The 144,179-nt window shown below is 42.7% G+C and overlaps 3 protein-coding genes and 2 long non-coding RNA genes across 6 annotated transcripts; 3 read left to right on the top strand and 2 right to left on the bottom strand.

The window, feature by feature from the left end:
• Positions 1–47,628: 47,628 nt before the first annotated feature.
• On the top strand, positions 47,629–48,465 carry LOC311233716. Its single transcript, XR_014620033.1, has 2 exons — positions 47,629–47,769; positions 47,995–48,465. It is a non-coding gene; the product is annotated as an uncharacterized lncRNA (long non-coding RNA).
• LOC311233715 lies at positions 48,178–48,859 on the bottom strand. The gene is made up of 3 exons (XR_014620032.1): positions 48,740–48,859; positions 48,462–48,610; positions 48,178–48,316 (listed from the first exon to the last, which is right to left on the bottom strand). It is a non-coding gene; the product is annotated as an uncharacterized lncRNA (long non-coding RNA).
• Positions 48,860–52,667: 3,808 nt separating this feature from the next.
• LOC311232848 (microfibrillar-associated protein 3-like) lies at positions 52,668–58,161 on the bottom strand. Of its 2 annotated transcripts, none has more exons than XM_084319674.1 (3): positions 58,090–58,161; positions 57,424–57,722; positions 52,668–54,710 (listed from the first exon to the last, which is right to left on the bottom strand). In XM_084319674.1, the coding sequence occupies exons 2-3, from the start codon at positions 57,686–57,688 to the stop codon at positions 53,929–53,931; spliced, it is 1,047 nt and encodes a 348-aa protein (XP_084175800.1). In that variant the 5' UTR covers positions 57,689–57,722; positions 58,090–58,161; the 3' UTR covers positions 52,668–53,928. The 2 variants fall into 2 exon arrangements, with proteins under 2 accessions (XP_084175800.1, XP_084175799.1); XM_084319673.1 differs by having other exon boundaries at positions 57,963–58,152.
• A 386-nt stretch (positions 58,162–58,547) lies between these two features.
• On the top strand, positions 58,548–87,970 carry fam114a2 (family with sequence similarity 114 member A2). The gene is made up of 14 exons (XM_084319662.1): positions 58,548–58,665; positions 60,374–60,610; positions 62,665–62,764; positions 62,970–63,071; positions 64,242–64,351; positions 67,013–67,156; positions 69,352–69,513; positions 74,251–74,374; positions 75,549–75,634; positions 75,816–75,914; positions 81,688–81,830; positions 82,093–82,165; positions 84,948–85,001; positions 85,489–87,970. Exons 2-14 carry the CDS (start codon positions 60,386–60,388, stop codon positions 85,582–85,584), a joined length of 1,518 nt encoding a protein of 505 aa, XP_084175788.1. The 5' UTR covers positions 58,548–58,665; positions 60,374–60,385; the 3' UTR covers positions 85,585–87,970.
• A 9,903-nt stretch (positions 87,971–97,873) lies between these two features.
• Positions 97,874–139,106, top strand: cnot8 (CCR4-NOT transcription complex, subunit 8). Its single transcript, XM_084320950.1, has 7 exons — positions 97,874–97,975; positions 99,165–99,288; positions 104,478–104,671; positions 122,664–122,825; positions 123,210–123,354; positions 125,663–125,773; positions 138,220–139,106. Exons 2-7 carry the CDS (start codon positions 99,172–99,174, stop codon positions 138,346–138,348), a joined length of 858 nt encoding a protein of 285 aa, XP_084177076.1. The 5' UTR covers positions 97,874–97,975; positions 99,165–99,171; the 3' UTR covers positions 138,349–139,106.
• The last annotated feature ends 5,073 nt before the right edge of the window (positions 139,107–144,179 follow it).

Below are 144,179 nucleotides of genomic sequence, written 5' to 3'. Positions count from 1 at the left end.
TGCGGGTGTACATATCCTCCTTCTCAAATACACCTGGAGGCATAACAGGTTGTCCCTTCAAGAGGAGTAGGTGGTTTGGTGTAAGGGGTTCTAAATCTTTGGGGTCGTTGGACACCGTGGTAAGTGGGCGATCGTTCATAATGGCTTCCACCTCACACAGTGCTGTGAGGAGAGTCTCATCATCCACCTTTTGTTCCTTCAGGACCGACTGGAGGATCCTTTTTGTCGACTTGATCAACCTCTCCCATACCCCACCGAAGTGGGCCGCAGAGGGGGGATTGAAAATCCACTTTACTCCAGAGTCCGCCATTATGGTGCTAATTTTAGTTTGGTCCAGCTGCTTGAGGGCCTGGTTTAGCTCTCTCTGGGCACCAACGAAATTGGTCCCTTGATCCGTCCTTATGGAGCGTACTGGACCCCGTCTGCAAATGAATCTTCTGATGGCGTTTATACAGGATGCAGTGTCGAGGAAGTGTGCTACGTCAAGATGAACGGCCCGTGTCACTAGGCAAGTAAAAATGACACCCCATCTCTTGACGGTACTCTGTGCTCTCTTTACCTCTATGGGGCCGAAATAATCAATACCCACATGAGTAAAAGGTGGGAGGTCCGGCGTTATCCGATCCACGGGTAGGTCTGACATTTTCTGTACACCAGGCTTGGCTAGTACACGTCTACAGACTACACACTCCCTAATGACCTTCCTGGTCATGGAATTAGCGCAGGGTAGCCAGTATCGCTCCCTTAGCCTGGAAAGGGTGTGTCCTCTCCCAGAGTGTTGCAGTTGTTCATGGATCTGCCTCACAATCAAGCCTGATATGCGAGTGTGTTTGGGCAGGATCAGTGGGTGTTTCTCTTCCACTGGCATGGCCATTTTGTTCAGCCTACCTCCCACTCTCAGCAATCCATCATCCAGGAGAGGATCCAGTCTTAAAATGGAGCTGGATAGCTTCACAGATTTTCCCTTCCTGAGGGATGTTATCTCGTCCTTGAAGTGCTGCTCTTGAGAGTAGCGTATGAGCGCATGCCTGGCCTTAGTCAGTTCCTCTACTGACAGGCTAGTTTGCACTATGGAGTCGGTGGAGGCTTGATCCATGCTAGGGCCTGGCTCCTTCTTTTGGAGCCTGGCTCGAAGTAGTCGTTTTAGTCTTAGGAACCACGCAGCTGCTCTTGTCAACCTATTCCAGGTTGAGTAGTGCCCAATCAGCTGACTTGTCGGGTTTGCCTCTTCTACCGTAACACTACTTACAAAGACCTCTTTCTTGACTTCTGGGTCATCTTGGTGCACCGAACCATATAATTCCTCTGGTCTATTCGGCCAGTGCTCCTCTCCCTTCTGTAGGAATTCTGGGCCACTGAACCATTGCTTTGACCTGAGCATCCTGTCAGCATCCAAACCTCTTGATGCCTCATCTGCAGGGTTCTCCTTCGAGCTCACGTACCTCCATTGAGATGCCGTGGTGAGGTCCTGAATAATGGCGAGGCGATTGGCCACAAATGTCCGAAATCGTCTTTTCTCATTGTAGACATATTTTAGGACTGTCTGGCTGTCTGTCCATAGTACCGACTCTTTCAGTGTCAGGTGTAGCTCTTTTCTGAGCATTCTGTCCATACGGGAAGCCAGAGTAGCTGCGGCAAGTTCCATCCGAGGGATTGTTACTTGTTTCAGAGGGGCTACCCTTGCTTTTCCCATCACAAATGCCGTGTGTATCTTGCCCTGGTCATTTGTGTACCTTGCGTAACTCACTGTGCCGTATCCTGATTCGCTTGCATCACAGAAGTGGTGGAGTTGAACAGCTTCCAGTTTCCCAAAACCGGCGGGTTTCATGCACCTGTTTATCCTGAGCTCTGACAGCTTGTCCAGGTCTGAAAACCACTCTTTCCACCGTTTTGCCAGTGGCTCCGGGATATCTGTATCCCATCCGCACTTGTTCCTGCAGAGCTCTTGAAGAATCATTTTTGCCGTGAGCACATAAGGAGCTAGGAAACCAAGTGGGTCATACATGGAACATACAATGGAAAGAATGCCTCTCCTGGTTAGGGGTCGATTCCTGATAGTAACTCGGAAATTGAATGTGTCACTTTCAAGGTTCCATTGGATGCCTAGAGCCCGTTCAGTGAGTGGTTTCTCCCAATCAAGATCCAACTCAACGTTCTGCTTGGCCTTGTCCTCTTCAGGGAGGCTAGCCAGCACCTCTTTACTGTTGCTCACCCATTTGGTGAGTCTGAATCCACCTCTTGCACATGCTTCTCTGAGTCCTTCTGTCAACTTGACGGCTTGGCTCACTGTCTCCACCGACTTCAGGCAGTCATCAACGTAAAAGTTAGACCTGATGGTATCGGTGACTTCTTGGCCGTAATGATCACTGTTATCCTCCGCTGTCTGTCTCAGAGCAAAGTTGGAACAACTAGGTGAAGATACGGCACCGAACAGGTGTACCTTCATCCTGTACTCTTCCAGCGGCCGGGTGATATCGCCATCTGGCCACCATAAGAATCGGAGAAAGTCAATGTGATCTGGATGGACTCTGACCTGATGGAACATTCCTTGTATGTCTGCCATGAAGGCTACTTGGTCTTGACGGAATCTTAACAACACTCCTATTAGTGTGTTTGTCAGGTCTGGACCCTGAAGCAGTTCATCATTGAGTGATGTGCCTTGGAATGATGATGTGCAATCAAACACCACTCGTAATTTCTTCTTTCTTTTGTGATACACCCCGTGATGGGGTATGTACCAGACATGGCCATCTTTTTTGCTTAGCTCTTGAAGAGGTACCTTCTCTGCGTAGTCCTGGCTGATTACCTCTTCCATGAAGCTTTTGTACTCTGCATGGTACTCCTCATTCTTCCTGAGCTTCTTTTGCAGGCCTATGGCTCGTTGTGTCGCCACCTGTCTGTTGTTGGGCATCATCACATCTCCCTTTCGAAAGGGGAGTGGCAAGTGATAATGACCATCTTTTAAGGTTATTGAACTGGTGGCGATTTTTATGAACTTTTTGTCCTCTACCGATGGCTCATTCTGCTCATCATGGTGCTTTTCAGAAAAGTCCTGATTGTATTGTTCCACAAGCAGGTCCTCCAGTTTCGCGATTGATATTCTATTTGCTGTGGCTTTGGGTCTTCCCATCTCATCCACCGCGTTGATGTTAAGTGGACCACAAACCGCCCATCCCAAGAGTGTCCTCACCGCATATGGCCCGTCGTCCTGACTGTTTATGACCTGCCAAGGTTCCATGGCTCTTGGGGTATTGACTCCAATCAGAAGTTCCACCTCTGCATCAATCTGAGTGGTGTGAACATCTTTCAGGTAGGGCCATCTTTTCAATTCCTCTTGAGTAAGGATGTTTTCCTTTGACACAGGGATGGCTGGTTGCGTGTAAATTGTAGGCAGTGCAAGAAATGTGTCGTCATCGATGTTGCCTACCTCCAGGCCTGATATCTCATATGCCGGGACTGGTTTCTCTTGTGCCATGGTTGTAAGGAGAATTGAGGTTTTCCGGCCCTTAGCATTCAGCTTCCTCATGAGGCTCTCTGTGCAAAAGGATGCCGAGCTGCCATGGTCCAGGAAGGCATATGTAGTTATATACCTACTTCCGTCAGCTTGTTTCACCTTAACTGGCACGATGGCTAAGGCACAGTCCTTACCGGCCCCATTATCTTCACCCAGCCTCACCAGAGCACTACCCACAGTTTTCTTGGTCACGGTTGGTGTCCTCACCTGTTGAGGTGTTTTCACCTTCCATGTCGTAGACCTGACTGTTCCCTTTTGATGGCCTGGTCCTTCTTGGTCATTTGTCTCTATGTGTAGCAGAGTCAGGTGTTCTTTCTGGCAATGCTGACACCTCATCCGCTGGCTACAGTGCCTACTGAGATGTCCCTTGGTGAGACAACCAAAACAAAGTCCTTTCACCTTTAAGAACTCTATTTTGTCTAGATGTTTCTGAGCTCTTATCCTCCTGCAGGCTTCAAGTGAGTGATCGCCTGCACAGTACAAGCAAGGAGTTCTAAAAGCCACAGAGCCATCTGCCTTGCATCCTACATTACCGACGGTTGACGGTATGTTTGTGGCCGGTGTCACTGTCGTGGCAAAGCTGCTTCTCTCCTTTCTCTCTTTAACCGGTGCGGCTGATGCTCCTGCTCGTGCTTGCCATCCAGAGGCTGCCGTCTTGAGGTACCTTGGGGCAGCTCTGTCAGTACCATAGTCTTGAATATCACCGAACAATGGGTCGGAGGCCATTTTGGCTTGTTTTTCCAGGTAAGCCACAAGGTCCTTGAATTTGGCTCTTTGCCCAGTGCGCTCCTGGATGTCGTAGGCTGTTGACCTCCACCTTTCTCTGATCCTAAAGGGTATCTTGGATAAGATCAGTCGTAGGTTAGATGGATTGTCCAGCTCATCCATATAGTGGAGCTCCTGCATTGCATTACTGCATCCTCTCAGGTAGAGGGCGTAGGCGCGCAAAGCCTGACTATCCTCCGGTTTGATGCTGGACCAGTCCAAGGCCTTCTTTATATAAGCATTAGTTTTATTATTATTTTATTATTTCATCACCGAAATTCTCTTTAAGTAGTCTTTTGGCTTCCACATATCCATCCTGTGGATGCATGTGTAGGCAGCTCCTCACAAGATCTTTAGGTTGCCCTGTGGTGTATTGTTCTAAAAAGTAGAGTCTATCTTGCTCGCTGGTGGTTCTATTTTCTATGCCATACTCGAAGGCTCGCATGAATGACCTAAAGTTCATAGGATCTCCGTTAAACATGGGAATCTCCCTGGTTGGGAGTAGCGCCAGATTCTGCTGTGAGACAAGTATATCTGCAATGTCGTTCTGCCTTGCCATGACATTTGATAGAACCTGGTCTGTCTGGGTTTGACCCTGTTGTCCTGCAGTAGCTCCAGATGGTTGTAGCTGAAGCTGCACAGGGTTCTGATGCTGATATGGAGCATGTGGTTGTTGCCAAGGTTGTGGCTGAGGTAGCACATATGGTGGTGGTCGATACTGTACAGGTGGTAGTGGCTGTATATATGGCTGTTTGGGTCTCACTACTTGTGGAGGCCTCTGTTGTTGTTGTTGTTGTTGTTGTTGCTGTTGTTGTTGCTGTTGATGCTGTTGTGGTTGTTGCTGTTGTTGATGCTGTTGTGGTTGTTGCTGTTGTTGTTGTTGCTGTTGTTGTTGTTGTTGTTGCTGTTGTTGTGGTTGCTGCTGTTGTTGTTGCTGTTGTTGTTGCTGATGTTGTTGTTGTTGTGGTTGCTGCTGTTGTTGCTGTTGTTGCTGCTGTTGTTGTTGCTGATGTTGTTGTTGTTGTGGTTGCTGTTGTTGCTGCTGCTGTTGTTGATGCTGTTGTTGTTGCTGATGTTGTTGTTGTTGTTGTTGTGGTTGCTGTTGTTGCTGCTGCTGTTGTTGATGCTGTTGTTGTTGCTGATGTTGTTGTTGTTGTTGTTGTGGTTGCTGTTGTTGCTGTCGTTGTTGTTGCTGATGTTGTTGCTGATGTTGTTGTTGTTGTTGTTGTGGTGTGTGCGCCCATGCATACTGGTCCAAGAGCTGTCTTTGCACAGGGATTTTTGGAACAGCATTTATGGATGCATATTCTACCGTGGATTGCAATATCGGTAGTCCTTCTGAGGTGTCTAGAGCATGTGCTTGGTCAACATAATCATTCATACCATCTCTAGGTTGCATCTTGTACACATATCCGTCCTCTTGAGAGGGTGGCTGGTTAATTTGTGATGGATACCTCGTGGTTCTAGATGAGTTGGTTTGTGATAATGTCTCATACTCATCCAGTATCTTGAGTTTGGCCGCTGATACAGCCATGTCTGTGTCAAAGTCGAGTTTATCCTTCTCAGCCTTTAATTTAGCCTTGGCTTTAGCCTCCTGCAGACTTAATTCAGCTATGGCTTTAGCTTTATTTAGATTTGTTTCAACCTCTAATTCAGCCTCCTTTAGGCTAGCCTGCAGACTTAATTCAGCTATGGCTTTAGCTTTATTTAGATTTGTTTCAACCTCTAATTCAGCCTCCTTTAGGCTTATGGCTTGTCTGGCTGAAAGTGCAGCGGCCTTTGCCAGAATGGTGGCCCTCTCGTTTTCAGCCCTTCGACGGGCGGCAGATAACCTGGATGATTGGCTTTTACTTGATGATTTTGATGATTTGGATGATCTTGATGGGGCCCTGGAAACGCTATCCTCTGGGCCTATTGTAGCCTGAAGGTCCCTTTCCAGCTCATCTTGAGTCTCTACTGGAGACTCTTGGATCCCAGACCCAGTTGGACTTTGGGCTGGAGTTTGCCTTTCCTTATTCCCTTCCATCAACCATTTTTCCATCACATTAATAAATGCATTGAATTCATCTATTCTTGGTTTATACCGTTGTGTTTCATCCTCATCGCTTTCCTGTAAATACGGCTGTACAGACTCAATTGCTGACTTAAAAGCACTGAGTGTCTTATTGAACAGTGCCATGTCCGTTCTTACTCCTTGTTCATCATTTGATTTCATCATCAGAATAATCTCATTTTTCTTGCGGGTGCATGCTGCAAGCCTGGCTTTACGTGATGCCATTAGTTGTTTCAGCTCAATATCCGCTTGTGTCAAATCCATATTCTCTGTTTCAATATCCGACATCTTGTCTATATTTATGCACCAGTTCTTAAGACAGTTTTATAATTTGGCTTATATTCCACAGCGCCGTTTGCGCGCGCCACGTACGTGGTAGTGTCTATTCCATTCATACATTCTACTCACGCACGTTCCCTTTGATGTCCTCGAGCCGGGAGGGAAGATCCTCCCCTCTTGGTGGTGATGCCTTCGTTGATCGATCCTGTAACTGATCACAGGCAGCGATGTCCTCGGGCTGTGATCATTCACTGTGCTGATGTGGATCGATTCCTTCCTGCTGATCGCTGATCTTTGATTGTCTCTCACAACAATGCTGGCCCCTTGTTGTCAGTCCTCTTGCGAGTCCTCCTCTGGTGTTGTGCTTATTGACGCGCGCCTCTGCCTTGGGTCGCGTCAATATCTGCGCGAGTCCTCTTTCACTTTATTGAAGCTGGTTGGGGTTCAATAAACGCGATTTTCTTACTTAATATAGCGGCAACATGCCAGAATGCCGCTTCTTGGTGTAGACGGGGAGTGAATCCATACGCGCTCAACGTCCAAAGAAATAGTTTTCCACACATTAAGCTCCGTTATCAGACACCGATGTGGTGACCCGATTTAATTAGAATAAGTAGGTTACATGGGAGGGTTGATCACAGTGATCCTAAAACGTCATATAACCTGGTCTAATTGCTTAAAGTGTAATCTAAACAGTTTCCGAAAGCGTCCTGAAGCGGTAAGAAAATCATATGGTTTCCCCATCGGCTACCGCCCAACAGCTGATTCCTATCACCTATCTAATGATCTCCGCTGCGCTGTGCCCGATCACCCGACAGGTGCAGGTGATCCACTCACAGCGCCACAGAGTCCACCCAACAGGCTACACAGAATCATAACCTTCCCCTCAATCATAACATTCCCCTCAATCATTACATTCCCATAAATTGTAACCTTCTATTGATAAAAATAATGATAATGATAATAATAATACTAATAATAATAATAATAATAATAATAATAAATAACAAAAAACACTCATTCGGCCTTTACAGAATGTTTGATTGTTTTGTTGATAGTTTGATTCATAGATTGATTTGTTTGATTGATTGATTACTTTGTTGGTCATTTGATTGATATGCCTGGCGCTAATGAACAAGTAAGTTTTATAACTACTGGTGTAGGTCCAGACAACATTATTATAAAATACAGAATACTTTACAATGCAAAAAACTTGAAACTTTGATGCCATGAACATTTTTATTGTAAAATATGTTCAATAAACTGGGTGACAAGTCATCAGTACCAACCATTGTTGCTGTGCATTATATGCTGGTAACATTCACAGTATAGGATTATGGTAATTTACCAAGACAATACCTTATAAAAAGTGAACACTGGAGGATAATCAACCATTGTTTCAGTGCATTTAGGAGTTTGTTGGTAACATTCACAGTATAGGATTATGGTAATTTACCAATACAATACCTTATAAAAAGTGAACACTGGAGGATAATCAACCATTGTTTCAGTGCATTTAGGAGTTTGTTGGTAACATTCACAGTATAGGATTATGGTAATTTACCAAGACAATACCTTATAAAAAGTGAACACTGTGATGATAACCAACCATTGTTTCAGTGCATTTAGGAGTTTGTTGGTAACATTCACAGTATAGGATTATGGTAATTTACCAAGACAATACCTTATAAAAAGTGAACACTGGAGGATAATCAACCATTGTTTCAGTGCATTTAGGAGTTTGTTGGTAACATTCACAGTATAGGATTATGGTAATTTACCAAGACAATACCTTATAAAAAGTGAACACTGGAGGATAATCAACCATTGTTTCAGTGCATTTAGGAGTTTGTTGGTAACATTCACAGTATAGGATTATGGTAATTTACCAATACAATACCTTATAAAAAGTGAACACTGGAGGATAATCAACCATTGTTTCAGTGCATTTAGGAGTTTGTTGGTAACATTCACAGTATAGGATTATGGTAATTTACCAAGACAATACCTTATAAAAAGTGAACACTGGCTGATGATAACCAACCATTGTGTCAGTGCATTTAGGAGTTTGTTGGTAACATTCACAGTATAGGATTATGGTAATTTACCAAGACAATACCTTATAAAAAGTGAACACTGGAGGATAATCAACCATTGTTTCAGTGCATTTAGGAGTTTGTTGGTAACATTCACAGTATAGGATTATGGTAATTTACCAAGACAATACCTTATAAAAAGTGAACACTGGAGGATAATCAACCATTGTTTCAGTGCATTTAGGAGTTTGTTGGTAACATTCACAGTATAGGATTATGGTAATTTACCAAGACAATACCTTATAAAAAGTGAACACTGTGATGATAACCAACCATTGTTTCAGTGCATTTAGGAGTTTGTTGGTAACATTCACAGTATAGGATTATGGTAATTTACCAAGACAATACCTTATAAAAAGTGAACACTGGAGGATAATCAACCATTGTTTCAGTGCATTTAGGAGTTTGTTGGTAACATTCACAGTATAGGATTATGGTAATTTACCAAGACAATACCTTATAAAAAGTGAACACTGGAGGATAATCAACCATTGTTTCAGTGCATTTAGGAGTTTGTTGGTAACATTCACAGTATAGGATTATGGTAATTTACCAATACAATACTTTATAAAAAGTGAACACTGGAGGATAATCAACCATTGTTTCAGTGCATTTAGGAGTTTGTTGGTAACATTCACAGTATAGGATTATGGTAATTTACCAAGACAATACCTTATAAAAAGTGAACACTGGCTGATGATAACCAACCATTGTGTCAGTGCATTTAGGAGTTTGTTGGTAACATTCACAGTATAGGATTATGGTAATTTACAAAGACCATACCTTATAAAAAGTGAACACTGGAGGATAACCAACCATTGTTTCAGTGCATTTAGAAGTTTGCTGGTAACATTCACGTCACATGAACTACAGGGCATATCTTACTTGGTCTCTCGCATCGATGACTGCATTGTCCATTGATAAATGGATGAAGCGCCAGATGATCTGTGGACCAAAAAATATCCAATACATGCTTCCAAAGTATATAAATAATAGGCCAATGGACTGCATTAGAAAAGTGTGGTATGTTACCTACAGTATATACTTTTTTAAACTGGGTGACTGTCAGCAACCATTGGTTCTGTGCAAACGGTAAAAATGAGGGGGGAAAAAGATAAATAAAAAAAAACTATATACACACACAATGCAAATTATGAATGGAGTCGATACAGCTAGATCGCTAACATAACGTCTCATCTGCAAGTGGTCCAAACATGCCTATGCAATATCGACAACCGTGGCCCAAATACAAGTGTTCAACGCATTTGTCTTGTACAGAAAACAGTGCAACTACCCATACACTATACTATACTATACTACAATATACTATACTATACTATACTACACTATACTATACTACACTCAGCTAGCTATACTATGTACCGGTACACATGGTTCTGTCTGTATCACACAATGATGGATTATTTAGAAGTAATCTGTACTTCTGTGTGCCGGATTATTTAGAAGTAGTCTGTACTTCTGTATGACAACTAATAAAGAAACTATTTAGAGAAATCCCTCTTTGTGTGGTACAGAGCGAAGCATTTGTCACGATGCAGGGGGACTTTGCACGATGTGCAAAAATATCTGGTCTCACTCCTGATGCCACGCCTACTGCAGACACGACATTTCCTACACGGTAGCTTTTTCTTCGGGGTGGCTTTGTATGCAACCATTACATGCTTCACAAAGCCACCCACTAATCTGCTCTGCGGGTCCCCCAGTGGGGCCCTAGGGTCGACACGCCCCACCTGCTCAGCCCCTGCCTCCTCCTCATCCCCACCCCCTGCCTCCTCCCCTGCCTCCTCCCCTGCCTCCTCCCCTGCCTCCGCCTCCGCCTCCATCTCCGCTGTCACCCCAGGAATCTTCTTCTCCTTACCGTCTGTGTAGGTCCGCGCCACAGCCCTGGTGAACCGGAAGAGGTTGGAGTAATGCCCTTGTGGGTGCTTTTTTTTGTACAAGACAAAAGCGTTGAAGATACATATTTGGATCAGATACATCACAAACTTTTTGGTCCACTTTCCAGTCTTACGTGTAACCGGATAGTACGATATATTCTGATCCAGCTGATCGACGCCGTTCATGAATTTATTGTACTCCAGGATTGATGATGGCTTGAGCATCTCCACCCTCAGCGCTTTGCCCTTCTTCTGCTTCTTCCACACCATCGCCTTTTCCATGGTGTCCTCGTGGAAGCTGCTGATGGTCTTCACGATTCTCTTATCGCGCCATGCCACGATCAGGACCTCCTTGTTGTTGACCGCAATGCGCTCCCCCACACCGATGTCACGTTTGGTAATGTTCTTGATGATGGCTGGCTCGCCCCGGTGCTTCCTGAGGGTACCACAGACGTCGGTCCTCAACTGTCGGAGCCTGGCGGACATACGTACCGAGTTGTAGAAGTTGTCCATGAAGAGCGTATAGCCGGCCCCAGACAGACGTCCAAGCAGACCGACGACCGTGTCCCCCAGGAGCGAGCCTTCCCGACAATATGGCTTAAATGAAAAGCAATATCCTGTGCGTGATTCGCACAGGAAGTAGGACTTGATGCCATAGCGGGTGGGCTTGTTGGGGTTGTAGACCCGGAAGGTCAGGCGGCCTCGCCATGCCATCACCCCCTCGTCAATGGCGAGCTCGCGTTCAGGCTGGTACAGCTCCTTGCACCTCGCGTTTACATGGTCGACTACAGGGCGTACTTTGCACAATTTGTCTCTAACCTCCAGGGAAGTATTGTCCGCAAAGTGGAGGAATCGCCAGATCAATTGGAACCTGTTGCGTGGCATGGTATCAGAGTAGTACGGTGTGTACATCATGTCGTCAGTGGTCCACATCTGGTCCACGCGAGGCTTCCGCAGGACACTGCTAAGGAAATGGAGTCCGAGGAACTTCTTCAGCTCCTTCAATGTGAGGGGCTTCCAAAGCAGTGCCCTGCTACTGGTTAGCGTGGGGTCCAGCCGGGCAATGGACTGCTCAGCGTAGAGGTTGGACTGGGCAACAATAGAGTTCAGAAAAGCATCTGTCAGGAACAGATCCATCCATTTCGCAGGCCGGTAAGATCTGAGTGCCTTGGCGTCCTGGAGCAACCCCGGTTGGGCTGTGAAGGGGATCCTTTGAGGCACCCAGCCCTCATGAGACCAGGCATTCTCCTCTTCCTGGCGGATCGCAGCCCTGCTCTTCGCTCCTCCACGACCTGTCAATTATACAAATATACTATAACACCCCTACTGTAGACATTCATATGCCACGTAGTTACAAACTGTGTGAGTGAATGAGTGAGTGTGTGTGGGGTTCAGATGTCAGAGCTGGACGTGGTGTGGGGGTCAGAGGTCAGAGCTGGAAGTGGTGTGCAGAGTGAGGCCAACTTACCGCTCTTAGATGTGCGTTTCCGCCCTGCAACGGGTTCCGGCATGTCCAGACTAGCATCCAGTTCTAGAATCACATGATGTAATACATTACACTAGGGCAACGCATTGTCATTGTATTTACCACCATCACCACCAGACCAGGCCCTGCAGCAGCCAGTCACCACCAGGCCCAGGCCCTGCAGCAGCCAGTCACCACCAGGCCCAGGCCCTGCAGCAGCCAGTCACCACCAGGCCCAGGCTCTAGCAGCAGCCAGTCACCACCAGGCCCAGGCTCTAGCAGCAGCCAGCTACCACCAGGCCCAGGCTCTAGCAGCAGCCAGTCACCACCATGTACAATTACCTGCAGGAGTAGAATGTGATCCTATGTCGTTGCCAGTCTCAGCATCACTATCTGCAGGGTCTGCGCCAGAATCTGAATTGGATTAAATTCATTCAGTAAGTAAGTCTCACAAAACACAATAGTAATACATTTACACATACATAAATGTAGTTAGTACATACCCAAGCATGTTGGTGTATTGGCCCCGGATTCGGTTTCGGAGTGTTCTGCTGTGTGAACACAAAATAAATCAGCGGCCATCAAAGCATGTACATGTGTGTGTGTTGTAATCAATGGAATTTTACATATGCTACACAACCATGCATTTAAATATAGGCCTCGCCATGTGCCCATGCCATTGTGTATGTGTGTGCTGTAATCAATGGAATTTGCATATAGAGGCCTCACCATGTACTGCGAAGTTCAAAGGTGTTGGAGAGGATGCATGTCTTTTGATCTTGTGTGTGTGTGTGTGTACACACACTGCACACACACACACACACATACACACACACATCAAATGGCATGGGGTGAGGCATCTACACACACACACACACACACATCCATGTAACTAAATGTAGTGGCCTGTACATGCCTACTATATCCTATATCATTCAACTATCGATTTGAACATGCACAAAACAATATTCACATTGCAACATACCAATTACCACGTCGACCACCACCACCACGTCGTATCATGCCCAGCATGCAACTATTATCACTTACATGATAGCTACACACTTCAAAGAGCCACTTCAAAGGGCGTGCACATGCACACACACACACACGCACACAAGACAACCTAACTGTAGCACATGGTAGCGTGGCCTGTACTACATGCCTACTATATCCTATATCATTCAACTATCGATTTGAACATGCACAAAACAATATTCACATTGCAACATACCAATTACCACGTCGACCACCACCACCACGTCGTATCATGCCCAGCATGCAACTATTATCACTTACATGATAGCTACACACTTCAAAGAGCCACTTCAAAGGGCGTGCACATGCACACACACACACACGCACACAAGACAACCTAACTGTAGCACATGGTAGCGTGGCCTGTACTACATGCCTACTATATCCTATATCATTCAACTATCGATTTGAACATGCACAAAACAATATTCACATTGCATTAGTAAACATGACGTACCGTTGCCCCGTCGACCACCACCGTGTCCGACTCCCACGTCTGAATCGTGCGATGAATCAGACTCATACCTCCGACCCAAGCCGAGATCATCGTCAGATGATTCCGGAGCTAGAATATAATAAATGCATATCAGCGTTAGGTTTGGCAAACTAACGTTACATAGTCACAGAATAAGCGGTAGGTAAATCATCAAATACACGTTTCACACACACACAATCACATGCATATCGCCGGCGTTGGTTTGTCGAACTAACGTTACATAGTCACAGTATGTAAATCATCAAATACACGTTTCACACACACACACAATCACATGCATATCGCCGTTGGTTTGTCGAACTAACGTTACATAGTCACAGTATGTAAATCATCAAATACACGTTTCACACACACACATATATATATATATATATATATATATAAGACCGTGTAATTACCTGGTGGTTCCCAATCGGCGCTCCCATCAGATTCGTGGGCGGTCGAATCGCTGTCCCCTGACTCGCATGAAGAAGCTATGACCACAGCGGCAGCCTTCCTCTTCCTCGAACTGCGTCGGGTAGAGCCGCTCCCGGTCCCGGGGCGAGACGCGTTACTGGGCCCAGCAACGGTCTCACGGCTCTCTCCGATCGGAGCTACCAAAGACGTTGGTGCTGTTGGTGCTGCTGCTGCTTGAACAACCGCGGGTCCAAACGCCAGCTTCGTCTGAACAAAGCGACCCGCCGCCGGATTGTCCCCTCGCTTTCCTACACTACGTCTCTTCATACTGATCTAATAATCTAAATGAAACTACTAACTGATCAAACTACTATTACTACTACTGAAATATACTACCTAGACTACACACTAATCCCTCGAATAGTACTACTACTTAGCACGACTAAGTACTTTTTAAAGCACAGCTGAAACCTTACAATTAGTCTGATACTACCACTATACTGTATAACACTATAAATATAGACTATAGGCTGATCTCAATTCAAATCTCTCTCTCAATCTCTCTCTCTCTCTCTATCGCTCTATCTATCTCTCTCTCTCTCTCTCCTCCAAAACCTCGTAGATTCTGGGATCGCGCTAACGTTTTATACCTGTGGTTACATTGGCCAGGTATGCTGGCCAATCAAATGCCAGATTCATTGTGGGGTACAATATTCCCCCTATTGTGATAGTGTTAGAAAATAGGGGGACACTGCCACCTAGTGAAATTTGAGAGGAAATGCAGTTTCCGGTTAAAATTTTCTTCCAAAAGCTCGGCGGTGAAGTTCAGACGGGGAAAATCGAAAAAAGATGTAAACAGATCAAAGACGCTGTACAGCGTCCTCGGCACCTTGAGCATGGCCGGGAAAGACGTTGTAAATCGTTTCTAGGCACCCAAAGTGTTAAGATAGAGAGAAATTAGATTTTTCAATGGCCTCTCTGCTGTTTAGTTCAGCACCGTGGGCAGCGCCAAGCAAGCCACAGCGCCGCTGTCCCAGCTGAAATGTATAAAAGGGAACCTGTTGAGACACCATTGTGCCCCCCCGAGAACATTTTATGCCCCCCCACTAATTTGTTTCTGCAGCCTGGTCTGTCGTCACCCCATTGAAAAGTCTGTTTACTGCAAAATCCGGGTCACGGCACCAAGTTGTTAGATTCTTCTGTCATCAACCAATCTCATCTCATCATCTCCTTCGTGACTCTCTCTGTTCTGCATTGTGTTTGTATCAACCCCTGTTAGTACATCCGTTAGTCATAAGAAACGACACTGCAACGTGATCTCTTTCCTCAGATCCTCATGTTTATTTTCATAAACATAGCCTTGTACCCGATGTAACCCATTCTGTATTGTCATTGTTCAGTCTTATTTATCTTCAATCCAATGGCTCTCTCTCTCCCATCGTAGCCAACCACCATTTCCTGTTAGCCGAAGCTAATTATGATGTGTCACTATTTCCCCTCCCCCACCCAGCGAGGGATGAAAGTCTCTGATCCACGTCTGCTCGCGTCTGCTTCGTGTCTAGATCTAAATTACCCCGGAAGGAACTCACATCATAACGTCTGCTCCCTAGCAACGGGCCCGCCCCCTTTCCTCATTACTATGTGACGCGCTGCCATGGCAACTGATCTTCACCTTTAGCATGGTTCTATCGATGTCAAACTCTCCATAGTTCTCTCTGACCAATCCTGCCTGCTCTCAGTCCTTATCGGTGTTTATGTTAACAAGCTGCCGAACGACCTCGGAGCCACACACCCTGCTTGCTACCGTGGAGACACAGAACTGGCTGCTGGCTACTTTTAAGATCTATAGATCCATCTGAGTAGATGATGTCACCCACCGATTATATACATTATATACACATTGAAAAACAGAACTTTCTTCACCTATTACAGCAGAGATAGAACTACATTTTGCAAGCTATCTTGCCCTTCTCCTCGACAGGCCTGCAATCTTCAGGCCACTAATGGCAAGTGACACACACACAGACACACACACACACACACACACACACACACACACACACACACACTTTGCATGTTCTCCCCGTGCTCGCAAGGGTTTCCCCCCCGATAAGATAAACCCAATGGAAAAACATGCACAACAACAAGATCGCTAACGCTGTGGCGTCCTTGACGAAGACGGACAGGAGCACTTGGATTGGTCCCCTGGCGCAGCTCACGTTGTGCCTGTCTGCTCCCGGCTGCCCTTGGGGGGAAGGACGACGGGATGGGTTAATCGCAGATACGGATTGCATGCATGCATCGCATGTGTGCCAATTGATGACCTCGGAGCAGGTCCTAAATTACTTAAATTACTTATTACACACACACACACACACACACACACACAATCATTGTGTTATAAATTTGAAGTAAAGCAATTTTTTCATGGCCTGGTTATAAAAGGAATGCCATTGTCAGGGCAAATCCAAAGACGATGATAATAGCCCTGGATAGTCTCTGCCAGCTTGGCCAAGACTGGTTCATGCAGAAGTAACTGTAGCTAGTAAAAGCCCTTATTTGAATAGTAGAAAGTAGAATAGTAGAAGTAAACTGCAAGAATGACATTAACTTGAGTCAACAAGCCCCAAAGAGGCGCCTTCCTCTTGTCTGTGACAAGATAGAGGAGGAAGCTGGCTGCTACATATTTTATGAGTTTCCTTATTGCATATATGTATAGTGTCTTGCCATTCAGGGGTTCGGCCAGAGTCTATATGAGAGTAAAACTTTACAGTAGCAAAGCACTGCAATGCCATGGAGACTTAACTCATCTAACCGTCTCAGGGGAGAGAAGACCAGAGAGTCGTTACCATGAGCAAAATAACAACACCGGCAAAATCTTGTTAGCTTATCTACTGTGGTGTGAAATTAGCCTTCGAGAGAATTGGAACGTAGTATAAACAACAGATAAGCATTCCTAATGACTAGATGGTCAGAGTTGCGAGAGTCTGCAATTCAGGATGTTTACAATAAATATTGTTTACATGCTTTGACATTACCCTATCTGTGTATTTATCTCCATGTTGGTTTTATGTGACTTCTCCATATTCCAAAAGTTTTATATATACCCGGAAGCAATCCATATTTCACACTTTACAGTGTGGGTTAAAAACAGCAGAGTGAAAGGGTTTTGAGGGCTTTGAAAGGACGTTGGAGTGTTGGTGTTCCAAATGTGGTTGCGGAGGGCATTCCAGAGGGAGGGGGCAGCTGCAGAAAAGGCCCTGTCGCCACAGGTCTGGAGCTTCGTCCCGATGGGAAGTAAGAGGTTGTTGTCAGCAGAGCTGAGTATTGGCAGGGCTTATAATGACCCGCCCCATAGCCATCCCAAACTACAGTTACACCCCTCCCAAACTAAAGAGGAAATGTTCTAAAGCCAAAGAATGTGGTTATACTGTATACTATGTGAATTTAGCTTTGTATTTATCTACCATCACAGGTCTGTCTCTAAATCTGTTTGGTAAATGGACTGCATTTTATATAGCACTTTTATCCAAAGTACTTTACAATGTACTTACACATTCACACACCGACGGCAGAGGCAGGTGCCATGCAAGGTGCCATTCTGCTCGTCATGAGCAGTTAGGGGTTCAGTGTTCTTTGACACTGCTCTACCACCTGAGCCACTGTCACCCCCTATTTTGTACCCAGTTGACGTGATTTCCGACCTGCTAGCGCAAACTCCTAATGTCCTCTTTACTCTCTAGTCTATTCCATTACCCAAACAACTGCCTCTTTGAACTGCTGCGGTCAGGCAAGCAATTGTTTATGTCATAAATGTCTGTATGTAACAGTACTGTATATCTGTATGTCGTGTATGTCATAAATGTCATGATGAATTGAAAATGGGGGACCCTGATGTAAACAAGATGAAAGTATTTCTCTGGTCTGCATCCCCTTAACAATTGTGTACATTGAGCCCTACTGTATTGTACCCATTCTGCAATCTGTTAATAAAATGTTCAATCAATCAATCAATCTGTATGATGACAATAAACTTGAATGTAATCTAATCAATATCCTGCAGTGCGGGTAGTGTACTACTGTATATTTGGTACAATATAGGCAAAAGGGTTCTGTGTTTTTTGCACTAGCATATCCCCTGTAGTCTCACGTAGACATATCTCTCTCCACACTACGTTAGAGGTCTGGCTGAACCTATTATCATTCCAGTATAGGGGAAAAACACATTGGCTTGTTTGTATGTCTTTAAACCAATCACACAATCATCCTGGGTGATGCTAAGCCCAGGATGTGGCAACGGTGCCCTTGGAAAATAGTGTTGCAGATAGCGGAAGGGGAGGAGAACTCCCACTGAAATAATCGGCCAATGACATGCTTATACCCACAGTCTCATGGACCTGATCCAGAAGATATCCCCTGTGGCCACTCTAAGATGACCGTAATGGGGCCCTTAAAAGGCTCTCGGTGCACAACGCTAATGAACCTCATACTGAACGGACATCATTTTGCCCATATGACTCACCTTCACAGTTTTTATGATTGGTTGTTAATATGTCCTAATAACATCCCTCACAACTTCATCCGAACAGCCATACAACCTCAGCTCGGCCAATAACATCATCATCCACTTGCCAATGTACTTTCAAGGTGTCTATGAGGTCAGAGAGAACTCCATTATCCCCCGGGTGTACATGTCATTGTGGTGAACAATTATAATGGCTTGAATAGATTTGTCTGCTCACATTTTGAAGCATTTCAAATATGTGAAAATATAGAACTTACTTTACAAGGCAATACACAGGATTTTCCGGTCAACAATTCATGAGTTTATATCTGCTATTTTCATTCATTATTGATAGAAACTGGTTTACTATTGATGAGCTGTGGACCACTTTGAGTGCCACTCACGAGATTTCTCGGTTTTTTTTATAGGTGGTTGCGTGCCACTCACGAGATTTCTCTGAATAATTTTTTTTTTTTTTTTTGGCGATCTGAAAAATTATTGCATCACCCGAGCCTACCCGAGTATTGCCGAGGGGCGCCGGCGATCACTGTGGAAAAAAGCGCCCCCTGTCGTCTCCCAGATGACATAAGTGATTTTGGAATGGACTCAATGAAAATGAATGGGGAAAAAAATCCGGTACTCCACATTTTCCAGTTCACTGATCCAGCCGGGGTTACCAGAGTTCATTCTGGAGCCTCAGAGCCCCGCGGATCATGGAGTTCTACTGTATCGCGTTGGATCCATACACGTATCGATTTTTTCGAATGGTGATCAGGAATTGGAATATACCAGTTGGATACCATCTGATGTCAGGTAAGGACTCTATGTTATCAGTGGTAGGATAATCAGAGTAAGTTTGATGAAGTTATAAGCTGTTTTGTGAAATGTCTTCTTTTGGTTTCACTGTAAAACTCCGTGAGGAAATCAACGGAGCGATTATCAGTGCGCGGCCGTAATGTGCTTGCATGCACGTATAATATTGATCATCTAGCGTTTATTTGAAAACAATTCATAAAAAGGCAGACGAATATCAACGTTGTGGAATATTCCACTAAAAGACGATTTTCATAGAATGCTCCAGAATGAGCTGTTTTTTATATCAAAACGGGGGCTTTTCTAACTGCTCTGAAACGGAAACGACGCGATAAAAGAACAATCTGCCTTCACAGCACTGACTGGAAAATAGTATTTGATAATGCGATGGGCAGATTAGACACATAGCCACAATTTAAAACATAGATTAGGCGATATTAACGTTAACATTGGCGCCGATGGTGGCATTCAAGCGGTAAAACGGAAAACCAGGCGTGGCGCTCAAAGTGTTAGGTTGTCCCTGTGATGGTAGTTATTTAGCTGAAAGCAGGCATGCAGTCGTGCACACACGTGGTTACACGGCGTGTTAGTAGGTCACTGAGGCAGAAGTGCGCGCAATTATGTGCACGCGCGCACTCGTTGCGCCGTGCGATAAGTACCCGGCCGTTGTAGAAAGCAATGAAGCTTTGCATAATAATAGGATACCGATAGCATAACAACGAGAAGTGCCAAACCAAAATACAAGCCCTGGCTGTAGGCTACCAATTGGTGGGGGGCTGCTTGATCTCCCGACTGGAAGGATGAGACAAGTTGTGCTTCAGTCTGAAGGAAACTGTCCTTCTGTAAACTATAACTCTAAGTTACATTGTTAATTTAGTTTGTATTTACTTTTCTAGTTTAAGTTAATTCAATTAAAGAAATTGTATCTACAATTACATTTAAAACATTGTTATGGTCTGTTCTGTGCGCAACTGAGGGAACATGTATGCGCGTGCGCGGGAGCGCGCGTGCACGTGGCATCACTGGCGTAACTCTCTCTCAATGTGTGCCGGGGACAGATTTGGGGGCGTGGCGAGTGACGTCGATGGGGGGGAGGGGGGTTAGGGCCCGTAGCCGCATTTCTGCAGACCCCTCTCTGATTGGTTGAACTCTATTTCTGCAGACCCCTCTCTGATTGGTTGAGCGAAGCCCCTCTCTGATTGGTTGAGCGTGCGCATGCGCATGAGCCGCGACAAGCTCCTCCAGAAACTCCTCCAGAAACTCCGTTAAGCTCCAGAGAGAGAGGCTGAAAACCCACAGTTCTTGCCCGACGGATGGGAGCGAATCCCGGATCCGAGGTTTCTGATGACTACCCCCAAAACACGGAGGTTGCGAACGCAATTTATACGCATGGAAATATTGATTACGCCATAACGAATCATTAAAAAAATATACCGTTAACTGGAATATGTTGTGTGTGTGCCTTTCTGAATATGATTTGGGAGGGTTATAATAGAAGAAAGACAGTGTAAACAATATAACGTTATGTGAATAAACTGCGAAATAATAACTAATTCCTTGGTCAATAGAAGTCTCTGTGATACTTTCTGAATATGATTTGGGAGGGTTATAATAGAAGAAAGACAGTGTAAACAATATAACGTTATGTGAATAAACCGCGAAATAATAACTAATTCCTTGATCAATAGAAGTCTCTGTGATACTTTCTGAATATGATTTGGGAGGGTTATAATAGAAGAAAGACAGTGTAAACAATATGTTTGACGTATTTTAACACACACCTAGGCTGACGACCCGAGCTATTAGTATGCAAAGACAAGTACTTTAGCGAGTGGGTACTTGGCCCTTGCAGGGCAAGAATGCGACCCCCATCTACTGCTCTTTGCATAATAATAGAACAGGTAGTCAGACTCAGCTCTTTGGACGGTAAAACGTGGGGGGGACACTATCCGCCGTCCCCGGCGTCAAATACGCCCCTGCGTGGCATATGGGCAGTTCCCATATTACGACTGCATCACTGGCTGAAAGGATGTTGTCTCACAGCTCTCCAGGCATGCTGACATGCAGAAAATATGTATTTCGTCCTTTATGATTACCCTTTATGGTTTTTTTGTCAGGAATTGACTATAATAGTAAATTGAAATACCCGCTACCTGAGGCAGATTCTTTCACTACCTTAATTGGATTCTGTGGTATTAACGCTAAAAAAAACTTCATGACCACTAGAGGGCAGCAAGGACCCATTTGTAAACACAGCTTTCTCCCAAGACGAAAGCCTGTCTTGTTTCCCCAAAGTAATCATCCTAAATACATCACATACGAACATACCAGTGCCTTGATGATAAATTCAGATTAGCTGAAAATGTTTTAATGTTCATGGATTACCAGATCTCAACCACAATACATACAACTTTCTCTTGGTTGTTAATAAAGAAGGTAGGTAAATACTTCACATACTAATACAGTATAAGGCTGTTCTGACAGCACAATACTGATCATTAATACTTTTTAAATGCATAGGTTTATTATAATAAGTGGGGTTTTGGTAGCGAGGGGGTTGATTGAGACACCATGGCTCAACAAGACCTTCTGATAGCAGGTGGTCGGTCATAACATAAGAAGTTGTGAACATGTGAAAAATGCTGTAAATAATTTTTTTATTGCAGCTTTTAAACGTCCACGTGTTCACATGGTGTTTGGTGAGCAGAGGGTTTTGCCCTCAGTATGAAGTGATACACGTTCGCGTCTCAAAAACCTTCACTGGTTTCTGAAACATTTCCAATTGTGTGTGTGTGTGTGTGTGTGTGTGTGTGTGTGTGTGTGTGTGTGTGTGTGTGTGTGTGTGTGTGTGTGTGTGTGTGTGTGTGTGTGTGTGTGTGTGTGTGTGTGTGTGTGTGTGTGTGTGTGTAGGTGTGTGTGTGTGTGTGTGTGTGTGTGTGTGTGTGCGTGCGTGCGTGCGTGCGTGCGTGCGTGCGTGCGTGCGTGCGTGCGTGCGTGCGTGCGTGCGTGCGTGCGTGTGTGATAACAACTCAGGCCTTATCTCTTGCTTTGTAGATATGACTAATACTTCTATTAGGCTGGTTCATTCACATGCTAATACAATGCTCTTTATCCTGACCCATTTCCTCAACACATTGTTGAGATAACAGAGAGAATAAAAGCCGACATTGAGGATTGCGGAAAGCAAGCTTTACTTATTTTTTTATTAATTTCAGTTTATATCCGTCTTCACATTTCATGCTGTCTGATATTCATATGACTCATACCATCAAGAGAGAGGTGGCCGCTATTTGCAGGCTCATAATGTAATGTAGTCGAGGAGCCTGGTGTTTTAGAAGCGGTTATGTAAAATGTATGTGGGGTCACACACCTCCTGTAAGATTGTCTCGATGCAGCGCATTTCACATACCGTAAAAGAGAACAGACGATACGGTTTTGAGTCTTCCTGTGACTATTCTCAGCTCCACATCTTACGTCAGATGGGAAATGACTGAATCACGCATCACTTCAACGCCTATCATGAACTTATTTTCCTAACAAGGACATATACTCTCTTAGGTTAGATGCAAAGCTACGTCTACGTTCACACTGCAAGCCTTAGTGCTCAATTCAGATGTATTGCTCAGATCCGTTTTTGGGGGGTTAGGATTGTGACAAATGTAAAATTCACAACTGTTCAGACTGATGTCGCATTGCAAAGAAATCAGATTGATTGATTTATTGAAGATTGTATTAACAGATTGCAGAATGTGTACAATACAGTACAGCTCAATACACACAATTGTTAAGGGGATGCAGACCAGAGAAAGACTTTCATCTTGTTTACATCAGGGTCCCCCATTTTCAATTCATCATAACATATACATGACATACAGGTAGACAGTGCTGTTATTTAGACATGTATGACATACCAGAGTACATACCAGAGTACAAAAAGAGTCAGACCTGTATCTGATTTAGGACCACATATGAAAGTGGCCCAAATAAGAATTGAAAAGATCAGATTCCATGTGCAAAAAAAACCCAGATCTGAGTCACATACAGTATGAGCAAAAGGAAATCTGATTTGGGCCACTTTCGCCTGCAGTCAATGTATCCTAATTGGTCTTACACAAAGTGCATTGCCTTTGAGCTGCCACTAGGGGCAGAATGGCTAACTGTGAATGATGAATGTGAGTGAGTGAGTTAGTGATATTGCCTGTACTGTATATTCGGTGCTTAGCTTCACATCACAAAAATGAAAGCCCTTATCATCAAACCGAGCCAGTTTCCTTTAATTACAACTTCACCTACTGAGCATAATTAGCTTACTGACTAATACTAATGACTAACAACATGATTCAATTCTTCCAGAAGACGCACTAATAATAGATATCCAATCACTTTGTTTGACAATAGGTAGGTAGTGGTAGATTCAGATTCAGATTCAGATTCAGATTCCTTTATTAAGCCATTTGTGTAAAAACACATTGGTAATTGTTGCAGAAATACAGTGTATGCATTTTTTCCTTTATTGTTTCACAGTAAACGACAAACACCAACACAGACACAGGACAAAAAACAGTGCAGTGGAGGATTAATCAATTAAATACATATATATATATATAAAGTGAAGAGTGCAGAGTTCCAGTAAGGACTAGTGCAGTGCAGTCAGTGTCATTGTGCCACTAGTGTCACTTGGGGGCAGAGGGGGGGGGGGGGGACCTGAGGCATTGATCAGCCTGGCGGCTGAGGGGAAGAAGCTCAGTCTGTGACGAGCTTTCACAGCCTTTGGGATCCTCAGCCTTCTCCCAGAGGGGAGCAGGGTGAACAGGGTGCGAACCATGGGTAAGCTGGGTGAGCCATCAGCTCCCCTAGGTCAGACATCAGCTCCCCTGAAAACATGATTTGTGAATTTTTGGGGGGTCTCTAAATTACTGAAAATAAATGTTACTTTTGCCATGCATTTCTAATTGTTCTGTAATTTTCTGTATCATCATCGTGTATAATAATAAACGTATGCTATTTTGATGTATGATTAATAAAGCACTATGAAATAAAAAATGGAAGTCATATATTTTTTTATCAAATCCACTATTCTGTCATGCCTACAGATGTAAAGCCCCTTGTATGGCAACCATTTATGATGTGAGACATAGTTTCAGCTATTTGTTGGCAGGGGTGTAAAGTACTTGATTAATTGTACTTCGTTACAATACTTAAGTACTGTTTTGGGGGATTTGTACTTTACTTGAGTATTATTAGGTTTGTATACTTGTACTTTTACTCAATTACATTTCAGATAAAAAAAACATACTTTTTACTCCTTACATTTAAAATGCAGACCTACAAAGTACAAAGTACAAATCTTGCAGGTCCAACCATTTTAATTAGTATATTTGTTTCTCTGGCCGAACTAACATTAACGCTATTAATCCTGCCGCCGCACTTTATTTAAAAACAGCCAATCAATCTGAAAGCGGGGATCTTTGATTAAACACCTGCTATCAGAAGAATAGACAGTCAGAAAAAAAGTTTTAACTTTAACTTTTTAGTACTTACGTACATTTAAAAGTAGAAACTGTTTTACTTTTACTCAAGTGTGTTTTTAGCCAGATACTCTGACTTTTACTTGAGTACGATTTTGAGACGGTAGGCCTACCATACTTTCACTTAAGTATAATTTCTGGGTACTTTTTACACCCCTGTTTGTTGGTGACCATGATGTATACAGTGAGGAAGGAGGATGACTGCCAGGAAGCCAGATGGAAAGATTGAGCTTCGTTGGTAAAAACCTGTAGTCGTGCTTTTATAGTGAAGATGATAATGCTCTTATAGTGAAGATGATAATGATCTCGTCTCTAGCTACACTTTTAAACACTGCGTGGGAGACAGAATGGTCAGAATGGTTTCAACTCACTTCAGTGTTGCCTTTGTCTCTGTTGTAGCGCCCTCAAGAGGTGACCTCAGGCATTCGTTGGTGGAAGTTGGTGTTCTGTTCCACACACATTCACAGCTGCTCTCACAGAGATACTGGAGTCAGATATAAGATCCTCAGAGACATTCACTGCCTCAGAGTTAGACCCTACCCACTCCAGCCTAACATTCACTGCCTCAGAGTTAGACCCTACCCACTCCAGCCTAACACTCACTGCCTCAGAGTTAGACCCTACCCTCTCCAGCCTAACATTCACTGCCTCAGAGTTAGACCCTACCCACTCCAGAGTAACATTCACTGCCTCAGAGTTAGACCCTACCCACTCCAGAGTAACATTCACTGCCTCAGAGTTAGACCCTACCCACTCCAGAGTAACATTCACTGTCTCAGAGTTAGACCCTACCCACTCCAGCCTAACATTCACTGTCTCAGAGTTAGACCCTACCCACTCCAGCCTAACATTCACTGTCTCAGAGTTACCAACTTCAGCGTAACTTTGGACCAGCCACATACAGTAGATGGTGTAAATCTGGCCAATCCAACCGAAGCCAGGGAAGCGACTGTCCAGCTTTCCACTAGGCTTCCTCCTGAATAGATTTAATAGATGGCAGAGCCATGTAGCAAAATACAATACGTCCATTCAAAGTTAGGCACCCCTAGCCTGCCCCCCCCCCCCCCCCCCCACCTGTGTACTGTGAAATATGACATTGTGTGTAGTGTGTGTATTTAAACCAGCTCCACTGTCTTACCAAACACACAGATGTATTGTTGAGTTAATGTAGAGACTTACCTGGAATATGTACATTAGAAAACAGATGTTGAACTTTGGCCAGAGCTCATGATAAGATGGCAGGAGCGATGCATTTATTAAATCAAGTCTGGTAGAATACTCAGATATGATTTCACTGACTTGTTATTTCTATTCACTTGCCACATTGAATTTATGACCCAAATATGTGTATGTCTCACACACACACAAACACACACAGCACAAAATACAGTACAACGAAAAGAGGTTTGGCATCTAACCAGAGTGTGTATGTAACAGTAACGTGCAACAGTAATAGCCTATGCAATGTAGGTTATTAAACTGGGTATACAATATATGTGCTAACAGTAATAGTGCTAATCAGATGTGTGTACAGAGTTGTAGTATTAATATGTACAGTGATATGTAGTAAATTCCTACAGAACCCCTACAATAATCTAAGGTTATTGTAGTACAGTACAATGAGATTGCTTATCTGGAAGGAGGAGAAAGGGATCATATCGATAGAATTGTTGATCTCTTCATCTGACTTAAAGCAGATGAAGAATTAAACGTGTAGCCAGACAAACCATGAACTATAGTCCAATTCAACATTTATTTGATCAGAGCCAGAGGCCAAGGTGAATAAGAACAAAAGATTATCAGAGAACATTAACAGGGCTGTCTGTGTACAGAAATCACAATCAGGTTTGCATAATCAAACCCCAATATGTACAGCAACAGTCACTTGGTAACATAATTTGAACATACATTGACCATACTGCACACATTATACATGAGTAAATCTGGTTTCAGATATTTAAGGATTACACTAAACTCAAACAACAAATGGTGTTTCCCATGTATTTACTCACATAAAATGCAAAACAGCACAGCAGCAGTCTCTCGATGGTGGAGGGGTGGAGCCGCAGATCGGGGGTGGTTGATCTGGGCTCCAGTCTAACATTTTGTGTCCCCTTATATACTATAATTTCTAGCCAATAATAGTACATTTTACTAATACAGTTGGTCCAATCAGGCGTCTTCTGTGGGCGGTCTCCTGTGGGGGCTGGCAGCCCCCACCTCTGGGTTTCTCTGGGGGGGGGGGGGGGGCGGCTGCCCCCACCTCCTTGATCTTCTGTGTGGGTCTTGTCCCACGGGTGGGGGCTGGTGTGATGTCATCTGGTGGGGTGCAACTTATTTACATAGTCCTTGTTGTCTCTTGATTACATTTAGCTTGAGGGGGCTTTGTGACCTGTAACTGTTCTCCTACATACCATTTGGGTAAGCAGCCTTCTCATGAGAGGGGGTTGGTGTGGAATGTCTGTCTCTCCTACATTATGACTCTCTAATTATTCACACATATTATTTATGAAATTCAACGTCAATATTTACCACATTTCCCCACTTTGACGATTCTTATCATCACATATGATATATTGACTTGATTTTCTATTCATACTAACCATACATTTAAATAATAAAATTCATTTTTTCCAAAATTAAAATTCATTTCTTCAAATTTTTCCATTTTTTCTTTTTCCATTTTTCTTTGGTACATATCATCAATTAGCTTTTGCTCCTCAAGGCTCATAGCCAAAGGCCTACTTTCTAAACAACAACTTTTGGGTTTGTTGAAAACAATAAAACAATTTAATCTAATCTTTATACCTTTAAATAAAACACAATTTTTTAAAAACCCATTTTTCTTAAGTTACAGCACTTTTGATTCCACATTCTTTCATAAGATCTGGGGAAGACACAGAAATTAGTATTCATTTTTACATACATTTTGCTTTTTTCTCTTGTTAATTCCTTTTCCAAGACAGCACAATCACATTTGCATAATCAAATCAGTTGGTCTTCTCACCTATCCACCCCCCTTTATGACCATAACATGGACATAATACCTACCACCTCGGCGCACAGTCGGGCAGGGAAGGCGGAGCATCACTCAAGGAAAATTTTTTTTTTTCACCACCTCATTTTGGCCATAATCTACACCTAATATTCTACCTATGTGAATGTGCTTAGTACTCCTGCGTTGTGTCATAATCTATACCAGTTGTTACCGTTCAGTCACCTCCCGTTCAACATACTAATCAAACACCACATCCCACAGAGGCCCTTGCTCAACTTCTCGCACAGTCTCTGACCGTTTTCGCCCCCCCTTCACCCCATGTTGGCCAGCCTCAGCTGTAGCCACTGTTTGTAGGCCTGTGACCTCGCCACATTTCGACCCATGACTGTATTTCCTTGGATCTACAGACGACTCTGTCAGCCTGGCGGTTTGTCCCAAACCTCTGGCCTCTGTTCTCGGGGCTATGTTGAAGGAGGGGCCAGCGTCCACAAGCAACCTCTTTTCACAATCCAACAATCTCCCACAGGAAATGACTGAACGGGTTCACACCATTGTGTCATAATTTAATGAAATGTATTCCTACACATCTTCCATGATTCCTCTACCTGTGACGGTCCGTCCTCCCCCCTCGACTGAAACTGCGAGGGAACAAAACACAAAACAAATTTTCTTTACTTAACATGTCAAATATTCTCAAGAGAAGCCAAATGTTAATCATTATGCAAACGTGATGGGACCACTTAGCTCTTGTCGACACTCTGTTGACGTTTCGACGCCACTTCCTCCAGCCTCCAGTTTTCTCCACTCACTCAGACCATAACAGATGAGAAATAAGAAACAAAAGGCAAATAATCAAAAAAACATTCCAACAGACCTCACATGTGAAAGTAAATCACCATTCATACCCAAAACAGTAAATCAATGAACTCAACACGCTCCAAACGTCACATGCACCCATCCTTATCCCTCCTGCTGCAATTCTCACACACACACACTCCACACCTCACTCAAATGGAACAAACAGTCATGCCCTAATCTGACACCTCTGATTCCAGTAGTCTCTATTCTACTGCAGTCTACAGGCTCCATTCAAGCGCATCTCAGTCCACTCAATCAAAAAATAGAAAAGAAATCTAAAAATTTAAATTCAATACCTCCTCCATACAAAACATTCAAAAGAAATCAAATCAAATGAAAGTAATAAAATAAACTCCTTCAGTAAAACAAATGATATGAAACAAATGATAAGCGACAATAATTCCCAGGTCTATTTGTGGTACGTCGCTTTCAACATATATTACACATATCATAAACAAATACTCTCAAACTCTCTCTCATACACTCGTTAATCAACCAACAGACAGACAAACAATGTTAGTTCTTCTGCTCTCAACTTTTCTGCTCTCAACCTCTCTGCTCTCTAAATTTTTCTGCTCTCAACCTCAGGCTCACCCCTTTCTGCTCTCCTCACATCTGCTCCTCTACTCTCACTTCAAAGACGGACTGGAATCCATCTTTAATTCAGACCTATCCATGCCTTCCAGTGCACAGACAGACCCAAATATTCCCTTATCAAAACAGTTAACATTCATAAGTCATAACCCCAAATGAATGCCTACTTCCCTGATTGTCTCACTCACTCACCCAGCTGTTCCCTGACAAACCTTCCCCTGTCTCACCTTCCTGTCACTTCCTGGCCCCCTGGCCCATTACCACCACTTCCTGTCCTCTGCTCTAAAAATAACTCCATCTGTTATCTCACTTTGACTGTTCTCTCCTATCTCCACCCGTGACCTCTTGCGTCTAATCTTACCAGGCCTGCTTCGTCATCCTGTCATAAAAACCAACAGCCATTGTAACAGCTGTACATCTCGACCCCCCTCTGGCCTTGTGACCTGCCTCAAAAGGATTCCTACCCCCCTGGGCAATATATGGCCCCTGGTGCAAGCTCCTCACACGCCCCTTGTCTCATATGCAGGCCCCCCTGCATTTCACTGCATTTCACCTAGTATTCTCTCAACTACTGTAAACACAATCATATCATTAAAGTTACTAGTCCCCCGCCACTAAGTTATCCTACTGTGACCCCCGGACTCGCAATAGATTCTTAATATAAACATCAGCTTATTTATAAAACTGCTTTCTCACACAGACAACAAGGCCCCACCAACAAATTATAATCTCCCATAAATCTGAGACCTGTGTCCACATAATAACAGTGTACTAAAGATTTACAAACATCTTAAAATAATGAAACCACATTTGTACATCTTCACAACCACCACTCACTAAAAAGCACATTATTTAATAATAATAATAATTTAGGACCTGCTCCGAGGTCACCATTTGGCACACATGCGAACCATGCATACAATGCGTATCTGCGATTAACCCATCCCGTCGTCCTTCCCCCCCAAGGGCAGCCGGGAGCAGACAGGCGCCACGTGAGCCGCGCCAGGGGACCAATCCAAGTGCTCCTGTCCGTCTTCGTCAAGGACGCCACAGCGTTAGCGATCTTGTTGTTGTGCATGTTTTTCCATTGGGTTTATCTTATCGGGGGGGGAAACCCTTGCGAGCACGGGGAGAACATGCAAACTCCACACAGAAAGGCCTGGGAGATACCCCACCTGGGTAACTGGCATCATGGAAACCTGGTCCCCAAGCGGGATTCGAACCCTGGACCTTCTTGCTGTGAGGCGACAGTGTTAACCACTACACCACCGTGCCGCTTCAGTTCAGTTCCCCCCATGCTAAGTCTCATAACTGTAAACAGAATAATCTGGAAACGCCTAGCCCTGTATACAGGGGACATGTGATTTATAATGTAGATGTATTAATCAAAATATGACGCAAGCGATATGCCTCCCCTCTCGGATAAGACTCCCCCTGTGTAACATATTTATTGCCCATTTATTTCAAGTACAATGTGTATCTGGTTTATGAATCCCAGTGTATCATCTAATCCTATTTTAACCGCTGTCTCATCACATGCTACCCCTACACAATTTGCAATAATACCACCAAACCCACTCCCAGAACATTGTCTACAATCACACAGAATGCACAATACACAACACACAAACACAACCACTTTACAAAATGCAGAATATCCACTAGAATGCACAATATACAAACACAACCATTTCACAAAATGCAGAATACACCCTTACCCGTTATTCCTGGCCCCTGAGCGAATTACCACGAATGAATTAGACCCAATCCACGTTGTACCGCGCATGCGCAGTAGCCAAAGGTGCTCCCCGGACGATGTATTACGGCAAAGCATAACTAATATCATAAACGCCTTGTTTCAACACAACACACTGCCACGACATCCACCACTTTCTCTAACTCTTCCCAAACATCATTCTCAAAACTCAAAACGTAACATATGTCGCTCGCAAACTCCACAAAACAACGACACGCAAGCTAACTAGCTTAGCCAGCTCTAATGCGACGTTCAATGCCCTCCCGGGAGCCGTGCCTTTCAAGATCCGTTCATCCACGCAATCCGCCCAGTACCAATCCAACCATAAACAATTCACACAAGCTTAAAATAACCAACCACTTTAAAAGAAAAAAATGTTTAGAACATTCACTTCAACCAACGCCGCACACATAGTCCAACACGAATCATCTCTCCTACCCTTCTCTCCGCCTCGCCATAGTACCGTGAACGTTACACACTCTCTTCAACACCACGACGTCATCAAGCAGCGACTTCTTAATATCATACACAATTGCTACCGCATCAATAATAACCCTCAAAACGGCCACAATCTCTCCACCCTACGCCTCGATTCGCTTATTACCTGCAATCGCCGCCACAGTGTTTAATCAATTCTCTCATAACGCCGTCGTAACGTCCCCAGTTTCACCGCAGACTTTTCCACAGAGCTAAGCTAGCTAGCCCCAATCACCAGTATGACTCGCCCCAGACCTATGTTCGTTGGTCATTAAAATATCATAACAATACAACAATAAGCTTCTACGTTTCCTCAATCATTCCTAACCATAGCCATAGTACCCACATACAATCATTACTGAATGTTTAAGCTTACCATAGCTCTGTTGTCGAATTTCCACTAAGTACTTAATCAGTCATCTTAACCAAATGTTTTCTAAGTACTTATTCATTATTACAGCGTACGCAGTTCAACTAACACGCCGGTTTCGCTCAAGATTAAAAAGGGATCTCCGGACCCTAATTCGATACTATGCCTAAGGACGAACATGATATCTTCATTTAATTCGGCCGATTGGTTCCTGCAGACACGTCCTGTCTATCACGCGATCAGTCAGCAAACCATTCATTATTGAGCCTTCTTGAACACGCCGGCCCCTACCTTCTATTAATTACTACGTGTGAATCCTGTAATCGCACAAACCAAGTTCCCTGATCATGCAGGTGCTAAACTCATCTTTACCATACCTGATATGCATGTTCTAAATAGCAACAGAGCCCTTCTTATACACAGCTCTCCCCCCATTCAGAACAACCAAATCTTAATCAACCATTACCCGCGCCCTCTTCCTGAGAATAATTTTTAGGGAATTTATATACTCAGAACGCGCCCCTGTCGTACACACCAGATTGCCGCGCTTCCTAGCCAGAAAAGCCTTTTATCTGCCGTCATGCGACGCTAATACCATTACACCATGATCAGATAGACTGTGCACCCCCAATGTCTCTTCATTTTTACATGAGGCTACTTGGTGCAACCCCCCTCGTATAGTTCATAAAGTATATTCCATACGAGACTCAACCCCCATGGCCCGCATAGGCCGGGAACGGCCTCTTGTGTCTGAACAAACATACAAACATAAAAAGCCCATGTTTGCACGTTCACTGCACAACAAGCGCGATCCTCATACCTCCGGACATCCTAACCTAAGTCACCGCTCCCCCATCCCTGCATGCAAAAGGCCATATTCACCGTGGGCCAACGCAGCAACCCCCAGCTCTTTTCCCTGTAATCCCCAACACACAGCAAGATCCAAAGACCTCACCGCACCTCTTCAGGGGGGGTACAACAGGGTGGGAAGAACGGCACCATTTCTGTAGTAAATTCCTACAGAACCCCTACAATAATCTAAGGTTATTGTAGTACAGTACAATGAGATTGCTTATCTGGAAGGAGGAGAAAGGGATCATATCGATAGAATTGTTGATCTCTTCATCTGACTTAAAGCAGATGAAGAATTAAACGTGTAGCCAGACAAACCATGAACTATAGTCCAATTCAACATTTATTTGATCAGAGCCAGAGGCCAAGGTGAATAAGAACAAAAGATTATCAGAGAACATTAACAGGGCTGTCTGTGTACAGAAATCACAATCAGGTTTGCATAATCAAACCCCAATATGTACAGCAACAGTCACTTGGTAACATAATTTGAACATACATTGACCATACTGCACACATTATACATGAGTAAATCTGGTTTCAGATATTTAAAGATTACACTAAACTCAAACAACAAATGGTGTTTCCCATGTATTTACTCACATAAAATGCAAAACAGCACAGCAGCAGTCTCTCGATGGTGGAGGGGTGGAGCCGCAGATCGGGGGTGGTTGATCTGGGCTCCAGTCTAACATTTTGTGTCCCCTTATATACTATAATTTCTAGCCAATAATAGTACATTTTACTAATACAGTTGGTCCAATCAGGCGTCTTCTGTGGGCGGTCTCCTGTGGGGGCTGGCAGCCCCCACCTCTGGGTTTCTCTGGGGGGGGGGGGGGGGGCGGCTGCCCCCACCTCCTTGATCTTCTGTGTGGGTCTTGTCCCACGGGTGGGGGCTGGTGTGATGTCATCTGGTGGGGTGCAACTTATTTACATAGTCCTTGTTGTCTCTTGATTACATTTAGCTTGAGGGGGCTTTGTGACCTGTAACTGTTCTCCTACATACCATTTGGGTAAGCAGCCTTCTCATGAGAGGGGGTTGGTGTGGAATGTCTGTCTCTCCTACAGTACATTATGACTCTCTAATTATTCACACATATTATTTATGAAATTCAACGTCAATATTTACCACAGATACACATATGAAGTCATACTGGCCAGCTCTTATGACTCAGTAGGTGTGTTGAACCCAAATGCAGTACAGAAGAAAGGTGCGGAGACAGTAGTTGCTCTTCTCACCAAAAACAGTGTTTTCTTTTATTTTTGAAATATCAAGAGCTGGTATCATACTGGTATTTATACAAAAGAAAAACAAACTAAATAATAATTAAACAATAATCAAAAACACGGCAGCCGCATCCTCCAGGCTTGGAGCGACACGACTCTCCGTAGACAGCTACTCACGGTAACGTTAGATGAAGAACTGACAAATGAGAGAATAAACACAAGGCCATTATAAAGAGAGTCAAACACACAGCAGGCGTCAATCAGCAATCAGGACAACCTGGAAGAATAGAGAGGGTGAAATACTCCAGGATGGCGCTAGGAGCTTTTACTCCTAGGAGAGAGTAAAAGACCCAAACGTTACAGCCAGCAGCATAACTAATAGAGTACGTAAGGGATATGTACAGATATATAGTATTGACAGATGTGTAAATATTATTATATGCAGGTATGTACAGACAGATGTGGATATATATAGGGTAATAATAAATACATACAGTATACGGTATATACAGCATTATTGTGTATGCTTTCATAAAGAGTTATATGGGTTATATGCAGGTGTATAAGTAGTTCTGTATCACACTAGCTCACGCTCAGCGTCTCATGCATATATCTCGCTTCAGCATATATACACTGAATACATTTCAAAATGTACCTTTAAATGCCAGCATTCATCTGGCCACACCCCCATCCGCTTACCTATATAAGCAGGGGTGGTGCCACACACTCATCTCCTTCTCAAATTTCATCACAAGCAACGTGTTGCTATATGCCCACTTGACGTGGAGAAAAATATTGGCTGGAAAAGCAATGTTTACGGGGAAAGGAAGAACAAGGAGATACGTTAACATCATATCTTTATTTTCTCTCTCACTATTTTCGAGAAAATACGGCGATATTGTCTTCGTACTGGAGTGTCTGGAAGATGATGATCATTCTAAAATCCTCCACCGGTTTTCATATTGGGAGCACGCCGCTGCATGCCTCTCAACTGCAGTTCCTTGCTGTGTTGGTTGGGGTGAAACCTTTCAGGACACAGCTGAACTGTAGGACGCGCCGCTGTTGTGAGAAGCGGTGGGTTTCAGGTTGGGTGAGTACTGTTTGCTTGCGGCTCCACTTGTCTGTTAGTGCTATGGGGGCTAACTGACAATGTTTACAAACACCAGCCCCAGTTTAAGGTCTTTTGGTTCAGCCTCTTGGGCAACAGCGGAAGACCTTGATCTGAAGCCCATTATAGTTTGACTAGTGGGCCACGACCATTAACACTGGTGATCCCTGTGTTTTCTGGACGAGTGGATATCTCTCTGTCACCGTGTTAAGGCCCCATCTTTCATAGCCAAATGAGAGTATTCCCTCACGAGGAGATATGGGCATAGATGTTCTTTAGCGGAAGATCTGTGTTCAAAGTCAGCTACACAGGCCAGTTGGGTATTGTGCTGGCTCCGTCGGGTGTTGGTAAAATCACTGTTGTAAAACTGTGTTAACATCTTGTTTCTCTTTTCTCTTAAAAAGTGAGGAGGGTTTCAGAACGGCGGCCTGTCTGGGTGAGTGTTATATCATTGTGTACAAGTTCAGGTGATAGCTGCTTAGCTTACGGTTAGCCAGTCAGCTGTTAGCTGCGGCGTTAGCCTGCTGAGATCACTGCGTGGCCTACTTAGGTTGGGCCTACTGTTAGCCAGTCAGCTGTTAGCTGCGGCGCTAGCCTGCTGTGATCACTAGGAAACGTTAGCTTGCTGCTATCGGCCAAGGCCCAGCGCGGGGTGGTTCCGGCTCCTCGCGCGCCGCCGCAAGCTCCCCTCTGGTCGCGTGCGCCGTTCGCTCGGCGTCTCGCGGGCAGGGGCAGTAGCGACTGACGGTTGGAGCGGCCGTTAGCTTAATGCTACTCTGTTGAACGTGCTTTGATTATAACATGTTTTAAACACTCTTGACTACGACGTCATCTTTGACAGAGGATGTTCATCGAACCTGCCCTGGGCCAGGACGGCAAAGCCTGCGTCACCAAAGGGGGCCGTAGCGACGGGTTGGAGCGGCGACGCTGCCCAGATCGAACAACACAGGACGGCTGTGTTTTCTACGGTGTCTTGAGACTGCACTTCGTTGATCTACGCTCCGGGTAGACCAGGTCTGACCAGACCTTGTACACTTCTTCTGGCTTTCCCTTCTAAATGTTTTGTAAATAACGATGTTTTCCAAAACGAGTGTTACTGCACTACATTTAGGATACGACGCGAGTTGTGTGTGAATTGTCTTGTCACTAGGTATTTAGCTTCTCCGTGCAAATCGGGTTGTTGTTTCAGATGTGAAAATGATCTGGTTTGTTGTGTTGAGAAACATCATGTGTGTTTATATGTACCGTGTACTCACAACTAAGGGGGTTAACTAACCTATAAAGCTATGCTTAGTGACAAATGAGTAAAGAATGTTCTTTTCTCAGCCTGTAATGACAATGAACAGTGTGTTCACATATTAACAGGTTTTCCTGTTTTAACTGGCCGTATTAAGGGTAAAGTAGGAGGATTGTGTTTCCCCCCGGTTCCCTGGGGACTTCTTCATCCTCCTCTCAGACATGTTGTTGCACTACATTGTGTCTGTGTGTGGTAGGGATGCGATGTAACCCTTAGCTTGATTGCTGAGGTTGTGCTAAAACAGCTGGAGAAACTTTATTTTCCTAAAAGAAAAGATTGTTTGGTCGCTTTCGTGTGTGCTTAGCAAGGCCTGTGGCCGATACTAATCGAGAATTATGTATTCTCTCATTATGAAAAACGGCGTTCCTCTGTAGAGTGTTTTTGCCATTTTTTGTAGGTGATGATGGGTTGTGTGTGTCATGTGACCTACAACTGGGTTGGACTGGCCACAGAAGCACATGTGTAAGTTTGGTACCGGGGCTCTTGAAGAGACCTCTCTATTCTGTGTTTTTTTCCTTAGTAAAAATCAGATAGCAGGTTAGCTCATGCGCTGTGTGAAGCTGTCAGACGCTTCATAGAGCTGACTATGACTGTGTCATATTCTCTTTTTGTCATTACATCGTATCATGGGTGTGGGGTCGTAAAGGGGTGAACTGGTAACCTTTCCTTCCCCTTTTTTCTGTTGGTCAGGGGTAAACCCACCTGTCCTTCAAGGTTCCTGTCAAATTGCGGTTCGGCACGTTACAGGGTGAGGGGGGGGGGGGAGGGAGTTTCCTGGTCACACGGCCTGGAATATTGGGCGTGTGCACCGCAGAAATCCCCCCGCCATAGAGTACGTCACCGTGCGCGTCTCTGTTGGTAGGACTTCCGTGTGCTGTTCAGGTCCATGTGATGGATCTGTTTCGGGGGGTGGTCAGGGCTCCTCCTCACCAAGCTCCTATTCGGGCCTTCTGTGAGTTGGGACTCCTCCTTCCATGTGAGGGAGCCTCCTTCAGAGTACAGAGCCTCCTCCTCAGATTGTCAAGGTGAGTGGACCCTCTAGAAGGAGTCCTACTCTATTGTGTATGTATTCGATTCACTTCGATTATTGAGTGTGTATGGGTTCAGTGCCTCCTCCCCGGAGAGCCCTAAATCCAATTTTTTACATGGCTCAAGGTGCAATATATTCTTTTCAATCTGTACAGCTCGCGTGGGAAGTCTCTCTGGGGATTCCCGTCTCCTTCCTATGGGAGGGTGGTGGGATGTAAAATGTGAACAATTTTTACCCCCGGCTGTGTAGACTGGGATACATACTGTTGGTGCTTCCTTCTTTTCTACTAAAAAGAGTTGGAGTTAGGAAGTGTCACACCCCTCTTGTCGTTTCCCATGGCGCCTTGGGGATTCAATGACAGGTCTAAATAGCCTGTTCATTGATGTGGGTGTGTCCCGACGCACGTATAGTGCTAGCTCGGGGTGTTCTGTAAACAGGCGACTGACTGGCACGCCTTGGTTGCTTGAGGTTAAAACGGCGTTTTTATAAAGCAACTGGGATGGAGGTTTTTCCTCTTCCGACGACCAAATCCAACGACCTGGTTTTTGTTATTGACGGATTCTCGTTCATGTCTGGGGGATGATGACGGAATGGATCTGAACATATGTAGAGGGGTCTCACGCCCTGGGGGTGGGCCACCGGGCGCGGTTCGCCCGAACGTCTGGGTGGCGCCTTCTTTTCATGTTTAAGATCAACACGCATATCTGCCCTTTCTCCTGGAGTAGGCATGTCGGCGTGGTTAGGGCACGGGACTGGTTCTGGTCACGCTGGTCCGGATCAGTTGAACCCGTTGTCCGCCGGGGATACAGATCTGCTGTTCTGGTACCCTGAGGGACTTGGGCTTTTTTCAGGGGGAAAAATGCCAGGTTGGTCCGGGTGTCACAGGGTTAAGCACTATGGAGACCCTGGTTGGGTACGTTTTTTACTCAGCACTGTCGTAATGGCTTACGGCCATGCCAACCTGTACACGCTCGATCTCATCAGATCTCGGCCGCTACACAGGTTGGTCCTGGTTAGTACTTGGTTGGGAGACCGCCTGGGAATACCAAGTACGGTGTGCTTGGGGCTGGTTCTCCATTCTTTTTCGCTCCTCTCTCATGCATGGCGAAGAGGGGCCTGTTGGGGTGGTCTTTGACCTCCTCTGGTGACCCTGTGCTTCCCGTATCGCCGGGCCCGGTCCGAAGTAATGTTTCGTCGACCCGTAGGCCTGGGTTAACCCTTTTTTGGAAAACTAAAACACTTGTACTGCGGTATAGCCGGTGTGTTTTGGAGTTTTTTCTTGAGGGGTTATAGGAACAACCACCGCATTGCGTAACACCAAGGTGGTTGATTCCCTGGTGTGTTGGAGCAGTGTCAACTCCCGGGTTCACCGTTTGAGGGTGCCCCTGCACGTTCATGACGTCTGCCAATCGTGTCAGCCTTCTCTGCCTCAACCCCTCTGGGTGGGTTTTTTTTAAATGGAGGCTTGGTCATGCAACACTGCCAGCTTACGCCCCTTCCGCCGGTGCGGCTGTGTTCAGCTGTCCCCTCTGGCGCCTGTCTCGTCCGCAGTCTCCAGGCTAGCGTTAACAGCCTGTTGCCTGGTTTTTCCCCGGTGCGCTGCCTGCTTCCGTTGGTTAACCTTTTTTGTGTGCTTACGGCCATGCTGACTGCCTGTTCTGCAGGGTCAGTGTGCCAGGCGGTGTACTATTGGGGGGACAGGGCCCGCTCGGCTGAGGGGCCTTTGTCCGAATACGCTGGCGATGTGGGGGGCGGGGTCACTAAGTGCCCACCTGGTGGGGTCTTGATGCTGGCATCATGGACTTCTCCGGGCCCCCGTTCCAGGGGGTCCAGTCCCTTTGGTGGGTCTGGGTCTTCCTTCGCGCTCCGCTGCTACGGCCTTGCCACGGGGTTGGGTTTGCCCTTGACCCCGTGATTCTGGGGGCAGTAACGAGGTTGTTCCCTCCGTTCGTTCCCGGGTGGCATGCGGGTTGTGCGTGTGTGTAGTCGTGGGGTCAAGCCACGATCTGCTCACCCTGTGCGTTGAGTTGCTTGAGTGCCTCTTCGCACGGTCGGGTCCGTGCCCGTGCCCTCCATTAGGGGGGGTCGGGGGGGCTCGGTCCTCCCTGATCTGATGGTTGTGGGGGGCCTCAGCAGGGTACATTTGTCGAGCTTCTAGCTCCCGCTCAGCTCCTATTATGCATGAGACGCTGAGCGTGAGCTAGTGTGATACAGAACGTTAGGTTATGACTATAACCAAGTTCTGTTAACACTAGTGAACGCTCAGCATCTAGACGCCGCTGCGGCCCTTGATTTTTCATTGTGGTGAAATTTGTTGGGAAGGAGATGAGTGTGTGGCACCACCCCTGCTTATATAGGTAAGCGGATGGGGGTGTGGCCAGATGAATGCTGGCATTTAAAGGTACATTTTGAAATGTATTCAGTGTATATATGCTGAAGCGAGATATATGCATGAGACGCTGAGCGTTCACTAGTGTTAACATAACTTGGTTATAGTCATAACCTAACGTTATATTTCGTTATAGCTTTGCACTCTGCTCTATTGGAACTGTCCCTTTAATCAAATGCTATCATGAAAACTTTCAACCACATGCACGCTCCTCACCTGCCTGGCCACGCCCACATCCGCTCACACATAAGCGGGGCCATGGCCATACTACCAGCTCCTTCCCTACTTTCACCACCGTGAAGTCCATGTATAGCACCTCTTCAAGTTCAGTGCTTAAAGTAGTTAGTTTAGTTATAGGAGCTGTGTTGGCATTGTCTTTTGTTTTTCCCTCTCTCACTAATTTACGGGAGAAAGAAAAGATAATGTCGTCACCACCGGAGAGTCTAGAGGATTATTGTGACCTCCACCGGCGCTTCACATTCGGGGTTCCTCGGGGCGTAGTGGGGCTTTCCTGCTCCACGTTTGTGGCAGGCAGGTGAGCCTCAGCGGCGCCCAGAGGGGAGTGCCAGCGTTGCTCTCCGGCTGTGCAGCTGGATGCTATTGACGCGGGAGGCAGTCGGCTGGTCCGACAGCCTGGTCGGTGGTGTCTTGCCGCGAGGGCTCTCCGCCTCTGCTCGATCACGTCAATTGCCAGTGAGCGGCAGGGGCGGATGGTCTAAGCGGATGTGTCAGTTGTGCGGGGTCGGCTGCTCAGGCATATGGCCCCGCAGAACAGCCAGCTCCAAGCGAGGATTCCTCCATTACCTCTCCATCACGTCCGAGATACAGTAACTGGCTGTTAGCCTGTAGCTAACCATTAGCCGGTAGCTAAACCGTTGGCCTATGGCCAGCCGTTAGCTTGTAGCTAGCCGTTAGCCGGTAACGTCCTATGGACAATTGGGATTGCATGGAGGGGACGGGGAGTTCTTGTTTGATGCCCCATGAAGACAGAGGCTTTGTTTTCCTGGGAGCCCCGATTCCAAGTCCGGGTTCAAGTCCCGCCTCTGAGGAGGGATGCCCACTGCCATCCGCACTGGACGTTGGCCCCCACCTATCAAAAAGAAAGTGGGTTGGCCTCCCGGCGCAAGGGATGTGAGCTTGCATGTTTTTTATCCCCGAGCTTAAGGCAGCAGCGGCCCGCATAAACGGGGCTTCGCTGCCGATGCCACTGTATCTCTGGCAACGCCGTCCTGTGAGAGAGGCGGGCGTTGTCTACCTTTTTTCTTTGGGCTAAAGAAGAGGCAGTCGGCTATCTGGAGTGGCCAGGCCTGCATCGCTATTCCCCACCTTACGCAGCTCCAGTAGTAGCCGGTAGCTAACGGTGGGCCTGTAAGAGCTAGCCGTTAGCTTGCTGCTGGCCGTTAGCCTGAATGCAGTTGCTGGCCGTTAGCCGGTAGCTAACAGTGGGCCGGTAAGAGCTAGCCGTTAGCCGGTAGCTGGCCGTTGGTCGGTAGCTAACGGTGGGCCTGTAAGGGCTAGCCGTTAGCTTGCTGCTAACCGTCAGCCTGGGGTTAGCCGTTAGCTTGTTGCTAACCATTAGCGATAGCCGTGGGGAGGTAGCGGGCCCCGGACACTCTGATTCGGCGTCATCTCTGGCAGAGGATGTCGTCAGCCTGCACCACGGTCGGCCGCAGGATGTGGGCGAAACGCCGGAGCAGGACTCCAGCCGTCGCCACTACTGGCCCCAATCGTCCTGCGCCCAGGGGTCAGGTAGGACACGTTACCACTCAATGATTGAATCCGCTTTTTGGGACCGGCGCACCTTGGTTGCCCAACATCATAAAAACTGCGTTTTCTGTGATGTTTTGGATCGACATGCGTACCTACCCCCCTCTTAGGACTGGGGGCGGTGGCATGACAAGGGCAGGGGACTTGTCCTGGTCGCGCCGGACCGGATCAGTTTAACCCGTTGTCCACCGGGGCGCAGACAAGTTCTGGTGCCCCAAAGGACCCTGAGCTTTTCCGGGGGGGAAATGCCTGGGCGGGCCGGACGTCACAGGGGTTGATGTCATGAATGTGTGTGTCATATAGATGTCACTACGAGTTGCCCTTAACAGTGGTGTGCATTGGTCCATATTGTGTTGTACCTTTTTGCACAATGTTAGGTGGGTTGGTCCTTCTCCATTCGTTTTCACTCCTCCCTCCCTGCTAAGCCGGGGATGGGAGGGGGCTGTTGGGGAGGTTGCTTCTGTCAACTCCTCTATGCATCCCTGTGTAGGTCCCGGTCCTCCAGGCCCAGGTCGGGCCTTGCTCTCGTTGATAATATAATATGATGAAGGTTATCCTATAACCCTAGTTATATGAGTATAGCGAGCGCTCTGCTCTGACTCACTGAGGACCCCACGTGTCTTCCGTTTCGGCGGTGAAAGACTGGGGAAGGAGCTGGTAGTATGGCTATGGCCCCGCTTATGTGTGAGCGGATGTGGCCAGGCAGGTGAGGAGCGTGCATGTGGTTGAAAGTTTTCATGATAGCATATGATTAAAGGGACAGTTCCAATAGAGCAGAGCGCTCGCTATACTCATATAACTAGGGTTATAGGATGACCTTCGGTATATAGGATATACTGTATATATGTGGTAAATATACCCACACACCCACACACACATTAGACAAGCTCTCTTCATACCATGCAGTCCCATTCATCATGGTCTGTCCTTTGTGTTGCAAATGTTCTTGAGGTTGACTGCTCAAATCAATTTAGTGCTTTGTACTGAAATGAGTGTTTTAATTTCATGTTTCTAATAGAATGCCTGCCTCTTCGTTCACAGAAGCCTGCACAATCGCACACACACATACAGAGCACGTTGGGCAAAGTCTCCATCAAATCCAAATCAATCAGTCCTTGTTTACAGCAGTGACACCCAGGGCTCAGTGTACAGTAAATATCGGTACAACACTTCCTTTCATGACAAGATAAATGACAGCTCCAGTAGCCAATCAATTACATTCAGGCATGATTACCTCAAAGGTACAGAGGAGAGGACAGATTTGTATAGATACTGTATTTGACACAAAGGACCAAGGTTAATCTTATTTCTTATACTCAAAAGGTTTGATTGATTGATTGGTTGATTGATTGAAAACTTTATTAACAGATTGCAGAATGGGTACAGTACAGTACAGCTCAATACATACAATTGTTAAGGGGATGCAGACCAGAGAAAGACTTTCGTCTTGTTCAGGGTCCCCCATTTTCAATTCATCATAACATATATGACACACACGACATACAGATAGACAGTACTGCTACATCTATACATTTATGACATACCAGATTTGCAAATACAGTAGTTTGTGATACAAAAAGTGTCCAGAAAAGAATGTATATACATTTGACGTAGAAACTGTACATTGGAGGAGGTTGGGTAGGTGGGGTGGGTTTGGGTGGGTGGGGGGGGGGGGGGGGGGGGACTGTACATTGGAGGTGGGGGGGTTGGGTAGGGGGTGGGTGGGGTACACTGTACATTGGAATACTGACAAAGCCATACTTGTTAATTTACTGTACAACTGGGTTAGGACATTTGTAGGGGCCAGTTTCGAATTGCAGTCTCCCGTAGGTGTTCTTTGAGAGTGTTTTTGAAAGTGGGTAGCGATTCACATTCCTTTACAGCTTTGGGTAGGGCGTTCCACATTGATGTGGCATAATTGCTAAACGTGTTTAGTCCCTTGTTTGAGCCGAATCTGGGTTTAACATGATTTGTGGAGCTCCCTGGTGAGCCTTCTTAACCAGTGACGAGGTGTTGAGGGTCGAAGAGAGGTCCTCGGAGACTCCCAGGAATTTGAAGCTGGAGACACGCTAGGCCTCCGTCCTGTTGATATGTTAACCTTTGACAGTATACATTATCTTAAAGGTGCACTATGCAGTTTTGTGTGTGGGGGGTTGTTTACATGTTTACTATACATGGAATTATTACAATCATTCTATCTCATGTAATCAAGAACAAAATAATTTTGAGGCACTGTGAACCAACATTTGTAAACTAAATTGCAGGTCCTGCTTTTGTAAGCATTGAAAACAGTACTTTTTCAGGTAGCTTTCTAGCTTCAAACAGTGTTCCAGAGACTACATTTTCCTCTTTATTTGTTCATTCCGTTATAAAAAATTATATATATACTATATATACTTTAACATTTGTTCACTTCTCTGTCTCCCAAACCTACATAGAGCACCTTTGCAAATTAACTGCACCTAATCAGACATCTCATTTTGAAAATAACCTTCCCAGCCCTGTAGGCAACAGATGTGTGCAACGCAACAACATCCAACTGCATGACTGCAGTGGTGATCAGTTTGACATCAGAGCCATCTGAGAGTGGGGTCCGGGGACCCTGAGGAGTTAGATGGGGCCCCCCAAAAAAAATTAGGAATAGTTTAATTTCACTATTAATTCATTCACAAGCTGTTAGGCCAATGAGAGGATGTATGATTATGATACAGTTATGCAATGACAAAAGTCTTCTCAGATGAGGATCCCTGGGCTGGGCCTACACCTTTTCAAATGGATGTCCGTGGCCTAATGTGTATCTACTGGGAGGTCCTCGACATCAAAAGGTTTTGGGAACCTGTGAGATCTCTGGGCTAACATGAGTATTACAATGAGTCGTTTACGATTCATTGAAAATGGGGGGCACTGATGTAAACAAGACAAGTCTTTCTCTGGTCTGCATCCCCTTAACAATTGTGTGTATGGAGCCGTACTGTATTGTTGTACCCATTCTGCAATCTGTTAATAAAGTTTTCAATCAATCAATCAATCAATCAATCAATCAATCAATCAAAGTCGTGGGGCCGAGTAGCTAAATACAGCACATGGCTCAGCTGATGCGTTGCCCAACAGCCCCACCCAGTGGTACAATAATATCAGTGTTACATCTTTAGTATCAACCTAGATTATACACAATTTATTCCACAATATTGCATCAAATTACCAGTATATCAATGTAGCAACGTGTATCAACTTGCTTTACAAAATAGTCCAATATGATTTTTTAATTTAATTTAATTGTTTTATTTACAGAACCATTTAAACTGAAGTCATATGTTGGTTATAGAATATACAGTAAAATAAAGCCCCTTCCAAAACAGACTGATTTACAGTATTAGCAAGCATTATCCTATTTCTATTGGCTCCCTGCAGGTGCTACTCACCCAGTGGTGCCTCAGGAAGTCCCACCCACACAACATCCTGTTCTCCCTACTGCCCGGCGTTAGGAGTCTTAAAACACCAGTAGACTGAAGAATAGCTTTTTACCCCAGGCCATAAAACTATAGACGATTCAGGCGAAAGGCGATTCAGAGGGTCATAAACTCGGCACAGAGAATCATCGGCTGCCCCCTCCCCTCCCTGAAGGACTTACACAACTCCCGCTGCCTCAACAGAGCAAAAAAACATTACAAAGGACAGCTCACATCCTGGCTTCCACCTGTTCGACCTGTTGCCATCGGGCAGGCGTTACAGATGCATCAGAGCCAGAACAAACAGGCTCAGAGACCGTTTCTTCCCCAGAGCATCACCACCCTGAACTCTAACATGCACTAATAATTCACCTTTCCCCCTCCTCCCACACTGTGCAATATCCACAGTGCAATACCCACCCACTACCGTCTGACACTGTGATTGTTATTTGTGTATTGCTATTGTGTATATTGTACGGGACTGTAACATTGTCTTATTGTATAGCATTTAATATTTCTGTATAGGATTTTATGTTTCTCTTGTATTACTGCACCTTAAGCTTGAGTCTCAAATCTCGTTGTATGCAAATATGACAATAAAGTACAATCTAATCTATAGAACAAATAACAAACACAAATCTAACTCCTGTGCAATATTCACTGCCCTGAATATATATGCACACACACACATTTGCCTTAAAGGGGAACTATTTTACTATTTCTTTCACTATTTGGGCACTTTTACACAATTACTGTAAGTCTATGGAACACCTCTGTAATTTGTATTTTAATTTTTTATTCATTGTTTTGTATTTCTAATCAAGTCCTCAAAAACAGCATTTTTCTACCTCAAGATCTTAAGCCGTTTTGAGCCTGGGCACCAACCACAATGGTAAACCACTGCCTCGCGGCCTCGTCTGAACATTATCATGCAGTGGTGTCTCTCTGACATCACAAATCAGCACATTTTCAGATGACTCAGTTCAGTGAGGGTGAATATTGTGAGAGGAGAATTGGAAGAATGCGCCAATATAAGAATTAGACATAGATCATATTAAAGGTGTCATGCAGTGCTATTCCTAGCACTATTTGGGCAACTTTACACACTTCCTGTGAGTCTATGTAACACATGTGTAATTTTTATTCCAAAAATAATCATTGTTTTATATTTCTAATCTTGTACTCAAAACCAGCATTTTTCAGCCTCATGAAATCAGGCTATTATTTGGCTTGGCTCCACCCACACTTTGAGTGACAGCCACCCACCAAATAGCTCCGCCCATCTCCCCGTCATTCCATCCAGGTAGAGGTCTGAGGTCTTAGGTTTCAGGTTTTTATTTCGACACGCAAAAACATATACCGATTTTACTAACTAATACAACATGGCTGTACATTATGTTTGGGATCCAGAGAGCGACCCACAGTTTGATCCCGAAGAAGAAGAAGAAGGCGATTTGCTACAGCGAGGCTTACATTACATCGTTTCCGATTGGTAAGTTGATTAATTGCACTATTAGTTACTTACTGTTATATAATAGTTGTGTACTTCTGTCGCACGCGGCCCGTCGAAAACACACACTCACTAACGTTAGATTGTACTGACACTAACCCCCAAACAACAGCGATCGAGGCTTACGTTACATCGTTTCCGATTGGTAAGTTGATTAATTGCACTATTAGTTACTTACTGTTATATAATAGTTGTGTACTTCTGTCGCGCGCGGCCCGTCGAAAACACACACTCACTAACGTTAGATTGTACTGACACTAACCCCCAAACAACAGCGATCGAGGCTTACGTTACATCGTTTCCGATTGGTAAGTTGATTAATTGCACTATTAGTTACTTACTGTTATATAATAGTTGTGTACTTCTGTCGCGCGCGGCCCGTCGAAAACACACACTCTGTCCCGATGAGAGTCTCTGCTCGGAGACTGTTGCTTCTGTGAACAGTGTGACTGAAAGATAAAGATGATTGACTGTTGCTTCTGTGAACAGTGTGACTGAAAGATAAAGATGACTGACTGTTGCTTCTGTGAACAGTGTGACTGAAAGATAAAGATGATTGACTGTTGCTTCTGTGAACAGTGTGACTGAAAGATAAAGATGACTGACTGTTGCTTCTGTGAACAGTGTGACTGAAAGATAAAGATGATTGACTGTTGCTTCTGTGAACAGTGTGACTGAAAGATAAAGATGATTGACTGTTGCTTCTGTGAACAGTGTGACTGAAAGATAAAGATGACTGACTGTTGCTTCTGTGAACAGTGTGACTGAAAGATAAAGATGATTGACTGTTGCTTCTGTGAACAGTGTGACTGATTGTACTGACTGACACTAACTGTACTTGACGATTGAAATTGGGGGACCCTGATGTAAACAAGACGAAAGTCTTTCTCTGGCCTCCATTGATTGATAATTTCATTCACCCTCAAATCTACTAGGTGCACGTGCGGAAATTGTGAACGGATGCCAACAGAGACTGAGAATGTATGCTGCATGGAAGTTCCACAGGTAAAGTAGTAACACAAACTTGCATCTTGGTAGCACTGAAAACCATGCATATGGCTAACGATTTAATTTTCTATATATATAGGTCAGACGTCGAATTAACCAGGAACCAACTGGACTACTGTGCATGGTTGATCATCCGGGATTGGATCCAGTGTGCTTCAACCCCTATACCATCCAAATGGCAACTAATATCTACAAGGCAGATTTTGGCCGGATACCAGAAAGCGGAATCAATAAGTAAATAATATTTATTACAGATTTATATATTTTTTTACAGGTGTTTCTCCATCTTGCATCTCTCAGACTATACTAATCTTTCTTGCAAACACAATCTAATCCTTATTGCACATCACATATAATCAATGCTTGCTACTGTCCAATGACATGACATGACAAATGGTTATTTCCCAGCTTTTTTTTTTATTTTATTTGTGCATAAATATAATACTTGATTTTCTTCAGCCGTTTCAGATATATCGCGTACAGATGCTTTGTCGCGTGGTGCTTCGGCTACTTAGGCCGCAGAGTGAGGGTAGTAATCCCATCCTGTGTCGTGGTTCGAATCCGCACAGAATTTCCGGATGTTGATGGTGTCTATACTGGCTTCAGACCGGTACAGGATTGAATCGTGACACATAGCCGGCTACCGCTTCTTCCATGGAAGGCCTGTCGAACTGTGCGCACAAAGGTTCTGGGATGGCAATCGCCTCTACCACCTGGATATATTGTTGGGGGTCACGAACGACGGAGTCAAACAGGAGCGCCATCAGCTGGTTGACATAGTCTGTAAATGAGAAATTGTTATTTGTTTTGTCATGTTAAAAAGGTTATTATTTATTCAATTTATTGTATTCCACTGTAAGTGGAAATATTTTTCTATTTATATAGGTCATGTGTGTGCAATAATAAATGTTGATATTTTTACTTACTGAATGTCGCTGGGATTTTCCTTGGTTTTATTGTGTGTCCACCTTTTTTGGCCTTTGGAAAACTCATCTTGTACGCCGGCTCTCCAGAAGCGTTTATGGCTTGCTGGCGATTTGAGTTTTCATTGAAATGCATGGCAGCTAGGTATAGTCTGAAAGGAAAATTTCAATAAGCACAAGCAATATATTTGTAGTTGATCTGAGGTTATCTAATGCAACATAATGAGTTATTTGACAAATCAGGAGTCCATAATTAGTCATTTGTACACAATATAAAATACCTGCAAAGCATTCCTATGTACGAAAAAACCACGTTTTTTGGGGCAAAACGTAAAATCACACTGTGATAGGACTCCAATGAAGACGTTTGATGGTGTGGACTCAATTTGGCGACATCTTTGATGATCCTTGTGTTTAGCAAAACCTTCTCGAGCTGGTGGGCCGGTTTTGAGTCTAAAGTAAAAAAGAAATTGCATTCAGATATTTCATTAGAGTATATTACAGTAGATTAGAATTATTCAAGCAAGTATACATTTGAAAATCACACCAATCTAGAATGAGGACATAAATAAATATTTTGAGTATATATTCATGATGAAAGACAGACAGACATACCAGGTTTAACCCACTTGCTACTATCTCTTGATACACGGTCAGCATGAAGACAACGCGGATAGAGTGGTTCTTCGTCGTGTTCATGTACATTCATCATGTGATTGAGACATGACTTCCACCTAGCAACCCTCTCATCGGCAGACTTCGACGTGGCAGCTGTCCAGTAGAGGTGGTTTGAAATGTGCAGGCGCCACTTTTTTATGACCTTGCAGTCTTTCGCCTGTGCAATTTTGTCAAGCTTCTTAGACAGACCTTGAATTACATAACATAACATAACATTACATAACAGTCGTATGACATACATGACATACAGATAGACAGTACTGCTACATCTACATTTTTTGACATACCAGATTTGCAATTACAGTACTGGTTGGGTGGGTGGGGGGGGGGGGGGGGTTGGTAGGAGGGGTGGAATTGAATGTGGGATGCGTTTCGACATACCTTTGGCCACGTGCCACACATCGTAGAAGTGTTTGATGTCGTGATCTCTCAGGTACTTTTGGATCTGCGGGTGACGGTCTGTGACAATACAGTCCAAGGTCACGGATTTGGCGTCCAGAAGAGCGAGGCTTCTCCTCAAGCCCTCCAGTTCCATATGGTAGCTGCCTCCCACCTCATTGCTCTGGAACAAGGAAGGGAATAGCCTTTTCACACATGGTCACCACACTAGAGCTAGCATTGTGACCTGTGTAACACCAACATGGTCACCACACTAGAGCTAGCATTGTGACCTGGTGTAACACCAACATGGTCACCACACTAGAGCTAGCATTGTGACCTGGTGTAACAGCAACATGGTCACCACACTAGAGCTAGCATTGTGACCTGTGTAACACCAACATGGTCACCACACTAGAGCTAGCATTGTGACCTGGTGTAACACCAACATGGTCACCACACTAGAGCTAGCATTGTGACCTGGTGTAACAGCAACATGGTCACCACACTAGAGCTAGCATTGTGACCTGTGTAACACCAACATGGTCACCACACTAGAGCTAGCATTGTGACCTGGTGTAACAGCAACATGGTCACCACACTAGAGCTAGCATTGTGACCTGTGTAACACCAACATGGTCACCACACTAGAGCTAGCATTGTGACCTGGTGTAACAGCAACATGGTCACCACACTAGAGCTAGCATTGTGACCTGTGTAACACCAACATGGTCACCACACTAGAGCTAGCATTGTGACCTGGTGTAACACCAACATGGTCACCACACTAGAGCTAGCATTGTGACCTGGTGTAACAGCAACATGGTCACCACACTAGAGCTAGCATTGTGACCTGTGTAACACCAACATGGTCACCACACTAGAGCTAGCATTGTGACCTGGTGTAACACCAACATGGTCACCACACTAGAGCTAGCATTGTGACCTGGTGTAACAGCAACATGGTCACCACACTAGAGCTAGCATTGTGACCTGTGTAACACCAACATGGTCACCACACTAGAGCTAGCATTGTGACCTGTGTAACAACAACATGGTCACCACAATAGAGCTAGCATTGTGACCTGTGTAACACCAACATGGTCACCACACTAGAGCTAGCATTGTGACCTGTGTAACAACAACATGGTCACCACTAGAGCTAGCATTGTGACCTGTGTAACGCCAACATGGGTCACCACACTAGAGCTAAATTTGATTTGCAAATACAGTACTGTTTGTGATACTGAAGGAGTCAAGAAAAGGGAGTATATACATTTGACTGTATATACTGTATATATACTGTATATTGACAACCATACTGGGTAATTTACATTGGAGGTGGGGGGGGGGGGGACACTATACAAACAATCCACATTCCTTTACAGCTTTGGGTGAAAGCGGTGGGTGAAGGGGGCCAATCTAAACAATTCTGGGTCACATTATTACACATTATTACATTACATCACACTGAGTTACAAACCTACCTTGACTCTTGACATGCGAACGAAGTGTTTTCATAGAAAGCTGTGTACCAACAGAACGAATCTTTGGGTTGTCTGTCTGGCAACTGAAGTCCCTTGAAGCAGGAGAAAGGCGTACATTGCCGCTGGAACTTGTGGTGGCCTAAGAGTTACCAAATCGTAAATCAATTACAATATAATACAAGCCACTAAATATAACGTTACCTTGTTTACCTCTCACTAGTTGTGTTCTTTTATTTAGAAGTTATGACTAGCTTGCTTCAATAGTTTTCTATAACGTTACTTTATAAAGAGCAGCAGTTACTATAACGTTAGATGGTATTTATGATAACATATCTCACACGACATATCTACTTACTATTTCTTGTGTCGGGTCGCGTATTGAAGGCACAGCTCTTTTGGTTAGCACCAACATGGAGACCACTCCAGCATCAAAAATACCTTGATTGGTGACGTCGTCGGCGGAGAAATGTGCAGTACAAACCCGAGTATTAGACGTTGCAACGGAACTTGGAGGGTCACCAAAAAGGAACTTGTTCCATTGTTGGCGAAGTTCGGCATCAACGGGGAAACTGTGCAAAGACTTCTCGGTAGCTCTGCAACCAGGAACATTACATCTGCGGGGTTTGCTGCTCATCGTGAAATTGAGGCGAGTGACGGCAATTTCTGTTTCCAGGTTGTATCGGCTCCAGGTACCAAGAATGGAGGCGGGCATTAGGTAAAACCACACAGCCAATCACATCACCTTGCGCTATAAACAGCGCCCCGTGACGTTGCCCAGCTCGTCAAATCAACATGACCTGATTTACTAGAGGCAAATAGGGGATGGGCTGTAGCTGAGGAATTCGTCAATATAGTATTTAGGCCCAAAAACACATTGATACGAACTCCTATTACTATAATACAATGCTAGAGACTGAAAAATGACATTTATAACGCATAGCCCCTTTAATATAAGTTCACATAGCTAGGAAACAATGCTAAACACTCAAAAAGGCCATTTATAAGATAGTTCCCCTTTAAATGTAGATATCTTTCCAAATCTAGGCTATATATATATATTGTTTGTTGCTTCTTATATTTGTATATATGTCTTTTTATATTTACTATTTCATTTTTAAATGGAGCCTCCCAGCAAAGGTATTGCACACAATTCTACTTGTATAACCGGAGTGACAATAAACATCTTGAATCTATATATTTACATATTCATGAGTCTATTATTAACCTTAGAAGGTTAATAGATAACAGATAGTGTCTTTATCTCTACTATAGTGACTAATAACTCTTCAAAAACCCATTATTCATAGTTGTCAAAATGACTTCACTTGCTCCACAATGTAAACCAACATTTTTTAAAACATGTAAATATTTCCAAGTCGTATTGACAAGGCGATGGCGTTCGGGTGTGCTAGTGTGGTCAGAAAGTCGGGCGGTGGTAGACTTGGAAATTGCAACTTTACAAGTTGACAAGGACTTACCGATTGCACTCTGAGCCCCAAAAGCTTTGAATGGCCTCAATGGCATTTTCACGTTTCATGGCTCTATCTTGATAGAGCTGTCAACTCAGTCATATGCACAGCAAAAGCTGATACTTCCTACCTGCAAGCCTATGTCAACACATTTTCAGAAGCCTGCATTGTCACTTGAGGCATCATCATTTATTGTGCAAATCACGTTGTTGTTGATTTTCAAAATTGCCACAGTAACAGAATGATGGGGATTACTCTCGAAATAAAGTATTACCATTTTTTTTTTACATTTCACAGATTTACATTTAGTCATTTAGCTGACGCTTTTATCCAAAGCGACTTACAAGTTCTGTACGACAAGTCATCAGGAAGGGTACAACTCTATCAGCTGAGTAACAATGTTCATCAAAGTGTTGCGTGTTACAGTGTAGGTTAGTTTATTAGGACAAGTGCATGACAGTAAGAGTAGTTAGGGTTAGAGTTTTTTTTATTATTATTTCAGATAAACAGATGCAATAGGTTACATTTATAACATGGCTTAAAGGGGGCATATTGTAGGAATGAATAAACTGTGGAATTGTTTGAGCAGCTAGATTTAACAACTGTAACCTAGGGTAATTGGTGTGTTGTTACAGGCAGTGTCAGATTACATGTCAACTGTACTCTTCATTGGGACTCCTGGTGGAGGAGGGCTGGCACCTTCTGCCAATCAGTCTCATATTGTGACGGTTCAGTGTGTGCGAGCAAATATTCTTCAAAATCATCCAGGAACCCAATGTTGTTTCTGTTAGAAATACAGAGTGAACGAGTGTTGGACACGGATCAGTACTATATATTACACATCTTATTGATGATTGCAAAAAAAAAGTATTACTATGAAACCTGAGCCCCCTACGACTTCTCAATGGAAACAGAAAGTTAAACATGTACATATGATGGAACACATGACAGCCCAGCTACAGCTGAAGATGCCTCTCTTTGAGAAGAGATGGAGGTCAATTACTAGCTATCTTGGGTAGGCTTAGGGACACACTGCTTTGAGACAGGATGGAGGGAAATGTACAAGTGTGTATTATGGGTATGTATATACAGAGAGGGAAATGTGTAGGTATATTTGAGTAGGCAGGAATGTTTTGGAGGAGGGACCCAATCAAGGTTAGTTATTTGTAAATGTTTACTTTATTTTATTTATTTTTATATTTATATATATATTTATATATATTATATTTATTTTTCCGTCTGTATGGTCATTTTTACTGTACTGTACTGTCATTGTATTGCTGTTGGCAATAAAGTTCAAAAAAAATAAAAAAAATCATCCAGGAAATACTTCCATTAACTTAATTTGGTTGAATATCAAGTCGGAGAACTGCATTATTCTCACCCTGAGACATAACACTTCTTATTTAAATGGCTCCTTTCAATATAGTTTTCCACCCCAGGACATGTTGACACTGGCTATATGTTACTCTCATAGTCCACACTCTTGTGTGAGCCGGGCTCCAACAGAGACACACGTACCTCATCCCCCTCAACCCCCTCTGCAGCGTTCTCCTCCTCTTCCTCACATACACACTCGGACGCTGGGTGTACCGACACATCAATATCAATAACACATCCACCACCACCATCTGTACATAACGGCAGGACATCGCAGGCCTCATCTCCTCCCTCTTTCTCCCCATGGAAACCTGACGGGCCTGTAGCCGGCATCCGCCCAATGGGCTGTTCTTCCAGGCCGGGTCCCGATTCTGAATGACATTGTTCCTCCATAAAGGTTCGGCAGGTCATTATAAGCGGAGGCAGCGGGACGCTTCGTGCCAGCTCCTCCATGTGACGGGCAAACTCCTTGGTCTTGAACTGCGTGACTTTGGCCAGTTCCTGTGTCTTGGCTGAGGTGATGATGGGTATGTACTTGGCGATCTCCAGCGCCTTCTGGAGCTTCTCGGCGCCCTCGGTACGGAAGAAGTCGTTGATGGCCCTCTCCGTCTTCTTGAGGTGGCTGCCAACCATGCACAGGCGCGTGACGTTAAGGATCATGATGATGATGAAGGTCACCAGGCAGACGCCAACATAGTACAAGCCGAGGCCACTGTAGGTGTAGGCAACCCGTACGGTGATGGTGTAGTTGGCTGTGGTCCCGTTGGGGCCGGACGCGATGCAGGTGTAGCGGCCTCTGTCCTCGAAGGAGACCAAGGTGATGTTCAAGGCGCCCTCGTCCTGAATCAGCCACTTCCCACCTTGAGGGAGGAAGAACAAATGGAACGGCATGATTCACTTGTAGAAAAAAATACAGGAAAATCTGATAGCTATAAAGCATGACTGTGCTTGGGGACATTAAGGTAGGCAAATATACTGGTATACTGACAAAGAAACACATATTCATTGTTTCAACCTGGAACATTTAATTTGTATGCATGCAATAAAGAACCTTGGAACATGGATAACTAGATGCTGACTCACTTTGGAATAATTTCAGTTTGAAAAAGATCTTGACACTTTGTGACACAATGTGATGATCAGAAGTGGGTGGTCTTTCTTGCAGGTTATTGTATTATATAAATGTGTATATGTTTATTTTTATAACCTTACATTGAAACGGCATTAGGAATATTGATTGGATTTAGATAGTCATTGAACTGTCTTATTTGTCATAATAGAACACTTTTTTTTTAATCTACTTTTTCTCCCCATTTTCTATTTTTCTCCCATCCCAATTTCGTATTATCCAATTCTACCCTCCCCTGTCTCGAACGTTGTTAGACCATGCCTCCCACTGATCGGCTGCAATGTGGACGAAGCCTTGCATCACGTGTCCCCTCCGCCTGAATGCCTTCTAGAAACAGAACTGCATTTCCGCGTCTCTGATTGGCCAGGTCATTTCTGGTCATGTGACATGTACGCCCAATCGTGGGACCGCAAGTTTCTACAATGGTTAGGCTTAGGCGCTCGTTCGAAGTTGGTTAAGGTTAGAGTTTCTCTTAGAGCATGGCGATAGAACGCCTGCCCTGATTCCGACGGTTAAGCTTAGGCACTCTTTCGAAGTTGGTTAAGGTTAGAGTTTGTCTTAGAGCATGGCGATAGAACGCCAGGTAGTTTGCAGGCTGTTAGACCCGGAAATAGGCGCAGAACTTGCTGCCCCACGATTGGCGCACATGTCACACGATTGGCATACACACGTCCCCTCCGGTACACGACGAGGCAGCCGTCGCATCTTTTCACCTGTACAGCGCGATCTCTCAGCGGCGAGGAGTAACGCGTGGGAGGCTCACGCTTCCCCCATTGCTTCCCGATTCTGCTGTACAGGCGCACCAACCGACCTGTAGGAGTCGCTGTCCACAACGTCCGATCCCCACCCACCGGCTTTCCCACCCCCTAATACTGCCAATTGTATTAGTATGAACGACCAGCCAAGCCGGAAGCCACGCCGAGAGCTGGGCTCGAACCCAGCATCTCCTGCGTTAGTGGCGAGCGCCTTGCCCACTGCGCCACTTAGCCGCCCCATAATAGAACATTCTAGAACATTTGTGATGTCACAGTATGATGTCATAATCAAACATTCTAGAACATGTGTGATGTCACAGTGTGATGTCATAACCAAACATTCTAGAATGTTTGTGTATCTATATATATTCAACAATTCTCTGAGGTGCGCTAGGTGTGGTGGGGAACATGAATATGGGAAGTGTAGAGAGGGAGTGAAGCCGATGTGCTGTAGTTGTGGTGGGGAGCATAGTGTAGCGTTTAGGGGGTGTGAGGTGATGAAGAAGGAGGTCGCGGATTGGAGAGTGAGAAGGGAGGGTAAGTTGTCGTATGCTGAGGCGGTTAGCAGGGTAGGACAGGGCAGCCAAGAAAGGGTGCAGGGGGTTGAAGGAGGGCATTTGGCAGAGGGTAGAGCAGGTGGAAAGAGAGAGGGGAAGGGAGGAGAAATTAGGTATTGTGGCCTTCGTGGCAGGGGTAGTTACTGGTATGGCAGAGGCTAAGGGTAAAACAGCGATGGTGAAGATGATTGTTAGGATAGCGGTTCAACATCTGGGATTGGAAGGTCTGGACTGGGAGGTGGTGCTTAGGGAATTGGCTGAGGGGGCTGCGAGGGACAAAGCAGCCCAGAAAAAGATTGCAGGGGGCAAGGAGGGTCCCGCGGAGGGGGGCTCAGGCAGGAAGTAGCAGCGTTAGCTGCACTCCAATGGACAATGTAGTTGATGACGGGGTCCAGTAGAAGAAGAAGAAGAAGGTGAAGTAGAAGAAGACGAAGAGCCCATACAAAGAATTGCGGAGGGCAGTAATACGCCACGATGCGTCTACACTGCCGGAAATTCAAATAAGAAGAAGAAGAAGAAGCACTCAGTGTGCATCTTGAAACAGTGCTGAGCTCTTCTGAGAGAATTGTTGAATATATACTTCTGATGAGAAGTCGGAACACCCGACTTTTACAGCCGTAAAATAATGTGAATCCCTACCCAGTACCCACCTTCAAAACCGCCCTCAAAGAGCACCTACGGGAGGCTGCAATTCGAAACTGGCCCCCGTAAATGTCCAAAAAAAAAACCACCCGCCCAACCCCCTCCTACTGTACAGTTTCCTCCCCCTCTATTGTATATAGTTTATGTTAGGATCTCTGTTAAACAGTACTGTATATTTGTACATCTTGTATGTCATAAATGTAACAGTACTGTATGTCATGTATGTCAAAAATGTCATGATATATATCTGTATGTTGTGTATGTCATAAATGTCAATTAATTGAAAATGGGGGACCCTGATGTAAACAAGACAAAAGTCTTTCTCTGGTCTGCATCCCCTTAACAATTGTGTATTGAGCCATACTGTATTGTACCCATTCTGCAATCTGTTAATACGATTTTCAATCAATCATATTAAACTGTGGCTACACATTTTGTTGACAAATCGATCAGATATCAGGTCACCCTTCTTTCTTTTTTTTTTGTTTACCTCCAACCTCTTCATCCAAGACATCCCCTTTGGAGTTGTACCACTGGATATCAGTGTGGACGCCGGTCACATTGCACTCAATCAATGTGCTGTCTCCTTCTTTCACTACAATGTCCATGAAATTAGGTAGACTAGCCAGACGCTCCACGGATACCTCCTCTGTGATGACCTCCTCTGCTAGGCCAAACACCACCAGGAATATTGTGACTATGACGTACACATTGTTTTGTAATAGGTTTGTCAATGGGTGTTTCTTTGGCAGCATGTTGTAGATCAGTTTCAGGCTAGTGAACTTGAACCTGTAAAACAGGAATGACACAAAACAGACAGGTGTTAAATGGCTCTAAGCACACGATTTTCAGAAACGGGCAACATATTTCAGCCTCTAGTCATTTGAACACGTCATCAACATTGAGAAAGCACCGATATTTACATGGTTGCCTGGAAACCACACACACAAGTAAAAAATAAAAAATAAATAAGCAAATGGTCTCATCAAACTGCAAATCAAACCAGCGCATTTAAACAGAAATACCCACCTGTTGCTCAGACAGCTCAGATCAGTCACTGTGAGACCAGCCAAATATCAGCAGTGGCTTCACTACAAACTGCTAAAACACACAGTCAACAAAAAATATTTCCACCGTATGTATGAAAATTAATTACCGAAAAATCGTCGGTAGTTGCCGAGCTCTGTTGTTGCTCCGACTAGTTGTATGTATCTGTGCACTTCCGTGTTCATTTGATCATGGGCGTGGCTCGCCGTCAGCGTGATTATTTTTCCGTAGCCTATGTGTGCGCTCTCTGATTGGCTAGCCGCGTACAGCGAAGACCCTCTCTGATTGGTTTAGCGCCGAAGGGTCTCTTCCGCCTTGTACATTCTCTGCTTCAAAGTGGTTATGAAAAAAATCACGCCTCCCGTGTTTAAAAAGAACGCAAACAATTATTTGGTTTCTAATGATAGCCAACGTTAGCTAGCTTGCTACTTTTCATGGTGGTATTTAAAATGTTATCCGTGTGTTTCACTGGCTGGCCCGCCTGTTTTATTTGATTATAAGCGCATCAATAAATAACGTGGTTTAATTTAATATCCAGTAGGTGGCAGCATGGTACAGTATGTCCTGTGTAGACTACCCAAACCAGCCGAAGAAGTAGCACCTTAATCAAAACAAATGTGACGTGGCTAACCGTGTAAGACAGAAGAAAGTCGAACAAATTCAACTATTTACCAGATGCGTAAAGGTTTGTAAACATTGACGACTGCCAAATCAGTTGGTGTAACGATAATATTTTCCTGTCACCTTTTTAAGAAAACGTTTTTGAGAGAAATCGAAGGCACAGCCGGCAAGATGAGATGTAATGGCAACTGCTACGTTAGCCTTAGCTTGTGACGTTAGCATGACTGAAAGCAAGTCAAAAGTGTGCTAGTCAAAGTGTAAAGTCCACTGTGGTTATTGAATTGCATTAACGTTGTGCTTGCGTAGTAACAATGGCAGCAAATAAGCTATAAATGGTGGTAACTGTCTGTACTGGATTAGTAAAACGTCAACGTTACTATTATAATCTTAGGATAATGCTATAATAAGAAGATAACGTTTTCCTTAAAGCTGTTGTTGGACCATGCCATGCCATGCATGTTAACGTGGCCGCATTGATTAAAGGTAGATGTACTATTCTGTTGCAATCTACACACTCTGCCAACTGCAGTGAACACACCATGTACATTTGGCTTAGGCTACCTATGTATTGGGATAACAAAGTAGACTGACTGGTACAGGTTAGACAGTACAACACACACAGTTAGACAAACTCTACTCCAATGTCAATACATTTGTGTTAACAGCCCTAAGGGCATGAACCTTTAAGGACACTTATAAATACAACAGGCACCATTGCTGCTAGCCCCTTTTGTGACTGCGATAGTCATGAAAGGGGCTACATTGCTGCCATAAATGTCAGGATGAAACAGTACTGTATGTATGTCATGAATGGCTTGATGAATTGAAAATGGGGGACCCTGATGTAAACAAGACAAAAGTATTTTTCTGGTCTGCATCCCCAATTGTTTGTTTGTATTGAGCAGTACTGTATTGTACCCAACCCATTCTGCAATCTGATAATAAAGTTTTCAAACAATCAATCAATCAATCAAAACAACAATCAGAATATCAATGCGGGGAGACACTAGGATTCGCCTGTTCGAATCCAGCTCCCGGCGTTGCTATCAGCTTGGCTGGCCCCTCACACTGATACAATTGGCCGTATCAGAGGGTGGGAAAGCTGAAGGGTGGGTCCTGGGCGTTGTGGACAGCGACCCCTACAGTTCGGTCGGGGCGCCTGCTCAGCGAGGGCTGGAACTGAGGAGAGATAGTGTGGCCTCCCACACGCTACACTCTCCCCGGTGAGAGCCTGCACGGCCAGGTTGGCCTGCCCCAGGCTGCACATGCGTCGGAGGAAAGCATGTGACAGTCTCCGGTCTCCCGGACCAACAGTAGGGGAAAGTATGCAACAACCAGGAAGGGTGGGATGGGTAGAGAAAATCGGGAAAAAAGGAGGGGAAGAAAGATAAAAAAAAAATCAATGCGGTGTACAGGGTGAGAAATGTAGTGCAGGTTTGCCAATAACACTTGCCACAATGGAATCAACACATGTAGTTTTGTCTTGGAGTGGGAGGAGGCACAACATGTTATATTGTTATGGAGGTTGTGAGAATGCTTTCTATAATGGAATTATACAAGGATTGGTCGTCACACTTTTGCAACTACCGTAAGCCTGGTCAAACTACAGGGTTGTTGGTCAAACTATGGGGGTGGAATTTCGGGAGGCGGTAGTTTACTGCCCAATTACCAAGATAAACGTCTCTAGTAGTTTCTGAGGGTAACTCTGAGATGTCATGTCATTATTGACATCACTGTGATCACTGGAGTTCATAGTTTTTCCACTGCATCAGTGTCCCCTAGGCATGTCGGACAGTGAGCCCGCCACAGACCCCGCCGGGCGACCAGAGGTGGAGGGGGAGGAGGCTCCTGCCCCGGCGACGCCCGACAGCTCCTCGCCACGCACTCCTGATGACATCTCCACAGATGTGGCCCCGACGCGGAAAGCCAGGCGGAGACCAGAGGCTAAGCCTCCAGTTGAAATCGTGGAGACTCAGGAGTCACCTAAAGTAGAGGAGCAACCGGCCAAGGTAAGATGAGATTCTGGAAGAAGAAGGTATTTTACTTAAAGTGGTTGAAATTAGGGGTGCACGATATTGAATTTTTGACCCCGATATCGATACAGATAACTTTCTGCTCCTCAAGGTCGATACCGATACCAATAACCGATATATATATATATATTTATTGTATTATAATTCTTTTTTTTGTATGTATATTCCTGTAGTTTTGACCTAACCAGATTTATCATGACATAAGCGTTACTACTATGAACAAAACAAAGCCAAGAGAACCGTTTTGACTCTTCAAATAAAGTGACTATATTTATTTTTCCAAATAAATATAATTTGAGTCAATCACAAAATTCACAATCCGTCAATGTCATTAACAATGTTTTTCCCTGAACAATGAGTGAACTAAAAACCAACAGGTATTGTGCTTTGTCAGTAGGGATGGGTATCGTTCACATTTGAACCGATACGGTACCGGTACCTGTGAATCGATACCGGTACCCAACGGTACCTTTTTTCTGTACTTTAGTCTCAAAAAATGTAATCTACCTACCTCAGTTGTGAGAGAAAAAAAATCCAAACTTCAAATAACCACATTTTCGACCGTTTTCGGCTTGCCATTGCCCCGACTGCTTTGTTGTTGAATCAAGTCAAATCCTAAGTAAGCATATATTGTGCCTGTGAACGTTGACATGAAAAGAAAAAAGTTTAAAAGCTTTAAAAAAAAAGTGTAAAAAAAATATATAATATTATCGGAGCTATCAATACTTGTATCGGGTTTATCGGGATGACGTCATAATTGCTGATATCGGCCCGATAATTATCGTGCATCCCTAGTTGAAATGTGACTTTTCACATATCCCTCCTAGCTCAACATACACACACACACAGTCTCCCTCACATAATGCATTTCATCAGGTCAGAGCAGTAGTGGGAGGGTTTGGTGGGCACCGTAGACAATGTAATACCAGCCACCCTTCAGTCATCAGCTGAGCTTATAGCTGGAATACACCCTCCTGTTTTCGCCTTTCGGTGGCTGGTCAGCCTCTTTGCTTCTGGGCCATCCTGCGTCTCCCAGTCTCCCAATGGACACGCATAGTAGGGCTAACCCGAGACATAGAGCCTGAAAAGGTTCTTTTGATCTCTGTCAGCAAATACAAGATAATGAGGTGACTATTCTCTGATGAGTGGATTTCACATTTTCAAATGAACAAATCATATCCTACTAGTGCTACTGAGGCACATGTGGGGTCAATGAGGTGCTGTGCATTCCTCGATAGGAGAGCGACAAACAACAAAGTTCAGACATAGACTTAACCCCCCCCCCCCCCAGACACACCCGCACAAACCGCCTCGGCCAGTCCTTCGTGCCAGTACCCATCAGGCTCCACAACCGTGGGTATGGGCTAGTGCCAATAGTTGGAGCCTGGAGGCTGAAGAACTGTTAGGACTCTTAATACTACTGCACACAGACTCTGGTGCAGTGTGCTACTACTATATGTACCATGTAATACTATTATCATTATTATTACCGACTAAATTCTGACATTCCAATTATTATGTTCTTCTACTCTATTATTATCTTTCCTGCCTGTACCCCCCCCCCCCCTGCCCCCTCCACAGTGCTGCTATGACACCTGCATTTGCCCAAGGGGCAGAAAGGAAGACTTGAGTTGACTTAACTAACTTCTGTTTTCAAACCTTTCAAGCCACAAGCCACAGGGTATAAGGCCTAGAGGCTAGACCAGCATGAGATCTTTGGTTTTGATACTGATCGTTTCGATGTTTGGTAACCTACATTTCTGTTTAAAAATCTGTTGCTATACGATACGGATGCTATTCTTGCAAACATTCCCCATTTTGTCATTTGCAAAAGGTCGGTAAAGATTGAGCTAAAAGCACATTTATATTTTAGCAAAACCAAACCGCTTTAACCTTCCAAGAAAACTATTTACTTCTCACACAAATAAATCCACTCACACACTCACACACTCTAGTCTGTCGGTGTCATACATGATCACTGTCTCTAACTTGCCCTGGCCTTCTTTTGCCCTCCTCCTCCTCTTCTTCAGACACCCAGTGAGTCCACTGTGGCCCAGGGCGGGTGGGGCTACTGGGGCAGCTGGGGGAAGTCCATCCTATCAACAGCCACAGCCACCGTGGCCACTGTGGGTGAGTCTGACATAGGATTCACACATGTCACATCTCTAATACTGTACGGTCCCTGTTTCGACTTGTGAATACAAACAAGTCTCTCCTTGTGAATAATACCAGAGAGACTAGATTATAGTGAGATGATGTCATCAAGTGACCAATCTTAGAGCGGCTCCGTAGACAGAGAGTGACTGTATCTTATCTTTCTTGTCGTTGGTTCCAGGCCAAGGGATCACGCAGGCGATAGAGAAGGCAGAGACATCCCTGGGTATTCCCAGCCCCACACAGGTGTCAGCACAGGTTGAAGAGGAGGAGAAACGGCAAGGTAAGGATATATATATATATATCCTTATTATTATTTAAAAAAAAATCATTATTATTAACCTAATACAATGTGTTTATTGGGTAATCATATTATGTTTGTCTATATGTCTAATAATTGTAAGAAATGGGGGTATTTATTTTAAAAAATGTATCCACTTTTTCTCCTTATTTTCTATTTTTCTCCCATCCCAATTTTTGTGTATCCAATTCTCCCCTCCCCTGTCTTGAACATTGCTCGACTATGCCCCCCACTGGTCGGTTGTAGAGAGGATAGAAGCCTTGCATCACGTGTTCCCTCCGGCACACGAGGAGGCAGCCTGTCACATCTTTTCGCCTGCCAGCGCAGACTCTCATTGGCGAGGTGTAATGCATGGGAGGCTCACACTACCCTCGCCACTTCCTGTCTCTGCTGTGCAGGTGTCTCCCAACCAACCTGTAGGGGTCGCTGTCCACAACGTCCAATCCCCACCCATCGACTTCCACCCGCTGACTCTGCCAAACGAGCCAGTACGACGGCCGGCCCAAGCCGAAGGCAATGCTGAGACTGGGATTCGATACCAGAGTCTCTTGCATTGGTGACGAGCGCAATCTCCGCTACGCCACCCAGCCGCCAGAAATGGGGGTATTTTTGTGACTTCCACTCAATGATAAATTACTTGCATTTCTGTTTGTGTTTTTGTTATGGAGGTGGAGAATGACTTGCTTTTGCTGTGCTCAGGATTAGTCTGGGAATGGTTGGTTAACTTGGTTTACACCAGTGTTCTCAACCTAGGCGTCGGGTCGCAATGGTATAGATGCCCCCCCCACCTTGTGAACTCATGCATATTTGAAGTCTAAAGAACATCCTGCAAACATTAATCAAGTTTAAAAAAAAAAAAAAAAGCTTTTTTTTTTAAATAGATTGAAAAGAAGAAATGAAAATCAGTCTGTCACAACTGGCTTCCCTCTGCTTCCGGCCGGGGTCCCAAACCAAAAGAATGCTTGAGACCCACAGGTTCACACCACTGACAGAAAATTAGGTCACCAGAAATGTATCCTGCCTTCGCTAAGATGGTCAAAACCAGGCACCCTGAGAGTTCCTCAGAGTTCCTCAGCCTCTCCGGTGATGCTTGGCTAATGGTGTCTCAGCGTAGTTGGCGTTTCAGAAGACATTCGTGTCCCGTTCTTTCAGATGAAGCTGCTGCCAGCGGTGAGACCACTCGAGGGGAAGCGGACGGGGCCTCCGCAGTTGGCAGCGCCATCGGAATGCTGACGTCGCTCACCAGCGTGGTCCAGAGCACCGTGAGAATGGCCTTTTTATTTAAATTTATTTACAGGAGATTGAATAGTAGAGTAGATGTGACTTTTAAAGTGGTATTATTTTTGTTAAAATAAGTGTTAACACTTTGGGTGCCGGGAAACGCTTAAAAGCGTCATTCCCGGCCATGCTCAAGTTGTCGGAGGACGCTTTACAGCGTCCTTATATCAATATTTCAAAAATCTGCGATCGGATTCATATGTCCCCTCCGCTGGCCTGAGATCCACCAGGAGGACCCACTGAGCTCTCTGGCGGTTCAGGAGCGCCATGTGGTGGCCGATCGGCGCAATCGCTTAACAGGAAGTGCCGTAGAGGTTGTGCTGGACGGCCGTATTACTTCCGGGCACTCGGTACATGTCCCGGGACTCTGGCTCGTCACACTACATAGCGATCGATTGCCAATAACTCGATAAACAACATGATTTGGACGTATATACCATTATACAAGCTGGAGATGGACCGGGTAAATCTACATCCCATAATGATAACATTTCTACTCTACGATGATCGCCCAACGGCGCGCGGAGACTGGGGTGAGTTTTAGCGTGTAAAGTTACCGTCTTCGATACTAACTGCTATTATCAACATTTGACCCACATTAGATGATTGGTATAACGCTGCCCACGGAATTATAAACGCCCCCTAGCCCATCCGGTCAACATCAGATGACGTGTAGTAACTTCTAGAAGTACGTCTAGTTGGAATTTTTTATATCGCGCTGATTGCCATAAAACTGTATTGCATCATCAATATTATGTATTTGGGGCTATAGATCACGTTCTGGAGAAAGCTGCAGAAAGAGATGAAAACATACTTATACATTAGACCATACTTTACTATGAATATGTGAATGAAAAAGTTTAACGTTGCTACACAATGAACAATACATATAGGACTTTGAATGGGCCCTAATAATGGCAATGTAGCAATAGAATTTAAAAAGTTATAGCCATGCAAAGAAGGTGTACTTCTCCATAGACAAATAGAGCCGGCAACCTATGGTATATCATGAATTTAACCCATGGCAACCAAAGTGTTAAGTAGCTCTACATTCTGACAGCCATTGCTGATATAGAGTGTTTCATCAGTAACGTGGTTTCTCAGTCCCTAAATTTTCTGGTATCCCATTCCCACTTTATCCACTCAGACTTATTTTTGACTTATTTCAAGAGTTTTTGCCAAGCCAAATTTGCTGGCAGAAATTTTTTTTTTTTTTTTTAACTTGTTTCAAGCACCTATTTGCTTAAAACTATTATTTTTGTCAGACCATTGCAGTGCAGAGTTCTCTCTCCTGATTGGATAAAGTCGGAAGGGATACCGGAAAATATTTTGTTTACTGCAGAGCGGAGGGACTGGGAGACCCATGTTACTGACCAGATAATCTATATCAGTGATGGCTGTCGGAATGTAGAGCTATTATTTTAACATGGTAGACCACTAACTTTAATAAAATAAATACCACTTACAGCACCTTTAAGCTTGAACTGTCTTTCGAGGTGTACAATCTGACATGTGAGATGGAATGTCTCTGAGAACTGAACATTCCAACAGTGACGTTACCATGACGACTACTGGGCCACCGGAGAAGAACCGGAGTTCTAGGATTCCTGACAGAACGTTCCAAAAAAGGCGTACACCTGAAAGGGTTAATTGAGAGATCCTAACACACTCAGCCACGCTGCAGTGGAAATAGACCACCGCAACACTTCCGGTATTCTGAAATCATGGGAGAGAGAGCAGGGGCAGAAAATGAATGAATGTGGATGAGAGCCTTGACATTAAGTGGTTGTAGCTACAGCTGTGGGGGTGCGGGAGATATGATCCATGGGGGTGCGGGGCGACAGTAGAGCAGTCGTCTGGATATCCAGAGGTTCCCGGTTCGATTCCCGCTCCTCCCGGGCAGCGTTTCGAAGTGTCCTTGAGCAAGACACTTAACCCCTAATTGCTCCTGATGAGCAGGTTGGCACCTTGCATGGTTGCCTCCGCCGTCGGTGTGTGAAATTGTGAATGGGTCAAATGTGAGGAACAAATTGTAAAGCGCTTTGGATAAAAGCACTATATAAATGCAGCCATTTACCATTTATTTACCATGATCCAATAGACTTTTATACGCCTGAGTCTCCTGAACAGGGAGAGACCAATCCCAAGTCGATCAGCACTTTCTCAGCCGAGCTATAGTCGCTTTTTCGCACCTACTCTGAAATCTGCATGCGCAGATTGATAAACCTAGATCTAGGACAATCCAGAGACTCCGTGGGCAATCTGCGCATGCAGAGATCTGGAGTAGGTGCGGAAAAGTCACTATAGCTTGGCCGAGAAAGCGCTGATCGACTTGGGAGTGGTCTCTCCGTGTTCAGGAGACTCGGGCGTATACATGTATTTTGGATCATGTCTCCAGCCCCCCGACAGCCGTAGCTACAACCACTTAATGTCAAGGCTGTCATCCACATTCATTCATTTTCTCCCCCCGCTCTCTCCCATGCTCAATGTAACGCGGAAGTGCAGTGGCAATGCCCCCAGTACATGACGCTAGATTCAAACCTTAATTAAATACTTATTTCAGTGTTTACGTTAAGCATTAGCTCGCAGATGGTGGGGCTAACGACAGGGCCACATTAAATTACCTGATATCTTTCCCCCGCCAGAGTAAGACAGTGATAACGGGCGGGCTGGACGCTCTGGAGTTCATCGGTAAGAAGACCATGGATGTGATAGCGGAGGGGGATCCTGGCTTCAAGAAGACCAAGGGACTAAAGGGACTGATGGGCAAGACCTCCACTCTGTCTCAGGTCAGCAGGCCAGGGGGGGACTATGGATCTGAGTGATGTTTATATGGAGGGGCTTTTATACAAAAATAACAAATCCTTCAGTTTGATATGTTTTCATTTTATTAATTTATCTTGCGAGACAGCTGGACAAATTAAGTGCTTCGTGCCTGTTCTCAGTATTTACAATGCATTCGTTCTTCCTGTGTGCCTGCAGGTGAGAAGGAGTCTGAATATAACATTTAGTAAAATCGATCTAATATACAGGGTTCGTACGGGTGCTGGAAATCCTTGAAAATGCTTGTATTTCAATGTGCTGTTTTCAAGGTTTTAAATGTGCTTGAATTGTGTATAAAGTGCTGGAAAGTGATTGAAATTGTAATTGCACTTTATACTTTCATAATAAATCGCTATCTGACTGAATAGTTTGGTTTTTAGACAAAGAAATAAAATAACTCGGAGCGACTCGAGCGAGCCTATTTTGCGTTCGCCTTTCACGCAAAATGTGGCTGGGCTCGACCCGTAGTGTTTTTATATAAATAGCCTGGGAGTCGGGACCTATATCCCAGACACAGACTTGCTCTCTTTCATCTGTGTACACCCACTACTATCAACATTACACATGGATACAACAAGGACAAGACCACTTTCACTTAAAAAGGTAATGTTGGTATGAAAAGAAAAGAAACAGACGAGTGCTAACACTGCGATTGACCCTGCTATAAGTTGTTATGAATCCCTTTAGCGCTTGAAGTGCACTAAAACATCGTAATGATTTTTTATTTTTCATATAATGTTGGGTACATGCTCGGTAGAGTTAGAACGCTCCCAGTCTTAGGGGCTGTGATATTTTGTTACCACACTTTATGCACCTAGAAGTGCGGTGGCAGGTTCGCTAAGCTAATGTTGTTAGCCGAATGCTCTGATGGGGGCCGCCATTTTAAGTTAAAATGACGTCAGCGATCTACGGTACGACTGGAGGGACAAAAGGGAATGTGTGACGTGTGTGAAATTTGTACAGTAGGTCCCAGACTCCCAGTGAGAATTGCAATCAGTGTGTACTGTGTATTTACACTATCCTAATGTTGCTTTGTTGGTTAAAAAACAAATAAGCAATTTAAATCAGAATATGTTCCATTCCATGTCTGACTATTTCTGAATCTATTGACCATTTTAAGGAATGTTTGGTTACTATTGGGCTTCTAGCCTTCTACTGAACTTATTGTGAATCAGCTGATAGGGTTTTGGCTAGACTATACGTTATTTTTATAACGGAACATTTACGGAGACTGGTGTGGAACTGGTGTGGAGCAGTTGTAGTCTGGAACGCAGTAACGTACTGTATATCTGTATGTCATGTATGTCATAAATGTCACTATGAACCAAAATGGGGGACCCTGATGTAAACAAGATGAAAGTCTTTCTCTGGTCTGCATCCCCTTAACAATTGTGTGTATTGAGCTGTACTGTATTGTAACATTATTATCCATGTAATTACTGTAAAGTTCACGTTAGCTGTTAGATTGCATATTCCATAAATTAACATGCTAAAATTGGCCTGGCTCGTCACGTTTGATTGATTGATTGAAAACTTTATTAACAGATTGCAGAATGGGTACAATACAGTACGGCTCAATACACACAATTGTTAAGGGGATGCAGACCAGAGAAATACTTTCGTCTTGTTTACATCAGGGTCCCCCATTTTCAATTCATAGTGACATTTATAGCATACACGACATACAGATATACAGTATGTTACTGCATAACACATCGGCTCAGCCAGGTTATACCGGTATATAATGCCAAGTCTACATAATTTTGGTTGTTTATAGCACAATAACATCTGATTTAATGTGATGGAAGAAGTGAAATAATCATTTTGAGTAAATATTTAATTTACCACAGCCGCATAAGATGCTGGAAAATCTTGAAAATTCACCTTGAAAATGCTTGAAAAGTGCTTGCATTTTGCCTTGGAAAAGGTGTACAAACCCTGAATATATAGAAATGTGTGTGTGTGTCTGAATTATACTTACACAGTACAGAGAGGTAAGAATTATGGGATAGAGAGAGCATAGGGGGGGACATGCAACAACAGCTGTGAGCTTGATTTGAACTCACAACATTGTCAATATACAGTACAATACAGACCATTTAGCCCACTGATCCACAATATGTGTAGTTTGTATTACCGTGTCCCTCCCACGCCCCTGCAGGTGTTGAGGGAGGCGAAGGAGCACGAGGAGCTGCAGACGGCGGAGGCGGTGTCTTCTGACACGGAGAGGAAAGTGGCCCACTACGGCATGCTGTTCGATGAGTTCCAGGGCCTGTCACACCTGGAGGCCCTGGAGATCCTGTCCCGGGAGAGTGAGTCTAAGGTACAGTACGCTTCACACTTTACCACCAGAGGAATTCCTCTGAAGAAAAGGAAACGGTTGTTCTCTCTTCAACTGTTTGAAACGAGTGTAGCTCAAGAATTACGGGTCAGTGTTTCAGGTAGTTGTTTGGGATGTTGTGTCGAGCTGCGAGGGGCAGTGACAACAGACAGGACTGTGGAAGAAGAGACGTTATTCATGTGTTATTGTATCAATTTAGGACATTCTGGTGTCAAACTATACAGTATAGAATAATAATAAATTATATTAACACATTAATATATTAGTCGTGCTAACTCTCCTTGCGTTGAGTGCCAATGACGAGTTTTCTCGTCTTTTAATCGGTATGTATTTTATTAGCGATACCCATACATTTTTCATCCATCCAGCCTGACGTTATCATTGTGAATGGGTCTGAGCTCGAAAAGGGCAAATACCGCCGCCTATCGTCTCCCGGATGGTAATGCGCATCATTGGATTGGATTGGGTGGGCATGTGCCTCAGAAAAAAAGTCCGGTCCGGGGTTTTCCCTTCTCTGGCAAGCAGTATCGTGTTATCACATTCACTGGGGAGGCTGGGAGCAGCGTCGATTATGTGTTTTGGTGCTATAACGTTGGATCAATAAACTCGATCAATATTTGGAATGGCGATCAGGAATTGGATTAATCTTTTTGCAGAACATCTGATGTGAGGTAAGGACTCTATTTTACCAGTATTGAGTTAATCGGATGTTTTTTTCTCAACCATCGCAGCGTGTCTGTGTGTGTGTGTATGACGTTAGCGCTGACCAGGTCATGGATAATAGATTTTTCAGCCCGCTTCTCTAGCGTGCATAAGTACACATATACTATCGATAATCTAGCGTTTATTTGAAAACGATTCATAAATCAGCCGAAAAATGACAACGTGTTTTGTAGGGCTGCAACGATTAGTCAACATAATCGACGATGTCGATCATAAAAACTTGTCGACGCTGAATTTTTGCGTCAATGCGTCGTATAAAAAATTAAAAATATTTTTTTATTTTATTTTTATTAATTTTTTTGCACTACCTATCTTTGTGAAAGTGGCTTCTCAGCTCTGGTCCAGCTGAAGACAAAGCAGGGGAACAGATTGGACATTGAGCATGACCTCAGAGTTGCTTTGTCTACCATCACCCCATACTTTGAGACTCTTGTCAGGAGCAAACAACATCCCCAGTTATCCCATTAGTTCCCTGGGATGTTAAGCTAAGAAGTCTGCTGAGAAGGATACATTATTTATTATTATTATTTTATTTCATTGTGTTTTTAGCCATAGTTGCACTTTTGTTGCAACCCCAGTTATCCCATTAGTTCCCCCAAACTTACTGTCGTCTGTTATGTTAAGCTAAGAAGTCTACTAAGAGCCCGGAAAAGGAGCCGCGCCCACAGGAAGCAGAGATGGAGGGTGTGACAGAAATAATCGTTAGATTAGTCGACTAATCGAAAAAATTATCGACAGATTAGTCGACTACCAAAATAATCATTAGTTGCAGCCCTAGTGTTTTGTGTATTCCACTAAAGAGCTATTATCGCGTAATTTCTCTGGAATTACTAGAACTCTCAAACTATACTCTTATTCAAAACGGTATAAAACGGAAATGTACCAATGAAAAAACAATCCGTTTCGTACATGTTGACTGCAAGAAAGTCATTGATAAACGAGGGGTGTTTTAGACCCATAGCCATAATTTAAGATATAGTTTAAACCTTTGCAAATTTCCCCGACCTCCCATTGACTTCAGCGCTGGCACTCAAAGGGGCGTGGCACTCAATGTGTTAATAATATATACTATACAAATATAATATAAATACTAATATAATGTAAAATAATAATAATATTAGAATAGAATAATAGAATGGCAGTATATTCTATGGATATATTATTGATATTTGACCCTAGACATCATGGCAAATGATGATCCTAATATAATATAAATACTAATATAATGCAAAATAATAATAATTAGGGGTGGAACGATACGCATTCGAACCGAACCGTACACCATTCGATACGACCTTCACGGTTTGCGGGGTCTGTATCGTACGGTTCAGGGGATGTGCAAATAAAAAAATAAAAAACGTAATTTGGCACAGAGCCGGGAGAGGTGAGCGCTGGCTGCAGCAGCAGCAGCAGCACTGCAGGTGCTAGTCAGTTTGTGTAAATGGCAAGCGCAATATAAATCAATCTTCATTACGACTTTAAAAACATAGCCATTAACATTACATAGGCCTACACACATCTTGCCATAACGTTAGCAGTTTGTACAACACAACGCACGTTTTAACTATGGTAGCCCGCCAGCTAATACAGTCAATGAAATGTTATCGTAGCTACTAGCTAGCAGAGGAGAAAAAGGGAGTCTGAGAGGCGGGGTGTTTAAAGACAATGATAGGCGTTTATTCAACATCCAAGAAGGCTAACATACAACTGTGTTTACTAACTCCAACCGGGACTATTGCCGCTTTTCCACTGCATGTTATGAACTCCTAACGTTACCGGAGCTGATTAACACTTTGAGCGCCACGCCTGGTTTTCCGTTTTACCGGCTGAATGCCACCATCGGCGCCAATGTTAACGTTAATATCGCCTAATCTATGTTTTAAATTATGGCTATGTGTCTAATCTGCCCATCGCATTATCAAAGACTATTTTCCAGTCAGTGCTGTCAAGGCAGATTGTTTTTTTATCGCGTCGTTTACGTTTCAGAGCAGTTAGAAAAGCCCCCGTTTTGATATAAAAAAACAGCTCATTCTGGAGCATTCTATGAAAATCGTCTTTTGGTGGAATATTCCACAACGTTGATATTCGTCGGCCTTTTTATGAATCGTTTTCAAATAAACGCTAGATGATCAATATTATACGTGCACGCAAGCACATTACGGCCGCGCACGGATAATCGCTCCGTTGATTTCCTCACAGACTTTTACAGTGAAACCGAAAGAAGACATTTCACAAAACAGCTTATAACTTCATCAAACTTACTCTGATTATCCTAACACTGATGACATAGAGTCCTTACCTGACATCAGATGGTATCCAACTGGTATATTCCAATTCCTGATCACCATTTGAAAAAATCTATACGTGTATGGATCCAACGCGATACTGTAGATCTCCATGATCAGCTGGGATCTGAGGTTCCAGAATGAACTGTGGTAACCCCGGCTGGATCAGTGAACTGGAAAATGTGGAGTACCGGATTTTTTCCCCCATTAATTTTCATTGAGTCCATTCCAAAATCACTTATGTCATCTGGGAGACGACAGGGGGCGCTTTTTTCCACAGTGATCGCCGGCGCCGCTCGGCTATACTCGGGTAGGCTCGGGTGATGCAATAATTTTTCAGATCGCTAAAAAAAAAAATCAGAGAAATCTCGTGAGTGGCTAGCAACCACCTATAAAAAAACCCGAGAAATCTCGTGAGTGGCACTCAAAGTGTTAAGAACTGACAATCAGGGAATTTAAACATTGTTGACATTGTTTTTTTGTGTTTATTTTAAAGAAAGGAAAGTCTAGTGCTGGCTGAGCATATTGTTTGTTTGCACTAAGTTAATACTTTGACAAATGTAGCCTATGTCAGTTCGGTCTTTGTGTGCCAAACATTATTTAAGGCTGTAAACACTGTAAACTTAAAAAATTAAATGAGAAGCATGTTTAGATTTGAGTGTTAAATTTTTTTTTAAATAAAAAGCAACGTATATCGAACCGAACCGAAAACCGTTAGCCCAAAACCGTGATACGAACCGAACCGTCGATTTTGTGAACCGTTCCACCCCTAATAATAATATAACATAATAATAGAATGGCAGTATATTTTATGGATATATTATTGATAGTTGACCATAGACATCATGGCAAATGAGGATCCTAATATAATATAAATACTAATATAATGTAAAATAATAATAATAGAATAAACATAACAGGTTCGCCTCCCTGTTCGAGCCCAGCCCTCCACATTGCTTTCAGTTTAGCTGGTCGTCCGCACTAATACACATTGGCAGTATTAAGGGGAGGGAAACTGATGGGTGGGGATCGGGCGTTGTGGACAGCGACTCCTACAGGTCGGTTGGTGCGCCTGTGCAGTAGAATCAGGAAGCGACGGGGTGGGGCCCCTCCAAAGCCCAGACCCCTGACGCTGAAAGATCGAGCCGCGCAGGTGGAAAGATGCGACTGCTGTTACCTCGAGTATCGGAGGGGACTCGTGCTATGTATGACTTAGTCCACATTGCAGCCGGCTTGTGGGAGGCATGAAACAGCGTTCAAAGACAGGGGAGGGTTGAATTGGATGATACGAAAATTGGGATGGGAGAAAAATTGAAAATGGGAGAAATAGTGGATAAAAAAAAAAAAAAAAAAAAAATAATAATAATAATAATAATAATAATAATAATAATAATAATAATAATAATAATAATAATAATAATAATAATAATAATAATAATAATAATAATAATAGAATGGCAGTATATTCTATGGATATATTATTGATAGTTGACCCTAACATCATGGCAAATGAGGACCCTTATAAACAATATGTGGGAAACATGGCAAGACCTCTTCCACAAAGATGAATGAACAGGCTTGCACTTATACACTACATGCCTGGAAAACAATGGGTTAATAATAGTAACATTTATAGGACACAATTAAAGCAATCTAATCCTGTTCCAAATCCAGTTTAAAGTGTTTGAGCCTTGTGTGTATGTGGCTGCAGGTGAAGTCGGTGCTGACCACTTTGTCAGGGGAGGAGCTGGCCCAACTCAGAGAAGACCTGCACCTCATCAAGGAACCTTTCTCTCTGGTCGAGTTCGATGACGAGGACGTGGACGAGAAGAAAGGTAGCGTCACCGTGAATATGAAAGACAAAACAAAAAGGGTGGGGTTTATCCTCGTGCCTTCAGGTGCACATCGGAAATATCTGATCTTACTGTATTTACGAGTCGCCGGCACACGGAACAGCCCCTGGAAGTCGTAATTGAATTAAAGCTCCGCCCTCATTTCTTGATTCTCCCATCACAATGATCACTTTCCTCTGACAAACGGTTTGTCTCAGGAAAGCAACAGTTGTAGTTGGAGGATCAAGAAAAGAGGGCAATTGGGAAATATGGTACGTGAGTTTTCGAGTCGTGATGTTTCTTGGCAGGGAAAATGGCAGAGAGGGAGAGCATGGCAGTTGAAATAATATATTTTAAATGATTATATCATAGAATCTTTTATAGTTACCGTAGTTTTATTTTATTGTTTAGAATAGAAAACATTACCCACAGGGAGAAAAAGAAAGAAAAACACTTTCTGTGGTGTTGTCCAGCAGGGGGTGCTCTGTCCTCTATGCCCCTGTTATGGTGATAGAGACACCTTACAGCTGTGAGTGCCATCCTTCGGATGAGACATTAAACCGAGGTCCCAACTGAATTTGGTCGTTAAAGAACCCAGGGTGCCTATCTCAAAGAGTTCCCCAACATTTCCTGGCCAAATTCCCAATCAGGTCTCTGACATCAAGGCCACCTAATCATCCCTCCCCCTTAATTGGCTGATATCAATCCCTATCTCCTGAGCCTTTCAGCCATTGTGTAGTGTCTAGCTTTGAGGGTCTAGAAAAGGGCTGATTTTATTAGTTAGTTGATGTTTCGGTCACAAAGACCTTTCTCAAGACTTGGATCTTCAAGGGGATTGATTCCCCGCACCACGGAATAGACAAGCAAGTGCTCAAGTTTTTCTGTGTGTGTAATCTGCAGAATCTCTATATTTAACCTGTTTAAACTTCGCAAAGACACTTAATTTAAACGGAGAAGACTTTCTCACACCATAGATCCATGCAAATTCCTCTTGCACAAATCTAGGTATGTCAGAGACTCCATAGTTTGTGTGTATTGTGAACATTATTGTGATACTCACACAAATACTATTTGTGATCAACAGTATAAACTATGTAAATATTTGTTTTTTTTCCTGTTGAAAGAAAGAAAACGGTACATGCAGTCATTGTTGTTTTGTCTATTTTTTGGATTTCAGATGATGATGGCACAGAATTCCTGAAGGAATTGACGGAAGCCTTGGATGGGCTTCATATATCCGTCTCAGGAGACAAACTTGGCAAGGTACCAGTATCCGTTCCACATCTCATGAATGGATTTGTTGCCAACAACATCACATTGCTACTTTTCTTGTAATTAATCAAAATAAGTGTTTTGCTGCCATCTCCTGGAGAAAGTTGGTGCTGAGCCTCCAGTCTTCTCATGATATTAATGTTACCTTTAATCCCCCCCCCCCTCCCACCAGGCCAGCAAGAGTGCATGTGACCAGGTTGCCGAAATGACCAAACCGTTAAAGGAAGAGGAAGGGAATGAGGAAGAAGTGATGAAAACATATTCAGTAGAGGTATGGGAACAACCATTAATGCATTGTTTATGCTTACATAAATACCAGTAAGAACTATTTAATATATTCAACGTTCTTGATAATAGAATGTTGGACATCACTTTTCTTGAAGTGCATTGCGAGGCAGAATAAGTAAGCATCAAATATCTGTATTCTCTACATTTAAGAGGCATGACTTTTACTACAGATTGTTATTTGTGCAGAACCAGAGCAGAACGTGAGCACTCTTTTCACATCCTTCCACTGGAGGGGAGGGAGGGGCTCTTCTCTGTACTTCCTCAACATCTGAGCCGCAAATAATCCGGCGAGCCAATCATGTTCACTATTGGCCAGCTGGCCACACTGTCATCCAGGAAATGCTAACTGCTAACGTAAAACTCTTATTATACGTTGATGCATTTAGTGATCTATGCACAAAAACAATTATTCCGTTCAACAAATGTCTTAGTTATAACAAGATTATATAAGCTAAGAAGTGTTTTGGAAGTGTTTTGGTTAAACTAATTTCCGGTGAACCGTTTAGGTGGAAAAAGAGAAAGTTAACCGGCTTGGGGAAGACGTGAGGGGGAACGGGGGGGATAAATCCTTGTATTCTCAATTAGGGTAAAGGTGTAGGGATGCTGCTAAGATATTTTCAGTAGTTTATTGAAAATCTTTGGTGGAAAAACCAAACCAAACTAGATGTTATTCAATATACAACATTTATGAAGTGGTAAAAACACATGGGAAGGGGATCTTTGAAAAAAAAAATTATTCAATGGAGTTATTAAACGCCCATTTGTAAAACATATATAGACCCTGGAATGAGGGGCATAACGCCTGACATACGCCCATGTCGCAGCAGGTAAGGTCGCATTCACACCAGAGCTGTTTGGTCCGCTTTTGCGGACCAAAAAAGCTAACTCTGGTCCGTCTGAAAACGTAGGTCTTGGTTTGCTTCCAAGTGAACCCCGGTGCGCTACGTTTGTGGTGTGAATGCTCATCGGACCAAACGCAAGACCAAATATAGGAAGTGACCTGATAAACTGTGCATCTTGGGTAGAAGGAAACAAAACAAACACTGCGGCGTGCACTGATAATTGGAAGCACGCATGAAAAATTTCTCGTGGACAGTGACATGGGCGAATGAGGAGGTAAAAGCCCTGATGGAAATATGGTCAGACGAGCAAATTACACAGCTGCTTGTGGCCACTCACAAAAACAACGAGGTGTACAAGTTGTTTAGCGAGAGAATGATGGCAATGAGCTTCAATCTAACAATCGATCAATGTCACTTCAAAGTAAAAAAAAAAAAAAACTGCGTCAGCAATATATGAGAATAATGTGGTATGTGTGTGCTGGGCTGCTCCGGGGAATAATGTGGTGTGTGTGTGCTGGGCTGCTCCGGGGAATAATGTGGTGTGTGTGTGCTGGGCTGCTCCGGGGAATAATGTGGTGTGTGTGTGTGTGCGCTGGGCTGGGCTGGGCTGGGCTGCTCCGCAGAATAATGTGGTATGTGTGTATGTGTGTGCGCTGGGCTGCTCCGCAGAATAATGTGGTATGTGTGTATGTGTGTGCGCTGGGCTGCTCCTGAGAATAATGTGGTGTGTGTGTATGTGTGTGCGCTGGGCTGCTCCGCAGAATAATGTGGTGTGTGTGTATGTGTGTGCGCTGGGCTGCTCCGCAGAATAATGTGGTGTGTGTGTATGTGTGTGCGCTGTAGAGCTGTCCCCGAAGCCTGTTTTTGGGATTCTAACATAATAGACGAGCGCCCTTTTCGATCGCGTGACATTGTTCAGAATAGGGCTGGGCGATATGGCCAAAAATGATATCGCGATAACGATATCGATAACAATATCATATCACTCGATAAAAATCGAATAATAAAAAAAAAAATGTAAACAGATGTACCGGTATGTTTATTTTGCAGCAATTCTTTGTCGTTGCCGCCATCTTTAGTGTTACATCCCCTCACACTCCAGTTCTCAGGCTGCAGCTGGTTTGAAAGCGAAAGTAAACTGGCTTCTCTGCTGGCTGTGGCTCCAGGGGAGTTGAACAGTTCTGGCTCTGCTAGTTTCTTTTCTATCTTTTGGCGCTTTTTTGGTGGACAAACCACCGCACATGTGCACCGTGACTCCTGACTGGAGACTAGCTCTGCTAGCACACATAGCCTACTGTGTACAGACGGTTTCAAACTGTATTTTAAATTAGAAAGCAAACAAAATAAATGGACAAGAGAAAAATAAATCTCAATTTGGTCAGTATTGTCATTTGGACAAGCAAAGCCATTACGTTAAGTTGCAGACAAGAAATACAAGTCTGTCCACTGTCTCTGGTTTTAAAACTGCCCTGTTGCAGGTAAAAAAAAAAATTATATATATATTTTTTTTCTTTCGATATCGATTATTAAAATATATCGCGATAATTATCGTTATCGATATATCGCCCAGCCCTAGTTCAGAAAGTTTGGTGCACTTGACAAATTGCAGTGTGAAAGCAAACCGAACCAAATGAAGAATGCAACAATGTTGCAACTTCACCCCCGAATCACACCGAGTCCACCAAACTATATGTGAAAGCGACCTAAGTTGAGGTTGAGTTGCGTGTATTCCTTTTTGTGGTTATTGAAGCCAGACGATGGGGAATAACAAATTATGTTGAAACCATGATAACCAATTAATCAACAGTTATACAACTGTTCTATGAGAATTGGTGGCTTCTGTCTTCTGCAGTCAAATTCCTTTGACAGATTGTAATTTTCTCCAGAGACTGTGAGTATACAAGATAAGATCAGATAAGATAAGATATTCCTTTATGTATCCTTTTGGGGAAATGCAGGTGTCATAGTAGTAGTGCTGTCTTAAATACTTCGAAGCTTCGTTCGATGGGCATGGGATTCGAATATGAAAATAAAATTCGATTACCGGTATTAAAAAATAAAATAAAAAAATGATATAATTTTTTTTTTGCAAAATCAACTCTGCCTCTCTTTGTTAACTACAAGTTTCAAGTTTCTTTAATAGTTGTCATACAGAAGTACAGAATACTTTTATACAAAATGCTTCTTACTGTTACGCTCCAGAGACTGTGCTAGACAAGATAGTATGAAATAAAATAGTATAGCATGTAAAATAGAAGTAATAAAAAAAAAGTCACAGTGTTCAGTATAGACATATGTACAATGTTCGATGCAGAATAGAAGTAACTGTGTTACCATACAATATACAATATTCTATGCAATGTACTAATATACAATACTATATAGTGCAGAGCAGAAATGGGATGAGGTACAATTTAGGTACAATTTACAGTAAGGTGTACGAGTTGTAGTGCAAATCGTTTACCAATAAATATAAAGTGTAAAGTGTGTTTAGGTGATCTAAAGTGTGGAGAGTGGGTGCTGCAGTGTGTTGTTTGTTTAAGTGAGTGTGTGCGTGTGGGTGTGTGTGCTGTGTGCATTTGATTGTTGTTGCATAGTGTTTATTGTTCGTTGAGCAGCCTGATGGCCTGGGGATAGAAGCTTCTTCTGAGTCTTTCTGTGCTCGCCTTAAGACTCCGGTATCGCTTGCCTGACCGCAGCAGTTCAAAGAGGCAGTTGTTCGGGTGGCTGGAGTCCTTGATGATTCTCTTAGCCTTACCCCTGCACCGCTTGTTGTAAATGTTCTGGAGGGTGGGAAGCCCCCCTCCAATTGTGCGTTCGGCTGAACGTGTCACTCTTTGTAGTCTGCTACGGTCTTGTGCAGTGCTATTCCCAAACCAGGAGGTGATGTTGCCAGTCAGGATGCTCTCTATTGTACATGAGTAGAAGTTCTTAAGGATCTTCTGACTGACTTGGAACTTCCTTAGGCGCCTGAGGAAGTAGAGGCGTTGTCGTGCCTTCTTCACAACACTGTCAATGTGTGTGGTCCATGTCAAGTCCTCGGATATGTGGGCTCCGAGGTACTTGAAACTGTTCACTCTCTCAACCGGTGCCCCGTCGATGCTGAGGGGGCTGTAGTCCTTGACCCCCGACCTCCTGAAGTCCACAATCATCTCTTTTGTTTTGCTGACGTTCAGGGAGAGGCAGTTCTCCTGACACCACTGTGACAGATTCTCTACCTCTTCCAGGTAGGCCCTCTCCTCGTTGGCAGAGATCAGGCCCACCACTACTGTGTCATCAGCAAATTTGATGATTGTGTTGTTGTTCCGCTGTGCCACGCAGTCATGTGTGTACAGGGAGTAGAGGAGGGGGCTCAGAACACAGCCCTGGGGGGCCCCTATGTTGAGCGTGATGGATGAGGAGGTGCAGTTGCCTGCTCTTACCACCTGGTGTCTGCCCGTCAGGAAGTCCAAGACCCACTGGCAGAGGTCATAGTTCAAGCCCAGGTCCCTGAGCTTGGCTATGAGTTTGGAGGGGACTATGGTATTGAATGCTGAGCTGTAGTCGATGAACAGCATTCTCACATAGTTCCCCTGCCTCTTGTCCAGGTGTGATGCTGCTGTGTGCAGCACATGGGCTATGGCGTCCTCCGTGGACCTGTTAGGGCGGTATGCAAATTGCAGGGGGTCCAGGTTGATGGGGAGGGAGGAACAGATGTAGCCCTTCACTAGCTTCTCAAAGCACTTCATGGCTATGGAGGTGAGAGCTACAGGGCGGTAGTCGTTGAGGCAAGCGGGCGTAGATTTTTTGGGTACAGGGATGATGGTGGACTTCTTCAGACAGGTGGGGATGACAGCCTGTTCTAAGGACAGGTTAAAGATGTCAGTGAATACCGGGGCCAGTTGGTCGGCACAGACTTTTAGGACGCGGCCGGGGATGCCGTCCGGTCCTGCTGCCTTCCTGATATTCACTTTCTTAAAGGTCCGCCTCACCTCATACAACAAGCAATGCTGTTTGTTATTTAAGATGAGGTCGGACTCGGCACTGACAGATTTGTGTTCATTGTGCTGCTTTTATAAAGCCTCAAATGACTGCTTACAATATTTCATGAAAGCAAAATGTTTTGTTTGTCTAAGATTTAAAAAGGTTTAAACTTTACAGCACTGACAAAGTTGAACAAAGTGCTGTGCGAGTCCCACAACATATTAAAAAAAAATAAAAAACATTTTTATTTTTAATTTTTTTTAATATATACCGGTATATATATATATCGGCTTCGAATTCCAAAAAAAATTTAAGGTCAGCCCTACATAGTAGCGGAGGGGGGGGGGGGGGGTACAGATACGGGCATGGTAATAGTAGAACGACAGTGTAAACAATATAATTAACTTTATAAGAATATGAGAAGTAAACAGTGTAATCAAAGGTGGGTCTGTATGCCATATCAGTTATATTATATGTTACAATAACTAGGGGCAATAAAACACTTAGAATCTGAAGTAAACAGTATACACAGGTGCAGTATACATAAGATACCCTAACTGGCATGATATACATTATACGTATAGAAACAATAGTATAGAAGGAAACAGACAGTAGAGAAGATAATGTTTTTACCTGTTGCCAAATGTGTATGTATATATATATAGTATATATAGAGTGCACCAATTCTCTTTGTCCTTTTTATATGGCTGGAACCACAGAAGACTCAGGCTGACATGTCTGACCACTAACCCCCCCCCCACACACACACACACACCCCTCTAGAATGATATGACGAGGATCAGATGCAGCCCCAATGTTCTCACAGAGGACTGGTTTCAGCACTGGGAAACCAGTTTAACTGACTGACTCCTCATCTCAGACTTCTAGCCTCCCCTGCCTCTCCTCCTGGAACAGTATTTTAGCCCCAATTCTCTGGTTCAATCTCATCAGGACGTCCACGCTGTGGCCATCAGGAGCCTGGCGGAGCTGACGGCCAGGTCCATAGAGCAGTTCCACAAGGTGGCTGAGATGATCCTCTTCTCCACTAGCAACAGTGAGGTTGGCACCCTGCAGCAGGCCAAGGTCCTCTCACAGTAAGTCATCACGGAGTGGGAATGTATTTATGCATGTTTGTACCACGTGCGTGTCTGTTTGTTTGTTACCGTGTGTGTGTGTGTGTGTGGTGTGTGTGTGTGTGCACGAAACACAGTGTTTCCCCTCCCACAGGTTATAGCATCAGCTGTGTGTTTCTGTATGTTAGTGTTGATGCTTTAGCATAAATGTATCTTTTTATAAGCTTACACTATTTTATCTTGATGCTTCAACTCGCTGTCACGTTCTCTTTCCTCCACACAGAATAACCATTGTTTTGTGTAAAGAGATCTCCCTGATGTCCAAGAAGTTCACTTCTTGCTTAACGACAATCGGGGTAAGAACGACTTCTCCCTGTAACTCATACTGATGTTTGCGGTGTTGTTGTTTGGTGATAGTGGTTTTGTGGCTGATCAAGCCTGAAAAAGACACAGAGGCCTTGTACCGAATGTTTGTATAGTTATCTTTCTTCCAATATGGTTGCCTGTAACCAATAGTAACCACTTGAAAAAAATACAAAAAGAAACGGACCCGGCCACAACACTATGGGGAGTCAGTCAGTTAGGGACATTCACTATTGTAGGCTTGCCCTCTGGGTCTGGCAAATATACCTAATTTCTGTACAGTGGTAGAGTAGGTAAAAGTAAAAACATTAGAAAAGCACAATAGGCACAGCTCCGGGGGTTGTCACCAGCTTGGCTGGCCGTCTGCACTAATACAATTGGCTGTATTAGAGGGTGGGAGAAGCTGGCGGGGTGGGTCCGGGTCGTTGTAAACAGCGACTCCTACAGTTCGGTCGGGGCGCCTGCTAAGCGCGGATAGGACTCGAGGGGGATAGTGTGGTCCTCCCACACGCTACGCCCTCTCGATGAGAATCCGCGCTGCCAGGTGAAAAGAAGCGGTGATTGGCTGGACGTGTGTCGGAGGAAGCACGTGGTAGCCTCCACTCTCCCAGATGATCTGACTGTGGGGGGTAAGTGCGCAGCGACCAGGAAGGGACTGGGAATTGGCATACGACTAACATTGGGATGGGAGAAAATCGGAGGAAAATGGAGGGGGAAAAAGACCAAAAAAAAAAAAAAAAGCACAATAGGGGGGCGGCTGATTGGCGCAGTGGGCAAGACCCTCGGCACTAACGCAGGAGACGCTGGGTTTGAGCCCAGCTCTCGGCGTTGCTACCGGCTGGCCAGGCGTTCATACTAACACAATTGGCAAGTGTTAGAGGGTGGGAAAGCCGGTGGGTGGGGATTGGACGTTGTGGACAGCGACTCCTACAGGTCGGTTTGGTGACGCCGGTGCGGCGGAAGCAGGACGTAGCGGGGGCAGCGTGAGCCTCCCACATGTTACACCTCGCCACTGAGAGTTTGAGCTGCTGCGGTGAAAAGATGCGACAGGCTGCCTCCTCGTGTACCGGAGGGGACACGTGATGCAAGGCTTCTGTCCTCACTACAACCGACCAGTGGGAGGCATAGTCTAGCAACGTTCAAGACAGGGGAGAGAAGAATTGGATAATACGAAAATTGGGATGGGAGAAAAATAAGAAAATGGGGAGAAAAAGTGGATAAAAAAAGAAAAGCACAATAGTATCACTCTTCTGTGACTTGTTTATAAGATCTAGTAATACAATACCAATTTGTACAATATCTGCTATATTAACACTTTGACTGCCGGGAACCGTCTTTAGACGTCTTTGCTGGCCATGCTAAAGTTGCCGGAGGACGCGTTACGTCATCCTTATATCAATATTTCAAAAATCTGCGATCGGATTCATATGTCCCCTCCGCTGGCCTGAGATCCACCAGCAGGACCCACTGAGCTCTCTGGCGGTTCAGGAGCGCCATCTGGTGGCCGATCGGCGCAATCGCCAAACAGGATGTGGCATAGAGGTTGTCCTAGACGTCCGTAGTACTTCCGGGCGCTCGCTATAGGTCATGGGACTCTGGCTCGTCACGCTACACGCTGATCGATTGGCAATAACTCGATAAACAACATGATTTGGACGTATATACCATTATACAAGCTGGAGATGGACCGGGTAAAAATATATCCCATAATGATAAGATTTCTACTCTACGATGATCGCCCAACGGCGCGCGGAGACTGGGGTGAGTTTCAGCGTGTAACGTTACCGTCTTCGATACTAACTGCTATTATCAACATTTGACCCACATTAGATGATTGGTATAAAGCTGCCCACGGAATTATAAACGCCCCCTCGCCCATCCGGTCAACATCAGATGACGTGTAGTAACTTCTAGAAGTACGTCTAGTTGGAATTTTTTATATCGCGCTGATTGCCATCAAACTGTATTTCATCATCAATATAATGCATTTGGGGCTATATTATATCACGTTCTGGAGAAAGCTGCAGAAAGAGATGAAAACATACTTATACATTAGACCATACTTTACTATGAATATGTGAATGAAAAAGTTTAACGTTGCTACACAATGAACAATACATATAGGACTTTGAATGGGCCCTAATAATGGCAATGTAGCAATAGAATTTAAAAAGTTATAGCCCTGCAAAGAAGGGGACTTTCTCCATAGACAAATAGCGCTGGCAATCTATGGTATATCATGAATTTAACCTTAGGCAGCCAAAGTGTTAACATAGCAACTGTTGTTTTTCCCACTGTTGTTTTGCCTCTTCCAACATGGAGGGGAAATGACCATTCCAAACATTCTGTGAATGCCACTATTTTGAACAAATGAAAGCATGAGGTTACAAAAGCCATATTTATTTTTGCTAGTATTAGGATGTCACATTACAACAACTTAGTGATTAGAAATCATCTTAAAATTGTAGCTTATTGCACAGAAATAGCAATGAAAGCTATTCAACTGATTTTATTAGGTTTTTGTTGTTTTAGTTAGGTTTTTCAAACAGCCTGACTTAATAGAATCTCTATACTTCTGATACTTCTACTCGAACACTGGATTATAAAAAAAATTATGTAGGCTGAATATTTGTCTCTGTTATTAATTTTAACTAGACAAGTATTACAGTTCATTAGGCTTCAGGGATTTTCTTTTTTTTATTTCACTTTATGTACAGTATATATTAACCTTGTGTGTGTTTTAAGATAATAAGCTAATCAGATTTTGTTTTGCAGTGTAATGAAAAAGGAGACGTCCTCAATCCGCTAATAACAGGAGTGTTCCTAGAGGTTGGTTTCTCATCATCATTATTCTTCCCACATTCAACATATTCATATTCTGAAACGTAATTATCTGTGAAGATGTTCACTTAATTGCACAGGAGACAAAGTTGTCTTAGACGTGACTACTCAAAAAATGTATTAATTAATTAAAAAAAGAAAAGAAAAAACAATTATAGATTTAAACATTTTCCCAGGATACCCAATACAATAAACAGTTTTTGGACTATTACTATATTACCGTATGTGTTAACAATACCGACCAGGTGCAGATATGAGGTTTTTCGCCACTTTTCTGTTTTTATGCAGATACGAGGTTTTGTTCTTGGGCCACTGATATGTGACAATGTGTTCTGGACCTCTTTTTATGTATATATGTAGTGATTAAAATCCTATCAGTGAATTTCCATATAATGTTATTTTAAAATAAATAATAATAAACAAACAAAAACAACAATGGGTACCCCGGGTTAACAATGGTCTCCCTCTTCCACAGGCTTCCAATAGTGCGTCTTACATCCAGGACGCTTTTCAGCTGCTCATGCCTGTACTAGAGGTCTCCCACATTCAACGGAATGCAGAGTCGACCTGAAACAGTCGCAGCTTCCTCCGCCTTCCCCATCAGTGTCAAAAGCAGGGACTCTCGTCAAAGGGGACAATATTGACGCATCATTTTAGACGTTTTTCAAAAACCGCCTCACTCATGTTTTTCAAGCTGAACTCAATTTCACGCCTGGAAGGAAACGTGTATTATCGACAGAACAGTGTTTACTCTTTGTGTGCAATCCTTTATTTGTACAGTATGGCGCAGTAGATAGACTTTATCGAGTAGCAGTATTGAGGAAATTGATAGAAGAGTTGTTTGAATGACGACACAAGTCTAAAGGCAGCAAAGCACTTCAAGAAATTCTCATAAGTTAAGCACAGAGTTGTTGTTTTATTTTTGTTTTGTTTCAATTTTCAGTATGAGGGTAAAATAAGGGGGGGGGGGTTATTGTCACTTTCGTCCTGGACATTTTTGTTGATCAGTTTCCCGTTGCTATGCAACCAGTGAAAAATGGTCTGAAGTACGACGCTCTTGACAGTTGAAATAGAAATAGTATTTATGTCTAGCGATCGTCCCATCCAGTGTTAAAATGTGCTGAATATTCAGTAGTCTAGGGAGCACGCAATTCCACATACTTTCTATTGAATATAACAAGAAAAAAAGCAGAAGTTTGAAAGACTGCTCTTCAGTGGAACACAAAGCCTAATAGACCTCTCACGTGTGATGTATTTTCAGGCTTCTCTCTCGTGAACGTGCAAGAGGTCTATGCCACCTTCACATGGTCCATGGGAACTCGAAAGTTCAGAGTTAGCGAATCTGGCGTTTGACATCTGACCTGCTAGCGTTCCAATGTCAATGTCAGACGAAACATTCCACCAATAACAAAAGTGAATCATTCAAAGGCCACTACTGTTTAACAAGTTGATGATATCGTTTTTTTTCATGGCACACAAAAATTACGTGATTCTCTCTACTTGATTTTATAATTTTCTCAGACTTTCCATCATCGTTTATCCAACTTGGTATCACATGCTTTTTCCAGGTCGGACATCGCATGGAGGTGCTGTAAGTGGTATTTTTTTGGTTAAAGTATTTGTTAAATAAATGGTAAATGGCTGCATTTATGTAGCGCTTTCATCCAAAGCGCTTTACAATTTGTTCCTCACATTTTACCCATTCACTCACACATTCACACACCGACGGCAGAGGCAACCATGCAAGGTGCCAACCTACTCATCAGGAGCAATTAGGGGTTAAGTGTCAAGGACACTTCGACACGCTGCCCGGGAGGAGCAGGAATCGAATCGGGAACCTCCGGATTACCAGACGACTGCTCTACCTCCCGAGCCACTATTAATCATCACTGATATAGTGTTAGGTCAGTACCATGGGTCTCCCAGTCCCTCCGCTCTGCAGTAAACGCAAAATACATTTTGACGTATCCCTTCCCACTTTATCCAATCAAGAGAGCACCCTAGATATTTGTACTTGTTTCAAGAAATCTTGCCAAACCAAATTTGCTTACTGCACTGCTAGATTATTTAAGTGTTAGAACACATTTGCTTAAAACTTTTAAAATATTTCTTATTTTTTGTCAGACCATTTTTGCAGTGTGGAGTTCGCTCTCCTGATTGGATAAAGTAGGAACGGGATACCATAACATTTATTTTCTGTTTACTGCAAAGCGGATGGACTGGGAGACCCATGTGACCGGACACTTTATATCAGGGAGTGTAGAGCTATTATTTTAACAAACAAAAAAATACCACTTACAGCACCTTTAACCTTAGACTGGATTTTAAAGGGATAGTTCTGAAGTATATGATGACCTACTAAATACATTGGGTGTTTTTTCTTTTAAGTAATAAGTACTTACTTATCCACACACTATTCTTAAGTTTAGGTTTTAATTCCTTTTCATTTGAATTACAATAAGTCTATTTCAGTTGTACTAGTCTCTTCATTCCTTCTCTTCTATTCACTATTAATGATAGGATCAGGTTAATGGTATATATGTATTTCAGGTTATTTTTCCTGGTGATGCAGAACTTTTGTTCTCCAGTAAACGTTTTGATCCTATTCTTGGAGTAGATTACGCCAATATGGATTCATTTTATTGTCAATGTCCACTGCTTTTGTGTTGTGTTGTGGGGTTGTAACAATGATTGTAATATCAGGTTATCCCATGTTTGGGGGGAAATAAACTATAATTGTCACATACGGTTTAAAAATGGTTTTGAAATAAAGATGTTTTTTTGTAAACAACCCATGTTTTGATTGTTAGCTTAGAGGTCAATGGAATGATCGTCACGCTCTTGTCCTGCATCTATTCTCAGGCAATGCAATTCATGTTCTTTGAACTCGTATACAGCGCATTTAGATGGTTCTCCTAAACTGATAGATTTATCATGTGACAAACTCAATGTGACAGCATTTGGATGCTTATTTTAGGTTGTAATTTGTAGACCAATGTGAGCGCCTACTCTGAGCCCATTCATAAGTATGTGTTGTACTTTCAGCAGAGTTGTGAAGAGTAAATATCTTTCTGTGTTTGCTCAATTTCTGTCCACCTCTGCTTCCTGCTCCTCCCTAATGGCAGACATTGGTATTGCAATTTGAATACACCCCTACTGCCCAAATTGCATTTTCCCATAGAATAACACTCTAAAACATACTATTTTATTAGAATTATGTATTATGAAGGCTGATTTATTCATCAATAACTGAGAGCCACATCTAGGAGTTATTTATTATTATTTGTGTATGTTTTGCATGGCTAGAAACTAGAAAGGTGATGAATGAATGAAAACTTTATTTAACAGATTGCAGAATGGGTACAATACAGTACGGCTCAATACACAACAGACCAGAGAAAGACGTTTGTCTTGTTTACATCAGGGTCCCCCATTTTCAATTCATAGTGACATTTATGACATAGGGACATACAGGTATATAGTACTGTTATATTTGTGATGTATACGATATGCAAATATACAGTACTGTTACCCATAGATCCTAACAGAATATTATGATGGGGAGGAGACTGTACATTAGGAGGGGGTGGGGGGAAAATATACATATGGTGGGGAGGAAAACACTGATGAAAACACTATGGGCTGCAAAACGGAAAAGCAACCATGTTCTAGTGAACAGCATGAAGCCTAAGTAGTATTTTTGGTATATTCACTTTTAATATCTCAAACAATAAGCAAGCTGTGAAGACAATACATATCTGTAATCTCTATGGAGTATTTATATAACTAACGATACGCTCTTCCCCCTGTTTCTATTCTTACCTCTAGGGCTGTACCGAATGTCATTTTTTAACATTCTAAGCTTCGATTGAAGTATTTGAACGAAGCTTCGAATGTCTATAAAAAAATATTTACTTCATAAAAAAATTAATTAAAAAATTTGTTTTTTATTATTATTTGTTTTAACTAAATCCTCAATTTGAATAAAGTGATTAATCTGATTAAATTAGTATTTTTATTTTATTAAATACACTTTATTTAATGAATATAACTCATCAGTTTTGTCAACATAAATAATCCAATAAGGGCACGGTTGGTATGAAAGTGATGGTGATGTCTTATAGTATAATTTTAGTGTAGCCTAATCTTTAACTGCAACTGTGAAGAAAACCCCCATTGGTTTAAACAGATTGAATAGACAAAAAAAAATAAAAAATTCAAATGTTGATTTAGAATTCGAATGTCATCATCATCACCACCACCCACTAGGGGTGTAACGGTACACAAAAACCACGGTATGGTTTTACCTCGGTTTTGAAGTCAAGGTTCGGTACAGGTTTTCGGTACAGTGGGGGAAAGTTTGGCTTTCCATGTTCCACTCGGGTGTGCAGTAACTAATTGTACTTGTAGGGCTGTCAACAAATATTCTATATTGAAATTAATAATCGACTTGTAAAAAAAATTGCTGATTGGCGCAGTGGGCAAGGTGCTCGCCTCTAACGCAGGAGACGTTCAAGACAGGGGAGGGCATAATTGGATATATGAAATTGGGATGGGAGAAAAATAGAAAAAGTGGATCCACATTTTTTTTTAAATGTATTTTATTTTAAGACTTCTAAAGAATGTCATGTTTTTACTTTAGACATATTTCTATATTATTCAAATGGGAGCTAAATATAATATACTTTATTATTATATTACATTATATTATAATATATAATATTACATTACATTATATCATACATATTATTTATATTATTCAAATGAAGTCAAACATGTTCCGTTTTAGGCGGTCAGGTGGCATAGCGGAGATTGCGCTCGTCACCAATGCAAGAGACTGCGGTCTCGACTCCTGGAGTCAGCATTGCTTGAGGCTTGGGCTGATCGCTATACTAACGCTGGGTTAGGGGGAGGGCAAGTCATGGGTGGGAATCTGGTGTTGTGGACAGCGACGCCTACAGGTCAGGTCTGGGCGTTTGCTCAGCGGAGGCAGGACTTGATGAAGGCAGCGTGACCTCCCACACGTTACACTTCACCAATGAGTCCTCGCTGCCAGGTGAAAAAAGAGTTACTGGCTGTCGCCGCGTGTGTCAGAGGAAGCGTGCAGATGACTTCAGGATTCCCCTGTTTGTACCGACCAGTAGGAGAACATGCACACAACAACCAGGTAGGGGAGGGGGGGGGGAATTGGCACAACGACTAAATTGGGACGGGGAGAAAACAGAAAAATCTGAGAAAGAGAGGATACAAAATTTAATGTCATAATCAAACATTCTAGAACATTTGTGTATCTATTCAACATGTTCCATTGTGATGTCACAGTATGATTTCAACATGGTCCATTGTGATGTCACAGTATGATGTCACAGTATGATGTCATAATCAAACATTCTAGAACATTTGTGTATCTATTCAACAATTCTCTCAGAAGATCTCAGATCTCAGTAGACAAGTGAAGATATCACTTGTTGTTTCCGGCTACTTGTCTGTAAGCTTGAATATATAATAATAATAATAATAATAATAATAATAATAATAATAATAATAATAATAATAATAATAATAATAATAATAATAATAATAATAATAATAATAATAATAATAATGATGGATTGGATTTATATAGATACAATTTAAAAATCACCACATGGAAGATGAAACAAGCACTGAGTTTAACACCCACAATGCCATCCTGTGTGGCTGCAGCGCCTATTTCACGTAAGTTTATCTTGTTATCAGGTTAGCTGGCGATTCTAACTTTTAAACAAGGGGGCACAGGGGGGCAAGAGCTAGTATGGGGGGGGCAAAAAAAACTCTTAATTTTTTATATAAGTATGACCAGTAAGTATAAAGGAAGTTGGGTTTATCTAGACATGTACCGTAGCAGGTAAGGTCATAGCTGTCAATAGGGCTGTACCGAATGTCATTTTTTAACATTCAAAGCTTCGATTGAAGTATTCGAAAAAATGTACTTCATAAAAAAATTTAAAAAAAAGGGATTACATTTTTTTAATTAAATCCTCAATTTGAATAAAGTGATTAATCTGATTAAATGCGTCTTTTTCTTTTATACACTTTCTTTAATTAATATAACTCATCAGTTTCGTCAACATAAATAATCCAATAAGGGCACGGTGGTATGAAAGTGATGGTGACGTCTTATAGTATAATATTAGTGTAGCCTAATCTTTAACTGCATTGGGTTTTCTAAAATGTATACCTAGGTAAATGGAATATTGCTCCACTTCTACAAGGGCTATTTGCATATTCTTGGTATCTAGGTACATCTATGGACCTCAGTTCCGTACCCCAGGTGAAAATCTGCATAAAATGTATACCTAGGTAAATGGAATATTGCTCCACTTCTACAAGGGCTATTTGCATATTCTTGGTATCTAGTGAATGACCTCAGTGAATGTATTCACAGTGTCAGAAATATTGTGTCTATTACTAGGCTTGCTTAAAGGAAAACTCCAACATTTTGGGAAATTATCTTATTTAATCCCTGAAGTTAGACAAGAAGATACATACCTTTTTTGTCTCTGTGCGTGCATTTAGCTTTGGGAACAGTCGCTCCGTTAGCGTAGCTTAGCTTCATCACTGGAAGTGGGGGGGGCCGGAGCCTGACGTTCCCTACAGGGTCTTACAGTCACCAAATACAACTCCAAAACTTTCCTGTAAACATGTTGTGACCTGTGTATTCACCACGTGGAGAAATAAAAAATAATTGAATTAGACAATTACGTTTTATAAGCAAATATACTCTGAACTATTTTTTGCCTAACCACTCGAGTCTCTGGGCGCAGTCAGTGGTTTCAACGTGAAGCCCTGTTTGTTGATATTCTCATTCCTTCAAAGGATCCGAACCGATTGAAGTTTATGGATACCATGACTTAAAATCCTCTTACCTTGACGATTAAAAGCCTCCCCAATTTAGAAAACAGTAATCCAATGGCTGGTATTGATAATATAATACTAACTAGTGCACGCTTGGAGCTAACCGGAGCTAACACAGAACAGGATGGTAAAGTAAATATAATGACTTCATTTCTGGGGTTTTCAAAATAAAAGTGCGACGTTTATAGCAGCGGAAAACGTTTATTTTGTACATTATCTAACGTTAACACGAACCTAAACTAACGTACGTTTGATTTTAAAATCGCAATTTTTTTGCATCACTCTGAAAAATATGGATATATGATCATAATGTCATTTAAGGGTCGGTACCGACCCCGTGGGGTGGAACAGGTTACAGATTGAATAGACAAAAAAAAATGTAAAAGATGTATTTTTTATTTTTTATTAAAAATAAAAAATTCGAATGTTGATTTATAATTCGAATGTCAACATTATGATCGATGCTTCGAAGCTTCGAAGCATTCGGTACAGCCTTACCTCCATCTCGAAAGTCATGGGGAAAAAAACAGATTGAATAGACAAAAAAAATATTAAAAAAAAAATATGTATTTTTTATTAAAAATAAAAAATTCGAATGTTGATTTATAATTCGAATGTCAACATTATGATCGATGCTTCGAAGCTTCGAAGCATTCGGTACAGCCTTACCTCCATCTCGAAAGTCATGGAAAAAATTGTCTACGAACAGGTCGAAAAGTACCTCGCGGATCTAATCTAATCTACGAATTCCAATCTGGCTTCAGAACATCCCACTCCACTGACACATGCCTTCTCTATTTGAACAACCACATCAAACAAGAGGTGAATGCGAGGTAATACTGCGGCATGGTCACGCTGGACCTACAAAAGGCCTTCGACACTGTCAATCACTCCATTCTGATTGACAAGCTAAAAGCAATTGGTTTTGGATAGTTTATCAGTGAGCTGGATGCAATCCTACCTGGAGGGGAGAGAACAGATGGTAGAGGTAAACGGTACTCTATCCCCCCCTCCGAGTGAGCTGTGGTGTTCCACAAGGAAGCTACTAGGACCGTTACTGTTCCTAATTTATGCAAATTACATGTCGTCAGCTTGTGACTGCAACTTGTTCCTGTTCGCGGACGACTCAGCCCTGCTCTCTTTGGATCAAATAACAAACTCAGCAAAACCAACGGCTTCTCTGTTACAGTGGGTGACAATATTGTCACAAGGAAAGATGAAATTACATACCAGGGTTCTATCCTTGAGGCAAATCTTTCCTGTGACAAAATGACATCCAATGTAATCAAAAAAGTCAACCAACGAACAAGATTCTTGTACCGGATCTCCTCTCTGGTAAACAAGAATAACCTGAAGACTCTAGCAGTGGCGTCGTTAGCCCTGGGCTTCCGGGGCTTTAGCCCCGGATGTTTTTCTCCTAGCCCCGGACCTTTAAAAGAAAAAAAAATAGTTTTTTTACTTTTTTTTTTTTAAGATGTCAGCATCTAATCCCCATTGTCTGTGCTGAATGTTTGTTAGTGTTTGGTATTTTTTGTTGGTTTTTAGTACTTTTAATCCATTTTTAGTAAGTAGTTTTCATTTGATCCTATAATTTTTTCATTCACCGATTTGTGGACTTTTTTTTTAGTGTCCTGAAAGGCACTTTATAAATCAAATGCATTATTATTATTATTATTATTATTATTATTATTATTATTATTATTATTATTATTATTATTATTATTATTATTATTATTATTATTATTATTATTATTATTATTATTATTATCCAGGAGGGAAAAGACACTTTGGATAGTAGGGACTGCATCTCTGCCTGTCCTGACCAGGAAACACTTTTCAACTGTTATCTCCTCTGGCAATAGTTGGATATTGTAATGTGTGGCGAGGGGTTGCAGCAATTCCACTGAGAGAAACTGGTCTGAGGCTGGATAACATGCCTGTATGCCTCTCATAAGTTGTTATCCAACTCATGAGAACCTGCTCTCAAGCTCTTGCAGCATTCTGTCGATGACTGGATAGAACAGTCTCTGTCTCAGCTGATCTCCTGAGCTGAGGTCTGAGCGTGTGCCACAAGATGCCATTACATATGGCCTTTGTCCTGTCATACATGTCCACTGCCATCTCTGAGGTGCAATAACCTTTGAGTGTGTCCTGCACTGTACTTTTAAATAGTACAGATAGGTAACGCAGCAGCACCTGGAGCCATCCATACCCATGTCCAGTGTCCACTGACAAAGACATGCTCATGATACTGTGATAAACTATAATAAGCTTTAATCGAACCCTGGTTAATTTCCTCGGATAGTCCGGTTGGTTTGGGGTGGTGTGAAAGCTCATTCACTCTTGCAAGTGAACCCTGCTGCGGTTCATTTGAGATGTGAATGCAAGGCGGACCAAAGGCAGGAAAAGACCCAAAAATCGAATCTTTTTTTTATGAGAAGACTGAAACATATGTATATAATGAAACACACAATACCGTTTTTCTTCGATTGCATGATTTTGAAAACGGGGCCCGGTGTTTCAAAACACACAATTAGCACAACCACACACACAATTATCAGAACACCTCAGATCCTTTGCTAAATTAAACACTTGTCAAAACCATACACTAATTTATAAAAACTACATTTTGTTACCATATGAAACACATGTTTCATATGACTTAATTCTGTTTGAACCAGTTACACACACTGCTGTGCTTAACCTAAAACACATTTAGCAATTCTACTTCTCAGTGATTAGAGTACTGTAAGTGAAGTACGCAGAGAATGTGCAAATATACAATAAATTCACCAAACACTACACAAGACCAATGCTGTAGTGTAGACTGATGAAAATATAATTTATTTATCTACATATACCCAAATCAATGATGCAGACTGCTGAAAAAAAAACATTTTCTCTCCATATACCCAAATCAATGATGCCGACTGATGAAAATATAAATTTTCTCTCCATATAAACAAATCAGTCAACATTTCAACATGGAGAATCACAACAAAACACGTCCCAGTTTTCATGCTACTATGTGCATAACACTGTAAGCTCAGCAAATATCAGACAAACATAAAATACTGTATCCAGTACAGGTTAAAATTACAGTAAAACAAAAACAATTTTGAAACAATTTAAATAGAGTACAGAAAATACTAGACATTATCTCTTTGCCTAGCTGGATCTGGCAAGAGAATTTTTTGCTCTGTGTGTATTGTTTTGCAAAAAGTGTGAGGCTGACATTGTGCTTATAGGGGTGCAAATCTGGGCCTATGTTTTGCTCCTTGAGTGTAAGGTTTTGATAATTGTGTAATACTTTTGATTTGAGTGTTTATGCAATTGAAGAAAACTGTAAAGACTAGAGATGAACTGTTTATTTATTTTGTACATAGGCTGTGCATATGTTTGTTTGTTTGTTTATTTGCTTATGTGTATGATTCTTAACTGTTTTTATTTTGTTATTGGTGTATATGTGTGTAAATTCAAAACTGGCCCCTACAAATGTCCTAACCCAGTTGTACAATAAAGACCAAGCATGGCTTTGTCAGTATTCCAATGTACAGCCCCACCCAACCCCACCCCACCTACCCAACCTCCTCCAATGTACAGTTTCCATGTCAAATGTATGTCAGTATTCCAATGTACAGTGTCCCCCCCCCTACCCAACCCCCCCCCCCCCCCCCCCCCCCCCCCCACCTCCAATGTACAGCCCCACCCCACCTACCCAACCTCCCACAATGCACAGTTTCTATGTCAAATGTATATACTCTTCTTCTGGATTTTTTTATTATCACAAACAGTACTGTATTTGAAAATCTGGTATGTCATAAATGTATAGATGTAGCAGTACTGTCTATCTGTATGTCATGTGTGTCATATGATGAATTGAAAATGGGGGACCCTGATGGAAACAAGACGAAAGTCTTTCTCAGGTCTGCATCCTCTTAACAATTGTATGTATTGAGCTGTACTGTACTGTACCCATTCTGCAATCTGTTAATACACTTTTCAATCAATCAATCAATCAATCAATGTATGTACAGTATATGTATATATATTATATATATATGTATATATATATATGTGTATATATGTATATTTGTACTCCTGTTGTGGCCTCTTGGGACCAGATCAATGTTTTATCTGGCTAAATAAAGGTTAAATAAATAAATAAGAAACTGATGATTTGGTCCTGTTAACTTTGAATTTTCTATGGGGACTGCCCAGATCCCTCTCATGGACATGGACCTCACTTTGAGAACCTCTAATGATTCTAGTTATTCAGTATTCATCTCTAATTACTCTAAAATTGCGTATTTCTGTGTTTAAAAAAAAAAGGGGGGGTCCCCCCCCCCCCCCCCCCCCGGGCTGAAGCCCCCAATGTTTTCTAGCCCTAAAAACGCCCCTGAACTTTACGACTATGCTTGCACCTCACCAAAGCACCTCGCACTAAAAACAAGATTACAAACATCACAAAACAAACTGGTCAGACTACTGCTTGACCTTACTCCTAAAACCCACCTCACCCCTGCCCCATTTGACAACCTGATTGATTGATTGAACATTTTATTAACAGATTGCAGAATGGGTACAATACAGTACAGCTCAATACACACAATTGTTAAGGGGATGCAGACCAGAGAACGACTTTCGTCTTGTTTACATCAGGGTCCCCCATTTTCAATTCATCATAACATATATGACATACATGACATACAGATAGACAGTACTGTTATATCTAGACATTTATGACATACCAGATCTACAAATATACAGTCAAATATACCTCGGATGGCTTAGAGTAGACAGCAGAGTACAGCAACTTGCAATGGGTCTGGTCTACAAGATACACTACACCACTAAGGTACCCATGTACATGTCAAAATACTTCCCAAAGGTCAGTGAATACCACGACCAGAACACCAGAGGGAGTTCCACAAATCATGTTCAACCCAGATTCGGCACAAACTAGGGTCTAAACACGTTTCGCAATAATGCCACATCAATGTGGAACATCGTACCCACAGCCGTAAAAAAAATGTGAATCCCTACCCACCTTCAAAACCGCTCTCAAAGAGCAACTACGGGAGGCTGCAATTCGAAACTGGCCCCCGTAAATGTCCAAACCCCCCCTCCCACTGTACAGTTTCCTCCCCCTTGTATGTTATCTGTTACAATCTCTGTTTAACAGTACTGTATATATTTACATATCTTGTATGTCACAAATGTAACAGTAAGTATACCTAATATATCAGGTAGAGAGATAAGTACAAATAAATCTATATTACAAATAGATTATAAAAAAAAAAAGAAAAAAAAAAAAAATAATAATAATAATAATAATAATAATAATAATAATAATAATAATAATAATAATAATAATAATAATAATAATAATAATAATAATAATAATAATAATAATAATAATAATAATAATAATAGGGGATTGATTGATTGGGGGATGCAGATCAGTCAGAAATGTCAAGATATATATCTCTATGTTGCTTATGTCATTATTAATTGAAAATGGGGGACCCTGATCTAAACAAGACGAAAGTCTTTATCTGATCTGCATCCCCCAATCAATCAATCCCCTATTATTATTATTATTATTATTATTATTATTATTATTATTATTATTATTATTATTATTATTATTATTATTATTATTATTATTATTATTATTATTATTATTATTATTATTATTATTATTTTTTTTTTTTTTTTTTTTTTTTTTTTTTTTTTTTTATATAATCTATTTGTAATATAGATTTATTTGTACTTATCTCTCTACCTGATATATTAGCCTTCAAACATTTTGCGTGGGTGGGTGTGTATTTGTCAGTATACCTGAGGTGGTAGACTATCTCATGTATTATGTTGCATTATCATGCAGTTGTGCCTTTGAGAGGAGGAGCAAGTTAACCACGTGGACCAGAGGGCGGGCGCGTGCGTTGTCTTTGACTTCCGTTTTGATTGACAAGGTGCTCCGCTCTGGTGCCAACATTAGCAGCAGGTAGCTAGCTAGCTAACATTAGCTGCATCCGTGAAAGATCCCACCAGCGCATCAGGTAAACAACAACGGTTTCTGATGTTCATTTCCCGTACCGAGAGATAACCAAAAGTCATATGTAGCCAAGATGGAAAAAACGGTGCTTTGTACAGCGTTAGCTTCATAGCCAACATGTTAGCATGAGCTGTTTAGCTAACTGGCTAACGTTAGCCTTTAGCAAAGCCGCTGCAAACGATAACGTTCGCCCGACTGGAGTTCTATCAATTCCTGCCATATGATAGTTGTCTTAGCAAGATGCGGTCTCTAACGGAAATGGTTTAGTATTGTTCGCTAACTAACTTGCATGTGCGGTTCACAGGCAACGTTAGCAATGTTTTGGATCATGAGGTGACCAGCTAACGTGGTCCAGATCCACAATTCAGCTACCGTTATTCATATAGAATACTATGCCAGTAAGTTACGCGTGTGTGTCTGTATTTGGGGCACAGGCGCCAATTGAATATATATTATGAATAACTATTATCGTAACTATCGTTACGATTTAAGTAAGTGAGAGGTTTGCCATTAAGGGAAAGACGATAGAATATCAGAAAATAGTACCAAAGACAAGTAATTCAAACAAGTTAACCGCCCAAAGCCAACCCCCAGTTCTGCATAGGATTTCTAGCAATGAGTCTTACGTGTGCACCCATAAGTGTGCATCCATCATAGTAATCTGTAATACATACTTTTATATCCCCATATCAAAATGGTTTGATAGACCACCAATGTTAAAGACTCACTCGTCAAATTAGTTCTTTGGGGCACAATTGCCTACCTTTGAAATGGCTGGTATCTTCATTTAAAATGAGCCCACTACTGTCCGAAACACAGTAATGTCAATCACCACAGATACAGCCAGTTGTACAGCTTTGATTAGTGGGTGAGTCTAAATGGTCCTCATTTTGAGCTATCCCTCTTTGTCTGTACGTGATTGAGCCTACTTGTCCCCTGTTCCAAATGATAGAAAATCTTACTAATGGCACCTTTAACTACAAGCTTTTTTCTGTTATGATTTACTTTGATTGATTGATTGATTGAAAACTTTAACAGATTGCAGAATGGGTACAATACAGTACGACTCAAGTCAATACACACAATTGTTAAGGGGATGCAGACCAGAGAAAGACGTTTGTCTTGTTTACATCAGGGTCCCCCATTTTCAATTCATCATTCATACTGACCTTCAATTCACTTGTTGTCTCCAGAGCAAAAATGCCAGCCGCACTCGCAGATGCCAGTCAAATAATATGTGAAGTTTGGGCGAGCAATGTGGAGGAGGAGATGAGGAAGATCCGACAGATTATTCAAAGCTACAACTACATCGCCATGGTAAGAGCTGTTTTTTTAAGACGAGGGGCACCTCATAGACCCTTTTATCATAATACTCACGGTTTGGATCGTATCATGGATTGGATGATCAGCAAAACAATTTATTCAAAGTATTAGCTGAAAGCATCAGGAACACACTTATATGATCTATTAGGCCTAATTGTTCATTCTAAAGAAAGCTTTGTGGTCAGTCTGGTAACTTTTCTCTGGAGGTCCATCCATCTGTGTAGACCTAGTAGTGTGACCTATACTGGAAGTATTGGATAATTCTGCTTTGTGCCTGTTCACGTTTGGAAATTACCTTGTTGCTGAATTAAGTGACTATGAAAGGAAATATTAACGCTGTTGCTCAACATTGTGCACACTGAAATGACGAATTACCTGCTGTGATTGTATTGGGCTACAACATAGTTCGTTATAAATAACAACATTATGGCTTTGATTATGGATTTTGTCCTGTCAATATATAAATGCACTGTGCGGAGTGACCCATACGGATCAACTACAATGCGTTACACCCCCACATCGCCTAGTGCTTTTATCCAGAATGTCCCTGCAGTGTCTCAGACAGAAAGACAGCGGAGTACAGTAGTCCGACTCCTAACTACAGTAAACGGGTACACCACAGATCTTATCCCAGCTCTGATGCTCACTGCAACAGAATGAGATTACGTGCCTATTTCACGCATTGAGAACACTGTCTGGATTTAAACAAAAAAAGATGCGCTCATTGGTTTGGAGACGGAAGCAGAGTTTGGCCTTCAAAATGACGTTGACGAAAGTCAGTCAGTCATTTACTCGTGGTTAGGCACTCTTCCGCTAGTGGTGGAACTCACAGGCGTGGCGCTTTGTGTGAGAACAGTTTAATCCATGTCCTCCTTATCCACGAGTCCACGACACTGTGTCCTTGTTTTTATTCATATTTTTTGGGAGAGTACACTCTTTGGGTGATAAGAGTAGGAATGGCATTCAACTTGTAGAAAGGGATAAGGTTACCTTGACATTTGTTTTATTTGTCCACCAGACGTTTGTCACGTTGTGAGTAAAACAAGGGCACACAGTGTCACAGACGCAAAGAGCCTTGTGGTCTCCGTCTCGAGAGGGAGGTCTGTCTGGGTCAGAGTTTACATTCAAAATAATTGGTGCCGGTGCACGCTGTCCTAGAAGATAAAAATGTCCCCGGACAAGTGGGAGAAATTCCGGTAAAATATAATTTGTGTTTGAAGAACAAATAGAAGATTTCTCCACTGGGTCAAAGAAATATGGTGATGGTTATGTTGAAGGAAAGAAAGCAGGTGCTCCTCAAGGATAGAGATTAAACACAGCCTGTCCAACTTACTTATAATGGAAGTCCAATGGTAGAGGTGGTGGTCTGCAAGGAATCTAAGACACTCTGACTGTGAATAAAAAAATCCATTATTACAATATGGATATTCAGCAGGTACTCAAATCAGTTATCTGTGTTTATTGAGTTTAAAAATGAAGAATGACATCCAGGGCTGCACGCTAAGCTTTTTCACTAGGGGCACAGGTGCCCCTAAATGAAAAATGTAGGGGCACAGAATATTTTTTAGGGGCACCTTTTTAAATAATTTTTTTTTATTATAGTGCAAAAAAATATGTTCCTCCTGCCTCATTACTGTGGTCCTTTTATTTAACATTTAAGTGCTTTTGTTTTCAGGTTTATCTTTTATAATGAACCAACTGAAGTATTACCACAGCTGCAAACATTTCTTCTTTCATTGATAACAGTGTATTAACACTTTGATCGCCGGGGTTAAATTCATAATTTACCATCCCTCGCCAGCCCTATTTAACATGGAGAAGTTCCCCTTCTTTGCAGGGCTATAACTTTTTAAATTGTATTGCTAAATTGACATTACCATGGCCCATTCAAAGTCCTATATCTATTGTTCAGGGTGTAGCAACGTTATACTTTTTCATTCACATATTCATACTAAAATACGGTCTAAAGTATAAGTATGTTTTTATCGTTTTCTGCAGCTTTCTCCAGAATGTGATTTATAGCCCTAAATGCATTATATTGATGATTGTATACAGTTTGATAGCAATCGGCGCGAGATAAAAAAATTCAACTGCACGTACTTCTAGAAGTTACTACGTATGATCTGATGTTGACCGGATGGGCGGGGGGTCGTTTTATAATTCCGTGGGCAACGTTATATCATTCATCTAGTGTGGGTGATATGATCATTAGAGCAGTTAGTATAGAAGACATTAAAAAATAACGCTGAAACTCACCGTAGCTTTCTCTCGCCGTTGGGAGATGAGCGTGGAACAGAATTTTTTTCTATTATGGGATGTAGAAATACCCGATCCATTTCCAGGTTGTATAATAGTATATACGTCCAAATCATGTTGTTTATCGAGTTATTGGCAACGGATCGCTATCCATTGTGTCGAGATCGAGTCCCGGGACCTATAGCGAGTGATCGGACCAAATTGAAATGAGCACCAGCTTCCACTTCCTGTTTCTTCCCTGGGCGATCAGGCCGATCGGCCACCAGATGGCGCTCTTGAACCGTTAGAGAGTTGATAGGGGCTCACCAGTACATCTCATGTCTCCGGGGGAGAAATATGATTTCGATCACAGATTTTTGAAATATTGATATCAAAGACGCTGTCCAGCGTCAACGGCAGAATGAGCATGGCCGGGAATGACGTGTTCCAGCGTCAACGGCGATTAAAGGGTTAACAGTGTTCATAGTCAGTGTCTGCTGCTCTGCTGTTGATGGCAATAACTGGAATGGATTATCAAAAAAACACTCAAACAACGCTCTCTTGTGGCTTTTCCTGTGGTTTATTAAAGCAAAACACACCACAGCTAGGGCTGGGCGATATGGCCTAAATATGATATCACGATATTTTCTGACCTTTCGGCGATACACGATACACATCACAATGTTTTTCCTTTTTCCCCCCAAACAATTCTTTATGAGATTTACCAAGACAGTATTTGAGTTTGCAAGCTAACATTAAAGACAAAAGACCCATGTATTTAGCATTTTTATATTATATATTAGATTTAGATGATTGGATTATTAGATTATATATTATTGCATATATTTAGCATTTCGTTTTTTTGAGATTATATATTAGATTAGATTTAGATTATATATATTGTAACTATTTATTGTAGGGCAAATATAACTGAGGAGGGCATACATAGTACTTATCTTATTAAAAAACAAAGCATTCATTAGCAAAACATGAAAATGTCAAACCACATTTGTAATGTTTATTGTTTACTGAAACGTTTGACTGTTTAAAAATAAATGAACATGATGACTAATTTATTTTCTTTAATTGTTACATTAGATATAAATACTGATATTTTTTATGTAAATCTACAAACTAGTAGCTTATAACTGGTAATCGAATGCTTTTGCATACATTTATATGAACTATTCCACTTACCAATGGCCAGGTGAATGAAGCCTGTGCCCAAACACTGGAGTCGAGTCCACTTATTCAAAGCCAAGGCTTTGACAACGTTGACTGCGCTGTCTTTTTCATGGTTGTCAATTGAACCATGTGCTTTCCTATGGCTATGAGGAACGTTACCGCATCTGTGATCTCCCCCCATCGCTTGCTCTTCTTGTCATAAAGTGAGCCGCACACGGCTCACTTTAGTGTTGTCTGTTTTGGCTGTGGTTTTAAAACACTTGAGGTACTAGTAGGGCTACCGGCGCGCAACTTAATGTTTTAGGCATATTCTTTTGGGTGTTTCCTTTCCTCCCGTTGCCCCGACTTTAACTTTACAAAGTTTGAACAGAATGATGCTTTGACTAACGTCTGTTCGCGTGTAGCCGAACCAGGTCCATAATGTAGAACCCTTTTTTGGAATTAATTCTACGGAGTCCTCGCTTTCGTTTTCGCCACACTGAGCCACCCCTCTCTGTCTCTGGCTAGGTGTGTGCGCTTGCGTGCGTGTAGATGACGTAATTTGGACGAGTGTGTGTGTGACTGACTTTTTTTCTGCAAGAGGCGAGAGGGAGAGGAAAGCATTTCGAGCTTAATTTAGGAGTGAAATGCGAATGAAAGGTTTGAATCGGTACTCATCGCAACTTCGCAAGCGTGCCCCCAAATATAATTTTCAATTCGCACAGGCTATATTTAAGAGCAATTTGCGATAACCTCGTCGCACTGTACAGCCCTGACATCATCAAGCCATGTGACTTGCATGCATAACGTGTCCCTGTAGTCGGGGTGTTGGACCAGCTTAGCCATAGTGTTGTTGACGGAAGATTCAGACTGTTGCCTGTGTCGTTCAGTCAAAGTTGGATAAATGGAAAGACCCTCCGAAAATCTGTATATTAGTTTCAGTCTTTGTTGAGAAATTAGACTTTTCAGTTGCTTCTCCACTGTCCACTTCACTGTGTACTGAAACAGAGGGAGAGAACCCTCTCGGCGAACTGTGTACTGAAACGGGGGAAGAGGACCCTCTCTGTAAACTGTGTCCTGAAACAGGGAGAGAACCCTCCCAGTTCACTGTCCTGAAACAGAGGGAGAGAACCCTCTCAGTTCACTGTGTCCTGAAACAGAGGGAGAGAGAACCCTCCCAGTTCACTGTGTCCTGAAACAGAGGGAGGGAGAGAGAACCCTCCCAGTTCACTGTGTCCTGAAACAGAGGGAGAGAGAACCCTCCCAGTTCACTGTGTCCTGAAACAGAGGGAGAGAGCACCCTCTCAGTTCACTGTGTCCTGAAACAGAGGGAGAGAGAACCCTCTCTCAGTTCACTGTGTCCTGAAACAGCGGGAGAGAGAATCCTCTTAGTTCACTGTGTCCTGAAACAGGGAGAGAGAACCCTCCCAGTTCACTGTTTCCTGAAACAGAGGGAGAGAGAACCCTCTCTCAGTTCACTGTGTCCTGAAACAGAGGGAGAGAGAACCCTCCAGTTCACTGTGTCCTGAAACAGAGGGAGAGAACCCTCCCAGTTCACTGTGTCTTGAAACAGAGGGAGAGGACCTGTGTTGATGACTAATGTTATCAATGTTTACTTAATGTAATTTCACCAGAATGTAACGGCTTTCTTAACTTTAGCTTTGTGATGTGTGCATTCTGTCACTGTGGGGCTTTTATTTGTTAGGAGCAAGTGAGTGAACAACAGTGGATGAATATTCCTGATATAATAAAGCAATTCTATTCTAACTATTCTCCATCACCAGGACACGGAATTCCCCGGTGTGGTGGTGCGGCCTATCGGTGAGTTCCGCAGCACCGTAGACTACCAGTACCAGCTACTGAGGTGTAACGTGGACCTGCTGAAGATCATACAACTGGGCCTGACGTTCATGAACGAAGACGGAGACTATCCGCCCGGCACAACGACGTGGCAGTTCAACTTCAAATTCAACCTGACGTGAGTGATCTGCATCTCCTCTTCCAGCATGGAGCACCAGATAAACACCTTATCGGTACCTGCAGTCCAGGCTTTCCCTGTCTATTTATTAAGCTTTCAGGTGGTTCACCTAATTTTTTTTTCTCTGGCCACTTAATTTAAAGTGTGTGAAAGTGTTTTACATTTGGTCTCTTCCTTACCTAAAGCATATGATAAATTCCAGTAGTGCCATTTCCTCGCATAGAGCCTGTGAATTTAGTGTTTGTGTACGATATTGGAATTTCTAACGTTGATACAATACCTTAAACAATATCGATATTCAATACCATTTTCCATACCATGGGGCCCTGTTCAGTTTCTTAGCTTCATGAGTTTTCATTTTTATGTTTGTTCAATACAGCTGGTAGGGTTAGGATAGTTGTGGGCTGAACTTCCCAGCTTCTCTATTACTATAAGACAAATATCAAACATTTAGATTAACGTCACGGTGACCAAATGCGTCCACATTTTTATAGGATTCTATCACATTTTCATAACACTAGCGAATATAACTTACCCTGCACCGTTTTCATTGAGGTTTCTTACAAATTAACGATGTTTTATTTGTCCTTTATATGCGGATAACATTAAAATCTTAAATTGTACCATTATGTTCCCCTTTAGACAACAAACATAATGCTAATGATGCACTTTTGTTAAGATAATTAGGTGACCATTCTCGGTCACTATATTCAGGTCGCATTAATAGTTTAACGCTGTTCAGATCACGTTTTCCTAATCCGGTGCTGACCTGTGAACTAGGTGATAAATGTCTTGGGATTATTTTTTTTTGTATTTTTTTTTTGTATTATTTTTTAAACAAACACATAAACAAACATGACAACATAAAATTAGATATACAAGCATTAATTAACAGTGCACATCCAATGAAATCACCATTTAGATAAATGTCTTATACAAGATATACCCCTAATACCTGCTATCTAATACCCTACACACATATGCTCTCGCTCGCTCCCCCCCCGGACCCCTCATTGGATAATCCATCCATTATCGTTCGCTCCTAACCAGGCACTACCATTATATGCTAGCTTTTATTCTCTCCACCACTTCTAACCACATTGTCATTTTGGATTCATTGAGACCCAAAATTCTTGCTGTAGATATTTCTAAATAAATCACTTCGAGATATGTAAGAATCCAGACCTTCCGGCACATTTTTTCCGGTTGAAACCATCGTGATGCTATCAGCTTTTTAGCCGCTGTGATACCAGACAAAACCAATCTCTTTAGCTGTATAGGTACTGCACACTCAAAAACATCATTCAGCAGTAATACAGAGGGGTGTACAGGTATATTCAGAGTTAAGAGATTTGATAATTGCTGGGTCACTTCTTTCCAGAATATCTTAACTGGTGGGCAGTCCCAGTACATGTGCATAAATGTCCCCTCGTCCCCATTTGTACATAAGGAGCATTTGGAGTCTTGTTTAAGACCCATTCTGTTCAGTCTTATAGGAGTCAAGTATGTCCTATGAATATAGTTAAGATTGATTTGTTGATGGTCCGGGTTCCTTGATGCAAGTCGAACATTTTCCCAGGCTTCTTGCCAATCAAAATCTATTTCCAGGTCTGGTATATCCCTCCTCCAGACTGACTCTAGGTGGAGGATTTCATACGAGGACGTTAGTAATTGATGATAAAAATCTGAAACAAAACCTCTCGATGTCTCTCTTTCATAGAAGAATTTGTGGTATCTGTGGTGTACAATTGGTATCCTTAATGGAACACCGTGAGCCTTCAAACATAACAATAACTGTGCGTAAAAGTAATATGTGGAACTGGTGAGATTACATTTTTTACGTATTTCCTCATAACTACAAAATCCCTGTTTGTTGAAAACATCTCCTAATGTGTGATTGATTGATTGAATAGTTTATTGGTTTAGAATGGAAAATCACACATATACATTGTATATATATATATATATATATATATATATATATATATATATGATTGATATATATATACAATGTATGCCCTGCTTTTCCCATCTAGGGAATCTTATAGGTCGTTTTCCAATCAGGAGTGCATTGTTATTGAATAAGGGAGTATGATTATGCCATTTATGTGGGTTAGAATATTTGTTTTGTGTTTCACGCCATATCCGGATCGCATGAGTAATAATGGGGCCAAATTTCAGTTCACATTGCTTAATTGATAATTTGGTGTATACTATGTCCTGCAGTCTATGTGGTGCTACTATATTTACTTCTAAATTTCTCCAGGATACTGATGCTTGGGGATCAAACCAGGTTGTCAGTGGTCTTAAAGTGTACGCCTTAATATAGTGGAAAAAATCTGGAAATGCCATACCTCCGTCGGCTTTGTTTCTCTGTGCGGTGGATCTTTTTATACGTGGTGGTTTGTTATTCCAAAAAAAAATGTATGCGCAAGAGTGTACATTTTTCCAGTAACCATCTGGAGGGGGTAACGGTAGCATTGAGCTGATGAAGTTGATTCTAGGTAAGACATCCATCTTAACTATTGAAACCCGTGCCTGTACTGAGTTTTTAAGTTTTGACCACCTGTCAAAGTCGTATTTGATTTTATTTTCGATTTCTATGTAATTGTGCTTCACCGTTTGGCTTATGGTAGGGAATACTTCAACTCCCAAACATCTAAAGTGTTTAACCATTGGTATTTCTCCTGGAAGGCGTATATTTTTTGCAGGGGTGTTAAGTGGAAGGAAAGCCGACTTTGGCCAATTTATCTTAAATCCTGATAGGTCGCCAAAGTCATCAATCAACTTGAGAAGATGAGGCATTGCGGTGTTAGGGTTTTGCATGAACAGTATTACGTCGTCCGCATATAAACTAATTTTGTGTTGTGTGCCCTTGATTACGATTGGTTCTATGAATTGGGATTGTCTTATATATTGTGCTAAAGGTTCTAATGATAAATAGAATAGTCCGGGACTAAGAGGGCAACCCTGTCTAGAAGAGCGTGATACCGGAAAGATTTCGGAGGTGATTATACCTGTTGTAATCATGGCCGATGGGTCTTTGTATAATACTTTAATCATATCAATGAATCCTTTTCCTAACCCCATCCTTTCTAAGGGGCCTTTCTCACTCAGGTTTTGGGATCGAATCACCGCCCCGGAGCACGGGGGGGAGTGTTCTCACTCACCCCTTTTGGGAGCGAAACGGCGCTGATTCGTTTTACCCCCCGCTGAACGGGGCCAGTTGGATTAGGTGGTCTCGGAATCGGCCGTGGGAGCGGGGGGCGTGACACACACAACGTCGTTACCGTCATGCTTGCTTGAATTTTGGGCAGATAACACCACACAGCAACAACTGGAGAATACCCACAAAAACCATATTTATGGGCAATTTGAGAGTTCAGACCTCAACCAAAAACAAGTGGATGAAAACATGAAGCCACGTTACAAACGCACAGCACTAACCTGGCTCGCATTAGGCCTGGCAATTTTTGTTTGCCATGCTATTTTCTAGGGGTGCACCGATATATCGGTCGGGTATCGGTATCGGCCGATAAGTGCCTTGTTGACTGCTATCGGCCTATCGGCCGATAAGCTCAAATGTGCCGATAGCAGTCGCCGATAAATACCCATCAATTTGTGTAGCGTCAAAAGGCAAAAAAAAAAGTTCACTCGCGCGATCTACCTGCACAACGCCCGCCGTCCCCCCCACACACACACAATCTACTGCATCAAAGTAACTATTTATGATTAACAAGGCATTCGTTTTGTGGCATTAGCGTTATATAGTTAGTGTTACACGGACAATAACATCAGCATATTATTATTACCCATAGCAGCAAGGCATTACTCCGAGTCCGTTCATTAGCTCGGTTCCATTCCGTTGCTCATTCCGTTACCCAACTACACATTCTGCAATCTGTTAATAAAGTTTTCAACCAGACAAATGTATAGAAAGGCTTTGTTTTATTATAACATTTGTTGCAGTAAAATCATTATGTCTCATTTGGTCATGCGTGGAGCGCCGGTCGGCGGGCCGGGCAGCTAACGTAGCTACGTTATTAGCTATTAGATGCAAGACTAACGTTACTGGTGAAAATGTGATTTGCGTTGGAATACTCCTTTGTCAACTTGCTGTACTTTGCTTGCAGGTCTGCAGTCATTATTGCTGCATTATGAATAGCCGCAACTTTAGCCAAGGTAACGTTATGGCTAAACCTTTAACAATAGTTAACGCTAGCTTTCGGTTAGCTGTTCAATGCTATTAATAACAACTCCCCGTCAACACCCTCTCTCGGGAAGATGGCATTTAAGAAAGTATCTGCTGTTAAAATGAAGTGTTACACGTTCAATAACAAGCATATTATTTACCCGAAGATAGCAGTAAACAAGGCATTACTCCGTTAGTACGTTCATAGCTCGGTTCCATTCCGTTGCTCATTCCGTACCCAACTACACATTCTGCAATCTGTTAATAAAGTTTTCAACCAGACAAATGTATAGAAAGGCTTTGTTTTATTATAACATTTGTTGCAGTAAAATCATTATGTCTCATTTGGTCATGCGTGGAGCGCCGGTAGCTACGTTAAGTGTGTTCTGCTCTCGCAAACAGAACATGCCCGGAAGTAGAAAAATTTATAAACGCTTGCCGATTGGTGGTAAGGACAGCAGGAGGTGGGTGCTAGCGGTCACCGGTGTGGCGTAATTGGCCGAATCGACTGTCAATCAAAATGGTTCCATTGCATTGGTTGAAAGCTCTGGTTGAGAGAATAGTATCCTGCTGCAGGCCGCAAGAATGGTTCCATTGCATTGGTTGAAAGCTCTGGTTGAGAAAATAGTATCCCTCTGCAGGCCGCAAGACGATACTGGGAGAGAGATAGTGATACCATAAACATATTTCTTGATGTTTCCTTTTTTTAAGTAAGTAAAGAGGCCTACAAATACAAACATACACATACAAATATACAGTAGTTTCATTAAAAAAAAAATTAAAATTAAAAAAATTTTTTTTTTTTTTTTTTTTTTTTTTACAAATACTTATATACAAATATACAAATATCGGTATCGGTATCGGTATCGGCCGATAGTGTTAGTTGAACAATCGGTATCTGTATCGGCGGCCAATTTTCATATCGGTGCATCCCTACTATTTTCTATACATTAGTTGTTTGAATGCATTTATTTCTATTAGACCAGTGGTGCCCAACCAGTCGGCCGTGGTCGACCAGTAGATCAATGACATTCAATATAATCGATGCAGCAATGTTACTAGTAAAAGGCTAAGATAACTAGCGTTAGCTTAGCGTTAACGTTAACCCTGCAAAACTCTCAAAAGCGGACTCTACAACAGAGTTCCATTCGTGAGAAAAGAGGCAGAACACACAGTGAATGTATCCGTTTTGTTTATTGCACGTTCTTTGCTGAAAAGAAAAAGTGCTACAGGCTATACTAGACTAGGCTAAGCTAAATAGCGTTAGCCGTTAGCTTAGCGTTAGCCCTGGGAAACGTTCAAAAGCGAACTCTACAACACCATCCATTCGTGATAAAATGGGGTGGGTTATATTGACAAGGCTTGACAACAGAGGTTCAAATATAACTTCATATTTATTGCTTATTTATTCATTTTATATCAGCATCCAGTCTCCAGTAGGGATGGGAATCGAAAACCGGTTCCTAATTGGCTGATGCCTGGAACCGTGTGGCTCCCGTGACTTTCGATTCCCTTATCGCTGCCAGGTTTTTCCTACAGTTGCGCAATAACGTTAGCATGTAGCCATGGCAGACTCTATTTGATTCCTTAAGGGCTCGAAATTGCCTGGGTTTTGGTAATATGCTCCCGAAATGCTCCCGCTGTTTGGCTACTTCTATGTGCAGTGAAAACTACTTGAATGCTTTAGAACCTAGTCATTGATTTAGTTCAGGGTGAGCTAAAATTAGCCGCGGAGCTAACGCTAGCTAACGCTAGCTAACGTGAGCTAACGCTATTTAATCAAGCTCACAAAGAGAGATAAACAGCTGACCGCGGATAGTACAGGTACAAATACAATAAAACAGCAGGTGGGGGCTGTTGTGTAAACCTTGTACTCTTTAGTTCACATATAATAAGAGACGGAGTGTTTGTTTACAAGTCTGTACACTGTAAGCCAGGAAGTACCGTGGTGGTGCAACATACAAATGTGTCCGTGTAGCAACACAAGCCAATACCTTATAGGACAGGCTCGTGTGTGTGTGTGTGTGTGTGTGTGTGTGTGTGTGTGTGTGTGTGTGTGTGTGTGTGTGTGTGTGTGTGTGTGTGTGTGTGTGTGTGTGTGTGTGTGTGTGTGTGTGTGTGTGTGTGTGTGTGTGTGTGTGTGTGTGTGTGTGTGTGTGTGTGTGTGTGTGTGTGTGTGTGTGTGTGTGTGTGTGTGTGAGACAGAAGTCAGAGGAATAACAACCTGTTATTCAATAGATTAAATTAGTTTAAGAATAAAAAAATAAATACATTTTAAGAGAATCTCAAATACATTATTTTATTTAAGTGTAGGCTATAGTTAATGTTTTATTTTTTACAGTTTTTGTATTTTTCTGACATGGGGGCTCAACAATAAATGACAATCAGAAATGTCAAGTTGCATGTTGTTATTCTAACCAGCTTAGACCCCTACGCTCTGCATCTTCTGGCCGCCTCAGACCTACTCCTATCCAAGCTCCGGGAGGGTCATCAAAGAGAAGTCGCCTATTCTCAGTCCTTGCCCCACAATGGTGGAATGAACTACCCACCCCAGTTAGGACAGCCGAATCGCGTCCAATCTTTCGCCGTCGACTAAAGACGCACTTCTTCAACCATTATCTGAATAAAAAAATATATATCTAACCCTAACTAACCGTACTGTCATGCACTTGTCCTAATAAACTAACCTACAGTGTAGCACTCAACACTTTGATGAACATTGTTGCTCAGCTGATAGAGTTGTGCCCTTCCTGATGGCTTGTCGTACAGAACTTGTAAGTCGCTTTGGATAAAAGCGTCAGCTAAATGACTAAATGTAAATGTAGTTCTGTTGCATTTCCAATTTATTTATGTAAATTATAAATTGATCAGGTATCGATGAGGGTATCGATAAAGAATCGAATCGATAAGCAGAATCGATAATGGAATCGTATCGATAAAATCCTATCAATTCCCATCCCTAGTCTCCAGCGCCATGTTAACACTTCCTGTGTTTACATTTTCGAACGTGACATCATCGCCTACGGCAAGCGTAAACGCTCAAAAGGCAAACCGTAAACAGAACCCGGAACGAAACAAGACTGCAGTGTGTACGCAAACTAGAGGGGGGAGAGGGGGGGGGGGGGGGGGGAGTTCGCATCAGATCTCGGAACGGGCTAGAACGAAACGGAATGGAACCGAATACCTGAGTGAGAAAGGCCCCTAATACTGCCCATAGATATGACCATTCCAACCTATCAAAAGCTTTCATTGCATCCAGGGACAGCATCGCCTTAGGTGTGGTGTTGTCCTTGCTGGCATCTAGTACGTGTAGTCAAGTCAAGTCAAGAGATTTATTTGTCACGGCATACAAGTATACAATGAAATGCGGGTGGTCTTGCCCGCAACGATGTGCAAATAACATATAATAGAATCAACATTGTGCAATAAACAAGTAACATTGTGCAATAAACAAGTAACATGTTAGGGCATATCGGTACATGTACATAAGTTATTTACAGAGCATGGAGGACATACTGGGTCCTTTGGTAGTGTCTTTCTGTACATGCTAATTTATACAATCTCCGGTTATACTATACTATTTTTAAAGTGACCCTTCTTGGTGGCCATAAGTGTGGTCGTGTGCAGCATGAGTGTGTGCCTGCTCATGTTAAAGTGGCTGCTAGTGTGTGAGCGTGTACAGTGAGTGTGTTGTGCGTGTGCTCATGTGTGCTTGTGTGTGGAGAGTTCAGGGCTCTGATGGCCTGGGGGAAGAAGCTGAGCCGAAGTCTCTCTGTCCTAGCAGCTGGTGTTCGCAGGCGTCTGCCTGACCTGAGCGGCATGAACAGGCTGTTGTTGGGGTGGTGTGGGTCTTTCATTATTCTGCAGGCTCTGGATTTGCACCTCTTGTATAGAACCTGCAGGGGTGGTAGTGCAATACCCGTGGTACGCTCGGCTGAGCGCACCACTCTCTGTAGGGCCTTCTTGTCCTGTGCCGTGCTGTTTCCATACCAGGCAGTGATGTTTCCAGTCAAGATGCTCTCTACAGCTCCGGAGTAGAAGGACTGGAGTATCTTCCCAGATACTCTGAACTTCCTTAACTGTCTCAGGTGGTAGAGGCGCTGCTTCGCCTTTTTTACGGCTGAGTCTATGTGTGTTGTCCATGTCAGATCCTCTGCGATGTGGACCCCCAGGTCCTTAAAGCTGCTCACCCTGTCCACGGTAGCCCCGTTAATCCTCAGTGGTGTGTGTAACTGAGGGGTACAATTCCCTGACTGTATTGAATAAGTATGGTATCATTAAACCACTACTGAGTTATGTACATTACTACTGGCCATACAGTACACATGTATATGAGATGAACACCCCCACAATAACACGGCTTCACAAGAAATACTGTTTAGAAGAATATTTATTAGAAGAGCACGAAGATTATCTTACATTACTTATCAAGATTGAGAGTTGCGCTTGTAAGGCGAAGAATGTGCATGAATAGGTCAAGAGCGTAAGTCCATGAGCATATTACGCAGGAGATAATTAATACCACCTGTATCATAAGAATTATATATGGTACACTAGTAGGTCAGCTGGAGATACTAAGGGGGTTCCCTCCGGTTGTAAGCCAGCAGGGGAGAGGATTTGTCGGTAGCAAAAGTCTGGGTCAACGAGGAATAAGGAGACTCCAGGTACAGGAGACAGTGCAATAATCCCTTGATCCGTAGACGAACAACAGCTATTCTCCGGTATGCAGTGCCGCATGGAGGAAAGCTAGCCAGCCTCAGAGTCCTAGAGGCGGGCTCGACGGGGCTCCTCACAGGGTAGATCCCACACAGCAGTGGGTGTAGACGATTCTCCGCTCCAACAGCCACAGGACCAAAGCTAATATAATCCAGCCGAAAAGGGCTCTGTAGTCGTCGGGGTAGGTTATCCAGTGTACATATCCACACGGTTCTCGTCTAGGGCTCCTCGGATGACGGCACCAGGTTAGGCCGCCCAGCCTGGATAAGCACACTAGCTCGGTACGATGAAACGTTGGTAATGCTGGTCACTGTAGAACGGTAGCCGCACGATACACTATACATAATAGACTATTACTTAATAATAGAATAGGTCGAACTCGACGATACAGCGTTAAACTCTGACACTTCAGCTATCAATTCGCACGCGGTCTCAAGGCTCTATTTCGGGGCAAAACGGGCCCACTTCACAGCACGTTGTATCGTGGTGTGAGGCTTCAACTTATTGGGGTAACTAACTGCTGTATCCACCTGCGACGTATTTATACGTAAGGTGAACAATCTAGTACCAGCCTTATTTCTGTCTCGTATTCCTGCGCAGAACCGGGCATGTCCAGGCATGTCTTAGCGGTGACTTTGAACTAGACATTAGGGGTATGGCCGTGGCGCCTAGGGGATCGCTGTCCAATAGGAGAATGAATATTATGGTCTGGCCTGTACTAGGTAAAGGGATATTCCGTGTATATGTACAAAGAATATACAAGGGATATCAGACGATATACAAATACTATACAATATATCTCAAGTAATAAATATATATATTCGGTTTAATCTGACCCTTTGTAACAGTGTGTGTGTCTCCTCCTGTCCTCTCCTATAATCCACGATCAGCTCCTTGGTTTTACCAATGTTCAGGAGCAGGCTGTTGTCCTGGCACCAGCGTTCCAGTACCTCAACCTCCTCCCGGTAGGCCTTCTCGTCGTTGTCCGAGATCAGCCCCACCACCACTGTGTCGTCCACAAACTTCACTATGGAGTTGGAGCTGAACTTGGCCACACAGTCATTTGTGTGTATAGTAAGTACAGCAGGGGTCTCAGAACACAGCCCTGGGGGGACCCGATGCTCAGGGTGATGGTGTTGGAGGTCTGACCCCCCACCCTGACCGCCTGGGGCCTTTCACTCAGAAAGTCCAGTATCCAGGCCAGCGTTTCCGTTAGCCGGTAATTACCGGTATTTGACCGGCAAAATCTGTTGAAGTTCGACATATTTAATCTCTCCGGTCATAGTGTCCGGTGAAAATAGTTCCCTCTGGGCACAGTTTGATTATTTGAATTGTATTTGGATGGGCTGGAGTTGGGTGGCCTATGCGATGAACGAAACAATCATTGCGTTTGTTGTCGTTGCTTCGCTCAGCGAGAGCTTGCTGCTGGATTTGCGGAAGGCATGCAGCTGCAGACCCACAGAACCCACCAGCTTTGCTGGCACAGTGCGGTCCCCAGACCTGGAAAGCTGCTCTGCGGGTCTGCAGCTGGATGCTTCTTGCAAACTAACTGCGGCCGGCTCGCGCTGATAACAGCTTTCATTGTTGGACCGGCTGCTTGGTGGAGCAACGATGAAACGAATGTAATGAATCGTTCGTCGCATGGGCTATTTAATTTTGGCCTGTTTTGGTACGGTTCGGGTGGTCAAGTTGTGCTTGGAGGGAGTTGTTTTCACCGGACATTATGACCAGCACCAAGTCGTTGCGAGGTGGAGATATACATCACGCAAACCACGATAATGTTGCCGTCTCTCTGCTTTCTCAGTTCTTCGCTTGATATAATTAATACAAATGTCCAATATAACGGAATTCGTTAGCTCATAAAAATGTGATTATAACAGACTGCTGTTTAGTGTCGGACCGACTGCCCACATACGCGGTCTATTTTATTTCAAGTCAGCAGCAGCACGGAGTATCGAGGGACTTATTTTATTTGGAATATATTAATGACTGTATACGCAAAAGTAGCCTATAGTTTTAAGTAATAATATTATAAATCTACATGCCTTGAGGATGACATTCTTTATTCAATTGTTTTAAAGCTCAATAAACTATGACCGGAATTAATCTCATTTGTCCGGTAGATTGAAATCTTGCAGGTCACGGAGACCGGCAACAATTTTTTCTAACGGAAACCCTGATCCAGGCGCTCAGAGCGGAGCTCAGACCTAGCTCGATCAGCTTGTCCACCAGTCTGGTGGGGACTATGGTGTTGAACGCTGAGCTGTAGTCAATGAACAACAGTCTCACATAGCCCCCCTTCTGGTGGTCCAGGTGAGAGAGGGTGCTGTGCAGTACTTGGGAGACCGCATCGTCAGTGGACCTGTTTGGCCTGTATGCAAATTGCATAGGGTCCATATCACTGGGGAGGGAGGCACAAATGTGATCCTTGACCAGCCTCTCGAAACATTTCATGGCCACAGAGGTGAGTGCCACCGGTCTGTAGTCATTGAGACCTGCTGGGGAGGGTTTCTTTGGTACCGGGATAATGGTAGACATCTTGAAGCAGGCAGGGACCACTGACTCCTTCAGGGATCGATTAAATATGGTGGTGAACACAGGGGCTAGCTGGTTAGCACAGGACTTAAGTATGCGTCCTGTTATTCCATCTGGGCCAGCCGCCTTCCTGGTGTTCACCTGCATAAATGCTCTCACACTGTGTACCGTCAATGAGAGAGCGTCCCCGCCCCCCCGCGGATGCACCCCCCCCCCCCTCCACAACAGCCGGCGCACCAGTGACGTCACTAGCCGTTGAGTTAGCAGCGCCACTGTTTGCACCAAACCGCACGTAGAAGGTGTTGAGCTGGTCCGCAAGGGAGGCGTCGTCGCTCCCCATTGAGGGGGCGCTGACTTTGTAGTCAGTTATCGTCCTCAGTCCCTGCCATAAGCAGGGCTGTACGCTAAGCTTTTTCACTAGGGGCACACTTGCCCCTAAATGAGAAATTTAGGGGCAAAACATATTTTTTAGGGGCACATTTTTAAATAACAATTTTACCATTATTAAAAAAATATGTTCCTCCTGCCTCATTACTGTGGTCCTTTTATTTAACATTTAAGTGCGTTTGTTTCAGGTTTGTATCTTTTATAATGAACCAACTGAGAGTGTGTAAATCACTAATAGAACAAAAACAACAAACTGTGTGTGCGCGCGCTTGTGTAGTGCTCCTTGAATGAGATCATCACCACACACACACCATTAATCAGGAGGACAAGAAACTCTGCATACATTTGTTTCACAATGAAAAGTGCTTTAGAAATCAAATGAATTATTATTATTGTAAATAACCCCATGAAAGGTTTATTATTTGTATGGGTAATTACCTGCTTCATATTTGTGATGTTACTGGTTTCAGTGTGTGCCTAAAGTGATCAATGTGTTGGGCCGTTTATAGAGATCTATGCCAATTAATGTTTATGTATATCCGGGACTTTTTTTATATAAGAATTGAGAGGTATTTGTATATATGACCTTTATTTTGAAAACTGTTGCAACGCAACCTTATTTACATTTGCGCTTTTGACAGTGAAATGTTCAGTCCAACTTAGCTCGAAGGAAAGACTAATAAAAAAGGTTTAATTGACCCGTATGAGGCTCTTACGGTAGGACTTTGATTGTTTATAGAAGTGGAATGTAATACTATGCAAAACGAGAAATAAACAGTGATTTTACCAGCAGTAAAGTTGCAAGCCACTTTCATTTCATATATGGGGAACCGACAATTATTAGTATTATCTTATTTGCATATTGTCTCATTATTAGATAGATAGATAGGTTGATACTTTATTTATCCGCTGATCCTGAACGTTAGAAGTTTCCGTGTCCCCGTCAATCAATCATCACATCATCACGTCAATCATCATCATCTTATCATCTCTCCACATCGGACGTGGTTGTCATAAGATGGACTGATATCCATTATCCACTCCGTTGTTCTTGCGGAGCAAGAGCCATATTATTATTTAAAGGAAGCGGCCACATTCAGTTTCGTTTCGCTAGGAATTATGGGATTTGGTGTTTGATGTATAGACTACGCAGACAGGGACATGGTCTTTAATCGCACGATAGTACCAAGTATATAGCGTGACCCAGATTCACTCCACGAAAATCTTTTTTTCACTCAGGCTATAAGTTCGCAGTAAGTTCATTCATTGCCGACAGATTCTTTCATAGCACCACGACATTGTGTCGCACTGTACAGCCTTGGTTGTAGGCTAATGTTTAAAAAAAAAATTATCCAATTTGTATGGATTAATTTAGGAGTGAAATGCGAATGAAGGGTTGAAATCTCTACTCGCAACGTTGCTACCAGATATAATATTCCAATCGCAACGGCCAAATTAAGGGGCAATTTGCGACGAGATCGTCGCCGTGTACAGCCCTGATAAGCCTCTTGTGTCATTCTGTGCCATTTGTGCCTCCATCTTGTCGGCATACGTCCTCTTAGCAAGTAAGTAATTGTCTTATGTTATCAGTGATCAAGCGGTTTCTTATGAAGCCAGTTTGATCCGGATGAACTAAAGACGTCATATGCTTTTGAAGTCTGATGGCTAATACCTTAGAGAACAGTTTGATTCCGAGGAGGCTTAAGGGTCTATAACTACCGCACTCGGTGGGGTCTTTGTCTTTTTTAAGGAGGACTGTTATGAGTGCAATATTGTCATCCTTATGGAAGTTCCCGTCCTTGACAGAGTATAAAATCATATTAAGTAATAGGGGTCCAATTATGTCCCAGCATGAGAGGTACATTTCTGGTGGGATACAGTCTCTTCCTGGAGCCCTACCACTTTGCATTTCGGATATGGCCTTCCTGAGTTCCTCTAGTGTGATAGGTGTTTCTAACTGTTTAGCGTCATCCTCTGAAAGTTTGGGGAGGTTAATTTGATTAAGATATGTGTCCATTTTGTTTTGATCGAAGGTCGTTTCTGATTTATACAAGTTGGAGTAGATCTCTTTGAATGTCGCGTTTATTTTTTTAGTGTCTGTTACAAGTCCTTGTTGTGCTTTAATGGTAGTTATATCTGCAAATTTTGCGTTAACTCTTAATCGCATAGCTAGTGTCTTGGGATTTGTAGTCATTTTGTAGTCATAACATTTTCACCATTTACATTTACATTTAGTCATTTAGCTGACGCTTTTATCCAAAGCGACTTACAAGTTCTGTACGACAAGACAGCAAGAAGGGTACAGCAGCTCTATCAGCTGAGTAAACATTTTCATCAAAGTGTTGCGTGTTACAGTGTAGGTTAGTTTATTAGGACAAGTGCATGACAGTAAGGTTAGTCAGGGTTAGATTATTATAATTTTTTCTTTATTATTATCACTTCAGATAATGGTTGAAGAAGTGAGTCTTTAGTTGACGGCGAAAGATTGGACGGGATTCGGCTGTCCTAACTGGGATGGGTAGTTCATTCCACCATTGTGGGGCAAGGACTGAGAATAGGCGGCTTCTCTTTGATGACCCTCCGGGAGCTTGGATAGGAGTAGGTCTGAGGCGGCCAGAAGATGCAGAGCGTAGGGGTCTTGAGGGTGTGTAGTTAGTAGGGATGCCCCGATCGATCGGCCACCGATCGCTATCGGCCGATAATCAGTATAAATATGCGATCTGTGAATTCCGATAATGAGTCATATTCGCCGATCGCGGAAACCGATCAAGCGGAGATCTCACTCACTGTCTGTCTCAGACACACAGGACCTGCAAACTGCCGCTGCTCCCTTGCCCTGCCCGCACCCGTGTACAGTTTGTAAACACAGAGGACTGAGAGGCGGTTCCTCTGCTCGAGTCTATAGTGCATTCGACCTGAGCTAACGTTAGCTACCTAGCTATCGTTACTGTTTAAACAAAATTACCCAGTCAACTATTCACTTTTAGTAGGCTTTGTCTAACGGTATTTAGCCGGCTAGCTACTGATAGCTCCTGATATCAACAAATGCTCCAGAAAGTCTAGTAGTCCATGTTGATACCTCCGTTAGCTTGCGTTAGCTGATGTTAGTTCACTGTTCAAAACGAAATGTCCCATTGAACTAAAAAGTTCTGTCTTAACGTCATCTAGCCAGCTAGCAGTAGCTACAGATAGCTCTTGATATCAATGTCTTATAACATTGATTCAATGCGTATTCGAGCTGAGGGCTTGCTGAATGTGATATGACCAAAGCACAGTAACGTTACCAATAGGGTCCAGCTGCAGCACAGGAGAATCCTTTTTGGAGCTGGAGGCTACTAGAGTACACAGACAGTGGAGCCGTTTGCAGATAGCGAGCATTTTGACTTGTTGCGTGGTGGCGATGTCTCGCAGATAATACAAGTACAAGTCTAATTATATAATATATATATTTTATAAAAAAAAATTATATAAAATAATTTTTAATTTCTTTTTAATCAAAAACGATCGGATCGGTATCGGCCGATATGGCTCACGACGATCGGTGATCGGTATCGGTGGCAAAAAAACGTGATCGGGGCATCCCTAGTAGTTAGAGACCATTGACCGGAGGTAGGCGGGAGCGTTTCCCTTTGCCGCACGGTATGCTAGGTCGAGGGCCTTGAAGCGGATACGTGCAGCAATGGGGAGCCAGTGCAGGTCCCTAAGAAGTGGGGTGACATGGGCCGACTTCGGTAGGTTTGAGATCAGGCGGGCCGCTGCGTTTTGAATGAGTTGAAGAGGCTTGGAGGCAGTGGCCGGGAGGCCAGCTAGCAGTGCGTTGCAGTAGTCGAGGTGGGAGATGACTGTTGATTGGACGAGGAGTTGGGTGGCTTCTTTTGTCAGGAAGGGCCGTATCCTTCTGACGTTGCTCAGGAGGAATCGGCAGGTTCTGGTTGTCGCTGCGATGTGAGCAGATAAGTTCAACTGGTCGTCGAGGACAACACCAAGGTTCTTGGCGGTCGGGGACACGGTCACAGCTGCATTCTCGACTGTGATGGAGAGGTCGGTCAGGGGGGAGGATTTGCCCGGCAGGTGGAGCAATTCTGTTTTGCTTAGGTTCAGTTTGAGGTGGTTGGTCGTCATCCAGGCGGAGATGTCGGACAGACAGGCCGAGATCCGCTCAGAGACGTGGATATCTGAGGGAGGGAAGGAGAGAAAGAGTTGAGTATCATCGGCATAACAATGATATGAGAAGCCATGAGACGTGATAATGTTACCCAGTGATTTAGTGTAGAGGGAGAAGAGAAGGGGTCCTAGGACCGAGCCCTGGGGGACACCCGTCCGCAGGGGGCGGGTGGCCGACAGAGTCCCTTTCCATGACACTTGGTAGGAGCGGTCGTTGAGGTATGATGTCAGCGCAGATCCAGCCACTCCCATTCCTGCGAGGGCCGCGAGGAGGATCTGATGGTTGACTGTAGGGCTGGGCGATATGACCAAAAACGTTATCGCGATAAAATTATAAAATTATTTTCATATAATTCGATATCGATAATTATCGTCGATATGTCGGTCAAGTTTAATTAACTTCTAATATGCTGCTGCGAATGTCTCAAGTCGAGTTGATGTCGTCATCAGTCCTCGCACGTTAGCAGTTAGCCGACAAGCGGAGTATCTCATGACAATAAATGACACTAAAATACTCTCTTCCGCCACAATATATTGAAACGACGTCCACTCCCACACTATTATAAACGTGGCCTCAGAATTCAAAACACACACATACTCGGCACGTAAATATATAAAACAGTGCCGTGCAAGCTAGTTAACCTAGCCAGCCTGTTGCTTCTACGCTGTGTATTCCATGACAATGTGCTAAATATCACACTAAAATACTCTTCCGCCACAATATATTGAAACGACTACCACTGTATACCCCCACTACTATAAACGTGGCCTCAGAATTCACCACACACACATACTCGGCACGTAAATATATAAAACAACGCTGTGCAAGCTAATTAGCCTAGCAAGCCTTGTTGTTGAGTGAGTCCTACCGCTCTGGGTCTCCTTCCGGGTCTCCGTCGATCTCGGCCATCTCCTTCACTGATTGGTTGTTAGCTGTTGTGCGTAGCACGTCATCACGTAAGGTTGGTTGTTGTTAGTGTGTGCTGAGCCGAGGCTGAACGGAGCCAAGCTCGATATATCGAAACTTTGCGACCACGTTTCATGTTTATTTCGAGGAAATAATTTATCGCGATAGTTATCGTTATCGTTTTATCGCCCAGCCCTAGTTGACTGTGTCGAAGGCTGCAGATAGATCTAGGAGAATCAGGACAGAGGAGAGGCCTTTCGCTTTTGCTAAGTGAAGTGCCTCTGTTACCTCAATGAGGGCCGTTTCTGTGGAGTGGCCAGTCCGGAAGCCAGACTGATTGGGGTCTAGGAGGTCATTCTGTAAGAGATAAGCAGTAAGTTGGTTGGATACAGCACGTTCAAGTGTTTTAGAAAGGAAGGAGAGAAGAGAGACAGGACGATAGTTGCCTATGATGGTGGGGTTCAGGGTTGGTTTTTTTATGAGGGGCGTGACTCTGGCTTGTTTTAGGGAGGTGGGGACCACCCCCGAGTTGAGTGAGGAGTTGATGGTTGCAGTTAGGAATGGGAGGATGTCCGGTGCTATGGTCTGGAGGAGTGGGGAGGGTAGCTGGTCCAGCTGGCATGTAGTCGTACGGTTCGACGTTACCAGTGTCAGGGTCTCGGCTTCTGTAATGGGAGAGAAAGATGACAGAGTGAAGGATGAGGTTCTCGATTCAGTGTTTGGAATGGGTGGGGGTTGGGAGAAGGAGCTGCGGATGTTCTTCACTTTTTCCTCAAAGAAGATCGCAAAGTCTTCGGCAGAAAAAGATGAGGGGGTGGGGGGGGGGGGGGGGTGAGGAGGGAGGACATGGTAGCATGCAGTTTGCGAAGATTCTTGGCAGAGGCCTCGATCCTATGGTAAAAGAAAGAAGCTTTGGCATTAGTAATGGTTTTGGAGATACTTCCATATCATGACCACTAACCATACACCCATCTTCCTTTTAGTCTGTATTTCACTTGATCTCTTAATTACCCATGTCAAAACCGGGTTTTCTGATAAAAGAGCTTACTATCAGCATTCTCACCCTCTCAAAATAATGTTTTTTTCTGCAGAGAGGACATGTACTCTCAAGACTCCATAGACCTGCTGCAGAACTCCGGCCTGCAGTTCAAACAGCACGAGGAGGAAGGCATCGACACGCTATACTTCGCAGAGCTCATGATGACCTCTGGTCTAGTGCTGTGTGAAAACGTGAAGTGGCTATCATTCCACAGGTGTGTTTGTGTGCCTTGTGTCAGGGCTGCTTTGGAATGTTCTTTGAAGCTAAAATAATAAAACCTTTTGGCATGACATTGTCCCATCCAACCTATTAACAACTAATTGAGAATGAACAATCTATGATTAGCTAATTTAAGTGTATATTTCGTTTTATTTTATAAAGTGTTTATATTTGTATGTATTGAATATATATATAATATAAAAAAAAAAATATATATATATAGACATTTGTGTTAGCTGCTCTATATGTCGGTTGGTTGGTCCACACAAATTCGCTGTTGCAGCTATTCCTTGGGTATTCGCGGTAACGGGCAGGGAGTGCTCCTTCATTCCTTCAAGTGATTAATCTGAAATTAATTGTTACATTCTTTGTTTTGCAGCGGGTACGATTTTGGCTACCTGGTCAAGCTCCTCACAGATGCGCGGCTCCCAGAGGAGGAACACAACTTCTTCCAGATCCTCAATCTGTTTTTCCCTGCCATCTACGATGTCAAATATCTGATGAAGAGCTGCAAGAACCTCAAGGTAAACCAGGAATTATACGGTTCTATCTTGACGAGGTAAACCACAACCTAGGAATTAAAAAGGTTTTATCTGACATGGTAAACCATGACCTTGGAATTAGAAGGTTCCATCTGACAGGATAAACCATGACCATGGAATTGTTAGGTTCTATCTGACATTTTGGTAAAAATGTTATTATAATGTAGCTCTATAATCTGGTCTTTACAGGTGGGAGAAGTCACAAGAGTATGAGCTTTCAGGCACAGCCACTGTATATCATATCATGATATTAATATACAGTATATCAATGTAATTGTTTATATATGGAAAATAAAAATACCTGTTAAACGAGAAAGGTGCAAATCTCCTTCAGGCGGCAGCCACACATTTCTTCTCTCACAAAGCAAACAAACGCCTACAATATTTAACGACAGCAGATACCATCTGTTACCATTAATTATAATTACCAGTATCCAAACACACTTGCGCAATATACACTGAGATCATTGACTGTCTGCAGGAAATAAAAAAGCCTAACTGTGGACAAGTCACTAGCTTACCAAGGACAGCTTTCATAGTAGCCTACATGTTAGGCAGGGTTTAAGTGTAGGGAGCAGGGCAAATATAGACCAATGAAAGCAGATCCTCTCGCACTATTCCTATTACACTCACAATATTACACTAGCACACTACTACATTATTACACACTATTACATTACTACACATTAGGGCTGCAACTAATGACTAATTTGGTAGTCGACTAATCTGCCGATTATTTTTTCGATTAGTCGACTAATCGAAAACCAATGTAAACAACAACAAAAAAAAGGATTTTTTTTTTTTTGTTTTTTTTTTATTACCTATCTTTGTGAAAGTGGCTTCTCAGCTCTGGTCCAGCTGAAGACAGAGCAGAGGAACAGATTGGACATTGAGCATGACCTCAGAGTTGCTTGTCTACCATCACCCCAGACTTTGAGACTCTTGTCAGGACCAAACAACAACATCATAACATGATGATCCCATAGCAAATTAAAATAATGACTCATGAAACATTTGAATTTGGATCTTTAAGCCACTTTAAATGAAAATGTATTTAAAGAACAATACAGCAATCACTCATAACAAGATAAATAAATTAAATAATACAAATTAAAGTGGAAGTGTACTTTAAATAACTTTTGTTTGCTGTGTGTGAGAGGAGTCCTTGTGTGTGTATGTGTGTGTGTCTTACTCTGATCGCTGTGTGAGTGAGAGGAGTGTGTGTACTGTGTAATTTGTGTGTGTCTTACTCTGATCGCTGTGTGAGTGAGAGGTGTGTACTGTGTAATTTGTGTATGTGTGTGTGTCTTACTCTGATCGCTGTGTGTGAGTGAGAGGAGTGTGAATGTGTGTGTGTCTTACTCTGATCGCTGTGTGTGAGAGAGAGGAGTGTGAATGTGTGTGTGTCTTACTCTGATCGCTGTGTGTGAGTGAGAGGAGTGTGTATGTGTGTGTGTCTTACTCTGATCGCTGTGTGTGAGTGAGAGGAGTGTGTATGTGTGTGTCTTACTCTGATCGCTGTGTGTGAGTGAGAGGAGTGCGTGTGTAATGTATTGTGTGTCTAGTCTGATCATCATCTCCTGCAGGGGAACAATGTTTTCAATGTCCAAAATTTGCTATGGGATCATCATGTTATGATGTTGTCTGGAACCCTGAGAAGCCACTCTCACAAAGATAGGTAGCGCACACAAAAAAAAAATTAAAATTAAAAATTAAATAATTTTTTTTATTTATTTTTTTTATGACTAATCGACGCAACAATTTCTCGTCGACGATTTTTTATAATCGACGTCGTCGATTATGTCGACTAATCGTTGCAGCCCTACTACACATTGCACAGTATTACACACTATTGGTGATTCTCCGATCGATTGGTCGCCGATAGCTATTGGTCGATATTCATTCTAAATAGTTTGATCAGTGGTCTCTATAAAGGCAGATCAGATGATGCAAATACCGTGAGACAATTTCTCTATGTGCGGCTGGCAAGAGTTGTTACAAGCCAACGTTAGTGAAATGGCTAATAGAGAACGGCATCACAGCTGTCACTCAAGTTTCACTCATGAATATTATGATCTCCACCCCGCCAGCAGTTTGTCAGCTCCAAGGAAAATCTGATCATATCCCTAATGTTATTTACATTTCACTAAATGGATATTGCTACAAATAGTACAAAACTCTATTTTAAATAGTTTAAAACTGGTAAAATGGATAATACATATCGATATTACCTAAGAGACAGCAATGGTCAATTTGTCCGAGTGATGCTGAAGATGTCTGTTGTCTGCAGGGAGGACTCCAGGAGGTGGCGGACCAGCTGGAGCTGAAGAGGATTGGGAGGCAGCATCAGGCCGGATCAGACTCGCTACTCACAGGCATGGCTTTCTTTAGGATGAAAGAGGTATGGTTACATGCATTGTTTTTAAATGATTATACCACAGATAATTAAACTTCACATTGTGATCGGCTAAGCCACATTCCAACATGTGCCAAATCTCACAATAATGCACTTGTAAATGAATAATTCCTCATCATTCTGTTGATGCATTGTATCGATCACAGCAATATTAACGAATTTGTAACCTAGCAATGCCTTTGATACGGCTATAATCTTCAAGCCTACACCAGCAAACAAAACGGCAGAAAAATAAGCATTTTGTTGATTAAAACAGCAGTGCCAAAATATCACTGTATAGCACTCCCTCTCCTGGATTATTGGTAAATCAACATTTTGCATCACTTTGGTAAAACTGTAACGATTGAGGGAATGTTGATGGCCTTACATTGGTTGGCAATGGATCAAAATACCTGGCCACCTACTGGATTGATGTAATTTGGTCCTATCACATTCCACAATGCAATATGCACCCAGTGTCCTCAACAGTTTCAGGGCAAAAACAGATGTTGACGTAAGGATGTTTTGCAGTGACGGGATATGTATTGATTGACATCAAATCACTGAAATCAGGCATTTACCCTGTGTCCTTGAACATTTAATTTTAATCCGTCAGGTCCATAACTATTTATATATATTAAGCCCGATCGGCCTGGCACCGATAGAAGATTTATTTCACGTTGCAAATAGATCAATACAGTCCATATTAACTCATTCCCGCCAACAACGAGTATACTAGTTTTTTGATCGTTTTTCCTTTTCTTCTATATTTTTATTCATTATTCATCCAGGGACCTTGGTGTTACCATAGGGAATGAGTCTGAGATCGCCAAAGTGCAATACCGGCCGCATCCAGCTAGACGGCGGTATCGAGCACCCGTTATAACCTTGTATCTTGGCCTGTGTAACGGCCAAATGTCTCCGGGCTCACTTTTCTTTGTCGGGCGAGTGGATCGGTTATCTCGGTTGCAATGAAGCGCGTCAAATATCCCCAATCCATATGTTGTGGTGGGTTATGACGTGGACCAAATGGACATCGGATGTACCAGATGGCGTTCAAACAATTGGAATATTATTTTTGGAATACTCCCCGATCACAGGTAAGGACTATCTGACGTCAATTTTAGCTTGATCGCGCAATGCTTTTATACCGATCGGGCTGATGAGCGTTTTTAGTAGAGGTGGGCATAGATTACTTTTTTTTATCTAGATTAATCTATCTGCAATCCTCGAGTTAATCTAGATTAAAATGGCTCAAAAAAATTCAAATCTGCCGAAGGCATTCAAAATATGTGTGTTCTACCCAAATAATGACCAGAGGAGGAGATTTATCCTCCTCTTCATCTGAGGAGTCACTAGCTGTTCTATCTCCTTGTTCAACAGCATGAACATGTCTCTTCTTTTTGTAATTTCCAGTGTTTCTTTTAAAACCAGACTTATCGTAATTTTGTGCCAAATCTCACAATAATGCACTTGTAAATGAATAATTCCTCATCATTCTGTTGATGCATTGTATCGATCACAGCAATATTAACGAATTTGTAACCTAGCAATGCCTTTGATACGGCTATAATCTTCAAGCCTACACCAGCAAACAAAACGGCAGAAAAATAAGCATTTTGTTGATTAAAACAGCAGTGCCAAAATATCACTGTATAGCACTCCCTCTCCTGGATTATTGGTAAATCAACATTTTGCATCACTTTGGTAAAACTGTAACGATTGAGGGAATGTTGATGGCCTTACATTGGTTGGCAATGGATCAAAATACCTGGCCACCTACTGGATTGATGTAATTTGGTCCTATCACATTCCACAATGCAATATGCACCCAGTGTCCTCAACAGTTTCAGGGCAAAAACAGATGTTGACGTAAGGATGTTTTGCAGTGACGGGATATGTATTGATTGACATCAAATCACTGAAATCAGGCATTTACCCTGTGTCCTTGAACATTTAATTTTAATCCGTCAGGTCCATAACTATTTATATATATTAAGCCCGATCGGCCTGGCACCGATAGAAGATTTATTTCACGTTGCAAATAGATCAATACAGTCCATATTAACTCATTCCCGCCAACAACGAGTATACTAGTTTTTTGATCGTTTTTCCTTTTCTTCTATATTTTTATTCATTATTCATCCAGGGACCTTGGTGTTACCATAGGGAATGAGTCTGAGATCGCCAAAGTGCAATACCGGCCGCATCCAGCTAGACGGCGGTATCGAGCACCCGTTATAACCTTGTATCTTGGCCTGTGTAACGGCCAAATGTCTCCGGGCTCACTTTTCTTTGTCGGGCGAGTGGATCGGTTATCTCGGTTGCAATGAAGCGCGTCAAATATCCCCAATCCATATGTTGTGGTGGGTTATGACGTGGACCAAATGGACATCGGATGTACCAGATGGCGTTCAAACAATTGGAATATTATTTTTGGAATACTCCCCGATCACAGGTAAGGACTATCTGACGTCAATTTTAGCTTGATCGCGCAATGCTTTTATACCGATCGGGCTGATGAGCGTTTTTAGTAGAGGTGGGCATAGATTACTTTTTTTTATCTAGATTAATCTATCTGCAATCCTCGAGTTAATCTAGATTAAAATGGCTCAAAAAAATTCAAATCTGCCGAAGGCATTCAAAATATGTGTGTTCTACCCAAATAATGACCAGAGGAGGAGATTTATCCTCCTCTTCATCTGAGGAGTCACTAGCTGTTCTATCTCCTTGTTCAACAGCATGAACATGTCTCTTCTTTTTGTAATTTCCAGTGTTTCTTTTAAAACCAGACTTATCGTAATTTTCTGTGCCCTTCCTTTGATGCCATTTCCATTGTTACACTGATATTGACAGCTCTCTCCAGTGTCAAATCACTCTGTCAGTAGTTTCTTCTGTGCGCCTTCATTTCTTAATCCACACACAAGCCTGTCTCTCAATGTGTCTTTTAGTGAATCTCTAAATTCACAATGCTGCTGACTGGTTGCTCACACACAGACTGCTGCAGAAGCAGGTTTCTCAACAAATTCAGTGCAAGCTCAGTGTAACGGTTCCATTGCTCCACATTGTCCTCAAACGGTCCAATATTTCCAATAACCCAAGCCATTTCTGTTGTAAACACTCACAATAGTCCAGTCGATCCTTCCTTTAGTGTGTAAAGTGGATTTCCTCTTCTTGTAGATGTTTCCAAGTGCCGGGCAACGACGTGAGCTAACATGCTAACTCGCTAAGCTAACATGGTAAACAAAGCTCCCGACGGACTTCTTCTTTCTTGCATTGCGCAGATTCAGACGTCCTCATCGCCGAATTGTGTTATATCCTGAGGACTTCTTAACCTCACCTGTATAACAATGATTACCGGACCACTACTTTAGTTTGACACATTATTCTGACTACAGCTCCGGTACATACTTGTGCAATCACTTCCGGGTACCACAGCGTCACGCTGGGAACTACGGCAAGTATTTAAGGACAATACATCACACTAATGTATGGCTCCCAGACCCAACTTTGAGAAATAGATTAACAGCGTCAATTGTATTATCGCGCGATAATAGTCTCGCGTTAACGGCCCAGCTCTAGTTTTTAGTGTTCAATACGAATGCTGTTACTGGCAATCAAATAATCTGAAACGACCCCCCCCCCCCTTTCATGCATTCATGATTAAACATAGTACCTATGATATAGATTTGATTTGGGAATAATAGCGTGTACAGGCAAGAAACTGCAACGTTTATAGAATTGACGTATAAGGCTATTACTCAGCCCTTCGGGAATTACCCCAGACCACGCTATAACCATACTTATAATCACCACGGTATAACACGGGAACGTATGGATGAAGAAATTAATTCTTTTTCACATATTGAACGATAGATGGGTGATGTCAAATGGGCCATAATATTGTATCCATAGCTATAATATAGAATATAGTTATAGCTCTACAAACAAGGTGACGCACTCCTATCTTTTAAAGCGTGGCAGTGCTAGAACGGGGCCCGGCTAATCCCCGGTGGTCAATGAGTTAAGTGATGTTGTGTTTCTTTTTCAAATGTAGCAAGAGTAAAGACCCTAACCCTATCAAAGCAGCAGTCAAAGTGTATATTTTCAGCACTATGTTTGTTTAACAAAGATTTTAAGTGTTATGAGCTTACCGGTATATTAATTCTTTTTTATATTATTATTATTATATTTTAATCCAGATTTAACTCTGCCATTGGAAAGAAGAGATTTGCGTAGATCCATAGATGTATGACTTGGATCGATTGGCCATAATATGGTCATTTATAGGCCTGATATTCTATATTCATATTTCAAATTGCATGTGTCCGAATGGCAAAATTCGGTACTGTATCTACAAAAAAACCTGTAAATCATCTGCCCTTTGTTAATTTGCTTAGGTTTTTAGTACATCTCAAGAAGTTGCTGAATGAGCTCAGTGGCAAACATTTTCACTTCTGGTCAATGTTAGCATGGTGCTATTCACCATCAAAGATGGGGAAAATGTATATTCTTCTTTTGGTTCATTACAATTTACTCAAGCATAGTAACAGACAATATTTCTTACACTGGGAATAGTGTCCCTAGATAGATGTCCCTAGATACCAAGAATAATAATAATGAATAATGACTTGGATTTATATAGCGCTCTTCATGACACCCAGAGCGCTTCACAGAGTCCATTATTCGTTCATACACAGTCATACCGGTGGTGGTAAGCTACAATTGCAGCCAGAGCAGAGGCCTTGTAGAAGTGGAGCAATCATCCATTTACTTGGGTATGTACTTTTAGGCACATTTCAGAAAATATGGCTAGGGCTTAACTAACCTCTTAAGCCCGACGGGTCCGGTACCGGACCCAAGCCATAAATCCATCTCTACAGACTATGAATTAATGTTGCGTTTTGTTCCCCAAATATAGCCAAGAGTAAAGACCGGACCTAACCCTGTCAAAACAGCAGTCGGTGTATATTATCAGCAATACGTTTGTTTGCCAATAGGTTAACTTTTTGGATGACACTGACTTGAGCATTGTTTATTCCTACCACACCAACGCTCTAAAAGATAGGAATAAGTGGCAGTGTTTGCAGGGCTATATATATATTCTATATTATAGCTATGGCTACAATACTATGGCCCATTTGACATCAACTATCTATCGTTCAATATGTGAAAAAGAATAAATGTTGTCATCAATACTAGGGATGCCCCGATCGATCGGCCACCGATCGTTATCGGCCGATACTCAGTATAAATATGCAATCTGTGAATTCCGATAATTAGTCATATTCGCCGATAGCGGAAACCGATCAAGCGAAGCTCTCACTCGCTGTCTGTCTCAGACACACACGACCTGCAAACTGCCGCTGCTCCTCCTCCCTAGCCCCGCCCGCCCCCGTGTAGAGTTTGTAAACAAAGTGGTGCGGCTCCTCTGCTCGAGTCTGTAGTGCACTGCATTCGACCTGCGCTAACGTTAGCTACCTAGCTATCGTTACTGTTTAAACAAAATTACCCAGTCAACTATTCACGTTTAGTAGGCATTGTCTAACGGTATTTAGCCGGCTAGCTACCGATAGCTCCTGATATCAACAAATGATCCAGAAAGTCTAGTAGTTCATGTTCATACCTCAGTTAGCTTGCGTTAGCTGACGTTCGTTTACTGTTCAAAACGAAATGTCCCATTGAACTAAAGTTCTGTCTTAACGTCATCTAGCCGGCTAGCAGTAGCTACAGATAGCTCTTGATATCAATGTCTTATAACATTGATTTAATGCGTATTCGAGCTGAGGGCTTGCTGAATGTGAAACGACCAAAGCACTTAACGTTACCAATGGGGTCCCGCTGCAGCGCCGGAGAATCCTTTTGAGCTGGGCTACTAGAGTACACACAGACAGTGGAGCTGTTTGCAGATAGTGAGCATTTTGACTTGTTGCGTGGTGGCGATGTCTCGCAGTCGCAGATAATACAAGTACAAGTCTAATTATATAATATATATATTTTATAAAAAAAAAAAGCGTTTTATATAAAATAATTTTTAATTTCTTTTTAATCAAAAACAATCGGTATCGGATCGGTATCGGCCGATATGGATCACGACGATCGGTGATCGGTATCGGTGGCAAAAAACGTGATCGGGGCATCCCTAATCAATACGTTTGCGTGTTATACCGTGGTGAATATAAGTATAGTTTTAGAGTGATCCTGTCTAATCCCAGAAAACAACTATTGCAAAATGTGAATTTCACTAAATGTGTTGCCTTTTCTTGCCTGGACACTAGGGATGGGTACCTTCACATTTGAACCGATACCGGTACCTGTGAATCGATACCGGTACCCAACGGTACCTTTTTTCTGTACTTTATTCTCAAGAAATAATTTACCTACCTCAGTCGTAAAAAAGAAAATCCAAACTTCAAATACCGGTAACTGCAATTTCTACAGTTTTCGGCTTGTCATTGCTCCGACTGCTTTGTTGTTGAATCAAGTTAAATCCTAGGTAAGCATATATTGTGCGTGTGAACGTTGACATAAAAAAAAATCGGTATCTCACTTGATTCGATAGTCGGTAGTACCGACGTGTTTCGGTTCGGTACCTCAAAAGTACCGAATTCGGTACCCATCCCTACTGGACACGGTACTTTTTCCAAATCAAATGTATATAATGGGTATTATGTTTCATCATGAATGCATGAAAGGGCGGCGGGTCGTTTTTTGATGCTTTGATCGTCACCAACGGCATACGTTGTGGAGTAACGTTACACACGCGTTGCGTTCGAGGTGAAATCATGGTTGGATCAAAGCAGGATTGATATCATTTAGTCCTTACCTTCACTAGGAGGTACCCCAAAAACAATATTCCAATTGTCTGATCTTTCCAAGTATTGGTGTCCATCGTGTCGCCAACATAATCCACCACAACAGATGCATCGGGGGTATTTGACGCTTCTCAATGGGATTGGCATACCCACTTGACTTGCCTAACAAAGAAAGATCATGTGTACAAAAAACGAAGGAAATGAATAAAGTAGGGCTGCAACGATTAGTCGACATAATCGACGATGTCGATTATAAAAAATTGTCGACGAGGAATTGTTGCGTCGATTAGTCATTAAAAAAAATTATTATAATTATATTATAAGTATATATATATATATATTCTTTTGCACTACCTATCTTTGTGAAAGTGGCTTCTCAGCTCTGGTCCAGCCAGCTGAAGACTTCTTAGCTTAACATAACAGACCGACAGTAAGTTTGGGGGAACTAATGGGATAACTGGGGATGTTGTTTGGTCCTGACAAGAGTCTCAAAGCAACTCTGAGGTCATGCTCAATGTCCAATCTGTTCCTCTGCTCTGTCTTCAGCTGGACCAGAGCTGAGAAGCCACTTTCACAAAGATAGGTAGTGCAAACAAATTTTTTTTTTCTTTTTTCTTTTTTAATATTGTTTTTCGATTAGTCGACTAATCGAAAAAATAATCGACAGATTAGTCGACTACCAAAATAGTCATTAGTTGCAGCCCTAGAATAAAGGGAAGATGATTAAACAGAGGGTTTTGTAGATACAGTACTGAATTCTCCCATCCGGACCAATGCAATTTGAAATATTATTATAGAATATAGAATAGCAGGCTTATAAATTACCTTATTATATTATATATATTAGGGATGCACCGAATGGGAAATTCTTGGCCGAAACCGATACCGAAAATAGAAAACAGTTGGCCGAAAGCCGAAAGGCCGAAAATGATTCATAGAATAGATTTTTTTTTACCAATGTTGTGGAACATTATGATTATGGAAAAATATATGATTATGGCAAAACTTAACTTAAATAATAAATAATCACCTATGGGGCCATAAAACATTTATTCAGCACTTCTGAATGCATACAGTACATTAATTCCATCTTTTCTCTGGCTGCCGCAGCGGACATCTGTGCTCTACTGAGCGCACCTTTCTAGTCCCCAGCTGAATGTGCTCGCTTGATTCGGCACAGTAGACGCGCGACAGACAGCGTCAATGTGAGAAACACAATCCCCCCCCCCTCTCGCTCTGAATAATATGCATATTAGATCACTCAGTGATTAACCGCGATGGGCATATGGTGAATGGGGATGTAAAGGCATGTTGAAGACGCATTTGTTGGACGCGTTGCGCGCAGAGTTTACATGGAGGCGGCGCGACTCCCGACAGCTCAACATCATCACAACAACACGCGAATGATATGCATATTAGATCACTCCTACCGCGACGGGCATAATAGTGAATGAGGATACGGAAGCATGTTGGGGACGCATTTGTTGGACGCGTTGCGCGCAGAGTTTACATAGGGGCAGCGCGACTCCCGACAGCGCGACATCATCACAACAACACGCAAGGTTGTTAGGTTGTTTCTGTTTCGGTGATATATTTTCAGTGAAAAAACTCTTTCGGCCGAAAGCCGAAAGGCCATTTTTTGCCATTTTCGGCCGAAAACGTTCAGTGCCGAAATTTCGGTGCATCCCTAATATATATTCATGGATTGTGCCAAATCTTATATTTCAAATGCCAGAATTCAATTTGGATTTAGTATCACCAGGCGTGCAGAACAGATAATAAAATCTACTGTATGTACAGTAGCTTTTTTATTTTTGCCAGGCTGCCACCATTTTGAAACTAATTTCAAATCTGATTGTTGCTACATGCTAGAAATAGGGGAGACAAACGAACTGCGCTCCCATATATGCCAATAACATTACGTTTTGTGGTTTATTATCCTGAGTAATAATAGATATTAAAAAAATTCATACATAAGTAATTTGCTTGAAGCCCCATAGAGGCCTTTGGGAAGTGTCGTTCGAAAAAATTCTACAATTCCCGATGCAAATTTTTTCCAAATGGTCGACTTTCACGACCAAAACAATAGAAAAACTATCTAATAACACTTTAACCTATTGGTAAACTAACGTATTGATGATAATATACATTATAACTGCTGTTGTGACATGGTTATGATGTTTATACTTGAATACGTTAATAAAATAAAACGATACATTTGGCAGACAGTCTAGACAGATTGATTTATGACGTGATGTCATTTGCGGTCCGCCGATGGACCGCACGGGTGGAAGAGGTTAAATAGTTATTTGTGAAATATCAGTTTGGGAAATGTTTTCAGAAACTAGCGAATATCGACTGAAGGTAATGCGCGCCGCCTTTTCGTTTGTAGTCATATGAGGAGAGGAGACTCTGGGCTTTCGAATGGCTTTGGAAATACCCAGCTCAAGCCAGCTCCTGTCAATCAAATGACTTGTGGATAAACTTTTTTATTTATCTTATTTTTCGGGATTATCTACCACAAACCTGAACGTTATTGGCATAAATTAGAACGCAGTTAGTTGATCTACCTTTTTGTGAAGTTCTAGCAAAAAACAGCGTTGCAATCTGATGAAAAATGGCCCACCTGTTGATCCACTTTTTCTCCTATTTTTCCTCTCATCCCAATTTAGTCTTTATGCCAATTCCCCCCTCCCCTTCCTGGTCGTTGTGAGCATTTGCCCCCTACTTGCCGGTCTAGGGAGCCCTGAAGTCTATCACATGCTTCCTCCGATACATAGGAGACAGCCAGCAGCCTCTTTTCACCTGGCAGCGAGGACTCTCATTGGGTGAGTGTAACGCGTGGGAGGGCACACTACCTCACCCAGATCCCTTCCTCACTGGGCAGGTGCCCTGACCGACCTGTAGGAGTCGCTGTTTACAACGACCAGATTACCACCCACCGGCTTCCCTCCCGCTGACACTACCAATTGTGTCAGTATGACGACCGGCCAAGCTGGAGGCACCGCTGACAGCTGGATTTGATACCAGTGTCTCTGCGGTGGTAGACAGACGCTTAGTCCGCTGTGCTACCCGGCCGCCCTAATGGCGCACCTGTTGATACTAAATCCAGATTGAACTTTGCCATTGGAAAGAGGAGATTTGGCCCGATCCATAGATGTGCGACTTGGCTATAATAAGGTCATTTATAAGCCTGATATTCTATAATAATATTTCAAATTGCATGTGTCCGGATGGCAGAATTCAGTACTGTATCTACAAAACCTTCTGTTTAATCATCTTCCCTTTATTAATTTGCTTAGATATTTTGTACACGTGATCTCAAGAAGGTGCTGGACGAGCTCAGTGGCAGTTTTTCATGTCTTTAGCATGGTGTTATTCACCATCAATGATTTTAAATATAATTGATATTCTCCTTTGGTTCATTACAATTTACTCAGGCCTAGTAACAGACACAATATTTCTGACACTGGGAATACATTCCCTGAGATCCATAGATGTCCCTAGATACCAAGAACATGCAAATGGACCATGTAAAAGTGGAGCAATCTTACTTAGGTATGTATTTCTAGGCAGATTTTCAGAAAATATGGGTTAAGAGGTTAATATCAACACACTGTTCATAATTAGTCTCTACACCACCACAATGGATTTGAAATGAAACAATCAATGCTTTAAGTGCACATATTGATTGTTCCTCATTAGGCTGAAAAATCGAACAAACCCATCAGAGATTAAACATTAGGTGTGGCCAAATCAACTGTTTGAACATTTTAAATTAAAGAACACACTGGTGAGCTCGGCAACATCAAAATACCTGGAAAACCACAAAACAACAGTGGTGGATGACAGAAGTAGTATTTCTCTGGTGAAGAAAAAACTCTTCACAACAGTTGGCCAGATCAAGAACACTCTCCAGGAGGTAGGTGTATCTGTGTCAAAGTCGACAAGAGAAGAGAAGACTTCACCAGAGTGAATACAGAGGGTTCACCACAAGATGTAAATGAGCGTGAGCCTCAAAAACAGGAAGACCAGATTAGAGTTTGCAAAAAAAAAAAAAACATCTAAAAAAGCCTGTACAGTTTTGGAAAACATCCTATGAGATGAGACAAAGATAAACTTGTACAAGAACGATGGGAAGAGTATGGAGAAGGAAAGGACCTGCTCATGATTCAAAGCATACCACATCATCAGTGAAGCATGGTGGTGGTAGTGTTATGACGTGGGCATGTATGACTGCCAATGGAACTGGTTGCCTTGTATTTATTGATTATGTGACTACTGTCAAAAGCAGCTACCGGTAGATGAATTCTGAAGTGTTTCGGATAATAGTATCTGCTCATATTCAGCCAAATGCTTCAGAGCTCATTGGAAGGCGTTTTACAGTGCAGATGGACAAGGACCCGAAGCATACTGCGAAAGCAACCAAATAGTTTATTTTAAGAAATGGAATGTTATGTAATGTCCAATTCAATTACCTGACCTGAATCCAATTGAGCATGCATTTCACTTGCTGAAGACAAAACTGAAGGGAAAATGCCCCAAGAACAAGCAACTGAAGACGGTTGCAGTTGACGCCTGGCAGAGCATCGCCAGGGACGAAACCCAGTCTATGGGTTCCAGACTTCATTGACATTGACAAGTATTAAAAGTGACAATTTGATTTATGATTGTTAATTTGTCCAATTACTTTTGGTCCCTTTTTTAAAAGGGGGGTGTAGAAACTGTTGTGATTCCTACACTGTTCATCTGATTTGGATGTAAATACCCTCAAAATAAAGCTGAATGTTTGCACATAAAGCACATTGTTTCATTTCAATCCCATTGTGGTGGTGTACAGAGACAAAATTGTGAGAATTGTGTCGATGTCCAAATATTTATGGGCCGCACTATATCTTATTACCACTCATCTTGTTACTTTTATTTAAATGTCCCATATTGTAATGTGTGGTCCTCTAAACATGTCTTTGAAATCTTTGCTTCAGATTATGCATTCTAGCATGTCTATACCCGTCTTGTTTCAGTCCTGTTTTCGACAGGCTGTTTCTCTGTTAGGAGAGCTGCTTTTATCATGTAAATACGATCATCGTGTATCTAGCAATGGTGTACGAGCCTGTACCATTGAACGAAATTCTGATAAAACTATGGAACTAGGCTTTGTAGATCAAATATGACTCGGGATCCAGCATTATCATATCAAAATTGCCATTAATAATGTTTTCAGAAACCTATTTTAGGTAAAAATGTAGGTAGGAAAGAGAAAGTATATGAGCGAGCAGTCATCTTGTGTACACACATTTTTACAAGATCTCTTCACGCTCATACAAGACGTTACTAACTACATTGATTGTGGCTGCAATTCTGAATGGCTTGTTTCAATAGAGGGTTCTTGTCACAGCTGAACTGTAGAAACAGCACTATGTACATATTTAACAATTTCTCAGTGACTACAACCCCTCATTGTGTAAAAACAATGCAACACAGGAACATACATTATTTTTTACAATAGGGACCCTTTAAATATCTTGACGTTTGTAAAGCGCATAGTGTTTGAGGCCGTTTATGAAATGAGAAGTTGATTTTAAAAATGTTTTACCATAAAATAAAATCTCTATTATATATTTTTCTCCCTCGCAGCTTTTCTTCGAAGATAACATCGACGACGCGAAGTACTGTGGGCGATTGTACGGCCTGGGCTCCGGCTCCAACCAAAGTCAGAACGGCATGTCCAGCTCCTCCCAGGAGGAGGCGAACAACAAGCACTGACCACGTGACTGCCAAGTGGATCACAACACTTGTTTTAAAAACCCCATCCAGCAGATGACTTTTCTGTTCATCATTTTTCACTTCCCAATTCACTCGCTGGGGATAAAAAAAGAAGGACATCGTTCGTTCACCGGCTCCCCGTTTGTTTTTACCGAGCACACGCATTCAGAATCTCTTGGGTCACCCCCTCCCTGCTCCCCTTTTTCCCTTTTTTTCTTTTTCTTTTTACAGCACTCTAGTAATTCCCTTCCTTTGAAAGCATGGGTCCAGCTCTTGTGTTTTATATTGTGGTTTTAGGTAGGGTAGCATTTTTAAGTGCTCACCACTGCATCAGGGTTTTCGAGAACCCTTTCTAAAATATACACTTCCCGATAGATCCGACTGTAGCTCCTCCGTGTTGTCCTCGGCATCGCCACACATCGCTTGTAGGGATTTTACATTTTGAAATTAATGCTGTAAGGGTATGTAAATAAAATGTACTATTTTGATGACGACAAAAAATCTTTTTAGTTTTTAGTTTTTTTCTTTTTGTTTGTTTTACCCTCACGAGGAGACTTCAAAGACGTGGTTTTCCTCTGGTATGACTGTTATGAGGGACGAGGAACGTGCTGCTGCCATTCTGTATAACTTTGTGCTTTATTTTTTATTTTTTATTTTGCCCAGGTTATTTTTTGAAACTGTTGTAAAATAAAAGAAAAAAACCTTTTTTTTTGTTCCGTTTGAAACAGTTGTATATTAAATCATTTTTAATTTTAAATCCAAAAGTATTTAAAGTCTTTTTAGTGGTCATGCAAGGGATAGTCTTATCTACTTAGTATTGTACCAGCCCACATTAAACAGTGGGTGCAATCTTGTCAGGCCAGGCCTGAAGACTACTAACAAATGGCCCGATAATGAATACGAATGAGTGATTGCCTTTCTATCCTGCTAGTAGGCTATAGGGTACATTGCAAGCCTCTGTTCTGATTTATTGTTCAGATCCAATTTTTTTTGTTTGGCTATTTACATTTCTTTTTTTAAACGTGTCCAATATCCGAATCCAGTGTGAACTGTTCACACTCCTGACCTGACCCGCATGCGTAAATGAACACTATCAAAGATGTGAGTAAACATGGAGGACACTGAAGTCACAATTTATGGTTTAATGTATGAGTTTATGTGCAGTGGAGGCCGGCTAAGTCATGAGCAGATGATAATGGGGGTGAGGTGGAGGTGTATGAGAGCCATTTCTTCTTTCAATTATGCTTTTAAACACCGACCGGTTATGATATGTCGAGTTGTTTGTACATAAGTATTACCTCAAATACTTATAAGGTAAACGCCTCACTGTCCCTCCACTGACCACCTCTGTCTTCCAAGTTTGTATCTGGTTCAAATGACTAGTATTGTGACAAATGTCAATCTAGAGTGATGTAAAAGTCACATGAATTCCCATATGACTACAGACTGAGGTCCCATTGCAAAAAAATCTGAACTGTATTTGATTTAGGAATAGAAAAGATCAGATTCCATGTGATTTGTGCTGTTCACATTGAATTCAAACACGCGCTAAAAAAAGATTTGTCCCGCATTTGCCTGCAGTCTGAACATAGCCCAAGTGCTTTACAGTGGAATGACTGCACGCATAAGGTGCATTTCAAGATGATCTGGCTAACAAGTCTGCCTCCTGGAATACCCCTTACAGTTTCCCAAGTTAAGTGGTCCTGGACCAGCACCTAACCCACAAGATATTTTACAGGCTTGCGAGGCTTGTTTTGGACTGCTATACTGTCATAAGAGTACATACAACATGTTCGTGTTCACCTGGGTCCTTTACTTTTTAGATATACACTGATGTTTGCAGAGTGGCAACTTTCTGCTGTAGAAATATTGTGGATGTTAAAAGTGAGGAACACATTTCATAGCCTCGTCTCATTCAAATCTACCAGTTGGCTATAGTGGAAGCAATCCAACAGGGCTTGGTTTTCATATACAATAAATGTTTTTTTCTGCTGGACCCACAGTATTTAGTTCCAGCCTAGTACATTCAATGTCACTTGGTGTGACTGAACAAGTCTGGTGCCAGGTTAAATATAACTACCGTCTCAAGATCTGACGTGGTGACGCATCTTGTCATTTTGCCTCGACATTCATGAGATCCCTAGTCTGATCAACAATCTACAGCAGTAAAGATCATATTTCAAATACCTCCCCATTGCAATGGAGCAGATCCACCAGCAGAGGGTGCCTGCAGCGAGTTCATGATTGACTGATGGTTTGGCAGAAGTCTGTCATTTCAAGCATTATTTCGCTGCAGTTTAATACTGAGCTTGAGCCTTTCAAGCATAGTTTATTGACAGCCAGCCAACAACCCTCACTTGTCACCTGATTTTAAATGTATTTTATTTGTGTTTTATTTATACTGGTAAAGGACTACGAGACTCATGAGCAACCATTGCCCTCACAGTGATGGACAAGGTGACACTTGAGTGAGCCTGGTCTTAACTATTCTGGTTGAAACTATTTCTACAATGATTTGATAACAGATTATGAGGCAAGTCCTCGGCCCTATAGTGAGTGTTCACTAATGTGGACTAATTTGTCATAGAATATTGGTATGGGAATTACGTATCGTATCTCAACCAAATAGCATTCTTTAAAATCACAGTGTTCTTTTCAGTGAAGCTATGTGAGTTATGGGTTTACATTATGTACTATGCCGACAACTATTTCAGCTCTTGGCAACAACATCTTTCTATTGCAGCTCAATTGCATATTGTGATTGCTCTCGGTTAAATAGGAAGATGGAGGGGTTTCATTTAACGGCATTAAGATAAGTATAGCTTATACCTAGTCAAGTCAAGAGTTTTATTTGTCACGGCATACAAGTATACAATGAAATGCGGGTGGTCTTGCCCGCAACGATGTGCAATACAGTAATAACAACATATAATGGAATCCAATAAAACAACATTGTGCAATAAACAGTAACATAGTAGGGCATATCGGTATTTGTACATAAGTTATTTACAGAGCATGGAGGACATGCTAAGTCCTGTGGTAGTGCATACACTGTTAGCTACGGATGAGGCACTGGGTCTTTCTGTACATTGCTATTTTATACAATCTCAGGTTATACTATACTATTTTTAAAGTGACCTTTCCTTAGTGGCCATAAGTGGGCGTGTGCAGCATGAGTGTGTGCTTGCTCATGTTAAAGTGGCTGCTAGTGTGTGAGCGTGTACAGTGTGTGTGTGCTCATGTGTGCTTGAGTGTGGAGAGTTCAGTGTTCAAGGCTCTGATGGCCTGGGGGAAGAAGCTGAGCCGAAGCCTCTCTGTCCTAGTAGCTAGGGTTCGCAGGCGTCTGCCTGACCTCAGCAGCATGAACAGGCTGTTGTTGGGGTGGTGTGGCTCTTTCATTATTCTGCAGGCTCTGGATTTGCACCTCTTGTTGTATAGGACATGCAGGGTTGGTAGTGCAATACCCGTGGTACGCTCGGCTGAGGGCCTTCCACACCACTCTCTGTAGGGCCTTCTTGTCCTGTGCCGTGCTGTTTCCATACCAGGCAGTGATGTTTCCAGTCAAGATGCTCTCTACAGCTCCTGAGTAGAAGGACTCGAGTATCTTCCTTAACTGAACTTCCTTAACTGTCTCAGGTGGTAGAGGCGCTGCTTCGCCTTTTTTACGACTGAGTCTATGTGTGTTGACCATGTCAGATCCTCTGAGATGTGGACCCCCAGGTACTTAAAGCTGCTCACCCTGTCCACGGTAGCCCCGTTTATCCTCAGTGGTGTGTGTGTCTCCTGCTGTCCTCTCCTATAATCCACGATCAGCTCCTTGGTTTTACCAATGTTCAGGAGCAGGCTGTTGTCCTGGCACCAGCGTTCCAGTACCTCAACCTCCTCCCGGTAGGCCTTCTCGTCGTTGTCCGAGATCAGCCCCACCACCACTGGTCTGCAAACTTCACTATGGAGTTGGAGCTGAACTTGGCCACACAGTCGTGTGTGTATAGTGAGTACAGCAGGGGGCTCAGAACACAGCCCTGGGGGGACCCGATGCTCAGGGTGATGGTGTTGGAGGTCTGATCCCCCACCCTGACCGCCTGGGGCCTTTCGCTCAGAAAGTCCAGTATCCAGGCGCTCAGGGCGGAGCTCAGACCCAGCTCGATCAGCTTGTCCACCAGTCTGGTGGGGACTATGGTGTTGAACGCTGAGCTATAGTCAATGAACAACAGTCTCACCTTGTTCTTTTCTGACAACAAACAGTATTTCAAGGTATGTTCAAGTCCGTTATCATGTCTTAACTCCTTGCTGGTACTAGGATATTAATACGGTTATCTGAATTAGAACAAGCCTTTAAAAAATCTTCAAAACAGTCTGAAAGTCTTTCTCAAGCCCCGCCCTCTCAAAACTTGCTTTGTCCGAGGGAAGCAAAGGTTGTGTCTGGAGGATCAAGAAAAGAAGGCAGGGTTTGAGATCAATTGCGGAACCTCTCGTTGGTTGGGACATAGTCTCTCTAGCCAGCATATCTCTTCCACAATCTTTGAATGCTCCTGCGGCAAGCATTTGGCAATGGCCGGACCATCTGTCTTGAGAGACTAGTTGGGAGATAAAGACGCCTCTTCCAATTTAGCTCCTCTTGTCCCTCGAGACTATCTGTCTGTCTATCTGTCTATCTATCCAGGGGCGTCCATTTGGTATGGCAAGGTATGGCACTCGCCATACCTTGGCAAATAAAAATGTAAATTTATTTTATTTTTTATTTTTTTTACTACCATTTTTTTTGTTGATTTAGAATTTGAATGTCAACATTATGAATGAAGCTTCGAACTATTCGGTACAGCCCTAGCATGTTTTGATATTGTCAATTATCTCACTTTTACTAGGTGACTTTTGCTGTGACTAACTGAAATATGCCCCAAAAAAAAGGAAAATGGACATAGGGATGTTTTTTTTTTATCAAAGAGCAGCAGAGACAAGTGATACAGGGACACAGGTAAGGTCTGGCTTAGTGATTATAATAGTGCAGTTCAGCATTCAGTAACCCATACTTTTTGTGAATGTGTTTTTGATACTACATTCTGTTGAACACACACCTCAAAACCGTACCTAAGGAAAATTGGCTCAATTGCAAGAAAAGTAATAGACAGTTATGATATTACATTCTGCATAATTTGTATGCAAAATATTGTGGTTCCCTGCTTTAGTCTGTTGACACATTTCTATACTAAAAATGCTTGTGTAGTCCTGTGTCATACCTAAATGTCATATAACTGAATTGTATAGAAACAACTCACCAAAAGTGACTATTGCACAACTGGGGGGGGGGAAACCCCCGCTTCAACCCCCCCCCCCCCCCCCCCCTCCTCGCCATACCTTGCCTTTTAGTGAAAGGACGCCACTGTATCTATCTATCTATCTATCTATCTATCTATCTATCTATCTATCTATCTATCTATCTATCTATCTATCTATCTATCTATCTATCTATCTATCTATCTATCTATCTATCTATCTATCTATCTATCTATCTATCTATCTATCTATCTATCTATCTATCTATCTATCTATCTATCTATCTATCTATCTATCTATCTATCTACCTATCTACCTATCTATCTATCTATCTATCTATCTATCTATCTATCTATCATTTTATTTATTTTTATGCAGGGAAGGTTTCATGAGCACATAGAATGCAATTTTTCAGCAACACCCTGCCTCACACACACAGTTACAAGCAGGATTGCAGACAGTAAATGTTACTGAGGCCTGACAAAACTTTATTGTTGGCCCTATTTCTGACAGAAATAACTGTGTGCTGATTGATTCTTTACTGGCCCCCATACACT

This window comes from Notolepis coatsorum, assembly GCF_963971535.1.
Source record: "Notolepis coatsorum genome assembly, chromosome: 8".
NCBI lineage: Eukaryota > Metazoa > Chordata > Actinopteri > Aulopiformes > Paralepididae > Notolepis > Notolepis coatsorum.
Note: the sequence above shows the minus strand (reverse complement) of the source record. Positions and strands in the feature narration are given on the sequence as shown.

Coding starts and splice junctions, on each gene's coding strand:
- cnot8 (XM_084320950.1), top strand. CDS start 99,172: ATGCCAGCCGCACTCGCAGATGCCAGTCAAATAATATGTGAAGTTTGG. Junction 123,355..125,662: donor AGAGCTGCAAGAACCTCAAG/GTAAACCAGGAA, acceptor TGTTGTCTGCAG/GGAGGACTCCAGGAGGTGGC. Junction 125,774..138,219: donor CTTTCTTTAGGATGAAAGAG/GTATGGTTACAT, acceptor TCTCCCTCGCAG/CTTTTCTTCGAAGATAACAT.
- LOC311232848 (XM_084319674.1), bottom strand. CDS start 57,688: ATGCTGCCAAAGAAACACCCATTGACAAACCTATTACAAAACAATGTG. Junction 54,711..57,423: donor CTTGGATGAAGAGGTTGGAG/GTAAACAAAAAA, acceptor TCCTCCCTCAAG/GTGGGAAGTGGCTGATTCAG.
- fam114a2 (XM_084319662.1), top strand. CDS start 60,386: ATGTCGGACAGTGAGCCCGCCACAGACCCCGCCGGGCGACCAGAGGTG. Junction 67,157..69,351: donor AGACCTCCACTCTGTCTCAG/GTCAGCAGGCCA, acceptor ACGCCCCTGCAG/GTGTTGAGGGAGGCGAAGGA. Junction 82,166..84,947: donor CTTGCTTAACGACAATCGGG/GTAAGAACGACT, acceptor TTTGTTTTGCAG/TGTAATGAAAAAGGAGACGT.